This window comes from Simochromis diagramma, unplaced genomic scaffold (genome assembly GCF_900408965.1).
Source record: "Simochromis diagramma unplaced genomic scaffold, fSimDia1.1 OVJJ01000304.1, whole genome shotgun sequence".
Classification (NCBI taxonomy): Eukaryota; Metazoa; Chordata; class Actinopteri; order Cichliformes; family Cichlidae; genus Simochromis; species Simochromis diagramma.
The window spans coordinates 14,093,150-14,201,439 of record NW_024387030.1 but is presented as its reverse complement, the minus strand read 5'-3'; the positions used below and the strand labels follow the sequence as shown (position 1 = coordinate 14,201,439).

Sequence of the window (108,290 nt, the reverse complement as noted above, 5' to 3'; positions counted from 1 at the left end):
TGTGCTTACTTGAGGCTAAATAAAGTGATCTGTGGGTATTTTACTGCTTATTGAAGTCAGTGTGTTTTCCTCCTTGTCTTAAATGTGTTGTCACGGACTGATTACGATCGCAACACAGCGGTCAGGTTTTGAAATCAGTCACACAATGCCCGATTTGCTTCCCACTGACAGCCCATCTCTCAGTCTTACATAAGATCCAAGCGTCGAATGGCTCATCGCCCCCCTGGCTTCCGAAACGAGGGCGACTTCAGCCCACTTACTCATGCAACTGCACAATGTCACCTCAAGTATGTTTTCAGAAATTCACAGTATCCATTGTGTTCTTCACAATTTGGATCACTTTATCTTTATTTTCCTTTATACTTTCCTTCAAAAACGGGCAAAACTGTGCAGATTTTGGATGCGTTTCTACTTGAATATCATCTAAAGCCAGAGTGATCAGATGAGTGGGGGCAGGCAGGAAGGTTATGATGAGTTACACACATATCAGCTCATTTCTCTTTTTTCTGTTGTGTCACTGTGAAAGTCGCTGTCTGCTCGGCTGATGGTGGAGCAGCTGACTTGGAACTTACCCGTCTGTCTGCACTGCCAACAATATCCTTACCCTCTCTGCAAGAGTCTGCTGGATTTGTGTTGGCCTCTTGCTCTTGCAATATAAAAACCAAAACTGAACTCCATGCTCTCTCTCATCCCCTGGTAATGGATTGCAACAAATTTCAATAAACTCACATTGACTATATGTTTATTTCCTTCATGGTTTAATCTGTTCCTCTACTGCTACAGACTGACCTTGTAGCTTTTTGCTCTGAAGGCTGTCGTCTGGGGAAAAAAAAGTCTGCGAGAAAAGACAACATACATATTTTTAGAAAGTCTGCAATGTGTTTTGGAACAAAAAAAGAGGGGGGGGGGGGTATTCATTGTTGTCATGGCAACTGTAAGGTGATGGTTGTATATATGTGCGTTTTTGATGGAGGAGAAAAACGTTGCATTGCTCAATCACTCACTCATCGTAAATCCTACAGTGGAGAGGTGTTGACAGTGACTGTGCACGTGAGCTCGGGCTAATAAGATTCGCTCCGATGGCTCTCTGGGAGACTGCAGCACAAGTCTGCCAAGCAGCCATCACAAGCATGAGAATGAGCTATCTGTCAGCAGCTGCTGAACAGCTACTCCTACTAAGAAGTAGTCTTTGAATTCCCTTTTCTGCCTGTCTATGGATCAGGCTCATTCCTGTGGAAGATGTAGCGAGAGATAATCTAAACAGTCAAACCTATAGTGTGACTAGAAAACAGATGGGTACTGTAGTTTCTCAAACAGGATAGTGGATTTATTTGGGACTGTGTGTAGCTGGTGAACAGTACAACTTGGGTGTACTACATCTTATTTACACAGGATTGATCAACATCAGCAATGGAATTTCTGATGTCTTCTACAATTGGTAGTCCAGAAATATGACAAAGGGTATATTCTGAAATGGCAACCTCCATGGGTGATTAAACCAACTGTCACTAATGGTCTTTTGAGTTGCCTCCAAATTCAGTCCCCGCAGACCCATATATTTAATGCTATACAGGGAGTGCAGAATTATTAGGCAAGTTGTATTTCTGAGGAATAATTTTATTATTGAACAACAACCATGTTCTCAATGAACCCAAAAAACTCATTAATATCAAAGCTGAATGTTTGTGGAAGTAGTTTTTAGTTTGTTTTTAGTTTGAGCTATTTTAGGGGGATATCTGTGTGTGCAGGTGACTATTACTGTGCATAATTATTAGGCAACTTAACAAAGAACAAATATATACCCATTTCAATGATTTATTTTTACCAGTGAAACCAATATAACATCTCCACATTCACAAATATACATTTCTGACATTCAAAAACAAAACAAAAACAAATCAGCGACCAATATAGCCACCTTTCTTTGCAAGGACACTCAAAAGCCTGCCATCCATGGATTCTGTCAGTGTTTTGATCTGTTCACCATCAACATTGCGTGCAGCAGCAACCACAGCCTCCCAGACACTGTTCAGAGAGGTGTACTGTTTTCCCTCCTTGTAAATCTCACATTTGATGATGGACCACAGGTTCTCAATGGGGTTCAGATCAGGTGAACAAGGAGGCCATGTCATTAGTTTTTCTTCTTTTATACCCTTTCTTGCCAGCCACGCTGTGGAGTACTTGGACGCGTGTGATGGAGCATTGTCCTGCATGAAAATCATGTTTTTCTTGAAGGATGCAGACTTCTTCCTGTACCACTGCTTGAAGAAGGTGTCTTCCAGAAACTGGCAGTAGGACTGGGAGTTGAGCTTGACTCCATCCTCAACCCGAAAAGGCCCCACAAGCTCATCTTTGATGATACCAGCCCAAACCAGTACTCCACCTCCACCTTGCTGGCGTCTGAGTCGGACTGGAGCTCTCTGCCCTTTACCAATCCAGCCACGGGCCCATCCATCTGGCCCATCAAGACTCACTCTCATTTCATCAGTCCATAAAACCTTAGAAAAACCAGTCTTGAGATATTTCTTGGCCCAGTCTTGACGTTTCAGCTTGTGTGTCTTGTTCAGTGGTGGTCGTCTTTCAGCCTTTCTTACCTTGGCCATGTCTCTGAGTATTGCACACCTTGTGCTTTTGGGCACTCCAGTGATGTTGCAGCTCTGAAATATGGCCAAACTGGTGGCAAGTGGCATCTTGGCAGCTGCACGCTTGACTTTTCTCAGTTCATGGGCAGTTATTTTGCGCCTTGGTTTTTCCACACGCTTCTTGCGACCCTGTTGACTATTTTGAATGAAACGCTTGATAGTTCGATGATCACGCTTCAGAAGCTTTGCAATTTTGAGACTGCTGCATCCCTCTGCAAGATATCTCACTATTTTTGACTTTTCTGAGCCTGTCAAGTCCTTCTTTTGACCCATTTTGCCAAAGGAAAGGACGTTGCCTAATAATTATGCACACCTGATATAGGGTGTTGATGTCATTAGACCACACCCCTTCTCATTACAGAGATGCACATCACCTAATATGCTTAATTGGTAGTAGGCTTTCGAGCCTATACAGCTTGGAGTAAGACAACATGCATGAAGAGGATGATGTGGACAAAATACTCATTTGCCTAATAATTCTGCACTCCCTGTAGACTGTATATAAAAGATGGACTTGGCCATCAACCATTTAGCACTTTGGCTGGTGCCATGTTGGCTCTTTCTATCCAGAAATGGCCACATTGGGGAAAAGGGTGGAGTGCTGAGTCAGCAACTGTTGCTGGGAAGTTTGGTTAGCACAATCATCTCTACGGTTTACAGAGAATGGTCTGACAAAGAAAAAATATCCAGTGAGCGGCCGTTCCCTGAGCCTTGTTGATGTCAGAGGTCAGACGAGAATGGTCTTACTCCTTTTAGATGATAAGAACCGCTGAACCACTTGTCACAACCAAGATGAATGCACATTTGCAAACCTTGAAGCAGATGGGAAACAGCAGCAGAAGATCACAGTGGGTGCTACTCCTGTTAGCTAAGAACAGCGAACTAAGGCTACAATTCACACCAGCTCACCAAAATTGGATAACCAAAGACTGGAAAAGCATTTTCTGGTCTGATGAGTCTTTCTGCTGCAACACTTGGTTGCTTGCCTTGTATCTTCTGTATATATCTGTATGTTTTCTTGGCATATTTTGGGCCATGTATGTCAACTGAGCATGATTTCCCTGTTAACGCCTAGTGTATCATATTTAAGACAGACTGTTTTTTGTGAGTTTTTGAGACTTCTGCATTATCAGTGTGATCCCCCCCCCCTTGAAAAAGATAAATAAAGAAATAGACAGGCGTAGTAAATATGGCACAAATTAAAAGTCATATGGAAATTCAAATTTAATTAACCATCTGACAAATTTGTCAGATGGTTCAATAAAATCTTAATTTTCAAAACAATTGAATTTTCAGGCCATCATTTAATATTTTGGGCTTTAAAGAGTTAAACTTATCTTTTTCTGACCATGTCCATCCCTTTGTGACCACAGTGTGCCCATCTTCTAATCACTGCTTTCAGCAGGTTAATGCGCCATGTCACAAAGCTCAGATCATCTGAAACTGGTTTCATGAAGATGAGAACAAGTTCACTGTATTCTAAAGGCCTTGGTACATATCTGGATCTCAATCCACCTTTGGGGTGTAGTGGAACGGGAGCTTCACATCATCGCTGTGCAGATTTTGTGTGATGTTATTATGTGAAAGGGTATATTACCCATTTAGACTATATGAAAGTGTAACCCCATTAGTTTACAAGTGTTTTTGTGAGTTTCTTCTTCTTCTTCTACATCATTAATGTAGAACACACCTTAAGTCCTAAAAATAAATTGATCAATACATTTTTAAATGGAGCAAATAGGATACAAATTTAAACGTATATATGCAAATGAATATTTAATTATTTCTTTAATTTGTCACAAAATCTTTTGAAAATTTGAATTCTCTGGCAAAGTATTTATTATATAGGGCGTGACCTCTTTTTGTGACATCAAGTCACTTGACATTACTGCTGTAAGATACTTCAAATTTGATACCAAGTAAATACAGGGCCAGTATTGCAGATACCAATATTGATATTGTTAACCAAAAGAGGCAGGGGAGGGCAGTGCGTCATGATTTATGAAATAAATCATCATCAATTTGCAAATTCTCAACACATTCTGAACAAATCACTGTGATTTTTACTTTTTACCATACTTAATTAACACCTTTCAGCTATTCATGTTTTTAGAAACTGTTTTGTTTTTTTTGGAGATCTGGAATTTAAATGCACCTGTTTCCAAAGCACTTTGGTTCGGTTTCTGTTGTTTAAATGGGCTATAAATAAAACACAGTTTGCTGTCAACACAAAAACATTCAGACATTTTTCTTAGTGCGTATTTAACACAGTTCAGTGGGATGCATACTGAACTTAAAGGATAGAAAAACAAGTATCAATATTTGGATCGATCCGCCCACCTCTGCTTCACATTTGTTTGGCTTCCTCAGCTTAGATGTCTGGATCTGTGAACTGGCCCCCTTACTGTGTTGGTGTTGTTGCATCATAATGCCAAATCCAAAATGCGTGCTCCAGTTGTGGTAAAGATTGAATTAAAAAAAAATGCTAATTAGCAGTCTTTGAGCACATCTATAAAACCAGGTTTGCCAGCAGCTATTCCCAGGCTCCGACACAATCTGTGTATGCCCTGAAACCCTGAGTGATTTGCATCTTTGCTGCCAACAAATGTTATGTAAAAGAAATGTATTGTAGACCTCTTCAGCCATATAAGGCTTTCCCTGTTTGAAACATTGCCTCAGTTAGAAAAACAGTCAGCAGAGGGTTTAATCTGAAAGTCGAGAAAGACGCTGTGATGTGACTGAATGTTGAGCAGCTGCTAACAGGTCCTTGGTGGGGGGGAATTGCTCTCTGAAAAAGGTTCACCCTTAAACCAACATGGAAAACAAAAGGTCTCTACGGTGCTATTAACTTTGAAACTTAATACTGGACAAAAACCATGTTTAGAAGAAGATTGTGAGAAGAGCTGGAAAGTACAGCCACTAAATCGACATTGTGGTAATTGTGTTTTGCCAAGGGGAACAATGAACGTTCTTATATAGGTCAGTTGGATACTATAATATACTCTAGGGGACTTAAAATACTAACTTTTTGAGCTGCGTTTGTATGTTGACTCAAAGCCATATGGGAGTGACAATATGGTTGCAGAGACAGTTTCTATTCTAAGCATCTGGACAGGGGAAAGCAGATGGCAGACCACAGACCCAGAGGAATTCACCTTTCTCTGAGAATCGTGCCATCAGCAGTTGCCACAGGTGACGACGGAAATGTCACCCGTGGCATTTCCTCTCTCTGTCTTCTTTTGTGACTGTGCAATGAAGGAGTATCGTGCACGGTGGAAGTCTGGTATTTTTCCACTCTGCAAACTGTTTCGTACAGAGAAATTCAACCAATCCAGTCAGTGCAAGATGGTTCATACATTTTCATTATTTTGATAGAAAAACATCTTTAAACAGCACAAGATGTTCCACTGTGGTTCGATTATGAAATTTACTCCCATATCCACACTCTGATGTGGTTTCAGGGCAAGTGAGCTCTCTAGTATGTACAGGTAACTGTCCAAAAAGTCATTTGTGTGAAGACCTTCAGTATGGGTAATAAGCCTGGAAATGAGAAGAAACACTGTTATCAGCTGGTAGATTTTAAATGAGTAGCTTAACTTTTTACACAGTTTCCTCCCAAGAATTAGATGGGATACTGGATGTGTCCATTAAAGCTGCCCTTACCTTAGCTTAACAGAATAAGAGCAGATGATATCCACATTATTTTCTAACATAAATAAAAATATTTCCTAAATACCAAATGAACATTTGAAACTAGTGTGCAAAACATGTTTTTGCACATTTCCTAAAGGAATCGTATTCTTATACCAGCGCACTCACAGCGGCTCTTCTATTTTCCACATGAAGTCTGACTCACTGTGTCTGAAAAAGCTTCCATCACAAACCACAGCAGAGAGTAACAAGAAGTTCATGGCACAAGATGAGTGGATTGAGCTGAATTAATTTTAATCTCAGATCACAGCACTTCACTTATAACAGATGAAAACTCATTAGCCTGACAGAGATCAATCTTGAACACAGTCTGTCCCTAAACCTCAAACTTCTTGGAGATAATAACAGCCCACTTTTACAGCAGAATAAAATCTGAAATAATGTACTTATGATACACATATTTTATAAACGAAGAGCAAAAAGCATCGGGCACGTCTGGAAACCCAATAGACCTCGGTTGGCCAAGCTGACTGCACATGAACAGACATGTCCGGATGCAATAAAACTAGTAAAGCATGGGAACGGACAATCCCTCTTCACATGGCCATTAGAGCTAAGAATACCCTATTAGTTTTTATTTTGTATTTTTCAAAGGAAAGCACATTTAATGATCTGTGAAACGAGCTTCTGGAAGAGAAAGCCATGGGACATGTTTGCAGTTTGGAGACTGAAATTTTGAGATGCTCTTTGATGTTCTGTTTTTTAAACTTCATGATCCTCTGCAGTGGCCACTTCATCTGCGCTCTGCTGCTAGCTTTCATCTACTTTATACAGCATAAGCTACTACAATTAGAGTCCCTGTAAAACGAGCAAAATACATGTCACTTTATAACAAAACGTGCCATTAATGTTATATAAAGCATGACTATAAGTATATCATGATACACTCTCTCAGACAGAACAGAAAACCGATTATAACTTACTCTACTTAACAACAAGGAGCTACCTAACCCATAGCAGTCACTGTTAATCAAAGACAAACATTTAGAGAACCCCGTCATACATACGTATGATCCAAAAATAAGGTAACCGAGGAATAAAAAGGGCTTGATTGAAATCAGTGACAAGGCACAAACAAGTACACAATACAAAATATTGATACAACTACAAGCCACGCACTCATTCTTAACCTCGCAATCAACCATTTTTATGACATTCACTTGCTTTCCTATTCTACAGCTTTTGATCCCATCACTTGGTCTTCAAGAACAGATGAGGTTTGCGCACTGGTCAGTGATCTGTTCGTCTTTAGGACTTCCTGTCCCACGAGTACGCAGGATGGTGTAAGCTTTGAATGAATGGATGACAGCTGAGCCAGTTAATATGCTGATGAAGATCGTGTGATATATTCAAAAGCTCTAGATAAAGATAAAGGTAGAGGACCTCATGTGCAGATTGACTGTTAATATCTTAGTAGAATAAGCTCACATTGTATGTTTGTTTTATTCTGAATGAAGGACGCACTGGCTGTTAAAAAATTGAGTTTTGGGTTTGTTACGATTTTTATCTCTTGGTTGTTTAGTCCATGCAGCATATTTCAGGCCATGCTGGATTGTCACACAATAAGGGCGTTTTTTTTCCCCAAGGCACAGCAAAAGACATGAGTAAGAAATTAACATTCAGTCACATGAGAAAATCTTTGACCCGCTGTAAAGAGGATTTAAAAGAAAAACAAAAAGAACAAAAAAAACCCCAACAGGTTGACACAAAAAACATGAAGTTTAGCACATATGAAATGCATACCTCATTTAGACGATATATAATTAACATGCAGTGACGTGTTACATAGCATATGTCAACTGAAAACAGCATGATAGTGCTTTATTTTACTGTTTGTCTTTGCAACATAACAAAACCTAATTTCAGCAGTGACCTATTTGACCAACACCAAAAAAACCTGGAAAATTTTATAAAAGCTTTTGAGTTTAGCAAACTTAGCAAAACCGAAAAACTTCTTCTGGAGATTTCCATGTTGTTCTCCTGCAGTGGCACAAAACAGACTCCATGGCATATTTGGAAAATGATGTAATTTTAGGATGCGCTTCTATTATACTCCATTTCTTCACAACTTAAAGGAACAGCTTCACATTTTACAAAACACTTTCTTGCCTGCACTTTGATGTATATATTAGTACCATAGCAAGTTAGCTTAGCTTAGCAGCAACACACCATAAAGCAAAGTCTCTGCTAGTTTTAAACCAGTCTCTGGTTTCAAACCAGAAACTAGCTGTTTCCCGTCCTTTCAGGTCTGTATGCTAAGCCAAAGATATTGTAATTTTGTTATGGGCTAAACGAACAGACTGCTAGCTATGCACAATGTTATACGGTCATGGTAAAAACCTTAAATGATCTACAACACATGGCATATTACACTCAGTCGTTACTGATTAACATAAGCAATGCCAAAATGCAGAAGCAGTGTAAGAAAGTACACCCTTACTGCTTCCTTAGGAATTAAAAGAGAAAGTAGCAGCCAGGTCTTGCTAATCAAATGCACTTGATTAACTGATCGTCAGTAAGTCTGACCAACTCGGTAAAAGCAGAGATTTTGACAGTTTGCTGGTCTGGAGCATTCAGATGTGTGCTAATGCAATGCCAAGGAGGAAAGGCATCAGCAATGACTTTTGAGAAAGAACTATTGCTGCCCGTCAATCTGGGAAACGTTAGAAGTTTTTCCAAGCAATTTAAAGTCCATTATTCTACAGTGAGAAGTGAAAAACATTTAAGACAGTTGCCAATCTTCCCAGAAATGGACATCACAGCAAATTCAACCAAAGGTCAGACCATTCAATCAGAGAAACTGCAAAAAACGCAAGAGCTACATCTCAGAGTGACCAAGTAGTGTTTGGGAAGTGTTGCCAGGAGAAAGTCTCTTGTTTCTAACAAGAACATGGCAGCACAGCTTAGATTTGCCACATTGCTTCTGAACAAACTGTGAGACCCCTGGATCGATGTCCTTTGAACAGATGAGACTAAAGTGGAGATGTCTGGCCTCAATCCACAGTGAAAACCAACCACCTCAACTAATTGTAATGGAGGGATGAGGATTTGGGTTTGCTTTGCAGCTAAAGGGATCTGGGTATATTAGAGTCACATATGAGGCCATCTGGTCGACAGCTAAAGCCCGACCAAAAATGGTTTGCATAATAGGCCAATGATCCAATACAAAGCAACAAATCTACAACAGAATGGCTGAAAAAGAAAGCAATCAGTGTTGGCCCAGTCAAAGACCAGACCTCAACCTGAATGAAATGGTGTGCATAAATGAATACCTCAATAAACTGAAACAACTCTGTAAAGAAGAGTGAGCTATTATTTCTCCAGAATAATATGAGAGACTGATGCCATCGCACAGAAAAGAATGACTGGGCTCCTACAAGCTACTGAATCATGACATGGTTTAGTTTTCCAGAGGACTGCTTCTGCATTTTTGGCTTAGATTTTTTTTTTAAAATAAATAATGACTTGTTGTAATATGTCATGTATTGTTCATCCTCGGTTGTATTTATCTAATTTTGTTACTTTATAAAGACATAACTTTTTTATTATGTCCTGATAAATAAAACCTCAGAACTGAAAGACATTTAGTTTGTTTTTGCCATGACTCTGTACCTAACCAGTGTATACAAATGTCTCCCTGGGGCCAAGAGATCTAAATTTCAGAAGGTAAACTACAGGTTTTGTAAAGAAAACCAAGTGCCTGCCTATTTTCTGTGTAGACTAATCCAGACGCTACTCTACAGTGCACCTACTGCACATGCATTCTTTAGGTGGACTTGAAAAAAAGTATTATAGAAATAACTACTTACCAGGGTGCCCGTGTGTCTACAAGTGAAGACAAGATTCTTGGCATCAACACCCCACAAAGTTACTGGTTCTGCCTGTAGGCTAGCCCTTTCTCCATGTTTCGAGTCCCCAAGTTTCAGTAACGTTACAGAAACAACGTAACAATGCTAACAGTAAAGTGAGTTTGACGTTTAAAAGTACTTTCCAAACTATACTCTATATAATGCCCTCAGAGTATCTCGCTACGCCTACCAGAAAATTAGTGCACAATCAGTGGTCCTTAGTTCCAACCTGTGCTAAGCTAAGCTAACAGGCTACATGCTTTATTTTCTTACCAAACTGTGAGCAAGAAAATAGATAGCAGATTTCCAAAAAGCTCAAGCTATTCCACTTTGACCATATGTACAGTCGAAACATAATTAGGTAAGGTTTTGATTAAGATGAGACATCTCTGCAAATCATTGTACATCCTCGATTCCTCCCGCCCCCAACCCAAAGCACAATATCAATGACACCAAAAATACTGTAGCAAAAATATCAACCTTATATTGATAATAGTTACAACAAGCTTCAGGTTGAGTCAAGCTGCTTGCGCCTCCGTTTAGAGCGTACATATATTACGGTACATCTCTGAGTTACATTTGGCCCTCCGTCCGTCTGTCTGCTGTCTCACTGCAGATGGCTTCACAACTAGCTGCCCTCACCCTCAGCCTTGCCGAGCTCTGCTACAGAGGAACCAGATATCACCTATGCCCAAACCCCTCTGTCAGTCTGTCGGGGCAAGCCTGCTCACACCACCCACTCTGATGGGAACTTTCGTCTCCACTCATTTCCAAGCGACACAGCATGGATAGAGTATCTCTGACTGAAACCATAATGCATTTCTATTCCAGTCTGCATCACTTGTAACCTTTTTAATTTGCAAATTAAGCCATAGAAGAAGACAGAGTCCGTATCAGCATCTGATCATTTAGCTAAAAGAATCTGTACATTTAGCTTGGTGTTATGTTCTGTTGAGCTGTGTCTGATGGGTTCGGCAGATTGTTTAGGCAAATGGCTTTCTTCTGCAACTGTGATGTTTATGAGCATTTAGCTCCTGTATTCTCAGGCTCCGTTACTCTTCAGGCTCTTCAGCCTTACTAGCAAGCACAGTCTAGTCTCAGAGTCCGAGGCAGCAGCGTAGTTGGAGTCTGAGGTCAGTGGTGAAAACGCAGCATTGCGGCATTTAGTAATCTGTGTTCTTCAGCTGAAGGACACGTAGAAGTCAGTTTTGGGCGGAGATTTGGTGTTACTGGTAGCCCATGGAGCTGTCCATGAGCGTGGTGGAGCAATAGAGGTCTGGTGGGTCTTGGAGCTCAGTCTCACGGGTCTGGGTGTGTTCCCCCTCTCCTTCTTCTTCCTCCGCTGGCCCACGGTTTGAACTCTGAGAGCTGGCCATGGCGCCATAGCTGTGGTGGGCTGGGGAGGGCATCGGAGTCAAAGCCAGCTCTGGCTCCAGCAACACAGATGCCACAAAAAGCTGAGGGAAGCAGATCAATGCACATTTTGGAATTGTGTCATCCAGTAAATCACTTTATTCACAGGCAGTGTGTGCCTGGTTTAAAATGGAGATAAACAAGAGACCTTTCACATGCTATAACTTGCTTTGACCACTTATCTATCCCACATGGAGATGGTTCATCAAAAAGCTCTTTCAACTTCTTTCTCCTGTGAATTAACAGTTCAAACATCCTGAGCTTGTTACTATTCCCATGTCATGGATATTATATTGGTTGAGTTTTTGTTATGTCCCAATTAAGAGAAAAAGAGAAAAACTATGTTGTTATAAAGTCAAGATGGAACTTTTTAGTGATATATTTGATTTTATATGGAATAACCCCAGTGCTTGTCTTCTGAGGTTGATTCTTTCACAACCTTAAGAGCATATGGCTCTCAGATCTCATGGAAAACTAAACAATTAAATCTCATTCAGTGGAAATCTCATCCAGCACACAATCCACTGATATATTAACTTAAATAACGTAAGCCTTCTCTGTCACATTTAGGTCTCTCTCCAATAATATGCTTTGGTTGTGTATTGGCCAACAGAGAAAGAAATGGTACTGTACACTGGAGGCGGTGGTGGATGTTACGGTACTCCTGTCTGCATCAGTGAGCGTCCCGTCTGGCTGATCAGACATCTGAAACAAAAGAGACAATGCGTGGGAAAAATATTAGTTCAAATTCAGTATAAGTCATCTTCAGCTGATTTTGTCTCTGTGACACTTGGTGGCGCTGACCTGGTAGCTTGTTGACTTGTCTGGTTGCTTCCTAAGGCACAAGCGGAGGAGGTAACAGACAATGCAGAAGATGTGGGACACTAAAGTGAAGAGGGTGATCGGATGCATTGGACCTGTGACAGTGAAGGGGAAAAACATGAAAAATTACAATATTACAGTATCCTGACAATCCACCGATCTTTATGAATTTTTATGGCAGGGATATTTACCTAATCGGAGCACGGAGAAGAAGAGCAACCAGAACATGCAGAGAATGGGAGCTACAATGACCTGGCTAATGGCTGCTCTGTGGATTCGCTGGTTGAGTTTGGTGGGAACATAAGCATAGTAGATGTTGTATCGATCGACCATGTGCTTCAGGATCGCGTAGAGCAGACCTGGAAGAAAAAAGTTAAACAAAAATGCACTGATGATGATGTCTGCAACATGAAAGAGAGACAAAGTTATCTGATCGACGTCAACATCACACACAGGGTTTGATCAATCTAATGAGGATTGTGATGTACAAAAAGCAGAGTGTTTGTTTCCTGAGTCCAAAATGGGACTTGATGGGATTAAATAGCTGAAGGCTCGGGCTCCCATTCTACTTCTGGAAACTCTAAGAAAAACAAATAAACCTGCAGTAAGTGATTTGTTGTATTTTATGATACTAAAAGGTCTGACAGATGTAATGGGATGTGAGCACTCAAGACTTTGTATGTCAGGACTAGGATTTTAAATGAAATTATGGATTTAAGAGAGGAAATTAAAAGATACTAATACGGGATAAATATGACCTCAAACTCATTTACATCATAAAACTTTGAACTCAGACCAGACCAGTGACAGATATTTAACTAAACATCGAATCCCTGGGATATCCTTTAATAGAAGAAAAGAAATGCAACTTCAACAGTGTGTCTTGTTTTTTTTCTACGTGTTAAATGTACAAATTTACAGGAAAAGAAAATTTTTGTTAATTCACAGAAAATTATTCTTATTTATTTTATAGTTTTAAAGTTAGAAGGTAAAAATTTATGCATTCATTCAAATTTTTCCAAAGCCTTTTGGTGAGTCAGATTTTTGTTTTTGCCAAACAGGTTCTTGCCCCCGGGCCTTATTTTTTACACCCTGTTCTAGTCCCTGTTTTTGATCAATTGGAAGCTAATTTTGCATTTTTTGCCTTTAAATTTAAAAAAAAAAAAAAAATCTGTTGTCTTGGTCTTCTTCATCAAATGAAAACTGAAATCTAGAAGAAAGAAAAAAAGCAGGTGAAATGCAAGCAGACACAGAGTTTGGTGCATTAAAGGCGGCCTGTTTTTGACTGACGATTAGATTGCAGAAGTAAATAGAAGCTCGGTGAGCGCCGGGCAGAGACAGGAGCAGAGTGGGCGTCTGGCTCACAGCTCGCTGTGTCTGAGTGTCTGGGACTACAGCAGCAAATTCACACAGTCTGCATCGGACTGGCAGGCAGCAGAGGAGAGTGAGGTTACAGTACGAGGAGACACAGCCTTACACAAACACGACTGAGACGGGACGTGTTGGGATGCAGATGGCTGAGAAGAGAGGGTGAGAAGAAGAGGTAGATGCCTTTGCAAGAGTGTAGTTGTGTGCTGCTCACCAAAGGGTGTAATGATGGGACACGTGATGCTGTAGGTCATACTGACAGCAAAGATACACATGGTCCAGGCGTACTCAAGGCCAAACTGGAACTCATAAGCTTGACTCTGCAGAGACAAAATAAACACAGCTGGCTTCTTAAAGTTTAAACCAAACAGCGTGTTAAGATGCCAAGATAAGCACCAAGGCTCGGCTTACCCGTTTGACATGAATCCGCTCAGCTTGGGATTTTGCAAAGCAGAGGCGCAGTGCGTACACCGTCAGTGCAGGGATACGTAGCAATTCCATAGCCGTGCCAATCAAACTGGATGTAATTACGTAGTTTACAAAAAATGCGCCGTTGTCAGGAAGAAACACACACCTGCATTAAGACACAGACAAGAAGTGGGCTGCTGGAGATTCTTTCTGAGACTCAGTTTTAACCAAATAATTTCCAAATAACAAATAAAATAATAATTAAAAAATATACATCAGATTTCACTTTGGCTCAAAGTCATCTTCTTGTGCATCTGTGCGGTGCTTTCCTGTTATTAGCTCGCTCCCACGTGAAGGGACTCTGATGAAGCTGAAAGCCCCATTATCAACACTAATGTCCTACAGTTGGACAAAGGACCGCAAACTATTACTGCAGCAAATATCAACTTATCAACTTTTTTACCTGCAACCCCAGTAAAAACCAGAATGCAATGATTTACAAATCTCCTAAAGCCAGAATTTATTCACAATATAAAAAAAACATATTGAAATGTTTAAACTGGGAAAACGTCCCAATTTGAAAAAAATATTAGCTCATTTTGAATTTGATGAAAGCAACAAATCTCAAAACTACTAAAAAGAAACAGCTAGAAAAATGCTTTGCAACTAATTAAGTCAATGGCAACAAGTCAGTAAAAGAAGAAGGTGTAAGAAGATTTTTTGACATACGTTGCCGCCATCAAATTCAAAATGAATTCATATTTTCTCAGGTTAAACATTTTTTTATGTTCTGTTGTGAGTAAAATATGGGTTTGTGAAAATTGTAAATCATTTCATTCTGTTATTATTTATTTATTTCCTTCCACAGAGTGATCTAAAAAAAATAGCACCTGAGCAGATAGCAGTGTGTAGCTGCACAAGAAGATAATCGTGGAGTGGAAATAATGTTTTGATTGCACTTCTCATTACATTTTTTGATCTTACTGAAATTTTAAATCCTTCTCTTCCAGGAAGTTGACATCAAAGAGCCAGGTGAACAAGAGGTCAAGGCTAGAGCAGAAATAAAATAGAAAAAGTGCATAAACATTACAAAAAAAACACAAAAACCCAGGAATAATTCAAAAGAAGTAGATCAAAAAGGGAAATCACTGTAGATGTACCTGGACAGACCAAGTGAAGGCAGGATGATGACCATGAAGACCAGCAAGAAAAAACACTTGTGCATCGTCACTTGATTCTCACCAGATCTGAGACATGAAATGATCCAATAAGATGAGAACATGCGTGATACATATTTTGCAACATATATCTAAAAAAAAAAAAACAACCCCACACACAAAAAAAAACCCACAAAAAGAAAAAAAAACAACATAATAAATTCATGAATTAAAAGCCCAAAATGGAAAAAACAGTTGACTCTTTGTACCCATTAGCACAAACTACATTTTTCACTACAGTAAACAGTTGATTTGCATTCGGCCCTTCACACATCACGCCTGCACAACACGTTTGTGGGGGTGGTTATGTAAAGAAAGGGTGCTTATAGGTTGTTCTTATGCACACTTGTTCTTCCTCCTGCTAGTAACCGCACATAGAGGAAACGGCGCACGGTGACTACTGTTCATATCATTATCCTCGCACGGAGATCTCTATGACAACCTGCCCAGAATAACAGTGCAGGGAGAGTGGCAGAGAGAAGGAGGGAGAGAGAGGGGAGAGAGTAAAAAGAGCAAGAAGGTGAAAAAGAAATAAATTAGATGGAAAAAAAGAGGAACGCTGATAGTTGAGAGGAAGAAAAACCGCTGCAAGTAAACGAAGCAAAATATCCACATTTCTATTTCAGATGGCTGAGGAGAGCGGTAGTTGATGACTACCCAGTACCTGGTCCAGTGGGACTCAAAGAAGGCGGAGTAGTAGACAACAAAGGGCAGGAGCACTGAAAACGCCCACAGCAGAAGGGTCGGGAAGAACTCTGTAACGACTGGGCTCTGCATTGGACAGCAAAATGGCGATTGATGAAAGTGAGGAGGTTCACAATGGAGCACAGACGTCAGTAAGTTTAAACTGCTCTGAAACTCTAACCCTCAGACTCTCCACGGGCCTTGTGACGTTGAACTTGTCCATGGTGTTGACGATGATGGCAGGAGTGGTGAAGAAGAAGAGCAGCAGGAAGAGGAGGATGTTGAGGAGGACGCAGCGGAGCCACCACCGAGATCCACACACTGACAGGTTTTCCCTATCGATGGGAAAAATGACGAGCCTCAGTTACCAATCATCCAGCAAGATGAACACAGTTAACATATTACCCTTCTCTGATGTACATGTACTTTATGTTTTGACATATGCCTGAAATAGCTGGATGAGTGGTCTCTTCTAAGAGCGGTCCAGCGTACTGGGTAGAAGAGCAAGTTTAAACCAGCTCACTTCAGCTCCCAGTCCCTGCTCGACCTCTCAGCCTGCGACTGCCACAGAAAATACAAGTTCATGCGTAGACACAAACACACTGCAGTCAGTCAGATGTGAAGCTCAAACTGTGAGCCTCCTTTGGTTAATCCCCATACATATGCAGCACTCACTTGTTACATAATCTCTGCATTTGCTTTCTGAGATAAGAAACATGCACCGCAGCTAATCCAATCGTGGATGCTGATTAAGCTTTAGACGGTGTTTGAGATCTGCTACTTACAGCAAACAACATACCGATAATCTTAAATGTCTTTGAAGTTGAAACTTATGAAAAAGAAGCAGGAATAGCAATGCTAATGCAGGCACCGATCGCTGAAACATCCACATTTTGTGTTATTTACATAGTGCCTTTCAAGAGATGGTGGATAACTAAAAAGCAAACACAACAGGAGCATTTAAACACTGACAGTCAGATAAAACCAGGAGGATTTAAAAATAGAAGAAATAAAACAAATGAACAAAAGCAAATTTAAACTAATGAGTCCAGTCGAGTCCAGTGGGGTCCACAGCCAAAGAAGCATCGAGTCCTTTTGCCTTGAGCCTTGTGTGGAAACAGCTATCAAGGCCTGATCCAAGGCCCTCACATTCCCACTGGTATTATGTGTCTGCAACAGGTCTTTAATATGAGTGAGTGCCTGTCCATGCAAGGCTCAATACATCATCACAAGAACCAAATTTTGAGTCTGATCAGAAGCCAGTGTAAAGAAATCAGCATCAGCTGTCCAGTGGCCCACACACATAAGCTCAACATGTAACACACAATGAGAGAGCGAGCGAGAAACATTATTTACTGGAAGAAAAAAAAGGTCTGGTGAGTCTGCTGGAGTACACGTTACGTTGCTGTCTGATTGCAGTTATAACACCAACAAGGAAAATGTTGTACAGACTTAATTTTAGCCATGTTTCATAGCTGGTAGTAAAAGGAGTGACTCAAAGCTTCACTAAGTACTACACAGGGTACAGATTCAGAACCAAAGTTTAACATAATACCATAAAGAGCCAAGCCTTTCATCACCTGTGGGATGGATATAACCTCTGTTTGTCACTATTCAGCTGTAGAAAAGTATTCAGCAGAACAGAAACTTTTGGAACATTCAGAAACTTAAACAAACACATCATACATATGACACTGACGGTAGACTTTAAAAGTGACTTTATATTTGGTTGATAGACACAAAGTACAATTAGCATGGGGCCCGCAACAGAAACTTGGGGAACACCACAAGACAGAAATACAGCTATACAGAGTTATTACAACCACCAAGCAACAAAGGTCTGCCTGAGAGTTATGAGAAGGACCACATCAAAGCTGTTCCACCAACTGCCCGAGCTTCTAAAACCAAAATTACGGTGATCAAAAGTATCAAAAGCAACACTGGGATCAAATAGTCTCAATAAGCAACATTTGCATGATGCATACCTCAACTCTAAATCGGACCCTTTAGGTCCAACTTCACAAGCTAAAGCTGCACAAACAAGCATGACTAAAACCCACAGAATGTTGATCTGAAGTCTAGTCTTGATCCACAGGTTACCAGAGATACCAAATATGTCAGGCATAATTACAGGGAAATGTGTCTAAATGATGCACAAGTCATGTAAAATTGGACATTGTGCTCAAAATGTGTTTCTGTGTGATTTCCTTTGGCTGCTCCAGCTTCCTACCACAGTCAGTAGACAAGCAGGTTAGATTAATACATTTCTCGTGGTGTAGATGTGAATGGGTGTCTGCCCAGGGTGTACCCAGCGTGTGTGCTGGGATAGGTCACCATGGCGATATGAAGAGATCAGAATGACTCACACAGCTGTCAATTTGGAAAACTGAGACTTCAGAGACAATCAGGAGAAAATCCAAGAGTAGCTCGAGCTTTTAAAAGACATTAGGGCACAAACAAACGTGACAGTTCTCACCATATAATATCACTTGGAGCAGGTGCGTAGCTGACGTCCCATTTGTGCGACTGCACCACGGTGCTGATGCTGGACTGCTGGGGCCTGCGACGACAGTTCACGCGACCGTAGTCCTTCACGATGCTGGAAACCAAAACAAGATGTTCAAAAGGCATTGCATCACTACTCAGCAACGTTACCATGAATTATGTGGTCACTCTCTGCCGTGACTGCATCTGTATGATGAGAGAACCGATCAAACACAGACCTCGGTGTCACGCTCTTGTTTACTCACACAGCAGTCATCCGCTCATCGCGAAAGGTCACAAAGGCGATGCCCAGCCTCTTCATGGTGATGCGGTTCTTCTCAGCATTAAACTCATCTGTCCGCTTCTCTTCTAATTCACTGTAGTATTGCTCTGCATCCACCTGCAGAAAAAAAAAAAAAGAGTTAAAGGATATGTTGCTCACTTCATCTTTCACTCTCACTCTCAGATTTACACTTGCAAAAATATCACATTGCTGCTTGTGTTTACCTATTTTTGCATCGCAGTGCCATCCAGTGGTGATTCTCTTCCCATGCAGTGCAATTAAGTTGCAACTGTACACAGAAGGATATGTACAAATCTTACCTTTTCAAAGCCGCAGACGTCACAGCAGAAGATCTGAGCACACGGATGAGTCTTGATCATGATTTTTCCCTCCTTCTGGGCCTTTGTGGCAAAATACAGCCTGCCTTTCATTGCCTTGCGCCTGAAAAACGACAGTGTCCTCAGACAAGAGCCATATGATCAAAAACTGTGATGCTCCGGTCCGTAAAAGCCGCCGTACCTCTCCAAGTCCAGCCTCATTAGCTTGTGGACGTCAAAGCAGAACCGGATGTCGGTGACAGTGCAGCTTGGGTAGGCCTCACTGGTGAAAACAAGAAAAAATGTCCATTATAAGGAATTTTCTAAGTGTGGATGTGCATGAATAAAATGATAGACAGCTCTCCAATCAAACACAGGAAGATTATTTAATAGAGAAGAAAACATGTGTACTGGAAATGTTTGGTGATGAGTCCTGGGTCAGAGATCTCCTTGGGTACGGAGGTAATCATCAGTGTCCGAGCCACCTGTAATAAATAACACAATATAAATAAATCCGTTATGCTTTCTTTTAACGGCTCTAGGGAAGCCAATGCCAGGTTGTTGCCTATATAGTGGTAAACTTCTCTGATCCACAGAGATCAATCGCAGTTTCATTGTTAAGGTTTACATGTTAAGGAAGGAAAAGTTTCATTAACTTTTAGATGGACTGCCATAGGACTTTGACTTAAAACTTCTCAGGATGATCCATAAATCGATTTCTTTTAATACAAGAGTACTTATTCCTTTTTCCATTTCTTTAGTTTCTGATGAAATGTTAATAGTAATGACAAACCCATCAGTCCTAACTGCACTAATCAGAGAACGCAGGCATGCTAACATGCCAAACTAAGTGGGTGAATAGTTGGCGGTTTGCAGAATCCTTTTATAGATCTTTATAGTCTTATTCTCTGAAGACAAATGAATAATAAAAAACAATGATATCATTATTGATCACCAATGGAACGCCCTATTCTCTGCATTTAACAGAGGATTGCAGCATCTAGGGAGAAGCCAGAAATCCAGAGCACGTCGGTCTTTACATTTAATTTTGTTTTAAAATATTTTTGCTGTGTTATTTTTTCTTGTATTTGATTTTTGAAACAATAAAAAAAGACCTTTTGGTTAGAATCTCAATAATTTGACTTTATCTTTTGCTGGATGGACCTTGATGGTATAAAGTGTGACTGGATGATGACAGACCTTCTCATCTTCTCTGTATTCCAGCTGCAGCGAATGGTGAGCCATACACAGCAACGTGATAATGAAGTAAACCAGAGCCAAGACGCTGTGCAGCCACAGAAAGCTGTCCCTTCAAGGAACATAAACAGAGCAATTACAGATTTGCCCAGGTTTGCTCGCGGCTCTGGGATGCTTCATGAGATCTGATGTCATGCCTGCATTGCTGGACTTACTTTGCACTAACATTCGCCAGGGTTGTTCTTCCAAAGTTTTCAGGACTGTCTCCTGTAGAGATAATAAAACGTGACACAAAGCGAGACGTTTTAATTTCTGTAATGACTTAAAAGGAAGCCCCTCCCCTCTTTTGTCTGGGAGAGGCCAAGAAATGAAGCAATACTAAAATGTTTTCCATCCAGTCAAATGAAATATCAGCCATCTCAATGAAGTTCAAGTTCAAACATGCCTAACTGCGCTGTTTTAACTTGGGAACCCTTTGTTTGCCGTCACCATGGCAGCCTGCCTATGGGTGTTGGCCATTTTATTTAATGATGGTGACACACTGGTCCATATGATGACAACCAGCAGTAATAAAAACATTACTGTGGACAGCCCCACTCCTCATAGACTTCATCCTGTAGTGGAAAGGCTTTCTCAACACTTCCTACAAAATAAGCACACAACTGCCAAAAAGGCATTTCTGTTGCTATTTAGCAGCCTGTTTAGTGTGTCGTCCCACCCCTGGCACCTACATGTGTATGTTAAGAGGAAATTAAGCACTTTCTATTTCTATAATCAGACTTGGGCAAGTGCTTGATGACTTGCCACTGGTGTGCCAGTGACTCCCTTTAGATGAAGTGCAGCCTTTGTGCATGTAATCAGTGTTTATTTTGGTTTCACTGACCTTTTGACTTGTTCCAAGTTTTGAAAGAGATCGGGTTGTTTTAAACTCAGCTGTACTATGAATTGTTAAAAGATGAAGTTTATGTGCATTTAACTGAACTTCTCTTTTTATGAAGAGTCCGGTGTGTTGTTATCGGAGGTTAAGGATATCTCTTGACTTTTCAGTGAGCTAGCTAGACCATCACTTCAAGACCAAAATACCCAGGAGGTTCCCGGAAATGTTGACCGGCAGGATTACAGCCAAGGACAGCAGGGTAACCACTGTCATGAGCAGGATGATGTGGCGCTGGAAGGACAAATATGTCACGGCATCAATGCCACATTTACTTCGGATCTCCTCATCCCTGCAACAGAACAAAGAAGATGCATTCTCAGAATCTCAGAGTTTTTCCAGGCAGCGTGATAAACATGCGCGTTTTTCTTGATGTGGCAGTGGCTCCATACAGGCCGAACCTGGATAAAAATGACCCTCGCAGCTTCTACCTCATCCTGAGTAAAAAGCTGTGGCACCACTACTTTGGTGTCAGAATCTGTGGTTACCAGATCAGGGAGGTTCAGGAAACCCAGTGTCATAAAATAGAAAAAAAAGGCATGAAAGAAAAGAAGTGCACGTTGGTCTCATGGTAGCCCACACATCGAGAACTCACAGGGTGGGTTTGCACTTCGCCTGGGATCCCAGGGTGAGCCACTGGCAAAGGAGAGCTAAAAACAGAAGCACCCAAACTCCACCATAATACTATGGAAACCATGGATACCACCAAAATTGCTTTTTTATAGCTCTAAATCTGTTGTGTGGAGTCGAGACCCGAGCAAGTGCAAATATTCAACAGGAAACCGTGGCACCAGCGGTCGCATGAGCCTAGACTCTTTTGTTTTTTTTAAACATTTTCTTTGCTAAGTGAGATATAAGACCAGACTTTCACGTTCAATGGTGACATCAGCTTTGAAGACAACAGGCCGGCGAAGGGTTGGAAGCCAAGATGAGAGGAGGATGAAACAATTATAGCAGCAGCTGCTTTAGGTTTACTTACTTCATATGGTAAAGCGATGACAGCCATGAGCAGAAGCCCTGAAAAAAAGAATCATAAAACAGCCAATGAACTGGTTATTGAAGACATATTACACGTTTCGGCAGTTATATATCTGGTGACTTGTACTCAACCTCCATTTGAATAGTAACACGGTCTGCAAAGTGACACAGAGATGGAGATTTAATAGGTCTGGAGCTGTAATCAGTTTACTGCAGTCTCAGCTGTGTGCAGGCACAGCACGATGACTCCAGTCTGACTCTTTGACTTACACTGCTATAAACATGCAGGGAATGACCTCAGTCTATCACTCAGGTGCCATGGAGTCAGAGACAGACCCGCTGAGTAATGATCCAAACTTTCCTCTTACAACTGTTGACTTGGTGCCATCTTGGTGGTGATGACTTGAGGACTTATTATGGAAGCTCAGGATGGAGCTTTTTTAGACATCAGTATATCACTGGGAAATTAACTGTGACACCTTGGTATAATTAGTGTAAATACACAAGAACATAATCAGGAAGACTGGCAGACTGTCTAACATCAATGTTATTGGTAATGATAGTGTTTCTTTAAAATGAGGCCCTCTCCTTCATAATTTGCAGTGTAACGATGACTGGAATCTGCCCTTTTCCTCCTCAAACACGGTGCCTCTTTGCCCTAATTACACTATTATAGTGCATAAAAATATGCTGTGGTATTTTTAACCACTAGTGGCACTGTAGAGCCCTTCGGTCAGCAGACCGATGTTTTTGTTTGGATGTGTTTTGCCGCCAAATGCATGAGAATACACATGCACGCCACAAACATAAAGCTGAACATGGGTCACTGATCAAGAGAGAGACACGTGGAAAGGGTCAGCTGCAGCTTTTCAGTGCAGTTGTGAACTGGAACTAAATGCATTTAGTCAAGCAGCTTTCTGTGCTTAAGTACAAATTTTAGCTTCTTTTGATTCTTCTCCGCTATATGTCACTTCAATGACTTTTTTCCTGCTACACTTATCTGACTCTTTTAGTTACTAGATACTTTTTAAATCATGATTTTTGCACGCAAACACATAAAAAGCTTAAAATGTTAATGTTTTGTTATGAATTCAGCTGCTCAACAATTTATACAAGCACATATGAACTCATTCATCTGTTAGCCAGTAAGTCAAGTGAATCAATTACCAAAACATTTGCAATAATTGTTTAGCGTGCCTAATGACATCTCGCAAAAATAAAATAATTGGCAGATTAATCCACAGTGAAAACATTCATTCGGTGCAGCTGGATACGAAACATTCGAAATGAGCACCAGTTGATTTGCTGCTAATAATAAACGCCTACTTATACATTAATGCATGAGCGACAATATTCAGATGATATAGTATCTAATTCTACGACAGTCACACAACACATTCATTCATGTTAAGCATCCAGATCTTTGTTGATAATACTTAAATGCTTTTTGCATTAGTGGGGTTTCTGATGCAGAGTACTCCGATACTATTGTATTGATTGTATTGATTATCCCATTATGATCCCCCTTCCTGGTTTCCAGTGCTTTGCAGAAAAAAAATTCACAGTGAAAAATTAAGTACACCATCTGATTTAGTAGCTTTAGTTCAACAACATGACTTCATCAGTATTTCACATCATCCTGTATGGACTTTTGCCCTCTTTTTTTCTTACAATGTTGCTTCAGTTGATTGAAGTTTGTGGGCATTCTTTTATTTGCAGCTCTCTGAAGATCCCACCACAGGATTTCAGTCGGGTTGAGGTCTCGAGTTCGAGTGGACGACTTTCACTCTTTTCTTTTTCACTCATTCTTTTGCAGATTTGCTGCTGTGCTTGGGATCATTGTCTCGTCACGTGTTTTGTCACAATTTGGGCCAAGCTATAGCTGTCAAACAGACGTCCTGACATTTGACTCTAGTACTCTGGTATACAGAGAAGTTCATGGTTGAGTCAATAACAGCGAGGTGCCCAGGTCCTGAGGTTGCAAAACAAACCCAAATCATCACCCCTCCACCACCATGTTTGACAGCTGGTAAGAGGCATTTGTATTTTTCTCTAAATGTGGCACTGTGCATTATTTCCAAACATCTCCATTTTGGCCTCATTTGTTCAAAGGACATTGTTCCAAAAGTCTTGCGGTTTCATCGGATGCAATTTTGCAAACCTAACCCAGGCTGTTTACGTTCTTTTTACAGAAGAGGGGCTTTCTCCTGGCAAACCGTCCGAACGAGACAGACTTGTTTAGCTTTGTGTCTAATTGTACTGTCATGTACTCTGACCTTGGGGTTCATTTGTTGGGATGTCCACTCCTGAGAAGTTAGCTCACATCTTCCCTTTTTCCCACCACATGACTGCATGTATTTTGACCTAGATTGTCCAGAGAAAAAATTCCATGGCAAAGCTTCTTCGTGGTCAGAACAGAAGATTAAGGGGAGCTTCTTTCAACAAAGATGAGGCACTGCTCTTTTCTGGGCCGGTAATCCAGTTTACTAGCTCAGAGTCAGCAAAAACTGCTTATTTAGAAGCATGAAATAACCAAAGAACTGACCAACGTTTGGCAAGTGTGTTTTACACATTCACCAGCTTTAATTTATCACATGTGACTGCTGACTGCTAACTCTCCAAACCCCTAATAAGCACATAAAATATTTTACTGCTAGTTTTTCCACTATGTTCAACAGCTCATCTCTTAGTACATTTGGTACATGAGTATGCGGTGTGTTCGTCATAACTTCTGCCAGAAACTGAAAACAACTGTCTGCTGTGGCTTTAAACTAGTCTGATGATGTGAAATAAAAACACACCTGAAATGCAGAAGCAGAAGAAGAAGAAGCAGGAGCAGAAGAACAACAAGAATGTTGCAACACGGGAAATAAATTATGAGTTATCCTTTGAAAAATGTAAGATAAGGTTTGAGCATACCATGTCCTTGGTCTCAGAGTCAGAGGGACTGGATTCTGAAGGCGACTTCTCTTTCTCACTTGGTTCTCCATAAAACAGGGATGTGAGACTGCATAAGGAAGAATACACACAAAGAAACAGAATCCTGGTGATCATAGCCGGACATGGCTTTATTAATACACCAAGATGTACCGTAATTGCTGCAGTCCCTGTACCCATCTGGGATCAATCTGTGCATACACAGAAGACATTAAAATAATATAACATGTGGTCCAGTTCACATGGTGAAACAAGTGCAGCAGTTGAATTTGTGGATTGTCTCTGTGGGCTATAACACTGACAGTTCAACAGGATGTCAAATTAAGCAGGGTAATTGAATTACAATGAGAGACGACCGCTTGGCAAAGAGAACAGATGCTGCTTGCCCTCAAGTGCTACGAGGGCATCGTCGGTCAGGCAGGACTAATCGAGCCCACATTCCCCTGAAGAGGAGATTCGGAGCGAGCACAAAGAAAACTGCTGCAGAGTGTTGCATGAACCTGGATGGAAAACATTAACAGTGTTAAGTGAGCTGGTTATTCTAAATTGACCATAGGTGTGGATATAAGATAGATAACATGCTTAAATGTCCAATTCAGTGTTTACATTCAATAGAGAATTAAGCGAAGAATAAATTCTGACCATCCCATGAAATTTTACTTTCACTGTTAATATAAAACAAATACAGTAAAGTATTATCAGTGTTTCAAGTATAACAAGGCAGTTTGCCCACGGTAATTTTCCATTACCACTTACATGCAGCAGAGGGAGCTAGAGCATCAAGTCTCTCTCTCCACTGAGGCTTCTTACTACATGTTAAAAGTTGCCATAGCTATCAGAGTTTAACTGATATTGTTGAGTGAGAGATTTACCTGTCATTCTCCATCAGCAGAGCCAGGCGGCCGTAGTCCCAAGCAGCTTTCCTCAGACATGAGAAGATCAGCAGTAAAAACTACAAACACAGAAGAACAATTTTACACAGTCTGTGTCCTCATTATACTCTAGATAAAATATCTCCTTGATTAGAAATCTAAGCTTCTGTCTAAAATCACTCAAAAAAAAAAAAAGCAGTCTACAACAACAGATTCAAAATGCCACAGCATTAATGAAGCATTTTTTGTCTGTATGCTATGTGGTCCAGAAATAGATCAGTGAGCACACGCGGACATATGCTGTTCAGTGAGGAAAAAAATGAGCTGAATACCTCCCATTTTCCACAAATGGAGAGCAAACTGAGCACAACAATGAGGTCCAAAATAAAACCCTATTCAATCCTGTACAATAGTGGATTTGTGCTGAGCTTCCCTGATGAAATATCATTGAGCATAACTGGACCGTGATGGATGAAGGTTGACAAACGCAGTAAAAGTGGTGATGACTGTTTGATTTTAATTGCAGCAATTAAATTATTACCTCATTTGAGCTGAAAAGACATTAGGTTTAGTGGATAAGGGGTGACAGCTGTGCTAATAGGAAGAAAGCGCCCATGAATGTCGAATGATTCACTCTAAAGCCATGCAATGACAATCAAGAGGACTTGACTGGGGCTTGTAGATGAATAAACAGCCTGTGTTTACATTAGCAGTCAGGGCACAATAAGAATCTCTCCATTATCTCGTTTTGGCCCAGCTCTTCCCAGTTGTTTCGGTTTATTCTGTCTTTATGCGTGGGCACGCTCTCCTCAAGTCCCACTGATGATTTATTCTGTATGATGATGGAATTGATGCAGAGGCGTGCTCCCGTCACCTGGGGGGAAGCACGCTTTGACTCATGCTCGCCATTAAGAGACAGCGCTCAACCTTCGCTGTTGGCTTGACAACCAGGCATTGATAAAAATGAGCCAATTAAAACATGGAGGTGGCAGATGGAGAAGTCCTATCAGCGCAGAGATCAAGCCTGACGAGGCCTGACAGTGGAACTGAGTTAGCTGACAGCTGAAAATGGAAGCCTATTATTATCTGGAACACGGGAGGAAAAGAAATGCATCTGTGTTTGTAAACAGTGCGCACGCTGTATTATTCTTTGCAAAAAAGGACGTTAAAATGTGCAGATTTAACTTGACGTCTATGACATGTACATAATGTGTTTGTATTTCTCTCTGTTCTTGTACATAATTATGCAAAACCCAGACAATGAGGAGACAAACAGAAAGCATTGAGCTTTTGTTTTGTTTTTTGCAAGGCGCTGGTTTAGTTTAAAGTTTGGGTTTATTTTTCCAGCCTTTTCCTGAAGAGAACTACAAATTAAAAATGCTTTAAGCCATTATCACTGACATTCACGCCTACACCACATTTTGACTGTCCTAATAAATAACTTGAATGGTGATTCTGCATGTATATCCCAGGAACAACATCGGAGATCTCTATTCAGAAGAGCGCAGTCCTGGGAACAGCTAAGACACTGCGCAGGACCCTGAAGCTCCCAGGCCTCTGGTAGAGGACCCGAGCTTGAAGGATAAACCGCCCGCAGGGGGGTGCTGGGTGTTTGTGTGTGTGTGTGTATATATTAGGGGTGCAACGATACTCGTATCGATATTGAACCGTTCGATACAGTGCTTTCGGTTCGGTATGCATATGTATCAAACAATACAAAATTTGCAATTTATTTTATCAACTTTCCTTCTGACGATGCTGTCTGTGTTGAGCGCTCAGTGAATCTGCTTTCGACTACTCCGCCTAGGCTGCACTGTCTAGCGCAGATCCACTGAGCGTTCAACACAGACAGCATCATCAGAAGGAAGAGAGCAGGGCAAGCTAGCGAGACAGAAGTTAAGCTCTCCTTGCAACATGGCAAATTGAACCTCCCCCACCCTCATTCAGATCTGGCGTTTGGAATTATTTTGGTCATGGACTAAAGTAAAACAGTATGTTGGATGTGCCATGCAATGCTCAATTACATGGGTGGGAACTAGTGTGTTAGCACGCAGTTAGCTCGTTGACGTGTTAGCCGTCTAGCCCCATGCAGGGGTAGCTCGTTAACGGAGATTTGCCGTGTTGTGGCGTTAACGTCATTTCAACGAGATTAACGCTGACAGCACTAGTGGGAACACAAAGAATATGACTGCACATTTACGCCGACATCATCCTAGTGCAAAGACAAGTGGAAGCAGACAAAAACAACAAGCATGCATGCTACAAACTTTACCCGGGTCATTTAGACAGCCGTTAGCACATGATTCTCCTTATGGGGACCTGATATGTTTAATATTGTGGCAAGCTCAGACAAGGAGGAGACGGAGGTGTCGTTTGGTCTTGCTTCCCTAGCCAGGGAGCACAGCCGTTTATTGACATCTGCAGAAGAACACTGCCGCTAGCTAACTGCTCAGCATGGCAACCACACAGCAACAACAACAACAACACACAGAGAGCCCTCTGACTCCGGAAGGACACACCGTCGCAGCGAGAAGGTCTCACCCGTCACTATGGCAACATAAGCAAAACATAACTGTACAAACAGAACCCCGAACAGCCCTGACCCGCTACATAGCCCCCACCTAAGGGGTCAGTCGTCCCCGACGACCCCATTGCCCCACACAAAGTCCTGCAAATGTCCAGGTGCCTTCTTTTGGCGCACCGGCCGGTCACGACCGGCGGGGGAAAAGTCACTCGGGTCAGAACATGGGCTGCCACCATCATCCCACTTCTGACACCAATGTGGCGAGCTCAGACAACGAGGAGACGGAGGTGTCGTTTGGTCTTGCTTCCCGTGAGCTAGCCAGGGAGCACAGCCGTTGTTGTGCCAAAAAGTGATTGTCTGCCAAAAACTGATTTCCGGTATTTGCCAAAAAATGATTGCTCGTATTTAAACTGCTATAAGTAACTTGTTGGGCTATAATATATGAAACAGATGTCAAATACATCCCTCATGGATGACATATAGTCATCTTGAGCCACAAACAACATCCGTGTAACAAGGTAGAAGCCACAATCAGTTTTTGGCAGTGACTTTTATATAACCTTTATTTTTGCAGTTAAAAACAATCTCATTAACATTAAAAATGTCTTTTGTAAGAGTAAGTTGGCCAAGAGGACAGCAGAAATGGCAGCAAATATTACAGTAGTTCTGTAAAAATATTTTAAGTAGGGATAAAGGACCGGATTGGTTATAATGTAAGTACAATAACACAGAGTTGTGAAGATACTTGAAAAACTGATAATTTTTTAATTCTATATATAACCCCTTTGTAAGCCCTGTTCACCGAAGTCTATTTACGAACATACGTAAAGATATTACAGTTATTGACATCTGCAGAAGAACACTGCCGCTAGCTAACTGCTCAGCGTGGCAACCGCACAGCAACAACAACACACAGGGCGCCCTCTGACCCCGGAAGGACACACCGTCGCACCGAGAGGGCGTCACCCGTCACTATGGCAACATAAACAAAACATAACTGTACAAACAGAACCCCGAACAGCCCTGACCCGCTACAATATGCTGCTGAGAATATAGCCCAGTAGAAGTGTATAGTATAGCTTTTATTTTGGAAAGAGCCATTTCTCTGTAATAAACTCTCTTTTCCAAAGATGAGTGATTCCTCAATCAGATACAGGTGTTACCGCGCCAGATCCGCGGCCCCGAACCGTAGTAAGGAAACCTCTGGCAGTTACTTGAAGGTTCCGTAACTGACTCGTAGCCGGCAACAGCTTACTATACAGGTCAACCCCGCTAGCAAAAAGATCGAAGGAGGCGTAGGAAACTGCTTCACCAAACTTTATTTCTTCTCTAAGGCACGAACACCGCGTACAGTGGGCTGAAACAGTTTACTCACAGCGAGCATCGCCGACACAACTCTGGCTGTCGAGGGAGTTATTATATTCCTTTTATTTATTTTCTTTTCCTCTTCTGTAGCTAACCGTTACTTTTTCCCCTTCTCCGCTCTCTCTCTTCACACACACACACCAGGCAGTCCCGCTACACACATCCCGAATACATTTCCCATCAGGCTTCATCCTTAAAGGGCCATGCCTGTAACACAGGGCTTGCAAAATCGCTAGCCCGACGTCCCGGAGCTAGCGATTTTTCCAGTCGTACTACCAAAATCTATCTCTGCCCTGCCCGTCGGACTATTGTAGGAAGGGAAAATATATGTCAATGCTTTTGCATTCTTTCGGAAATGTAGCTGGGTAATTATGTCATTGGCATCGGTGAGCCACTGTCAATATGTGACATATTGAAATCGCGGTTGAATTTGCGCTTGTTTTTTGCTTTCACTTTGCAAATATCCAGGTACCTTCTTTTGGCGCACCGGCCGGTCACGACCGGCGGGGGAAAAGTCACTCGGGTCAGAACATGGGGTGCCACCATCATCCCACTTCTGACACCAATGTGGCGAGCTCAGACAACGAGGAGACGGAGGTGTTGTTTGGTCTTGCTTCCCGTGAGCTAGCCAGGGAGCACAGCCGTTTATTGACATCTGCAGAAGAACACTGCCGCTAGCTAACTGCTCAGCGTGGCAACCGCACAGCAACAACAACAACACACAGGGCGCCCTCTGACCCCGGAAGGACACACCGTCGCAGCGAGAGGGCGTCACCCGTCACTATGGCAACATAAACAAAACATAACTATACAAACAGAACCCCGAACAGCCCTGACCCGCTACAATATGCTGCTGAGAATATAGCCCAGAAGAAGCGTATAGTATAGCTTTTATTTTGGAAAGAGCCATTTCTCTGTAATAAACTCTCTTTTCCAAAGATGAGTGATTCCTCAATCACAGTGATATATTTATTTTTTTAATTACTTTTGTTTCAGCAACATTAAATTTAAAAACTGTACTTTTGAGTTAAAATATATATTTATAATTTTAATAAATGACAAATTAAAAAGGCATGAACATTTTTTTTGTATCGAAAAAATATCGAACTGTGACACCAAAGTATCGAACCGAACCGAACCGTGAATTTTGTGTATCGTTGCACCCCTAATATATATATATATATATATATATATATATATATATATATATATATATATATATAAATAAAAAGAAATCCATGCATCTAAGAACACAGGAACCCCTCACAGAAAAGTCTCTGTCCTTGGGCGTCAATTACTGCTGTTCTGTAAGATGCTGCTGGTGCCGCAGATACGCACACAGGATGACCTTTTGGTTCAGGCCCCTCACGCACACACTGTAGCAATATTAGACAGACAGAAAAGGTTTTCCTTTGTTTTTTTTTTTTAAAGTTCTATTTTTGGCATTTAGCCTTTAGTTGATAGGACAGCGCAGTTTGCCCCAGCCTTTGGTTTATTTCAGACAAGTGGGCTGTAGTGCAAATTCAATTTTTAAAGAGTAACAAAATCTACAGAAGGAGGTTGGAGTGGTGGTAACAAAACAAGTCACGACTCTTTGACGTTACATGCAATTGTAAGAGTTTTGGTTCGAAATTTGCATAATCAATGGGATGTCATGCAATTAGTAAAAAACATGAAGCTTTCTGTGTGTTTCTAGCTTTTCCAGGACACATGAATCAGTGTTTGATATCTTCCTGATGCTCCTTGTTTGTTGAATGATCATGCGGAACAAGTGGGAGTCAAGCTTTGGATCACAAGTTTGTCACCAGGGAGACTGTGGTTTATATCCTGTTTAAGAGCTTTTTAAAAAGAAAAAACAAAACTAATGGAGTTGGGTCCCTGATGTGTGACCCAGGATTTTGAGTTTTGGTAGTTTCCTTGTGATTTTTATTATTTGTATTCTGTTATTTTCTTATTGTTAATGGTTCCCTATTTGTGTCTCTAGGTTAGTTATAGATGACTTTTGGTTCATTGGTTCCCTTTCCGTTGCCCTTAGTTTCTTCTCTGGGTTTTGTCCTGTTGTGTCTCCTTTGTGAAGTCAGTTGTGTCTCTGTGTTTGTTTACCTTTTTGTCTGTGTCAATTTTGTGTTGAGAGACTGTCTCGGTGTTAGTTAGATTTCCTGTTTTATTGTGAAAGTTTCTCCTCTCATGCGTGTTATATGTTGAGTGTTACTTCCCTTGTTTTGTTATTACTTATTTGCTTTTGAAATTCCCACCTGTTTTTTCTGCCCTCATTAGTTATTGTCTCCCTTTGTCCTTTGTCAAGTTTTCCTCGTGGCCGTGTCTTTCCTAGTATCATGTTCTCCTTGAAGATTATCTGTTTTTGGATTTTTTTACTCCTGTCTTGCATTTCTTTTGTATCTTTGTAGGAGTTCAACATTGAAGCTGCCTTTTGAGTTAACCTTTTATCTTTGGAGTCCTGCGTTTGGGTCAACCTCCTGCCTTCCGTACACGGTGGATAGGTTTGAAAAGCTATGGTAGGTTGAGTAAAGGTAGTGGTGTTATCCTGGTCCTGCAGCAATTGAAGGTTTTTATTTTTTCAGTGCTTTTACTTCCATTTGGATTATAGATTGTGCATGCACAGATCACAATAATTATGCAAAAGACTCCAAATGCAAAGTGTTATACAGGATATAGTAATTCCCACAACTTGCTACTGACCTCGTCAGAGTTGTAAGATTAGGTAGTTTAGTGCAGATGTTACGGATTTTGGCTCTAAATATACAAAAGGGGAAGGTGACACAAATATTATAAACTGGAAGATGTTTATGTGCTTTTACCAAAGCTGAAGGATTTATAATTTGGGAAAGAATAACTTTCAAGAATCTCATTTTTATTTTCATACAAAACTCCACTGTTTCAGTTTCTCGAATATAAAGATATTCTGTTTTTTTCACGCTCAGAGAAAAAGTCTCTGAACAATATTAGCTGTGAGACAAATCACTGTTTACTTTCTGCTGGACAAAAAGGGAATAGTGAGTAGATTAATCAATATAGGAGAAAATGGAACCGTTAGATAATATCAACATAGGACTTGAAATAAGTTTATCTCTCAATTTGCCATGACTCTACAGAGTTACAGTATTGTGCAAAAACCTTGGGATTTCCTAATGTCTTTATACTTTGCATGAAAATTGGAGATAGGTGTATTTACAGAAACTTGCGCAAACATATGTGGAAATAAAGTATATTTTTGTTTCATTCTCTGTCAAAATGATCTCACACTGTTCAGTAATGTTGATGCCCAGGCTGTGGGGAGGCTAATCCATGACTGACAGTTTTCCATTGTGTGTTCTTGTATCCAAGTATGGCCCCTGGCAGTGTGTTTGGGATCAGTGTCATGCTGAAAAAAGAAGGTGTTGCCGTATTGTCTGACAATACTTTTCTATGTTCATAAATCCGTCCCCATCACCACCGGCTAAAATAGACCCTCAATCCATGACCGAGCCTCCTCTACATTTTATAGGTGGCTGTAGACATTAACTCTCTTCTGAACACCGCCTTAACCTCCTAGGACCTGGTGTCCACATATGTGGACATCACATTTTGGGTTGTCTAGAACAAAATACTACATTTTGCTCTACAAGGGCCTGATATCCACTTACGAGGACATTATACTGCAACTGTTCTATCGAAATTTAAAGTGAATGTCCTCATGTGTGGATCTAACTTTAATCAGAAACAAAAATTAGGTAAAAGAAAATAGCAAAGACAAATTTAAAATGCATGCCATGAAAGAGTTAGGAGGTCAACTATTCACAGTGATTTGAACTAAATTGGGATTCATCAATCCAGGCCTGTTATCACTGATTTTTTTAGTCTAGTTCTTGTATAATTTGGCATATTTCAGCCTTTTCTCCCTGATTCCCTTCCATAAGAATGGCTTCTTCACAGCCACCCTTTCACTGAGACCATTTAGCAAACAGTAGATGGATCAACTCAAGGGCCAGATGCATCTCTCAGGTCCTGTGTCAGTGAACGCTATTCATCTGCTACCTGTTCTTTTTTCCTCCACTTGCCCAGTTTTATCAGATTTTATAAGGACACACTGCACACCACGCTGATTCATGTCAGGTTTTCCAGCTAATAACTCTTTGGGAATAACCTTGTTGATGCAAAAATAAGATTTAATGCCTGTCAAACTGTATTATCTTTGGCATTTTTCATAAATTCAGATAAAGAAATGGGAACAAATTCTGTTGTTGCCTAAAGATACCATTTAAAATTGCTTCCTTGCTAAGCTATCTGTAATATCTAGACACGACACTGGCTCATCTATTGAGTTAGGTGCCTTTTCTATGCTTTGAATGACTCATAGGTTAGTGTTAAGTGGTTTAGCGAACAAAAAAAAAAAAACATGAGTTGGAAAATGATTGGGTACAAAATGGGACTAATAATGAGTGAAAAATCAGCCAAAAAAGCCCAGAGACCTTCACAAAGCTCAGGTAACTATTACTCAGGACCAACGTAATAAAAATGACGAAAAGTCTGGCTCCTTGGAAAGAAAATGCAATGACATGAAGGGTGGCTCAAGACTTTTGCATGCTACTGTGACTTTGTTGTATGATTGCAGTGGTTCCCAAACTTTTTTTGCTGGCCCCTCTTTGTTTTACAAGAAAAATGTTCGCGGCCCCCCGGGTGCGCGCGCACGCACAAATACATCCTCCAACCACACACACCCATATTTTGCTCCATTGCGGTTTATTTCACACCTCAAACATTTAGTGAAACAATTAAACAAATACAAGTAATCTGCAGGTAGTAATAAAATAAACTACTAACTCTTTTACGCTACGTCCGCACCTACACGGGTATTTTTGAAAACGCAGCTGTTTCGTCCACACGTAAACGGCGCTTCGAATCACCGATAACTGAGATTTTTTAAAATCCTTTTTTTGCGTTAACGTGTGGACGAGGAATACAGAGTTCGTCACGCAACGTCAAAGGTATGTGCCTTTTTTCACGTCAGCTGTGCGCCACGTTATTGTTTACATGAGAGGAATTGCAGAATGGCAGATAAACAGTATTTTGTCTCTATCTTCAGGTTTTACAGGCTTACATACACACACGCAGTTACTGTCCCTCCATTTACAAAGGCAGAGGCGTCACGGTGTCATTATTTTACATGTAGTTGTTTTTTCCTGTGTAATAATATTCAACATTGCTATCAATACATTTTTCAAAAAAAAATGCCTCTCTGTGCAAAATGGGTTCAAAAACATAAACAGCTGTGGGAGACTGTTTGTCCAGGATTTGAACCGGGGGGACAAATCGTGGCAGGATCAGCCTGATATTATTTGTATCCCGCTGTAACTTTACTGTATAAAGAGCTAACATCTCCAAAATGTAGGAGTAGTTAGTAGTTGGTTTGGAAACATATTCAGCATATTCGGGCGCCCTGTGCTAGCAGTGTCCAAGCATTTTTTTTTTTTCCCCTTTTCATACCGCGCCCCCGATGCAATGGCTCTGCGCCCCCCCTAGGGGGTGGGCCCCACACTTTGGGAAGCTCTGTATTATTGTGTAGTAATATTGAGTGTTAGTTAGTTTGGTTGAGTCTTTACCATCCAGATTACGACATTGATGACGAGGACCGTGGGAACCCCACCAAATGGCAGACCCTGGAGGACGCTGCTGTGGGAGTGCGAGCGGTAGCATCTCTCAGCTGTGCTGTTTTCATCCCCAAAACGTTGCAGGAACCCCAGAACATCTAGCTCCACGGGCCTCGCCTCCACAGGGGAAGCTCTCGTCACGAACAGCTCAGACTGAGCCATCAGCACTGGACCATATCTAATGGGAAATACAGATGAGCATCACTTACAATGTGTCAGCCATAGTATTTAAACTAATGCTAATTTAGCATTATCTTAACATGTTAATATTTAGCATTTAGCTAAAAACTCCATTGTAAAAGCACATTTTATTACATGTAAACTTCATCTGCTTAACAAATAAGTTTCCTCATGTTTTGAAGATGAAAGGCTTTAAAAGAGTCACAGGTGGTATATAAACTACACTTACACAGCAGTGTTATATACCTAAAGTGTGCTAATATTAGCTAACAAGAACCACCTTCATACTTCAAGTTAGGCGGTAGCACCCAATCCAGCTAAATGAGGAGTTTTACTTCACGGTTTATGAGCCAACCTTTTCATTTTGTGTGATAAATAATGTGGCAATTCATCTCTCAAAGAATACACGGGTCACTCTAAACAGCTTTAGTCTTTGTTGTTATTGCACCCATCTTTTGAATACCCAGCCTCTGCCTGTAAAGAATCAGAATGACACTGTTAGTTAGCAATAATCTGTGAAACTGGAAGTTCATTCACTGCTGTGACTCACTTTCATCAGACAAGTGCCACACACACTCTAAGTGCAGTTATGATTGCATTTGCAAGGATCAGTTTAATGAGCATCACGGTCCATTAGCTACAATTGATCCGTTTGCTCCTTTTCTTTATCAGACAAATGGAAGTAGAGATGCTACATGAAAGTGACAAACTGGATAACAGATTTACCGGATGCTCTTTAGAAAAAATACAAACAAGCCCAAGCCCAACAAGAGTTAACAACAAACCCAACTGCAAGCTCGAACAGATTGTGAAGCGTGCACAGGATATGATCACTCACACTGCCATGACCACAGAATGAAGGCCTGAACCATCTGTCCTCCAGCACACACCATCCTCATTTTCAATCAATACAGTCCCCACTCCCAGCTGCTCGACTCGTGTACACTCCTTACTAAATAAACATTTGGAGGAAATGGAGCCGAAACGCAGTGCTGACAAAGTTCCGCGTCAGTGCTGCAGATTCACATAAACGACCAGATTTCATGGTGAAAATAATATTCCACGAGATGTTGTTGCTGTCACAGAACGGCATGCTCTGTAGTAAATACGCTGCGTGAGTCGCAGTTGGAAACGGCAGCCAAGAAATGAAAAGGTACCAGAGTGAGAAAAAAGGAAAGGAGGCTAAAAGCCATCAAATTGGCAACGATTACTGAACCTAATCTAGGGATGATTTATCGCTGCACCAATGATGTCACTTCTTGAGAAGCTCCATCACAGCTTTCTGAAGCATTTACCAAACACCTCATGTTGTGCACAGCAAGATTTCTCGTGTAGGAGGCGAGCAGATCAATGGTAGTGCTGCCCGAGTGTTGCACGTCACACTCGGAAAAGGTCTGAGGAGCAGAAAGTTAAAAATATAACCCAGGAAGGGCTTGTGAAACTGTATAGCTTACAGTCAATATTCAGATGCTGTCAGATACAGCAGCATCCTCCCTGTGGAGATGACTTGGAAGGAGATTCCCTGAGGACTGGTCACAAATTGAATCCATAACATACACACTCTGTTTCATAGATCACCTTTTCTCCCTTTGCCAGTGATGAATTTGAGCCATTAGTATAAACAAAGGGATTGTTTTAGCGCTAAAAAATGGACGAGTAAACAAATACATTTATGGCACAAAGAGCGAACGCTGTGCTCTGACTAAACAAACACAGAAACTCCTACTGCCATTAAGTAGTTTGTCACATAAATTATAAGAAATGAGTGTAGTTTATACCTGCAGCTACTGGATGATGAATTTTTGGAGATTATTTTTGTCCAAGTTGTCGGATTAACAGACTAAATCTAAGTGGTTTATTTCTACAACAGCTCTATCCCTTTTGCAATCTTCCTAACAGAAATGATGACCGCAAGCATGCTACGTTTTACTTTGACTTGCAGAAGCTTATACACACCTCTACTGACCCACTGAGCTCTCCCCCCTTCCTTTACCAGACAAGTCACTTACTTCTGTTGCTGCCGGCTGCTGATGCAAACAGTGAAACTCTTCTTCTGCACCTCAAGGACCGGGCAGGATGCTGAAGGATACAGGCTGACTGTGGTGTGGTTTTGCACAACATTTGGACAAACGTCACAGCATGACTCAGCAGTTTAATGCTGCGACTCCATGGTTATTCTCTTCTGTCCTAACCCTCGTGCTTAAACGCTCAGACATGCTAATGCTGATCCCAAGGTATCCATTTCTCCTCCAGCTTATTTGACTCTGCAAATCCGGAGTCTTTTTAAGCCTCTCCCTCTGCTCCCACATCTCTCCTCCTCCGAATCAAGCTTCCAAGCCAACGCAGCAGATTACAAACTGATGTTTGGCTTGTGAAGCAGTGTTGTGCTTCCCGCTGGCAGAATGAGTGGTATCTTTCCTCTGTGCTCAGTGAGACTATTATCATCACAGATGCTGAAGTCAATACAGGAGCCGTGAGCTTCTGATGAGCTACACCTAAGTTTGAGTCGGGCAAGCAGAAAAAAATGGCAAGCTGTAAAGAAGAAAAACCTAGCTCAAGTCATCTAATCTGCTCAGTGCACCAGAAAAACAGCTGATGGATGTTTGTGTTTGTCTGTGCCAACCCTAACCACACTTTGGGAGAGCAGCAATATCAAACTAAGGCAAACACCTGAACCCAAATATCTACTGAGATGATCTAAAACATAACACTAAATGTGATTCGGAACATTTTTGCTTTTGTAACTGTTATTTTTACATAGTTTAAGAGCAACACTGTCACATTATTAAATATCTGAAATGCTTCTGTAGTGTTGTTTACAGTAAGATGTGTCCACAACATGGGAAACATAGGCATGGTTATTTTGCTGGCTTCAGTCTGCGTCTTATTGCTACGCCATCTTAAACTGGTCATGTGATTTGGACACACCAGCGGGTTTGTTGACTCCAGAGGATTAGAGAGGAAAGAAAAAAAGACTGACCAGTTCAGCAACACCAAAAGGCCTGAAATTCACAGAAGACAACTAAAGTGGATGATGGTAGAATTGTTTCCATAGTTAAGAAAAACAACTTCTCAACATCAACCCAAGTCATTAACACTTGAGAGACAAAGTGTGTCAGTCTACAATCAATTAATGCCTTCATAAATATAAATATAGAGGTGCAAACCACCGGTTACACTCAAGAACGCTGGATTAGACTTCGCCAAAAATAACCTTCTAAAAAAGTCTGAAAATTCATCTCAGAATTCAGAAGTATAGAGAAGGAGAGAAACAGCTAATGATCTGAAGATTATCACATCATCTGTCAAACATGGTAGAGATAATGTTATGGCATGACCATGCATGGTGGAACTGTGTCACTGGTGTTTATTGTGGATGTGACTGATGTTAGAAGCAGTCGGATGAATTGTGAAGTGTCCGTGGCTGTATTCTCTGATCAGATTGAGCCAAATACAAAACTGATCAAATAGGGCTTCACAGTACAAATGGACAATGACCCAAAGCATAGTGCAAAAGCAACCCAAGACAAGGAAGCAAAGAAATTGGATATTCTTCTGATCTCAGCCCAACAGAGCATGCTGTTCAGTTACTAAGTACAAAACTGAAGGCAGAAATATAAAAAAAAACAAGCACCAACTGAAGGTCTGGTAGAGCATCTCGAGGGCGAAAACACTGCATTTAGTTTTGTCTGTTGATTCTAAACTTGATGTACTCGACGTACTTGACTGCAAAGGATTTTAATCCAAGTATCTTTAAAAAAAAAATCCTTATATCTAAAATTATGCTAGTTTGTCCAATTGCTTTTGAACATTGAAAAATGAGGCACTGTCTGTAAAATGTGATTCATAAACAGTGCGATTTATTTTTTTTTTAAATCTCCTTGAATTAAAGGTAAAAACTCTGCATTTCAAACACACGTTGGCGGTCTGATTTAACATCTGCTGTGGTGACGTTCGTGATAAAAACGACATAATTTCAGTCCAACACATTATGGACCTAACAGTATTTTTCACTGTGATATTTTTTGTGTTTTAGAAGTAGTGAAGGTTAAAGGAGGCTCCTAAGAATGAATATAACTCAGTGTGATGTTTTCTCAAGTCATGAATGTACAAGTGTGTGTGTGTGTGTGTGTGTGTGTGTGTGTGTGTGTGTGTGTGTGTGTGTGTGTGTGTGTGTCAGACAAAACAATTTCACTGTTCATCAACAAATCAATCACTTGCGGTAAACTGCGATTCAATCCAGACATATTTCATGCCCTTACTAATATTATTTTGATGAAACCAGCTTCTGGATTTTTTTCAAAAGACTATTTTTGTTGTGTCATTACCTACAAATTATTTGTTAAAACACAAAGAAAAAGAACCTCATATTGAAACTCTAGAAACACTGATGGTAGTATTATAAGCAAAAAGCTAATATTTACATGTCAACAAGCTCAATGATGGTGACAATGCAAAAATGTGCTAATTAGCACTAACCCTTTCACTGGCACTTTATTAGGTACACCTGTTCGACTGCTTGCTAATGCAAATATCTAATCAGCCCAACAATACGACCTCTTGAAGTTCACACCGAGTATCAGAATATTGAAGAATAATGATTTGAATAACCTTGAATGCAACGTGTTTTGTGCACCAGACATGCACCAATAACAATGAGTATGTCAGACTGCTGACCTTCTCAGGATTTTCACACACAACCACTTCTAGGGTTTACAGATCACGGTCAGAAAAAGAAAAGGCCAGTGAGCTGCAGTTTTCTGGTTGAAAATACCTTGTTAAAGTGAGTGATCAGAGGATAATAGCCACTTTGAGCTACTAGGAAGCAGTGTTGGGCAAGTTACTTTGAAAAAGTAATTAATTATAGTTACGAGCGCGCGCAGCTGCTTAAAGCTGTAGCGTCCAGATTACTTACAGCTACTTCCGTGCAACTGATATAAGATGCGGTAAGCTGAACACAGCTTCAACTGTCTGTTTGTTGAAAAGTAGTAACGGACCGCATTTTCTTGTTAGTAACTGTAACGGCGTTGTATCGATAGGAATAGTAATTAGTTAGATTACTCGTTACTGAAAAAAGTAACGCCGTTATTCCCATCACTTCTAGGAAGGTAACAGTAACTCAAACATCCACAACAAATGTACGCAGAAGAGCATCTCTGAACGCACAACACAAACCTTAAAGGACTTGGGCTACAGGAACAGAAGAGCGCACTGTAGTCCACTCCTGTCAGATAATAACAGGAAACTGAGGCTACAATTCGCACAACATCAGAAAAACAGGCCAATGGAAGACTTAGCCTACCTGAGTATTGCTGCTGACCCTGTCCATCCCTTATGACCACAGTGTACCATCTTCTGACGACTGCTTCCTGCACTATAACACACTATGTTGCAAAACTCAAATCATCCCAAGCTGGTTTCCTGAAGATATGTCAACGAGTTCACTGTACTCAAAAGGCCTCCCCAGTCACCAGATCTCAATTCAGTTTGGCACCTTTCTGATGTGGTGCAACGGCAGATCTGCATCTGACAAATCTGCAGCAACTGTGTGATGCTATCAAATCAATATGGACCAAAATCCAGCACCTTGTTGAATCTTTGCTATTAAGAATTAGTCCTGAAGGCAAAACCTGTCCAACCAATTGAGGGTTGATGGGAATCCCACTAGCTCGAAGACACTTGATTATACTCTTGTTGATCTCTCGATGGCACTAGAGGAGAAGTCAGTGGGTTCACCTAAGTGAGTGGAATCCATGTTGACAGGGACATGAATGTGTGAAGCAAATTTGGCATCAATAACTATTAAAAAATCACACCAAAAACAAAAATAACAGGTGGTGCTAAGAAAAACAACAGGGAGGCTTCCAAAGTCATTAGGATCCATTTTCTGTGCCATGAATCTGGGCCAAACAAACTTGCATTGTCTTCCACCATATAGCGCCATATCAAAGACACTGGATATGCTGGGCTGTGAAAGCAAGATAAAGAAATAAATATTCAAACCAAGTGTTGGCATCCACTATTAGCTTTTACTATCCTTTAAATAACTGTGCCATATCTCTTCACAGATGATTTGTCATGCTGAAATAAGAAGCTGCTATGATATAAAATCCATGTCAGGGAAAACCGTAATCTCTACATATAAATTTGCTTCAGAGAGGCTGGATTCTAATTCCCAGCTGCACCACAGGCTAATAAATACCATAAAGCATTTGGTGGACAGTCTCTGTATAACTTCCCATTCCTTCGTAAAACATTCAGCTGGATCAAGATATATCCCCTGCCTGAGAGAACGAGAGAGCGATGGGCCCGTTTTTCCTGAGAAACGAACTATATATAAAATGTAAACTTCTGGTGACTTCCAAACCTCTGCACCCAATCAACTTACTGTCACAATAACTATGATATAACCCCGAGTACAATTTGCAATCGCCATAAATAAAACATTCACGACTTCAGAGGCGCGCTTCTCCTCTTGACTGCACCGACTGCAGCCTTGTTAAACATTTTCCCCCTGCCGCTGTTCTGTTTGTGTTTGCAAAGTATGCCCTCTCTGCGCGAGACGGCCGCACCTGCACAGACAGGAAAGATTTGACATTTCCCTTATCGTTTGCTTTTGTGACGGCTCGGAGCTGGTAGAATATGCATGAACTTTTCTTTTTGTCAGCCGTGCCCTGCAGGGTTTTCTGAAGGTGAGACCCTAATTAGCAAAATCCTAGTTTTTAAAAAGTGTTTTGCATAAAGAATCTCTCTTTATTTGACTTTTAAAAAGCCAATGAAACTGCATGAGAGAACACATGGTGGGAGATCTCCTCCGACCTTTCGTGCTGAGATGTATGGGATAAAGTGAGTGGAGGTAGACAAAAAAATTAAACAGATAACTGCCACTTGACTCTGATGAAAACCTTAAAGCTACAATGGATAAAATTCGTAGCTTAATAATGGTATCACCTAAAAGACTGTAAAAAAAAGAGGGTTATGTAGAGAGAGCTAGGTTACCATGATAACCAGACTCTTTCCTTTTGTAATGCTTTGTACTTCGAGATGAGATGGGGAGTCAGTGCAACCTCCAGTCTGGCCTCAAACTTCAAAGGAGGATCATATTTTTCTTTTATATAATCTATGCGTTTGCTCTCCTGTCAATCATGTTGAAGGGCAGACAGTGAAACAAACATCAGTGGCTGAAGCACTTATCGAGAATCCATTCAAGCTGAGAAGCTTCGGCTTCTGTTTCTCTGTACACTGCTTACAGTGACCCTTGGCCACCGGCATCAGATACAGATGACTCGAAGCCTGCTTCCTGCAGCAGTCCAAGTCCATGCAGCTTCTCTAGTATCTTATTATTATTATTATTATTATTATTAGCAGCTTCTCTAGACGATTTATATGCTGTTGCGATATCCAGCAAGGCTAGAGCCAAACACTGTTCTCTGATGTAAATAAGCCTTAAAAATTTAACAAATTAGAAAAGGCTGATGATAAAAAATTCAGCTTTAGAGCAATCTGCTCTATAAGGAATACCAAAGTTTTATCGCAGGGTCTGTAGTGAGTGATGTAGTGAAGACTGCATTTTGCTAATTTTACTAATTAACATACAGTCAAAGACCAGAAGCTTTGGAATAATGTTCACTGGACAGATGCAGCATTCATATTTGGTGCCGAGCAAGGACAGCTGTTCAATAGAAGAACACGATGCCAAGTTTGAAGTGCGATGGTGGGAATCTTATGGTTTAGGTTTAACCAGTAGCCTTGAAGACTGACCTTGCAGTCATTAACTGAACTACAATTTCTGCATCATGTCAATGCCTGCTTTAGCTGTTGGCTGAAAATGAACAAGAAATAAAAATTTCAACAGTGCAACAATTAACAAAAAGCAAAAACAAATGGAGCACGGCAGTAATTATGTTCATAATTTCAGGTTTTAGCCTGTACAGTTATATTTTCGTCTATTACCTGCATAATTCCCAGTAACATACATGTATTTTTTCCACCTCACACTGGCATTTGACGATCATTGCAGCATTTGTAATTGTGTGACTTTACACCTTGAGTCAGTTTATATTATTCTGTCTAACCCCCTGTAGTAGACAGGGGTTAAAACTGAATGCCCCCTGTAGATTTCCCCCCGGTAGTTTTCCACCAACACACTCAAAAGCAACTGTGGTACTTTTCCTGCAGGACATGGTTAAGCCCTCAAATAATCCAACAGAAGATCAATAATAGCTTAATATTTTCTTATCAAAGCAAAGTCCAGGGATGAAAGTGCATTTACAAAATCAGGAGCATAATAATGTGAGCTCTTCGGCTTATCGGCTACATTTATACATGGCAAGTTCTGCCTGAACAATCGAAAATTAAACACATTCTGATTGTCCATCTCAGTGCAAGACATGCAAGACATTCTTCATTAACTTCACACTGAGCTAGTGAGTTGGGGACATTTCCATTATTATGTGGTGCATCTGATTGGTAGACTGTTGCTGTTGTGACGGGGATGTCATGTGTGAATGCATCTTATTCCTAACTCTGCAGGAGCTACATCCTCTGCTGTGAAGGGTTTTGGGTGGAGGATGTGTGGATGGGCAGCCCTTGTCAGACTCAGCCTGAGGCTGAGGAGGATTGGGGCGGAGGTTTTAATGCAATCTGCTCACCACCTGCTCAGTGGAGGGAAAGGGAGGGGGCTTTATTCTTTTCACAACTTGCTCTTTATCACATCAGACACACAAACACAGATCACTGAGGTGTGTCTGCTCAGAGTTCACAGTTAACGCACCGTCCCCTCCCCACCCAGCCTCCTTCCGAAGGCTGAATGAGCCTTTGCATGACTGGACAGGCTATCCTCAACAAACCTAACACCTGCTTCCTGTCTGGCTGCACATGCTCAGAAGGCCCCGAGAGATTGTGGTTGTGTGTCTGCCTTGCTGTTGCTGTGTGGACTGGGCCAGTCCTTATTAGGACCAATGTAGCATCTGTGATTCTTGGCTCTAAGATATGAATGCTTGATTACACTGTACCTGACCTATTCAGTAACCACAGAACCTCTCTGAGCTGCATTTTCTCTGCACACCACGCAGGATGTGGACGATTCCACCCACAGCTTCTTACACTGCAAATTCTCCTGTAGATGATCCTAAAACTGGGCCTGTGAGAAAACCTGAGCCCCAATCAATATAAACCTCACCTCCACGTCAACCATAAAATCCTGTCTGTTGGAAAATATTATTCTGGACAAACGTCTCTGTCACTATCTAAACCATATTTACATAAAAAAGTAGCATTTAATTACTTGGCACACAAAAAATTGCCAGGCAAACAATCAGCAATGGTTTAATCAAAGAGAGACTTACGGAAACAGATATAATTATCAGCATTACACACTATATAACCTATACATGTACAGTCTATTTATTTTAAACACCACAGCTGCTTGAAAATAAAGCTGAGTGCAATATATGCACATATTACTGTGGAAAACATTAATAAAGAACTTTAATGGACTTTAATTTGTTGCAGATATCCAGATCATTTTAATAAACATACCTGCGGAGAATAACATATTGTACTGTGTGACCAGCAGTTCATAACAAAAAAAGGAAAATATTCACATTTAAAAACACTGCAATGAATATATAGCATAGTTGCTTCGAAATACTTGATTAATACAGATTCATCTGATAACTAGAAATTGAAAATTACAGCATCTGATGCCGTTTCTTGCTGCTGTGACCTCTCTGAATGTCTAAGGAGGTTTATCTGATATGAATGCTAGCCCACAAAAGGCACTGTCAGTATGAAGTATCAAAAGACAGTCTGACATTTATGTATGACTGCGAATATCTGATACTCCTCATTGTATGGTAAGTTTATGGCGGGGTGCTTCTTTGTGAAAGTCTGTGCACAATACATCAGTGACAGCGCTGCATGCATCAGCATCACTGTGATAGACCTCGGAGGAACAGCAGTAAAAATTCACAGCTTGAATCTCAAATAGCAGGGCGCCTACTTTCTACTAAAGACTTCAAAAGAACAAAGCCCGAGCCAACAAATGCTGTGGTTAGATGACAGGTGGAATACAAATGGAGTTTTTGCAGCTAACTGTGGTATCATCAGCCTTTGCTTTGTTCTGATATTCTGTTTGTGTTCAACGGTCTGTTAAAAGGACAGCAAAGGTTTTCTGACATTCTTATTTCCATCTGGCAGTCTGGGATGTGGGGTGGTGGGGCTGAGGAGATGACCTGCAGAAAAACATCAAATATGTGGTGCAGTCACACTCTTTCTGCACTGCATTTCTCACTGTGAGAACCTGCATGACTACCACCATCATCAGCATTACTACCAGAACAGAAAGAGGGATGGTTCACTGGATGACCCGTGTTTTGTGCTACACAGTAGCAATCTGTCTGCAACGTGAGCTATTTCTCTCCGATCCCTGACTCAAATATGCATGTAACTCCCATTAATCACTGTATTAAAGGCGGCACGTCAGCACAGTCATCTCTTTTTATTATGGCCTGACATACATAAGGATCTACTTTGTTTTTGTTGTTTGTTTGTTTTTTAACCATGGCTTTATATTAACTGGTTAAATAATAGATATTCAATTCAATTCAACTTTATTTATAAAGCACCAAATCATAACATAACAACTGCCTCAAGGCACTTTATATTGTAAGGTAAAGACCCTACAATAACATCACAATAATGTGATAGGATACAGTTAATCCTGTAGGGGCCATGAGATGTGAAATACATTAGCCAGGTCTTTCAAAACACAGTGTTTGGTTTTGGTGTAGCACACCAAGAGGTATCACATAATTTGTCTTCTATTTACTCCACCTGATTTTGGTACATTTAACATTTGCAATATTTAAAACTTGTGCAAATTATTGCATGCATGGTATTAATCTTCACAGATTATGCTATGCTTTTCACTTCTGTCTAATCTCAAAACTGCAAAGAATCTCATCTCATCTACTTGCTCAGCTGGAGCTGTCCTCCTGCTCGTGGTGCTGAAACAAACACAAAGAAACAGCCAAACACAAAGTATGCGGAGAAAATGAACACGAGGCTTAACGTGGTTTAAGACTTGCTCTAACATACGTCTCAATATTGTCCATCCCTTTTGCACCTGCTCAGTGCTACACAAGTGCACCATATCCGTATCACTACTAAAAGCCCTTGTTCAATCTCAGCTTAGAGCCTTTTGAAATATTAATGCCTGTGTGACACTTACTGTGCACTCGTATGGATCAAATTTTAAAGGAACAGGATAAAACCCTGCAACTAATTTACAGCACTTTGGTAAGAAACTATGAAATATATACATATTTTATACTGAAGCAATTGATCAGCTGCAAATTTAGTCAATGTTCTTGTCATCTAGGTATGAATTCGATCACACAAACACCTACTATCTGTTTGTCTAAAACACTGAGGTAAAAACATATAGTTTCTCCCCTTCATTCAAAGCATCTGCAGTGATTCTGAAGTCCTTGATTTTCAAAAACGACCTTTTCACACCCGCAAGGCTTTGTTTACTCCAACCTGTGACACTAATTCTGACCCTTCTTGATATTTCTGAGATCTCTCTGAAAGCGCAATACCTCTATTTATAGAACAGGCATAATTGGGAGCCTGGAAACAGGATAGGCCTCCTCTCTAATTAAGGAATAAACAACACTAATTGCCATCATTACTATCATTCATCTGGTGTTATCAAACGTGATGAGATGTGCATATATTGAATCCTGTAAGATTATGCTCTACATCTTGGCTAAAATCTGAATATCACCATTCTAAATGTATTTTCCTCCCAGGCTCTCATTAGGGTTTGACATATTGTATCCCACTAAAATGTCAAAAGTCCATAGCAAATCTGGCATTTTTAAGGCCACCTGCTTTCAGCACAGTCGGGTGGAAATGTTACCAGATGTCAGTTTAGTACTCTGCCCAATTTCCGAAAACAGAAAAAACACAGTCAGAAAAGGCTAGCTTTACTTACTGTAAAAGCTCAATGTACCTCAAGAATCACATTTATTTTACAGGGTAACCCTTGTGTTAAAACCCACATCACATGTAGCAGGATAAGCATCGAATCAACAAGTCACAAGAAGTTGACCGGTATCATTTTTTTCTGTGCGAATCCAACAGAGTCCAGATTGAACAGCATCAGGCTACACAGACAGAGGGTGGCAGCATGAATGGAAGTCTGAGGGGCTTCTTATTTTATTAAAATAAGAAGCCCCTCAAATTACACATAACGATGCTCACTCAAGGTTTGCCACGCAGCTAAGTCCACGAGGAACAATCGGGAACAATAGGTGTGACAGAGAGGAGAAATGATGCACCTGGTTTGGGTGTAGTAGTCTGACACGTTGCCAGAGACAGGCTCGTCCTCACCAACACCACCAACACCACCACCACCACACTGTACCGTGAACTTTAAGATATTTATAAAAGGAAAAGGTATTGCTCTCCGTAATCAGACATTTTTATCGACTCTCGGTTCCCCCGCTTACTGCAGCACTCACAGCAGCCTGCACACCCACCTTCCTTCAGCTCCGTAACTTGATGAAAACGATTGCGCCACTAATAGCGCAGTAAAGCCTTCCGGTTTGCATTTCCATCACTACAGGCACGCACGGCTTTAATATTTACCTCACTCACCTTATAAAACTCCCTTATCGCTGAGGTCCGGCGGTGATAGAGATGCTGCTGATTTTTCTTTAACGCCAAGAAACAAGAGAAACTCCCACCTTCGCAGGGGCCGTCTAACAATTAAACACCTGCTTTGGAGGCGTTAAGGGACCATCAAGCAATGGTGATGCCAACAAAATTGTATTCGTTTTATTCGAAGTTACATAAAAATATATTTGACCAGACATCCACCTTAAAGTTAGCTAGGTCGATTTAAGTGGTTAAATGAATTATATATATTTTTAATGTTAACTTTGAACACCAAATGCACAGTAATCTGAAACTGAATTTTACGTACTCCAGTTTACATCCCACAAATACAAAGGCTTATTCCATTTAAGACAGAAAAATATGTATATTTTACTTAAAAAATACATATTTTTAAATATATTAAGGAAAAATATTTGAAAACAATTAAGCATTATTAAATTAAAGCTACTTTGTTTTTTTAAAATATATGAGATAGATACAAAATAACAACTTTTATATACAGCATTGTTTTGTGGGTACAACTACTCAGTCACTATTCATCTGTCAGTGGGTTGTTGCTCTTACCACACACCATTTAGTAAACCGTTTAAATAGTTTTATTGTTCTTGATGATGATGATATTTTTGAAGATATTTTAATAGGTTTTATATTATATTATATTATATTATATTATAATGTTGCATGTTGCGTATTATGTTTAGTTTAATTTTGGATCACAGGATTACAGGATATTTCACTGTTGGCTTTGCCTCTTGTTCACAATGAAATTGGAAAAAAATATTTGTAAATACTTTGCTTCTTATGAAGGAATGAGGTACAAAAGATTTTAAAGCTACAATCTAATATTTCACAGGAAAATTTTAAAAAGGTTATATTTATTTACCTGTGCTCCCTATTGCACATGCTTTTATTACTTTATGAACACATATAATATCTCCTGTTTATAATGTTGTATATGTTTTTACAGACAGGTGTCTTTTCAAAAAGAAATCTCAATATCAGCGAGACAGGATTTAATATTAACAATAATCCTATGTTACCTTAAAGGAGAGGTCTCTAGACTAAAGTAATGAAGTGAAAGTTCTTTAGAGACATTACTCTAAGGATACTGAGGATCTATCTCAGACTTAACCTGGTAACAGATATGATGCAAAATGTATTAGTGCTCAAGTTAATTGTACTTTAAATAAAGACAAAATAATAAAAAGAATATTTATTTGTAACAGGGAGAGGCCAATACCTGACTGATAGTGGTCCATTGGGTGATGGGTAAACATGTAGACTTGCCAATGGAGTTATAATTTCCTGTTATATTGTGAGATGTTGAAAATTGATGCCTTTATGACTCCTGCACAACAAGATGTGTTTTAGTATGGAGTGTTTGTGAGAGTCATGTCATGTTAACAAAAGAATTAAAATGTACTGAGCTGCCTTACATCCTGTGAGTAAAGCTTATTTTATTGAAATTGCTAAAATTAGCTTATGGACCTCTGCGCTAACAGCATGGGACGTCAGATAACTGAGGATACATTGCCACCTACTGAATTCTTTCTTTCCTGCATTGACCCTAAACACTGCAGACTGTTCACATGCTGTAATAATAATAGTTGTTCACATGGAAAGAAAGTGAAGGATTAATCTTATAAAAATGTACTATTATATAAATATATACTTATTGAATGGATGTATATGGAATTAAATATGGGGAATTAACCATGTGAAAATAATAATACTTGTTTTGCTTTGTTGAAATTTCTTTTTTGTCTTGTTAACAGGGAAACGTGAAGAAAAAGAGGAACACAGACGCATCCGGACCAGCAGGCGGCGGTAGACAAAGGAGTTAATGTGGTGATGTAAAAACGACGTCAGTGCCTCTCAAAGAAACCTTCTTGTGTGCGTTTGAAGAAGCTCCTGAGCTCCGAGGCTCCGTAGTGCTGAAAGGACAGCTCCTCCGCTCTCTGACATCTGCAGGTAGGCAGATGCGTCGCGCCATGGAGATGAAATTATGGGGAAATAACATTACTGGCGCAATCATTAACATACTGGAAACGATATAATGTAATTCTGAAAGAAAACAGAACACGAAGGAGATGGATAACTACAGTTAGATTATAAATGCTTTCTGTTTTCTGTAGCATCCACAGTGTCGATGCCCTCTAATGAGGGACGTAAAGACCAACTTTTAAATTTGGTCTGCGAGACCGCCCTCTTTCCTTTTCGTCGTTTGCTATCTTGTGATTTGCACATCCTTCAGTGCTGCAGGTTATGCGATGACAGAGGGAGGGATAAGACATTACTGCTATTCTCAGTGGCCCCTGGGAGTCCCCCACCCCCACTTTGCTCAGAAATTAGTTTTTAACTCTAAGCGGCAGGCTTACATTCTCTCTTCTGTTCACATTTCTGCACTGTGCTCTTTGTAAATGGTTTGGATTCAGTGTGATTTATTTCAGGGTTTCATATTGTCAGGTAAAGAGCATTCAGTAGTAGACACAGAACTAAACAGTTATCCCCTGTGAACAACCACTTGGACACAATGGAAAGGAAGAACTACCTGATCTCTCCTCAGACCAAACTGTGTCCTTGGAAGGGTCATTCCCTCCAATTTGCTACTATTTAATTCAAGTATCTTAATGTAATAATCTCCCTACAACTAAATGACTTTACTGCTGGATTAAGACTATTGATGCCCCTTAAATTGCAAACAGCACTGCCAATTCTTTAAGGTACTTAGCAATCCTCATAAGCTGAGAATTTGTTTTGTCTATTTGCTAAAACTGTACTATAGTATCTTCTGTTTTGGCTGCACGTTTGTGTTTGCATCTAACATGAAATTGGTAAAAAGTGTTGAGAGTGATTCATCATGAATACCTGTGTTTGCATACAGAGACCTATTTTCAGCAAATGCGTGTTTGATGGCACCTCGTGTTTCCTAATGCAAGTTTGTTATATTAAAAGCCTGATTAGTCATTAGAAAAACCATTTTCCAATTATGTCAGCACAACTGAAAATAGTGTGCTGATTGGAGAAGCAATAAGTGCGGCTAAATAAGTGCCTGGATTGGCTGTCTCAGTCTGATTATAGTCTCTAAATTTAAAAAAAAAAGGACTGGAAAATGATCACTTTGTCCTTGCTTTAAGGAATAAAAGTTAATCCATGCAGTAAATTTAAAAAAAAAAACAAACAAAAGAGAGAGAGAGAGAGCAAGAACAGATTTTATAAAACAGGAAGTACTGCTCCCTCCACAAAACTGTGCAAACATCAGGGCCTTTACCTAAAAAAGGATAAACACCCATACAAGCCAAAATGGGGTGGTTTGTAAAGGGAGTATGATGCCCGTGATGAGTGAATCTAAACCTCTGACCACAACTGTGTTCAGCTCTCTACGCATGCTCAGTTAGACTTTTAGCACAATAAACTTGAACTAAGTAACATAATGTGCACAGAAAGAGCGGTGGTTGATGTAAACAGGCCATTTCATTCAATTTATTATCATGTTCCATTTAAAATTATAAATAACTTATGATTCCACAGACCATTAGTTGTGATTTAGACCATTTTGGGTCATTGTTCTTGTTATATTAGATACAAACAAACGTGCTTTGCTTTCAGAAGAAAGAACATTTCAAACTGACCAGAAACTTCTGCGCAGTTACGTTTACAGTTACTTGCACTTGCACTGCTAACTGTGTTCTTTGCTCACACAGATATGTTCACCCGGATGTTAAAACTGAGACTTCTCAACGCTGTAGCACCTGCGTACTTTTTTACGGCTACAGCAGTCACCTTCATTTTTCACTTTGGCTTCTTCATTCCAACAATTTTCCCAAGTCAGGGTACATCACTGGACGGGTCCAAAGTTTTACATACAGTTATGTTCCTTTTCTTGATGTTCAATGCGTTAGGGAACTACATAATGACTATTAAATACCCAGCTGAGAGTGCCAACGAGACTGTGATTCCAGTGTGTTCACCTCACTGCTCAGATAAAGTGGACGCGCACTACCTCCTAAACGGCCGTCACTTCTGCAAACTTTGCAAGAAGGTTATCCTTAAGAGGGACCACCACTGTTTCTTCACTGGAAACTGCATCGGCAACAAAAACATGCGCTACTTCATCATGTTCTGCATCTACACATCCTGCACATGTTTATACTCTTTGGTTCTTGGCGTGGCCTTTCTAACAGTGGAGTACTCTATCTCTTTTGAGAACCCCCTGACCTTTTTGACTCTTCTCCCGTTCTCCACTGGTTACTTCTTCATGGGTGAGTTTTCCATTAAAGCTGATATCGCAGAGGGGACACCAATTAACAACTCAATATTTTTATTGTTGGAGTCTGCTAGAGTTTGCATGATTCACAGCTTAAAATAATCTGCATTTATATCAAACTGGATCTTGGTGCAGCCTCTCAGTTCATGCACGTTCAGCTAACTTTGTCCTGATTAGATGCCCTTTGCAAACAGAAGGTTAAAACAGCACGGCGGCAGGGCTTTAGCAAAGCTAGGCCACACTAATGATATTTGCTTTCACTGAGATCAAAATGGTCTTAAACTAAGCATTTAGGTCAGTCTGCCTGAGCTTCAGGCTAACAGGTATTACTTGTATATACACTGACCTCATTTAATACTCTTTTCTTTACTACAACCATCCACCATTCTAACAATAATATATGTGACAGTAATTTCTCCTCCTCAATATCTCCTCACAGGAACAATCTCAGGCCTGCAGTTGTTCCTGGTGCTGATGCTGTATGTGTGGCTGGGCATCGGTTTGGTGTGTGCAGGTTTCTGTTGTCAGCAGGTGCTGCTGGTGGCCCGGGGGCAGACATGGTGTCAGATGCAGAGAGGGCAACTTGCAGAGAATTGCAACCCCTGGAGAGCTAACCTCAAGGACGTCTTTGGCACCCGCTGGATGCTTGGCCTTATACTGCCTGTGCAGACAGTAGAGACGTGCTCTGAAGACGCAGATGCCCATAAAGAGGACTGAAGAAAAACCTCATATCGTAACAATAGCTCCTCACAGGTCAAAAAAGTGACACATGTTGTAGAAAATGCTGTCTAAAGACCCATGTGGGGAACGATTTTGAACACAGAGAGGATGCTTTTTGACGTTTCAAATAGTCTGTGAAATAGCTGTTAGCACACATTCCTTTAAGGACAGGAGCCATACAAGCAATGTGAAATAAGCGCGTAGTCTAAGTGTATCTTTTAGGTAGCTTTTTAAAAAGGCAATATTAAGACAAATAAGTTGGTCATTTTTGGAAATCCAGCAGTTTTACTTACGCTACTATAAACGCTTGCATCAAAATATAAAGATGGCTTTGCATGCCTTCACAGCTTTGCAATTTTGTATTATTTGACAGCCTGTGCCATGCGGTGCTCTGAGATTATCAAAGTGCAATGTTCTTCCACACATCCTATTAAGATGCTACAAAGCGACGTTCAGGAAACTCCGGGTAGTTTTCGTGACAATGACTCACGTTTGTCGTTAAGGGCTATCAGACAAGGAAGCCGTTTGTCTGCAGCATAAACTGCCGGGCTTGACAATACTGTTGTGACAATTACATGTTTAGCCTGATGTACTCTACTCAAAGTAATGTGACTCAGGCAGTGTGAAGAGGGAATGCTCCTTTGGAAAAATGGGTGGGGAAGATGATTAATATACGATTATCCAGGGTTATTATTCACAATGTGCCATAAAGTCATTTCTTATTTGCTTATAGCTGACCCCAAAGATGAGGTATTCACTACACTGCTAATAATAAGGCGCTCTGCATAATAATATTATTATTAAGGACTTTTCACTGTTATTCTGTGACTCCAGCTACGAATACACTGCTCATGTCGAACAGGTTTTGGGTTTCAATAAGTATACTTTCTAGAGATATTTTGTCTATTCCTGTTATACCAATAAAAGTATTCAAATCACAGCAAGTGATTAATTATTGTCTTTAATAATGACACACTGGTCTTCCAACAGTTTTACACAAAGCACACTTGACAATATCAGAAAAAAAAAAAGTATCCAAACTGTAATAATTTGCCACCCTCCTTTTGCCCTTTTAAAACCAAGGCTGCTTTTGATTCATTTTTAATATTCAGGTTAATTACGAATGTTGGGGTATGCAAATCATGGTCCTGAAAACAAATCAAAGTGAACCTAGACTTAATATTTAACTTGTGTTTATGATTTCTATACTGTAACTTTGAATGCATTATCTAACCACACCGTGGGTGGTTATACAACTTCAAAGAAGAATAAATCTTTGGAAACCCTTAAGTATATTAAACTTTCTCCCAAATTAAGCTCAAAAAGAAATAAAGAAATCTTAGCTGCTCAAGCATTGACATAACATACAACATTAACTTAAAAAAAAAAAAAAAAAAGAGGTGCAGGGCTTCTGATAAACATTTATATTCACATTATCTTATGCTTATGTTTAGAGGCAACTCAGAAATCTGAGAAATGAAACAAAACAAGCCCACTTCATTGTCTTAAAGTTTAAATTAAATACTAAATAATAAGCAAAAATTATAGCAGGAATGAACATGAGAGCAACAAATCCAAAGGCAACACAGTTATATGGCTACAGCACATCACCTGCTACAAGCTGTAGGTATGAAGTTTCTATCTAATAATAATAATAATTATAATAATAATAATTATAATAATTATAATAATTATAATAATTAAAAAAAAGAAGCTTACTTTACCAGAAGTGGCAAAATCCGTGCAATAATCTCTGTTTACAGTATTCACACAACTTTAGTCTTTGTCAGAAACATCATTACAAATAAATAATACTGACACCAAATAAACTTCCATTAAACGAAAAACAAACTGTTACGATTTAGCAAGCCATCTGAACTCTCTGTGAATCAGACACCGTTTGAAAAGACACTTCCTACAAAAGATGCATCAGCTCTATCAGTTTGATTTACCAGTTTAGAAATAAAGGATAAAGAAAACCAGAGACCACAGGAACCTGCTGAATAAAGATGAAAGATGGATTTGATCTAAGAAGTAAATAACCCTCATACTTTCTCCACACTAACAACATTCATGCCACGTATAAGGAGTAAACTCCATGTGTCTTCGTATGTGCTGTAAGGCATGCATTAATGCAATCAAGTAGGGATGCACCGATATATTGACCGAACATCATTACGAACTGAAATCAATCATGTGGATGACCACTGGCTTCTCAGCACGTAAGACAACACTTATCAAAGTGAGAGGCCAGTGTTTATCTACAGTGTGGCATCAATTTTGAGCTGGTTTTAATGAGAAAAGGTAGCGTGACAAAGTATGAAAGAATTTTAAACATTTGCAACTTTTCAACAAAACAAAGAGAAAAATAAAAACGTATCAGCCTGGGCTATCGGCTAAACACTGGTGTCAGTACTTCACAATCAGTGCATCCCTACACTTAGGAGTTTGACACAGAAGCCATAGCCCTATTGCAAGTGATACTTGCTATTTTGAAACAGAAGAGGCAAGAAAATTCATTATAGGCAAGGGTTTGAAATACAAGCATGCTTCCTAACTCCCATCTCATAAGAACGGCTGCTTCGACCTCAGCACGATCTGATGTCAGCGTTTTAGTGTCTGTGGACCGATCACATTGTTGTGTCACGACCGTGCAACTAAGAGAAAAAGAGCAAATGACTCTGCCCTTTTCTAACATGCAGTTAAAACTGCAACTGCAACCCTCCCTTTTCCCCATAAACGTAGCTATGTAGTTTCATTGCTTAAGCTTAAACCAGCAGTGCAAATTTTTGCCTTCCTCTTCTGGGACTGAGAGCAAAAACACAAACGCTTGTTAAGCATGCCGATGATATCTTCTGCTCTACTAGCCCAGTCACTGTTGACACTGCTAAGGGTAAGAAGTATAGGAAATGTCACCACAAGCAGCAAATATAATTACTGCTATCCTGTGAAGATGTTTGGCTGGGCAGATCAGCACTATATGACTGAATATAACCTATTCATCTACCCTGATATGTCATCTATACAGACTTTCTTGCTCTTTACGTCACATTTTCTGAATTCCCATTCTCCAACTCCGTAATGATATTTAGGTTGGAGACAGAAATCCCCTTTAGGGTTGCATCTGGAAGGGCATCTGGAATAACAACTCTGCCAAATCAAACATGTGGAACTACCCACTGTGGGGACCCTTGTGACAACGGAGCAGCTGAAAATAGCTTTTGACTTCCCATATCACTTCTGCTGGTTTTTCACAATCCTTTATCACGAAGTTGCAGAGCTACTGCATCCCAACAATGTGACCGGTCGTTTGAAGTGACGGTCCTGGAGTAATATCAATTCTGATGTCGTCGGAACAACAACATGCAATATGAGACAGACCTTTAGTTTTATATCCAACCAGCTGCTCCAAAACTGTCTAATTTCTTGACTTTGCTGCAGAAAATGATTAATACCTACAGCCTACTGATAAAGGTCTGAAAGCTTAAAGTTTAGTTCAAGAGTATATTTAACACAATTTGTCCACATTTATTAAATCCCCCTGTGGCCTCCTGATTAATCCTCGTCTCCAGATTCAGGACCACTGATTATGTCCGTACATATTTTAAGCTAGGATGCTCTGCGGTTTCGCCCCCCACTGTTCCTTTTCTGTGTCCTGGAGAGAAAGCTGGAGTTTAGTCCAGAGTTGTGGGTTTCCACTGCTCAGAGCCTCCAGCAGCAGAGTCGTCTGCTCCTGAAGCTGCTGCAGCTGGTCTTGGGTGCGCTTATTGTCTTTGATCAGCTGCTTTGTGCGCATGGTGATCCCCAGCAAGCCGGACTTGTTGAGTATGTTGTAGGTATTGCTGAAGCGTTTCTCCTTATTAGTGCGCATCGAGTCCTCATCCTCGAATTCGTCATCAAGCATCCTGTTGTCTCCTGCTAGAGTCCTAAATTCATCTGTGTAGGAGAGCAGGGAGCTGGTTCCTACCTGTGAGGAAAAAGACTTGATAAGCTGCTCTTGACTCTGTGCTTGGTTTGTTGGTGCTTCAAAGTTGGATGTGGTTTGGGCTGTCATCTGCAGTGCTGACAGGGGGCTGGGGGTGCTGTACACCCTGTGGCCATGATGATGCCTCTTCTGTCGCTGGTTATATCCTGCTGCTGTACTCCCCCTCACCCTTGAGGATCCTACCCTCTTAGTGGGTGTGTCCATGGGATGCGGGGCAATTTTGGGATATGATTTGAGGATGGGCATGTAGCTTTTTGACTGACGCGTGTTTTCAGAGCCAGTCTTAGGAGAGCTGTTGTTGTCATTTGATAGCATGGGTTGAAGAAGAACCACTTGTGACTGAGGCATTATTTCCAATGGTGAAGGAAAGTTCCACTGTTTTTCTGCTGGAGCTGTGGATGATTGCTAGAAAATAAGAAAAAACAAACAAACAAACAAAGAAACAGACCTTTAATGTTATAAAACATTTCTTATACTATCTATAATATGGTAGCTGTTAAACATAAAGTGCATGACAGTTACAGGGTTATAGTCGATGATCTCAGGGATTGTCAAGCTTCCATTTATATTACATTTAATGTCTCTGGTTAGTTCTGCTGTTGGCATCTCTGCATTATAATAAGATACTTGAGAGGCCTCTCTTCCACTTTGAAATGGATGAATGACTTAAGTGTGTCTGTGTGTTAGGGGGAGGACCTGCTACACTGAACCATCATTATAATATCAAAGTGAGACAAAACAGAGGCTGTTTATATCTGTTGGTTTTATTTAAACGAGAGCTCCATGTGAGCGCTTGCCGGGTTCGCTGTTTATCTCACGCTTTCAACTTTTGTGGGTGTATGTGTGTGTTTGTCGTTGAAAGAGGCCACTGTGTGTGGTGAGAGCTTGGTGTAGAGTGGTGAGAGATTTTACACAAGTAAACACAGACTGAACAACTTAGGAGGATTGTAGCCCCCCCCCCAAAAAGTTTTTTTTTTAAAAAACAGGAGAGGCAGCTATAGGTAATGATGTAATAATGTTTTCACTGTTCAGCTAATAACTGTTCTATTATAAACTCTAATTATGGAAGGCTGAATCATCATCAAACAGTAGCATTATTGCTTTTGGTGTGTTTGGGGTACAAAGTATGGCTTACTGGGAGTGGATAATATTACCTCAGTGAGTGCACATTAACCCACCACCAATTCAGCAGCATTGATATCACTTTTGCTGATCTCAGAGGATAGCACAATTGAATTATAAAGAAAACTGCCCAACCCCAGATCATACACAGTCTAAGGAAAGTGTTAAAACACAACATTACCCACAACATGCACAGACAGATCTGAATGCTCAATTTGAGTTAATAAACTCCATCCAAAATTAAGCTTTTAACTAATTTCTCTAAAAGTTCAGAGTACAAAACACTCTGAGCCAAACAATGCTCCATTGAGCACTACAGCTCAAAGACAATATAGCAATAAAACACTCTAAGAGTAATGAAATACACAGTAGTCTGTTCAGACAAATATTGAAATATTTTACCTGCTTTAACACGAAGTTGTTCATGATGATCATTGGAGACAGTCCAGTGTATGAACCTCCCATCACAGCCACCTGTGGACCAGTTGGCTCCTGGCTGACTATTGACCCATTTCTTGCTGCATCTTCAGAGTCAGTCACTTCGACTGTGCTGAGGTACTCCGAGCTAGCATCTGAGAGGACAACACGACACGTATATGAGGCTCATCATGTTTAAAAGAAAGACTTCTGCTCTGTGTGGAAGAACATTAGCTGTGGGAAAACGGTGGCAGATGTAGATAAATATCTGTAGCGTGTCTGAAAAAGGATACTATCATCTTAATGTGAAGGGCTAAATCAAATTCAGGTCAACCCCCATACTGTAAATAACCTACATAGAAAATGTGACCTAGATCTCCACATTTGATTAGGGTCGACCTTGTTCATGAACTGATATTCATTATTTGTAATTATATAAAGGCTAATTATATCCCAGGTCAAGACGCGTGTTCTTTCAGACAAAATCAAGAATATTTTGCACAATCACAAGACTTAAAAGGTATGCTAGTTTTTCTTTTGAATGTAAGCAAATCAAACCTGAAAAGCCTGAATCTCTTTCCAGGTCTTGTTTGCATGTTCCAAGGTGCGATGTCCGGGTGAACGGCAGAGTCCTGTGACTGCCTGGTTGATTAAACCGGTTCATGATGGTCTATCCAGGGAAAAAAACAAAAAAACAAACAAAACAAAACACGGACAAACGAAGTTAAATAACTGCAACTTAATTTCTCCAGGACAGTCTTATGCAAGTTTGTGATGCAGTTTGATGACATTTTTTCTTTATTTTTAAATCCATTCTGTGACTTGGGAAGGAGAGAATATTGAATATCTATGAGTAGCATGTCCATTTTAAAACAGTAATATTCCATTTCTTTGGATTTTTTTTCATGACAGGTGACACATTATCCTATTTGGCTATGGAAGACATTGAGACTTTTTAAAGATCTTTGGCTACAGACAGATGGGTCACAATGATTGTTTTTGCTAATAATTTACACATTTTAAAAACATTTTAAAAAAGGCCTTAGCAAACCTACCTGTTTTACACGTCATATCTTACGTGACAATCTAGTTATATAAAATATAAATTAGGAACAAATAAATAAACAGCAGCCAATTATAATCGTAAACAATCACAAGATAAAGGTGGCCACTCAGACACAGCAGGGCCAAGGCTTCAGGTTGTTCCCTTAATTTGTCCTTGCCTATAATTTTTTCCTAGTAACTCATTACTATATACGATTTACAGTGTATAATGACTAAAAGCGCAACAGTCACAGTATAAACACTCACCTCTAGTTAATACGTAATCTGTCTTTTTAGAGCTTCTACTTTGAATTGTTTACAAGACCGATCATCACTTCACGTTTAAGGCCTGTACTTTGTCATTCATACTGTACATGACTGTATTTATTTTTCAACATACTGAAAAGAGCAGGCGCACACCCACAAACGGGATTACGTAATGTTTTAAGATGCATAATAAACAGATTAAAACATCATAAAAGCGTATTATTATCTGCCTTACGTCTCCCATTTTACAAACTCGAGCTGAACGATTGGATGAAGGGCCTGTGACCCTCCCACAACCACTCACTGCGATGGCTAGTCATGGCAGCACACACTTTAAAAACAAAACAAAACAAAACAATGTCGTACTTACCCAGCAAAAACAACAAATAAAGAAGTTAGTGCAGACAATCGTTGTTATAAAGCTGGGATGCTGAACAGTCCAGCGTTTATAACTTCTTAACTAGCTACAGCTAGCATTGTTTGGCAATACACGCAACTTTGTCAACATTGGCCGTTAACGTCAAACAACGTACGCGACACAAACACACACACAGCTTTAGGGTTACACAAATGTGCTTCTGCAATAACAAAATATGGAAAGCAACATTAGCTGCTGTCTGTATCATCGACAGTATGTTTTATCTGTTTACTATTCACTTAGCTGGGTAACGCTAGCTGCTAGCTACCGTAGCTTTAGATCAGAACTCCTGCTATCACGAGATCGATAAGCAATACGAGTACCAGCATAATTTCTACAAACCTTACCAAGACGTCGTTTGCTTCAAAGCGAAAATCCGACTTTAGTAGCTTCAAAATATGTGGCTAGTTAAAGCCACCCAACTCCCGTGTTGCTAACGCCAGCTCTACTTATGTGCTCTACAAAATAAACGCCCTCCACGCGGTCTTACAGGTAAACACAATTACGTGCGCGCATTCACGCAGACATGGTTTTAAACAAATCGGTGACAGAAAATCATTTGCATTTAAGTATTCATGCTGTGAATTAGTTTGTTATGGAATATATTTCTAAAAGTATTAAATAATAATAATATTTTTTTTCTAAGGACAAAAAAGCGCAAAACACATTTGCAACTTTATTGTCTGTTACGGCAACCTCCTGGATAAGTTTATAAAAGTAAGTAAGGGTTTTCAGATGATGGGGTTATAAGTCCAGCTTTTAGTGGTTGTAATTTAAGTGGTTTTAAGAAGTGTACTTTTAAGAGCTGTGACGGGAACAACAGCTCCCTGTGAGACACTATTAAGGGCTTTAATAACCTGATACATAGAGGTTGCTACGGAAACGGGTGAAGTACATGTTTTATTCTTGGGGTTGGCGAAAGAGGAGCTTGTTTTGAGACTTGTGCTCTGATGGGGTTACGCTATGGTGTGCGTAACCCCATCAGACTAGTTGTTTAGGCTGAAAAACGTCTTTTTAAAAAAAAAAAAAAAAAAAAAAAATCTACCGTGTGTGATATTTTATTGTAAGCCTACAAATGTAAACGGCCTATCATATAGTTTGCTATTATTTGTGATAATGTGAAACAGATTAAGACTGCCAGCAGTTGGTACATCTATTAGGATTGCCTACTGGTATATAATTATTGAATACAACTGGAATTACTAAACAATTACACAAGACAATCTGACAATCATAACAGTTTTATTACAAAATAAATATTTAAATGAAATAAAACACTACGGCAGTCAAAATGCTATTTTTACATTTTCATAGATTTTCTTGATGTGATACATGAAACAAACAAACAAACGCCATTTAACATATCTACGAAACTTCATCCCTTCCATGTTGCAGGGTTTCTAGAAACAGAGGATGACACCTGTGGTGTGGGATTATGGGATTGTTGAGTCACCAGTTGGACACAAGGTTGTGCTGTTCAGCTGCACACAGCATATGGGATGAACATTTGAGACCGTAACTAATGCTTTTACATGTGGGAGCTCAAGCTTGGAATCTAATAAAAAAAGATTTTGAGGGCTTACATGATGTTTTAACGGCTATAAAAAGCAAAAATAATTTGTATTCAAGCTTTCCCCTGTTGCTGCAGCACTCCATACAGTACAATTACTTTTAACCTGTCATAGCACGGTTTTTAAATTTCAACTTTAAGAATTTGTATTCTGTAGACACGCCGGTGAGCTGTCTGGAGTGTACCCTCTTTCCTGCCCAAGGTCAGGGACAGGCAGGCTCGAGCCTCCTCCACAACCATTACTTTGACAAGTAGATAAGACAATGTATACTGGATATATTCCACTGGAATACTTAAATCTGAATTCACATTTCACTTATTTGCTTACACCACAGTAAGAAACATACCACACCAAATATTCCACGGCATTCAAAGGAAGCCTTGTGGGTATTAGTTGTATGGTCCTTGATATGTTTCAAGTACAGGCACAGGCAGAGTGAAGTAGTGTATCATTGAACGTGCACCGTATGTTATGTCCTTGTGACTGACACTCGAGAAAAAATGAGTGGTTTGCCAAAAACTGGGTCCAACCCTCTGATGTGCACTGCCCCTCTGTACAGTATTTAATTCAATCTGCATACCTCAAATACCCTCCTGAAGGCTCATGTATTGTCATAGAACTGCAACCTGTCTACTGTGAGCGACTAAACAAGCAACGCATGGGTATTTGGTCCTGAGTTGGAAATGCATGATGGGCGAGCTGAAATATCCGAGAATGTTTTGATCAAAATTATAAACGAAAAAAATGAAATGAGGAATTTCTACTCTTGCAAAAACATGTGTGCTACTCAAACATAAGTGTATTCATTATTTTAACACGAACGTGCCAGTTGCCGTTGCTCTCGCCACACCCACTGTGTTCATTTCAGATGAATGGGCCAGATAATCAAGATTAGCCTCTTGTTAGGAGAACATCTGTATGCTGGATTCCATAAATATGGAAAGTTTGAAGTTTTGTGAAAATCTTCGCTTTATGAACATTTCTGCTAAATGTTGTTTTCCCATTCAGGTCACATGATGCTGTTAAAGAGTTTGATTTATACACACCAAGCAATTACGCAACAATGGCTTTTGGAACGGATCTCAGATATGATGATGATCTGATTGCAAAATACTTTAATATAGAGGTTTAAAAACACTTTCCATAAACACTAGAGGGAGACATTTCCTTATCGCATGTACAAAGAAGTTGCACATCAACTCCACAAGGTGTTCTCTGGTCCAACTATATTAATAAATATAGACTTTTCTTCTTTTTTACATGTGTAACCTTCTTTTAAATACCAAAGGATTTGACAAATAATAACTGATACAGTAATACCTAGCATAAAAAGAAGACAGTCTGTTTGGTTCTACATTGCACTGGCTCCCAGGGATGTCCATTGTTTCAGGCTTGTAACAGCAGTGTTTCCACCAGTCAAAACGCACTTCCTGTTAAACCTTGTCGTTACAAAAACACCCTGCCCATCAGCATAAGGGCATGTCAGCAAATCAACCCAGCTGTTTGAGTCTCTTGCTGCAGACACAGTATTGATAGATGAGTGAAGGAGACTCTTGATGCTCCCACTGGGCTGGAAACAAATAGTGAGCCACACTGCAACAGGGGGTTGGGTCGCCACTGCAGTTACCTGCGAGGAATCTGGCACCTGTAGAACACAAGTGATAACGTAGCCTCTGTTAAAAGCTGTAATAAGATAAAATGGTGGATATGTGAACGTTTTCTCCCCCCCGTGTGCCCCTCACCTGTCACATTCCTTCTTTTTTTGTCTCTCCTTCCTCTTCCTTCCTCTTCCTCTTCGCCTTTTCCTGAACCAAGAACCAAATTATAAAAAAAGCTTGCGGTTTTTGACAAATAGCAAAATTGATATTGTAAGAATATTCCCTTACTTTGGAACCTTCACAACAGGTTTCCTGATTCTGAGGGCAAAGGTTTCGATAAATTAACGTGAATGTCCAGGTACAACATTTGAAAGTCTGTGAGAGTCACCCAGTCTTCTAGAAGTTACGTTTATGCTGCCTGCTATTAATGACCAAACTCGATTAGCAGATAGTGTGTCGACAGTGCAGGAATCTTTAGGAAAACAACTTTATTTTCTGTTAGGTATTCAATTCAAGTTTTTGGAGATGAATCTATGAGAAACATAAACATGACTTCCAGGAGACGGGGTTTATATTTTTCATACTTATCAATAACTTATGTCACAACACCCTTCTTTTTTTCTTACCTACATTCACATGTTTGATGCTCCACAAACGTCATCTCAACATATTCTTGACCTTGTTCTGATGGCCTGATTTTCAAAAGCTGGGAATGGAGGAGGGGTGGAGGTGAAACGGAGATTTGTCAAAACGATCTCATGAAGCGCTCACAGCTACGAGTTATAACTCACACTTATGTTGCACAACACTTAGGTCTTACCTGCATGGTAACGTTTGTGGTTTGAGTGGGATGACACTCCAGGTTCTCATCTCCGCAACAGCCAGCGCACCTCACCAGGGGAACGCAGGAGGGGCTGTAGATGTGCTCCACCTCCGATGGGTATTCCTGCACCACCTCCACCAGCTTCTCAATGGTGCGGCAAAAGCTGCGACCCCAAACTTTTTCAAACACAAGCACTGTGAATAAGAGTAGGCAAAGTATAAAGCAGTGCCATCTTTTTTCTGGGACTTCTCTGCATTTTTATTTGGTTAGCGATCAGTTTTTCGTCTTACTGTGACAATATCGATCGTATTTGACAGCTAAAAAAAGCTAAACTTAAAGATGATACAGTTCTACACAAACAGTACTGGTAATTAGCTCAGTAATCCAGCAATGATATGCTTTCATGCCCTGTACACAGAAACCTATACACCGGTATGTATCCTGTTTTCATTTTCAGGGGGAAAAGAAACATTTGTTTAATGTACAGTGTGCTTTCCTGTGGGAGTACATGTGTGAAAGTGTCCTAGTTGCTTTGGGGAGACTGTGGAGGAAGAACAGGGACAACTATGGCCAAACAGAGAAGTAAGAGAAAACAAACACTGGGAACATGGCCATGAACAGAACCCTGCTGGATCTGGAACTGGAGTTGCCCCGCAGGCACCTCTGGGACTGTGGTGACCCTCAGAGGTCACCAAATGGAGCCTTACACTACAACAGCTGTTTATAAAAGCAGACAGGCTGGGAGGAGACGGCTGGGGAAGCATCCATGGTAAGGAGATGAGGCCACGAACTGTAATGTAGTACAGTGCAAAGGGACAGTTCAATGGCCAGTTAGTGCCTCTTGAGTGGACTGCATGCCTTCTGCTGATCTGGCTCTTAGACGTCCATGCAGTCATTTCTGCCTGCAAGTTCTACCAGTGCATTCCTCTTTAATTAGCATTAATGTATAGCAATGTAAGGGAGCAAAAGGATATGAAGAGAGAAGGTCAGCAGTTGAGTAATCGTTGCTAGCCTAGACATGCTCTGCTGCGCTCTATATTCAGATGAAATTCGATGACTAACTAGCATGCAAGAGTAAAGAACTAAGTCATTTGTATTTTTCAGCATTGCGTGACGAGCACAACACGGGGGAATATATTTTTGTTAAACTCTCGTCTCCCCCTTTTATTTTCTCTAAACCACAAACACTGTAGAAAATACAGCGTAACAAAAGAGTCAGAGCTACTCTTTCGAAGAAAGTTTTATTAACTCATTTTATCCAGGACATGCAGACTTAAAAGCTTAAAACTTGAAGAACTCCTTACCTTCCATTGTACTGTTTATACTTGCCAAGGGAAGACTCTGAAAAACACAAAACGTGGGGATCCAGAATTATCATTTGTGGTCTGACAGGATGTGACAGCGAGCCTCAAGACTGACAATGAAAGTGAAACAGGTACTGGCAATAAGCCAGAAACATTAAATACATACCTAAACATGAACAACATTATATAAAACTAATCCAAACTGTTAACCCACCCACTCAAATATAAACACTATTGCCTACAACCTTTATACACATAGAGAGGTCAGCCTGCCTTTACACTAACGTCTGACAGAACCAGTGTTTTCATCCTCTGGTGGCGATAGCTGGAACAACAGTACAGTGGAAGGTCATTCCCACTCTGCTGGGGATGAGTCTTTTGGACAGGCAGCAGATAGAGGTCTTCATATATATCTACAGTGTGCCCAACTGTTTAGGTTCAAAACCTGTTTCCTGTGGTGTAACATTCAGCTCTCTATTTATTTTCCCATTGATTGTTTCCTCCTCCGTCTTGATTTTTTCCCATAATCCCATGATAAACAGAGTGAATTTTTCATTCGCCTGGGAAAACACAAAACCTCTGGTTGACTCCATCTCAGGAAGGGAAATCTATGTTTGATAAAATACCCTCCGGCAGAAGTGCAGGACAGGCGGCAGACAACCTGCTTCCGCAGATTCTCCTCGTCACTGGTGTTGGACTTGAGTTTCTCTATGACACATGCCGGATCACATTCATAGTGTAACAATGTTTTTGTAGACAATAGCAGCGGGACAAATGATACTGGAGCAAAAAGTCTTCATGCAACAGCAACCAGCCTGACAAGGACTTCCTCGAGTGATGGCAATAAAGACTGTTGCTTTATGCACCATCTGTGCTTTGTTGAAATCCATCCTTTTCCTGTTATGAACCAAAATTAGTTTCAGGATGAGGATAGTATCTGTCAGCATACTGCTGTATTCATCCTTCCCTCCCCCCTCCAAACAGTGTGATTTAAGAGGAATGTCCCGATTTAATGATGATGATGATGATGATGATGCATTTACACTTGCAAACATTTCAGCAGTTCCCGTAAAACTGTCACTGACACGAGTGTCAGAAACTGACCTGTCCTCTGAGCTGCACAGCGTTCTGTATTAAAGACTACAAATATCACTCAAGAGTCCTTTCTGGGCAAAGGGAGCTGTTGAGGCATCTTCCCTGTTTTTCAACACGGTTGTTCTTGTTCTTCTGGCTAAAATCTACAGCTGTTGCTATGATTGCCGAGTTGTTCCATAGTGTAGCATCCATCGGGCTGTGTCAGCCTCACTGAAACACAGCAGGATATAAGCTCTACTTGCAGAATATTCTTTAAGCACAGCATGGGAAAGTCACAGTTCAGTTCCAGTTATTGTCAAAAGTTGCTTTCATTTTCAGGCCCATTGAGTGTATTTTATATTCAATGGCAGGCTGATAAAATGAATCTCGTGTCCAACGTTAACTGGCATAAGATCAGCTTCCCCTTTTCCACCCTTTTGCATGTCGTGGCTGCTCCACATCACAAGGGTTTTTTGGCTCTGGCCTCACTTGCCTCTCTGAACGTTTTGAGGTTTTGGAGGATTTTCTAACCTTGGTCATGGGTTAAGCCTCGACATGATGAGGAAACATCTTTGCGGTGGAGAGCAGAGGAATGAGCTGCCCAAAAGAATCCACCAGATTCTTAAAAAGGCTTCATGAGGATCCTCACGTAGCAATTCCCTCCGTCTTATGCACTTCGAGTGTTAACTGTATGATTCATGGTGACAGGGGGTGATTAGGCTCTTGTGGAAAGGGGGACTGTTTCACATTAATAAATGTGTTCAATGTGTCATTAATCCTAAAAGCATGCTCGCTTTCTGTGCAGTCCTGAATGTTTCTTACATTTTGTTCCCTGGTGACCTTTTTCAGGGAGTTTACTTGTCCTCAATGAGAGTGTAACGTTACCATGTGTCATTATCATTTATTGGTTTCATAATGTGGGTGTTAGGACCTTTGAGACTAAGTGTGATTAAGGGCTATAGAAATAAACTAGACATGACTAGACTAAATTCATCTGTTCTTGGTTTATAACCCAATACTTCTCCTCTGTGTCAATTGTATTGGAATTTTCACTTGTATGTACAACATCTGGGTTTTTGCAATTGACAGAAAGTGCTGAAATATTCAAGAAGGAATTAAGAGCAGAAAATCCCTCCTTTTTTTAACCATTACACACAAGCAGAAACATCCATTCTGTCTTTCCAGTAAATGAGTTTTACAGACTGTTTCTGTCTAACACAAAAAAAGCTATGCTTCATAAAATGGATTAAATATTCTGGGCTGTAGTCTGACACAAAGATTAAAATTATAGTCTTATATTTTATAGACTCTATATACAAGACTTAAACGTTGGCAATACATTAAAAACTAGCAACAGCTTTGGAGGGTCAATTCATATACAGGTACATATGTGAATGTATCAAACAGGTAAAGAAAAGTCCATGGATTACATTTGATTTGATTAATAACGGCCCATCGCGTCCTTACTTTTAATCCTAATCTTAATCCACCATATATAGAATGAATGAATGCAAATGTGTACTGTATGTTAATAGAGGAATCAAAGATCAGGACCTAACAATTACCATCATTATCAACAAACATTTAGTTTATTTTGAAACTTTCAGAAAAAAAGACCAATATAAAATTATATATGTTATAAAAAATTGTACTGATTGGATTGGAAACAACATGGCAGTGCAGTGGCTTGGACTCTACAGGTGTGGTGACTTTACATGGTCTACATATGCATGTGTTATTTTCCTCCACGGTCCAAAGATAATGGATGCGAAGATCATTTGTGATCCTACATTAGCTGTAGGTGAATAGTTGCTTCTCTCAGTGTTAGCTCTGTAAAGCTGGTGTACTCCATCTCTCAACTAATGTTTGATGGGACACGCGTAAGCAAATCTTTGATCCTAGCAAGATAAAAAAAAAATATTGGGATGCCACATCTCCTTTAAGCTTTATGTAACTGGTAATTGACATTTTATTTAATCATAACTTGGACCTTTCAGTGATTAAGTGCCTAAACTTTCCAGCTATTCCTGTGCCAGAGAAACCTTTCTTACTGGATCTACAAGGTTCCATAAGTAACACACCCTTGTTTGGCTACTGTAGTTGTACAAAATGCTTTCAGGTCTTGACATTTGGTGCTTTACGGTGGCGCAGTGTGCTTCAGTATTTCAGTAATCAGCTGGAGAAGGCGAGTATGGATTGAGTTGTCTGTAGTAGTTGCAGCTGAAATAAAACATTGTTTATAAGGTTCTGTTCCTACTACTGCTGGTTAAGAGTTTGTGCTGTACTCTAGGTCAAATCAGAGGACCAGTTGCGTCCCTGGGCTCCTGCCATTGGGCCGCAGAGGCCCCAAGCCTCATTACTCTGCAGTCCCACACAGCTGAAATGCGTCATCTTTAACCTCCTTGCTTATTCCATCTGTCAGAGGAAGGGCAGCGTGGATAGGGAGCAAAACTAAAACATGATGGGGACCCAGCATAATTGTCAGAAGATGTTTCAGCTTTGAGGGTCAAGTGGGGGAGGAGGTAAACAGCAGGTACCCATGGCCCTCTGCCAGAAAAATCTGGAGTCCAGCCAGCTTATTCCACAATGCATTTTTCATAAGGAAAGAACAGGATGGCAGATCAAACACAAAGGTTCCCAAACCAATTTAGGGTTATTAGATAGAAACGCCTATTCTGAAGGCTTGGAGAAACTGATGCAGAGTGGAGGTTAGGTTAGTCTTCTCCAGTGGATTGCATAAGAGTAAGGGTGGGGCATGCTTTTGTTTTCCAGCAGAGTGAAATGGAAGTTTTCTAAAGGCGGCTATAAATCACAATTAAATGCTTTCATGTCATTCCAGTATTCCAGTATAAAACAGTAATAATTAATCATTATCTCTAACCAGCGTCCCATACATACATTGTTCAGATTTCACAAAGTAATAGACGGCTATCTTAAAGCCTGCAGTAAGATTTTCTTTTCACATGCTGGTAGGGCGTTTTAGGCTATATCTCTTGTGGTTGACAATACAATAGGATTTAATTCATACTATTCACAATGGAGCCAAGACACTGAAAGGAATGAGTGTTTCACAACATGCTTGTATTTCCACCATTAAAAAGCCGACCACATTCTACAGTTTTCGGCTGAAAAACAACTTTTCATGTGTTATTCTGCAAAAAATGTTGCCATATTACATGCAGTTTTAATGCTGACTCATTGCTTCTGTTGACTAAAGATTAGGTCATCTGATTAGCACACATGTATCGTTGGATCTCCTGCTTTGATGGTATTCAGGCTGTAGTAGTAAACTGTAGTCCTCTAGGCAGTCCCCTTAATCTTTGACCATCTGACAAACTGTAATTGCTTTTACATTAATTAGTTCAGTCAAGCTGGATAACTTGACTGACTGGGTTTGCTAAATGAGGTAAAGAATGACAGTAAACTAAATGAAATGAGTAAATATAAGTAGTCTGGCAGTTGGGTGATTCTGAAGACGCATAACAAGGGAATTTTTAAGTGGACCTATCTTGTGTTTCTTTATTTTCTCTCACATATTTTGGTACAGTGGTAGAAGCTTGCATAAATCATAACAAAGGTTTTAAATTTTAAATGGTCAAGAATACGTACAAGTAATCACTGTAAGCCAAAGTCTCAGACTGCAGACGGCTTTAAATGCTCATTTTCTTTGGACAAATTTTGTCTACTCTTGTATCTGTATTATGTCACAGAGGACGTGGAGCCCTAACTTGGTTTTCTCAGGGAGGCAGCCAATCAGAAGGGGGGACAGTGGATACTCAATAAGTTAGAAATGATGCTTTACTGATCTTCCTCATGTGCCCTTTATTGCTAACCAGATTCCACGTCATCAGCGCCATGGCCACAACATTAACTCATGGCCTTCTCGTGGAGCATGAAGTCACTCTCTCCACCACTACAAAAAAGACCGGTTCTCTTTTGTACACACATGGCGGGTCAGCTTTTGACAGCGGTGCTATTACAGGACTGAGAAGTACCCAGTCTCTAGGTGGTCACTGGATATAGCCAAAAGACTGAAAAACTTCATCGGAGCATGCGGTAAACATTCCTCAGCAATGCCTTGAATCATCAGAGAGACTTTGAAATCACGAGTTATTCCACATGTAAGTACACAAACACACATAGATCACACAGATTCAAACAAAAAAGTAGCATAAATAGGCATGCATAACTGCCAGATTTCAGAATAAATGCATTTTAATTGATATTATGCATACAGCTAAGCTAAGTGTTCTTGCTGGGAGATAGATGAGACTCACTGACATCGTCATGTCTGCCCTTTACATTAAATATGGTGGATCCATGTGCAGGCAGACCCATTCTCAATTTGGAGCCACATGCACTGGATCCTGCTGCTGAGATACGGCAGAAAAAGAGATTTGTTGTATGAAAGCTGACAAAAAGAATAGGTATCCTTTGTGCAACAACCAAACCAACCCTTTTCAAGCCTAAGTGCTGAAGTTTGAAAACAATCCTGCTTTTTTTGGCATTGCCGTCTAGTCAAAAAACAACAAGAAGTAAAATAGGATCAAGTGATGAGGGAGAGGTAAGGGTCGGCATAAATTTTAATTTAGATAACCACAATTTCCCCAGTATAAGTCCATTAATGCATGCATAAATGTCTCCCCAAGGACACACACAAAAACACACAACCACTGTGTAAACTGTGCACCCTGTCCGCAAACATACACACACGACAAGTCTTGAGATAAGCTGACCGGTGGTAATTGTGGTCTCCATTACAGTAAACGCTGTTCTGTAAACCACAGTAAATTACATCCAGATGGGAGATTAAAGCTAGCTGAGTAGACAGCTGCCCTGAGCACAACCACTCCTCCTCCTCTGTTGGAGGAAGGAGAACTCCATATTTCCTGATTGCGATTGCAACTCTCCCCTGGGCTAGGACATTACAACCAGGGAGAAGTACCACAACAACACAGAGGGGCAGTCAGCAGGTCACCACCACTGCAGGGACTCCCGTGCAGACATCTGATCTACACAGGAAGATGTGCTAAGCGTAAGACAGAGTAAGACACGGCGGGAAGGGAGCAGTCGACTTAATGTTTGATTATACATTTGCTCTTTGCTCTGACTTGAACACAAACACATGCGTGCAGTACAGATGGCCAGTCTCAAGTATTTTTTTGGTGCGGAGGGTGATTTAAAGGAAACACCTGTGTGGCGTCACATCCTTATGAATACAAAAGCAGAAGCTGAGGCTCACTGCCTTTAGAGACAGAAACACGGTGTACCGATGAAGTGATGATCTTCATCAGAACTCTGGCAATAACACATGGGTTAGGCATAATTTCCCCATATCTGTTATACAATTTAAAAAGTCACTCAAAGAATTTCATAATTGCATTTCAGTGAGGCATATAATCCTCAACCTTTGCTATTTTTTTCCACAGCTTCATCATAACATAATCACAAAAATATTTTTTCAGAAGTTGACCAAAATTGCGAGCTGTGCACATGTCCAAATCTTCAGGACATGAGTCATTTCACCTGGAAATGCTGCCAAATGCCATTCAGGTTTGGTTCTGTTTATGCAAACATGAAATACAATCACTACGATCACTAAGAGATCGGCTTTGTACGGAGAGCATTCCAGTGGTTTTGATCTAACTCAGGGATAGCTGTCAAATGAGCAGGAGGCAACAGGTATTTAAAAGCAATGTATAGGCAGGTTTCACAGTAGTCCTACTACTGTAACTTCAGGTTAAAACACACACTGTACTGTACATGCAGGTCTGCCAATAATACAGTAAATAGACGACTGCTTTGTCCCAAGAAATACACAGTACAAAATAACAAGAGATTTGGCTAAAACCAATAATCTTTTCCATATACAGTACTTCCCATAAAGTAATATTAGGTTTACTGAACTCTGTTTGTAGTTCATGTGTAAAACACCTGGTGGATGGCATGGAGCTTGTACTGTATTTCATAAAAGGGTGACAAAGCGGCCACTATTGTTGAGAAGGGAAACCCAGGTGCTTCCACCCTCAGTGACAAGCCACAAAGCTTGGAAGTTTGACCTGCTCATTTCAATGGGAATCAACATCAGCAGAATACACCTACTGTTACAGTGTTGATTCATGATAAAAAAAATACTATTTACATATACATATTTTTATACTACGCTGTTTCCGTTTTCTCCGATGACACCATGTCACCATGTTTCTAACATAACACACCAGTGTTAGTGATAAAAGTTATCACACCACTGATTTGCAGCGTGGGATTACTACAAGGAATAGCGAGAGGTGGAGAGATGGGTGTAGCTAGGCTTTCGCTGCGAATCACAGCCATCTGTCTTTAGTCATCTTATCCCTTTTTATGGAACATAGCGAGATAGCAGAACACAGCCTTTAATCCAGCCAATCTTTTCCTCTTCACTGGTTCTTTATATCTCTTCTGTCTTATAACAATTACCCAAGAACACTGGGGAAAACACTCCTTCTTTTAACTTGCTGTGAACTACTGATATATACAGTAATGATAGACTCGCCCTCTGTCTGTGACACACATTCACACACACACAGACTACACTATAAATCTCATGCAGGACGGTATTAAACAGTTGAAGTCAACTCCAGCTTCTCTGCTGTCCACAGCTGTAATTGACCACATGATTCACAGCTGTGACAGTTAGGAAAGCTAATCATTATTAAATTATTGGTCTGCGATTCCCAGACACATGTCTAGTGTCTGTATTTCCAGACATAACTCGGTGTGTGAACTTGTGAAAAGAGCTGCTGGTTTGAGTTGAATTGTATTGAAGCAGGAAAACAAAGAAAACGTTTAAATTTACAAATGATCAGTAAATGCAAATAAGTTTTCAGCAACTGCAGGGATCCCGAGGTCAAATCTTCACATACTGTATGACATCTAATTGGTCAGGTTAGATGTTTGATCTGTTACATTGGCCATCAGTCTTTGGGTGCAGCAGAGGGCATCTAACCTGCTACACACTGAGGCCCCTGGATTTTGTCACTCCTGTTTTGACTAACCGGGCCATGAGCTGATTATGAGGATTAGAGGAAATGTGGTGAACTCATGCCTCTCCCACTCACTCTCAACTTAAGCAACAGCTGCAAAGTCTCTGGGTTTGGGAATCTGGTGGGACATGGAGTTTTTTTCCAACCCTGAGAGCCTGGCTGAGTCAGCGAGTAGTACCTCCATGTGAGGCCTGCAGCTTTGCAAAGGGGAAGGGGGTGTTACTTGATTCAACAGGAAAGCAGCAGAGTATGAAGTGTGACACTGGCAGTGAATGGACAAGGGAATTGCCTGGTTTTGCATTAAACATAAAAGCCATCAGAGACAGCTGAAAGTCCCCAGCCACCTTGGAAGGAAATCAGAGACTGAATAGGTTCAAGGGCTGAAGCATACGGTGGCACAAGTCCGAATGTTCAATGACACATCCTCTTACAGGTATTTCTGGCACAACACAGGCCTCTGAATGACTCCTCACTCCAATTTCACCATTTCCCCTGTTCTGACAGACTTTCATTAAGAGAATAACAGGCGACGCCAGACAACAGAGAACAGACCAGCTTTGTAGGCCGATTTAACTCCTGACACTGATACGGCTTCCCTGAAATTATGCTTTTAATTGAATTCCACATGCTCACACTGGTTCATCTTCATTACTGTTATTCTTGGCATAAAGCAGTTAAAGAATGCTGCCTTCTCTTCATGTCCTTCTAAGAAAGCACAAGAAGGGAAAGCTGCAGGTGCCTGCAAGATTAACATGATCCAGTTTTACTAAATACACTTTCAGACTAAGCAGCTCCAGGATCTGCTACATCTACTACCTGGAAAGAAACACAGCAATCTCCCATTTAGAGAACATATCACCAACATGACAATCAGAGTGCTCCCCTTGATGGAAATGTATACCGAAAAAAAAAGATCCCACCATAGCCTACAAGAGTGGGAATATAACATAATCCATCTCTGTGAACCTAGCTTTTAAAGTATGATGCGGCTGTAATTATGAGCTTAGCAAGCTTTGCCAAGTATAACAGTGAGTCACCTTGCATCATTTGCTCCACAGAGAGAGTGATGCAGTTTGTCACGTTTCATCTTATGAATGAGGGGTGCCCGATGGCGCTCATTCAAAGCAGCATGAGAAAGAACAATAGATCATTATCACTTGACTGGCTTCTGATGACTCGAGCGTTTCATATGTAGGTTACACTTTGAACTTAAACGAGGCTATTAGCAGACCTAACAATAGGCGCTTTATTTATCATTCTATAACGAGGTGCATTATTTGCTACTTTGCTGGGTTACTGGTGGACAAAGCAGACACAAAATAAACCGAGCAGCGTGTGAAAATCTCAACCCAAAGTCTCTGTGGTTTCAGTGCAAAGTAGGAGAGGAGGGGGGAGAGTGGGGGAAACAAGCAATCCCCTCATTTTGCTTCTGAGTGTAAAGTTTCACCGAAGCGTGCAACGTCCTACCTGTGCAGGTGAGAACTGCAGATAAAGCGCCACCACAGTCCCGATGACAAAACCCAGTAACATTTCGTGACGTCTGTGCGTGGAGAGTGGCGATGGCTCCCGATGGAGATAGTGGCGGAAAAAAAAAATCCCACACACAGGAAAAAAAGATCCAACAAAAGTCCCAAAATACTCAGAAACAGAAACAAACAGAAAAAAAACTCGCTGCCAGGGATTTTCCAAGTCATCTGCTCCCGGTTTAGTAGCGCGGAGAATGAGTGGAGTCACGTAGCTCCGCGCGTGTAACCTGATGAAGTAGATTGTGCTCACTAATGAATAAGGCCCCTCAGGAGAAAGTGGAGGTGACGAGGAGGCAACACAATAATACTTTAACAAAAAAAAGGAGAAACTGATAAATATTCACATTTACACACTTTTTTGTGTGTCTCGTTTTCCTTTAATATGAGCTTAAAAACGGATTCTGTGGAAATAAAAGCGTGAACGCCAGATGTGACGACGCATATTCAGTGAGCAGCTTTCAGTCCAAGATCTCCAAGTAAGGAATCCGCTTCAAAAAATCACGCATGAAGTTGTGCCAACAACTTTCAGTTTCCAGTCCTCCTCTGAGCTGCAGTCAGCAGAAAGACAGAGAGAAGCACTTGCGTCTAATTGCTCCGCGCCACCTTTTCACAAGACCGTTTAATCTCCTCCCCTTTTGTCTTGGTCTCTGCCCTGCTGCATCTGTCTACATACAACTTACTGATGACATTTTACAGCTTCCTCCTTTTAGCTGCAACATAAAAAGGTAGTTTATTTAGTTTGTGATGCTGTAGTGCAATTCTAGACTATACACCGCAGGTGATTTAAACTATAGAGCGTACACAGAAACATCCTCCGAGTGCCTGCGACATTCTGTGAGTGCAATTCAGGCTGGGTAAACATTTGGAGATCTTTTAACTGCTGACATGGATGGTAGACTCGTTGCTCGTGCACGGAGATTTTCCTCTGAGTCTATTTATTCAAGTTTGCAAAGGCAGAAAAAGGGAGATTCCTTTTCTGTTGACACACAGGCTTACTCTTCAGTGTGGGACTTCTGTGTTTGCAGAAACACTGGAACGAGAGGATTCCTTGTGGGCTTCCACACATTCCTTCAGCAGTGCTCAATGGCCGCACTGGCTCTGCTATTGAACAGACCACACTCAGGAGTGTGGTGTCTCTAAACATCTTAGACACTTAGACACCCCCCACCCACCAGCTACCGGCTATTCCACAGAATCAGTAAGAGCAAACTATCAAAGCTGATGAAAGACGTTTCACGCTCGTCTTTTCCTGAACTGTATCTCCAGATGGCAATGATGGATGTCTCTTGAAATTCAGGGACATGACAAGAAAAGCAAACATATTCTTCAGGGAACTTGACTCTGCAATTACTTTGTTCTCTGCTGCTTTTAAATGTGTAGTCATTGTCTTGATAGTCAGCGGGGTTTTTTTTTTAAAACAATATCGTTTTCAGACTGTCTAATTATCCAAAATATTCTGCAATATTCCAAATGCAGATGTTCAGACGCTGTTTCTCCCTCTTAAGTTGAGAAAGGGATACCTCCAATTTAGAAAAAGTTCTACATAAGGCTATAATAACAGAGTACAAGAGATGTTCATGCCTTTTTTTAAAAATGTTTTAGAGAAAAGCTAAGGGTCATAGCATCTCCTCCCTGCTATAGCGCAGGGACAGCATGCATTTTAACAGAAGTCAGAGCGACTCTCACCATCATCTCGCCATCTACTCAGTGATCTATCTGTGTTTTGAAAGGTGCACCAGCTGATAGAGCCTAATAAGCTCACTCAAACAGTTTGGACTATAAATACATGCTGATAAGACGAGCAAACAAGGTTTTACTGATAATGTACTCCAGTCCAGTCCAGTGGAGATGGATCTGTCTGCTGTCTGAAAGTGAAACAACTTTGAGGCCCCCGTTGCTTTTGCTGAAACCACAAAGCTTGATAGCGGTAACCACATGTCTCCTCAATTCTGAGATAAACGATGTGATTGGAGAAGATTTAATATTCATTCATTTAAAGATTTATTTTGAAGGGTGGGTGTTTTAAATTATTAATTTGATGAAATTAAGTTTTAAAACTAACTGAGATGCTGTTTTCTTCTTTCTTTGTAGTTAGACTCATGACGATCAAGGAATGAGGCTAAAATGTGAGCTAAACGTCCTCTCTAACTGTGATCTAGCTGCTTGGTTGAAAGAAGGTAGGCTGTTCGAACAAATAAGCCCAAATGTCTTTTGAAATTATGAGGACCAAATGGGTGGCTCTCAGGAACTGGAGTGCAAAAGCGAATAAGAGTTCCCGGTTGCTGTTGACCCCTCATTTTCCAAGATTGCTGAGTAAAAGTTAAACAGATGAACAACATTAATGATGTCCATTCATCATTGTTGGGGCGACTTTGGTTTCCTCCACAGTGAGGCCTTTAAGGGGAACGCTGAGAGGCAGAGAGCCCCTTACTTTGAAGGATCTCATTAGAGGCCTACAGGGAGACCAATGTTTCCGCTAAAGACAGAAGTTGGTCACACTGTCACAGTGAATCTTGTGAATTAATTCATCACTCGGTGATCATCTTTGATTTAAATTATGTAACTTAATGTTGCTGTACGTGTTGCTGAGTTCATTTCCTGAAAAAGGACGAAGAAGAAAAGAAAAAAGCAGATGCATGAGAGCGGCGAGGACAGCTCCAACAAGAGGATTCTGTGAGATGATGTAACAGGATTTTACTCACGATGGACCACCTGGACGGCAGACCCAAACAGGATATGGTAATATCTGACACTTAAGCTCCCTCTTCCTGTCATTAAATTAGCTGTGACGAACTACGGCTATTTTTTTGCCTGCAACAACTGTATTATTGTAAAGTACGTTTGAACGAAGTGGAAAATAGGAAGTGCTTCAGCTATGAGTAAAAAGCTGCTTACCTTCCTCTAAGGTGATTACTGTTATATCACAACACACTCTTTCATTTCAAACATGTCAAATCCTGTTTACACATCTACGCTGCACTGCCATATTTGTGTCTCAGGCACGGTCCAAGTTTGTCAGGTGCTTTCCTGTTTTCTTCTCCTGTCTGTTCATGTGTGAGCATTGTTTGATTTTTAGGAAGTCAGTCAACATGTTAACAGACAAATGGGAATTATTTTGGTCTGTATGTCTCATGAACCAGTCACTGCAAAAATCTCCACTAGATGCTGTTTAACTTTATACAGCTGTGTCTTGGACATCACAATATCAGTTGGCTGTGGCAACTGCAGGCTAAATGAGGATTTAATTCTTGATGTCAGAAGGAAATGTGACTCCATTTGTTCTCACTGATTTATTTTTGGGGCCATTATAGTCAAACATCCAGCATTCAATCAGTCATGAACACAAGCTTTCATTGGCTGCAACGGTCGTACCAAAAGAGTTGAAAGAATTTAAATGTTTGGAACCGTACTTATTTCTTATGGCTTTCTTTTTTAAAAATATAAATATAAATAACACTGCTGATAACACTCTTAGGTCTGTGAGTTGAGTAGACGCTTCAAGTCAATGTGAAGCTAGGAACCGAATAGCCTAAGTAGCAAAAAGTCTTCTGTGGGAATCAAAAAGGAACGAATAAGTGACAATTAGTGGTTTTGCAGGAAGTCCCGTGCTGGATAATCATGGTGGATGGGTAAACATGTTGGTTTACAACTTGGGACAGCTCTTAACTTCCTACAGGAGCCCTGCTCAAAAATGAGCATAGCCTTTGTTCAGGCAGGCCACAAAGCCATGCTCAATCCCAGCTGATGTCACTGCCAATACAAATCCGCTGATGGCTCAGCCGATGTGTTACGAAGCATCCAAATGGCAAATCTCACACAAGGCTTTAGTCTGTCTGTCACAGCTAGTTTACAACTCACCAACATCAAAGTCCTTCTTTTCATACCGTGTCTGACTTAATCAGTCCATTGTCAGTGATGCCTGTACACAAGGTTTTGCTGGTACCCTCCCTGCCTCCAGCTCTCTGAAGAAGCAATGCCCATGCTTTAAAAAATGAATCCAACACATAAATGCTAAAACCTGCAGTTCCTCCACTGGCCACTTGAGGATGGAGTCAAAAGCCAGTCAGTATTCCCAGACATCATCCATCCTCTTCTGCTTATCTGATTCAGGGTCACAGGGAGGGCTGAGTCCATCTCCACTATCACAGGGCAAGAGGCAGGGTAGACTCCAGACAGGTCGCCAATCTGTCGCAGGGCTAACATATAGAGACAGACCATCATTCACACATATGGCTAGTTTAAAATCACCATTTAACCTAACCCCATGCATGTCTTTGGGAGGAAGCTGGAATTCCAGAAGCAAACCCACACAGACTCACTCTTCTTAACTTCTTGCTGTTAAGCAACAGTGCTAACCACTGCATCACTGGGGGCTAGTCACTGCATTACCATCAGAGGGTAGAGTGGGTTGTCTGCCAAGTGGAAGGTTGGCAGATTGATTCCCTGCCTGTCCAGTATGAACAAGATACTGAACCCCAAGTTGAGTGTGAATCTATGCACAAATGTTAGACAAGGTATAGAAAAGCTTAGGTATAGGAGGAAAAAGTGCATGTGTGAATGGCTTGCACTAAAGAGTGCTCATTTAAAGTGGAAAAATACTAAGTGCCAGTCCATTCACCACTTTGACACCCACCAAATATCCAACTTCAGCTGCAAAATGATCATGTTTGCAGCCTGGCATGAAAGATGATTTTAGCCTGAATAGCTATTTCCACTTGAGAGTTAAAAGGCACCCATTTCGATTTTGTTGAGGCTTTAAGTTAGTTATATAATCTCTAAGACTGACAGGTGTGCAAAAAGTAGCTACGACTGCCTCATAGGCTTCATTTTTGCTACTTTAACTTGCTGAATTGGACCAATATACCATGTCAGTGAGGTTATGGTGAGAGAAATTCTAGTATTTTATTAGTCAGTTACTTAGCGCTAAATAGTAATCTGTGTTTGTGTGCTACACCCTTAAACTTTTAGGATGCATTTTGCTAAACAAGTTATCTGTTGTTTACCGATAAATTGACATGTTACCATCTTGTCCTATTATGGTCACTACTGGCTCTAAAAAATATAAATAAAAATAAAAATATCACCATGCTAAAATGCATTTTTTACATCACCAAGAGGTGATTTCACAATGGCTATTTCCATCATCTTAATACAGTCTATGGGCTTTCTGTGTATACCTGTTTTAAGGGAGGGGAGGTCCTAGGGCAGAGCTGTGCTGCCAGATACAGTATAGGTTACTGCAGATGGGGGAAAAAACCCTTATAATTCATTAATTTATTATTATTATTGTTTTTACATATAATATAAAGACTAGCTCATATTCAACAACTTCCACTGAGAGACAGGCGCACAGCCACAGCAGCACTCTGAAAGGAAAGCAAAGTGTTTGTCTAAGATAAAATTTCATCACCTCCAGCAGCTGGAGGCAAAAAGGGCCTTGTGTAATACAGAAAGAAAAAAACAACAGCGCTGTGATTGAGTTATCTCGGCTTCTGTCATTGCCAGCTGTAAAAGCTGTAAGCATTATAAATGAAGAACACGCAGTGCAAACTGCGCGGAAGTGGTCCCGCAGTCAGAGAGCAGGTTATAATTCAGGCTCGCAGTCATACTCTAAACTCCATTAAGAGGTCCCACATGTGGAGCGCATTCACGTCTTCATGGGCCGACACTGTTGGTGGCGGTTCAGGCTGTGTCATTAAACAGATAAATGAGATGCTTTTAACATCTCCCTTATGTTAAAACACTCTCCTCAAATAATAAGTACAAAATTATGTTTAATGTAAATCAAATGTTCATTTCTTCAAGCTCCAGCAGGTGTGCTGCTGCAAGCCTCGAGTTATTCTGTAAACACGCTTTCTTGCGAGCTTACACGATATTTTCAGCTATCTGACATGTTATTAAAAGAGATAAGGGAGACTAATGGAGTATACCTTTGAATAGTGAATGTTGAATCTGAATTGACTGGCAGGGAGAATAGAGTTATTCCTAGAAGAGGGAGCACTTAAGTAAAGGGGGTTAAAGACACTTAAGCAAACATAAATTCAATCAGACAGCGAGATTTACTGGACTGAAATCACATTCAAGCGCTGCCGTTTATTTTTTCAGGTTACTGCATGTTTTTTTTAAAAACCTTGGGGGCTATGTGTAAAAGTTTTAAAAGGTTTGCTGACAAAATACACACTCACATCAGCCACATTAATAAAGCAAACCTTAGTAAACTGATGGTAGCTGTATAACATTTCTGCAAGTAGTTTAGGAATTAATCTTTTAATAAGCTAAAATAAGCACTTCGACAGTGGTCATCAGTGACAGCTGACTTTAAAACAGACTCAGTGCTTCTCTTTCTGCTTCACTGATGTCAACTAGTAACAGTATAAACCAGCACAGGCAGCTCGGGGATCAGGGACAGTTTATTATAGGGTTTATTCGGTATCCCTTCACAGGATACACAAATGAGTTTGTTACTGATATTTATCGCTCTGTCTCCCGCATGTGCTCTGTGTTACTGATCATCCTAGCTCACGGTTAATGACTTAATTATGAAAACAGACAGAAGTGACTTCATCTCTGACACTGTGAAATAGAAAACAGTCAGCACAACCTCTGATGCTTTTTCTGCTCAGTCTTAAGAGAAAATACATCTTTAATGATGATTGGTCTCCATGCTGAGTGATGTCTGATCATTAAGTGGGGGATAGACTTATTTGCTTTGTTAATTAGAAGCATACATGTAATCAATACCACTATTATAAAAATCCCCAAAAGCAAAGACTGGAGGCATAGTGGAGGTGGATAATTATCATTGGACAACACCTGATATGCAGAATATCAGGAACGTCGTAGGAAAGCTGGAACGACGCCTTCCTCTCAGTTACTGAACCCACGGAGACTCAATTTCAAAAGCTAAAACTTTAGAAGCAGACATGACAGACCTTTAAAGTTTGAAAAGTACAGAAGCAGGCGGTGACCTGCGCAAGCGTTAGGTGAAGTTCATCTGTGCACAACTGTTTATATAAACTGTAGCCAAGAAAAATTGTGCGCTGAGATTTATTTATGTGTAGAAAAATACATTTACTCAAATAGATATAGCTTGTAGAACAAGAAACAAGGAAACTGGAGCAGAGCAGTGAGAGAGTGGGTGGAGGTCAAAGAGCTGGGGAAAGTTAATAACTTGAAATAGTAAATATACATCCAGCTGATGGGAATTTGGCAGCAGCGCAGTAAATTATCGTCAAATGATCCACTTTGTTTCAAAATATGCCCGCTGTATACTTTCTGGGACAAAAGTTTCAATTACTTAGGACAATGTGTATGTTTATTGTTTTACTGCTGCTATTAAGTGTCTGGTCTTAAAGTGTTGCCGTCAGGAAGATGGTGGAGACAGCTAATCTCAGATGGCGCTCTGCCCTGAGGGGACAGATAAATGAGGACCACCAGGGTGGATAAAACAACCAGCGAAACTGGGTCTAGGATGATCGTGGACTTTATTAACTTAAGTTAGAACAAATGTAGAGAAGCTTGACCAACGCTTTTTGATTGATATTCTCACATTAGTCAACACAACGAGCCTCTGGACTCAAAAAAAGAAAGCGTTCGGGCATGTTTCTCTTTTTTAAGGAAACATTTTCAGTAGCTGAAGTGTAATTTTCCATTGCCCTGAAAAGGAAAATAATCAAATAAACACACAATTTCCAGGACGGTGAGGCTGGGGTTGTGAGAAAGGAGGTTAGATGTAATTCTTTTCATGCTTTGCAGTTTCTCATTTAGTCTCTATCACAGAGGAAAAAGCATCAGCTAAGCCACTCATATGCCTCAAGTTCTACATTGCACCACAACACATTTAAATTCCTGTAACACATTTGCAGAGATTTTAGTAATCCACAGCGCTTAGCTGAAGGATCTGTTGCAGAACTTGGAAGTTTTTTCTTTAGAAACAAACCGTGAGGTCCTTTCAGTATCCATCTCTGATGAAGAACAGAACACAGACATACTGTCTGTAAGGCTGTGACATCCCCGAAATATTAAATGTGTTTATAGACTATAAAAAAACTGCTACCAAAGGAAAATGGTTTTTTTTTTTTTAACTACTGCATGATCTGCTTGAAAAGTGATTAAAATTGAAATCAGACCCGGTCCCAGCAGTAAGCCCAACAAAGTTCAGACCATGCGTCTTGTCTCCATGTGCAGGGGCAGATGTGAAAGAATTAGTAGGTGTTGTGATAAGCTTTGAACCACCGTGGAAAGTTATGGTGTTGAATGAACACAGACCACTAACTGAGCCCCCACACCCCGATTCGGGAACGAGTGAAAATGTGCAGCGCTAATCAGGTGAAAATAAACAGAGTCGCACCCCCAGGCATCATGGTAATGAGAGGAATGAGTGCAGGATGTTGAGGCCTAGACACCACAGTGAGCCCGTGTTCGTGCTAGTTTTGCTACCTGGATATCAGCATTTCCTCACTAAATAAAACTTGTATGAGGAAGCAATAACTTACGCTGTTTATGTGTATCTGTGGTTTGTTGGGGGGAAGACAGGGTCACTCACTCAAATGGATTACTCTGGATTAAAGCCAACAATGCCTTGGAGAGTCTGCACACAAGCTGTGAGCCTTAGAGGAGCCAGTGTACTCTGACTGGGGGACTCCATCCCGATCTCCAGGATCGCGGGAAATTTCCCATAGAGATGAGAAGCAGATGTCTCTCTTTTTTGGTGTCACACAGATTCCGTATTTGTTTCCCTCCTTCATACAGTCGAACCTGGGCCTTCTCCCCCCCCAAGGGATGGGGGAGGAACACGAGCACCATGGGAAGGGCAGCTGTCCTTGAGCCCAGTCACATGACGGGGGAGTCCTTTTTGTGGGAGGCACTGGCTTTAGGTACAGAGCTGTGAGCACATGGAGCGAGTCCAAGAGCTCCCAACTTTCTCATGGAAAAAGGCAAACAAGAAAATTTGATAAAAGCGTCATGCTCTGACGATTCCCATTTAAGATGGACAACCAGCATGCTTTTTCTAGGTGGACTGGGCTTTACTATTTTGTTCCCAATGTTGATATAGGGTGTGACCCCTGACTTCTGCCAGGAAGAAGAATCATTGATATCAGATGGGACCCACTAGACCACTCCCCCTCTTCTCATCGGGAACCTTCTGGAACTTGTACTTTTACAAATATCCTCTCTGGCTCTGTGTAGTGCACCTGCGACTCCCATGGGCCCTATGGCTTCCCCAGAGCCCGGCGCCTTGGCTTCTTCGGCTCAGTAATGACGTGAATACCGCGGCTTGCAGCGTAAGACAAACAGTTGGTCAACTGCTGGCTGTTTGGCTGTGGTTTGTAAACAGGTCAGCAGGGGGAGGAACAGTTACTCCCAGTGGAGATGAGACTGACTGACTATCCTGAGGCGGGAGAGCAAAAGGACAAGATACAAGGCTTATAGTTGTCTGCTAAATGTCCATGTTGCCTTGCCATCAGCTGAGATAAGGTTTTTGGTATGAGACTGTTTAGGTGGCCAAGATCATCCTTCAACCAAAGCATTTAGATTAGAGCACCCAATTTAAGAAAAATCTAAATGCTAAAATGTTTAAAATGCGTGAGATACCGGGATTCCTACGAGGCTGCTCCTTCCATGACCTTGAAGTTTAAGAGGAGGGAGCAAGCAAGAGACTAATCCTTCTGGAGATAAATGAATACCTTCTTCAGTAAAAAGAATGTGTTAATAAACAAGTTATTTAAAAAAAAAAAGTTCCACTGATTTTCCATGTGTGCATTTTTTGTTGATACTGCATAGTGAAACGTCAACAACACTGGAGAATTTGTGGAATTAAAAAGACTGATAGCTGCTCGATACTCGTGGCATAAAAGTGAGAATAACTTTAGAAGGACATTTTAGCATAACAGCATTTGAGGCAGAACATCAGGAAATATCAAAAAACCCTCATGAACATCTGTGCACAGAGCGAATCTTGGTTACATTCCTTTTAAAGAGTATGTAAATACACTACAGCCGTCTCTTCACCGATGCTCTTTTTTTCCGAAAAACACGTTTCGGATTTTTTTGATAACAGCTCCATCACGGTGTCAAAATGTTGATGCAGATTAAACAATGAAACCAAACAGATCTTGGCGAATGTTGACTATAAAAATCCCTGCAATACATCATGCTGTAATGAGCGAAGCACATGTCAGGGTAAAAGTGTGAGTCACGGTCGAAAGTTTTCGAGGAAGATTACTGACCCTGGCGGTGTTAATAAGGCTGTTTAGACTATGTGCCTCTGTGTTTAAGTAGAGCTGAATGATCCGGGATTAAACGGAGGCACGCACGCAGATGACAAACTGGTGTCGATGGGGGTTTGGAGGCCAGGCTTGTACGCAACACTTTCATATCAGCAGGGTGGCTCCGGTGGTCAGTCATCAAGTGTCTTTGTGCTGGTGATCAAAGAAGATTGCAGTCTATTGTTTACACGCTAACCATGCTATTCTCTCAATATACAAGAGGAAGCACTTTAGTACTGAACTCATCTGTCATCCTGACACATCTTGCAACTCAACAATTGCAAATCTGCTCTAATGTTCCTCTGTGAAGCATTGGGGTGTCTCCATTCACACTATGCTACACCTGGCTGTAAAGAAACACCACACCTGCAGATCCAGAACACCACAGATAGAGAGATTAATCACACTACAAATGGATGCTGTGATTGATGGGAAACTGCGGCCCTGTGGTCATATGCGAGATAGCCTGAGGAACCAGTACAAAAGGGGGCTAAATGGGCCATCATCTGGCATTCAGTAGTATTCAGACCAAAAAGGGCTTCTTCTTTCTTCTTAACAAGGAGAAGTGAGGGAAGAGAAGCTCCACATCTGCTGCTTTTGATGGTGCAGTTGCAAGTAGTTCCCCACCCTCCCTCTTGACCTCTTCGCTGTGGTTTTCCTCCTCTTCTTATTATTCCTACTTCCTCCTGAGAGGACATATTCCCACACTGTAACCAGAAGGAATCTTGGTTCTTTCTGGCGTGACTTTGTCCACTTTCGTCGCAGAGATACCCAGAAGCTCCCTGGGTTTGAAGGAGGGGCACGGTTAGAGGGGGCAAAGGGCTCACCGTCCCAAGGGACAGCCCTAGTCTTCCACATAACAGATAAACTGTAAGTGGGATTTACACACTCACATTATGCCACCCCGCCCACTGCCTTTAGCCCCCCATGCCTCCTGGGAAAGCTCTTATCAATGTGAAGAAGTCACTGAAGGAAATGCCAGCTTAATTTAAAGAGCCTGCACACCGCTCTTCATCTCCTGTCTACAGCGATGAGAAGATTTGCTTTGCCACTGCTGGGTTCGGACATGGCTTGCAACTATTAGACAGGGTGCCTCGTGGCATTGTGGCTGGCGTGCTAAAGGATCTGACCTGTGAACCCTGTTGCTTCCAGGATCAGATTACAGGCCTCACAGACATGGCAGAGAGCGTAGAAGCAACAGGAACAGGCTGAGCACACAGGCTTGGGAAATGTGCTCATGAATGGACAGACCTTATTACTCTGGGCAGGAAACACAAATCTGCAGATGCTGAACAGCTGGGAGACATCTGCATGGGAAATAAGTTATCCTGAAATATGGGATCCCGGGTGTACTGCTGTGTTTTACATCCAATAGCTTGTGTAAGAGAGTCCTATTGCATGAAGCTGAAATGAATAAATTGGATTTCTGAATGGAGTGGCACAGTGGAGGCAGTCTCTACTATATTTCTGAGAAATTGCCCATATACTCAATCTGAAAGGGGCACGAATGGCACCTTATATGCAGCATATTTATTCCCTTTGGTGGAAATGAGATGGAAGCTGAGGGAAGCGAAGCAGGGGAAGAGATAAGAGCAAGTTGTTTCAAGGATGCAGTCAAATAAAGTACTACAGGCAGTGTCCAGTCCCAAGCATCTGGTATCTGAGATGATGTTATGCATGCAGGGTGCTTGAGAAATGTGAAACAAGTGATAAACCTCAAAGCAACAAACAAAAAATAAAAGAGGCCTTTCCCATGAACTGGCTGATGGAGGACTTGAAGTTATGTAATTTCATCCTTATTCTGTTGTCAGTTTTAAATCAGCCATCATAACAGCATGTGTTTCTTTTGTATTTACCTTTAATGGCAAACAAAATGGGAAACATACTATGCACCCTGCAACTGTTTATTGGATTTCACAAGTATAATTAATAAAAACACAAACACAAAAAACCCCCAGATGTTTTATTGCAACAGAAACTTTAAAGTCAAAGTACGTGCTTTTATTAAAAGAAATCTTTTAACGCTTCAGCGACATATTGGCAATTCTCTTTATCGCGTAACACGCATCTGTCTGAAGAATGAAAAAGTGTGTGATCTTAGAAGTACCGCAAAGCCAATCGCTTCAAAGAAAGGCAGCAGCTGTGAAGACATGAAAGCTTAAAAAGCCCTTATCAGATTGGTAAAGTGTTTTTCTCAAGACACGAAGAAAGGTACAGACACGCACACAAACCCAAGGAATCATGAATCAGAAGTTATTAGCATAATTCAAAGTAAATCATGAGGGACACATCAAGGTTCAGCAGTTTAGAAGCTTTGCTGCAAAAAGGTATAAAAATCTAAATTTAAATATGTGCGATATAGCTGATCTTGTACCATCTTTTCTCTGATGAGAGAGACTTCTATTTTCAGTGCCTATACCAAAAGTTAGGTCCTGAGGCTGAACACAAGATGATAAGAATATACTGTACATGGCAGTTTTAATGCATCACACTCAAAGGACCAGAAACTGTGCTATCATGGATAATAACACTCCCAGAGTACCCCAGCTATTAAACGATAGTATTCTGGGTCACTTGCTTGCCCATACATAAACTGACTATTACATCTAATTGCACTAGTCTGTCACAAGCAATAGTAATCATATTGAACTGCTCAGTAAGTTCCATGTGGCATGATTTATAGACAAACTTCGTCTCTCTATAAAGTGGCGTTTGGACACAGTTCAGCTCAGGGAGACCAGGCAATCGCTATGACATCTGAAATTACTCATAATCTCAGTTCCCAGGAAACCTTGGGAAACACTGTCTTGCTGTGCAGTTGGAGTAATCTGACTCATTCGCTAAATTAGATGCTTCGTGAGGTGCCAAGTTGATAGCTTTTAGAATCCTAAGGAATTTCTGTCAATCCACAGTTGAAAACTTAGACTTAGGCAGAGAAGCGAGAAGCAGGATTCCTCCTTTGGATGCCAAAGTCATGAGACTCCTGGATTTACAAGTCAGATAAAGGTTTATCTGCCCTTGGAAAAGGTCATAGGCCCCAAACTGGATTTTAATCAGATGGAGCAGACAGGAAAGGAAGTGAGACTTCTGGATGTGTGATGCAAGTTGCCAAAGGAAGAACATAAAGACTACCTGAACACCAGAACGTTTACCTTAAATCTGATTCTTTACCATGTTTTTTTGTGTATGTGACTTTTTGTGATCCATCTTTTTTAGCTGTTAATAATTATTGCAGTTAATATTTTTTTTAAAAAAAAGGAAGGTTTTAATCTGAACGCACCAAAGGAAGTGTTAAACAGATGGCTTATTAAGCAGTGAGTCTGCTATTCTGTATTAAGTTGTTTCAGAAGAATGTCGAGCCTCACTTGGACTTGTCTGCAACAGCGAAGATAAAAGTTTTATTTCTGTCATGAGAATATCTGCTGTGCTGCAATGATCTAATCATGCGGATTGAGTTAGAAGGAGAGTTGATCAGAGACACATCTTTGTGTGCAGCCTAGCCTGACACTGGAGATACGAACACCTTGTTAAAAATGTGAGAATCGGGCATATTAATGATAATACACAAAACTGATTGAGTTGTTTTAAATCCAGCTATGACAGCACCCCGGTGCAGAAAGAATGAATTAGTTGCTAGCTCAAGGGTCTAACAGCTGCAGCTTGCTGCAGGGTTCACTGTAATGCAACTGTCTCATTAGGCCACTCATAAGGAATTATGCTCATATCAAAGAGTTAATCAATACAGCTATGTATAAATCAGCAAAATGCAGAAAGAGGTTTTTCAACGTGGAACGATATGACAGTATTAGGAAGTTCACTGTTTGTGCAACAGACTACAACACGTATCTTGAGACTCTGAGATGCTTACAGCCGTGAATGAATAATGCTGGTAATACTGGGAGTTTGCAGAGAAAAAGACAGTGTGTACAAAGCGAAAGCGTTTGTAATAAAGGCGCTTATGCTTTTGAAGTACTTTTTTCCCCTTCTTAGGTTCCAAACAAAAGATGTTCATAAATAATAACAATACTACACATAAATGGCGAGAGAGAGACAAGATAATTTTGTGCTCGGCGTGGTTCCTCTGTTTGCAGTGCCTCCCTTTTCATATGAAAATCAGAGTGTCATCTTGGAAAATGTAACAGAAGTGAAAACGACTAAAATTTAATATGTGTAAAAGACGGCGTGGCAGCGGGACCTCCTCGTTAGTAGCTGCTGCTTTTGGTTGTGGACAACAAAACAATTCTTACATCCTTCTGGTGGCTGTAAGGGATCCCATCAGATTATACATAAATATACATACATTAAATCTATAAAGATTAATTCAAGAAGTAAAACATACAGTTTTTCATCGACTTACTTGAAGGATTATCATGCAAGTGATATCTTTTTGATGGTCTGTATGTAATGTGCTGTTTGTAGCACTGCTACAGCCTCATGCTCTATCCATAATAGATGCGAAATCACATCAAAGCCTAAATAGACACAACTGAGTGATTTTCAGCATCTGAAAAAAACCTCTCTCGTGTCTCATCACAGTTGTGTTGTTGGCAGGATGACCAGAGGGTGGCACTCTAGTAAAAGCAGTAAAATGGTTGTAAACCGCATGTTTTTATATGAGGCTGTTTGGATATGTATAGCACCAATATCGCACTCAAAATCAAGAGCTGTATAAGACAGACGGAGTATGATGCTTTCAAAAATAGTTTGGGGAATTTTTTTAAGACAATATATGTAAATAGACTAATACTAGATTCATCAGTCAAAGTGCTTGCAGTTAGTTTAAAGGCAGATGTAAATCAAAACAAATAAATCTGTACATATTTAGTAAATATCTTTGCCATACAGACCTGCAGCTTAATCTGCAGTTAAAGCACTAAGACTTTAAGTTATAGCAACTCTGTATCATCTCATACTATTTAACATTCAGGTTTTGTAAAAAGAAAGAAAAGGATTTACACAAAATATAGTCTATTAAAGTCCTGCTTAAATTTGGGATCCAAGATCGATTACACTCCACATGCTCACTCTTTTTGACTTGATTTAAGGATAAATGTGAAGCAAACAGGAAACAAGTGCTGCTGTGATTTTGTTTCCTCTCGTCATGCATTTCACTGTAGCTTTTCATAAGAGGACAGTTAAAAAGGATTTTTTTAAAATAATTATTTCCCCCCCAAATCAACAATAACTTTCCAATTTGCACACTAGAAGAAAGAGCTTCAGTGTGAGTTTACATACTGAATCCCAAGTGTGCATGGTAGTGTTGATGAAATAGCATAGCAAATAGCCAAAACAAGTCATTTATCAAGAGTTTCATCAACATGAGGCATCATTTGGGAGCATTTCCTGTTTCAAAAAACTCCTCAGGGACTTAGTTATCAGTGAGCATCAATTCCCTGTAGACTCCTCTTGCTGAGACAGTGGCCTTGAGACAGAGTGTGACCCTGCACCTACACAGCTTGATGGCCTAAATGGTTTAATCAATGTGGGTCTTTGAGGGATAAGGGCTCTTATGGGGGATGATGCTCAAGGGTGCATAGGGTCAGAGTGGATGATCAATATGTAAGGGGCCCACAGCATTGGCAATACAGTGCAGATGTGCATCTTTAGCTCCCTTCTAGCCAAAAAATAAGCTACTTGTAAAAAATGAATATGCCCCTGGGTAAATTAAAGGCGGACATTGTATGAAATAAGCTTAGAACTGGAATTGAATTATGATCCTGCTCTTACATTTGTACATAAAAACCAAAAAACTAAGTGCAGGTAGCATTGCTCCCATTGTTCCCTTAACAATATAAGTTAGCACAGGGCAGCTGAATCAGCTATCTCGATGAAAAAAATGGATTCTGAATGTGAGACTCTATAAAATGAGCATGAACTGCAATATTTCTGTCACTCTGCACAAAGAGAAAAAATATATCTTCATCAGCTCTTTTATCACCCTTAATTTAAGCTGTGTACTTTTGGTTGTATTCTGAAAAAGGCTGTCTTTATGCATTATTTAGGTGGTGTTTGCTGACTAACACTTCCCAGTGACACTTTTTTTTCTGTGTGTATTGGCGAGAAACCATAAATAACCCCATTTTAATATATGACAATGAATACACTAGGAGCTACAGCTTCATCCTCCCTAAGGCTGCTTGGAGAGGATGATTTGAGCCACACTCTCCACTATTTCGCTCTTCATACCTGCCAAAGGAAACAACAACGAGAGCTTCATGCACCATGTCTTTATTCACCTTGTGTGCTTTTGTTGGATCAGAGTTCAACCTGTTTCACTCTGAGAATTGACCGTCTTGTCTAATACTTGATGTAATTAATGAGCTCAGAGTTCAGTGCGACCAAAAATCTGACTATGGAGCAGGAGAGAGACAAACCTGTCGATAGTCAACAACTGAGCTTATGTAGTGCTGAAAATGGAGGTTAACCACACAAAAAAGCAAGTCTGACCAAGAGTTCATCGAGCTCTGCTTCAATAGATTGAAGCTTAAGTCCTCATCGACTGGCTGTCGAGTTGCAGCTTATCTAACTTTGTGCTTCTGGGGCTGAAAACTTTCTAAAACTGAAAGACCTGGATATTCTTCAAAGGCTCTTGAATGAACTTTTTTTTTTTAATCCACATGAAAATGTACATACTGCAAAACAAAAAAGTCAGATGCACTGGCAAGGTGACCTCTGTTGTAGCGTGCAGCAGTTGCTAAGTAGGTTGACCTTGTGGAGCACCTTGGTGAAGCCCTCATTCACACTTTTGAATGAAATGGCTGAGCCAGTACTGAACTAATTGCCATGCCCTTTGTGTGGAATTTAACATAACCCTGGTCCTGTAGTGTATGCAGCCTGAGCCATTTTCAACTGTCAATTTGTATGTGCATTACAGAATTTTCTATTAAAACTGAAAACTCATTTTCCTGTACAGATGTGTCTCCGTCAAAACCCCCGTGGTGCTGTTGAAATAGAGATCTGCAAATCTGCAATCTGTTGAACAGCATCTGCTGTAATAAACACCCTGAAATCATCAAAATTCAGAGCGTGTGAGAGTGAGGCAGACCCCTAAGCTAATATCAGTGTGACCATTACTCACAATCCCGCCTGGTCAATCATGCTAAATGTCCCCATCCCTGCTGTTGTCATCCAGCCTTTGCTCCTCAGCCCCCTCCTCACACCGGAGGCCTAATCCATCATCCTGCCTGCAGTGCAAAGGGATGGAGCATGCAGAAAAGCTACACTGAGGGATTTAACTTTGTTACCACCAGAGGCCATAAATCTACAGCGGCTGCCTCCAAGAGCTGCTCTACAGTTACATGATTAAATGTATGACATAACATAAAGGATGCATAGATGTGAATGAGAAATTGTGGTTGTGGCACTATTGTGATATTTTACCTCGGCTATAGAGCTGTACCCTAATGTGCTGCATAGTTCTACGCTTTTAATATATTTCAAAGATGAACTTTATCAAGATTTAAAGATTTGGTCCAGTCAGCTTCTTAACTTGACAAACAGTGTGGCTTAATGGAAAGAAACCATTTCATCCAATTCTTAAAGGAGTTTTTTAAATAATATATATTTATCATTTTGATATTAAAATGTCGTTTTCCAACCCAGCCTTGTAAATACAAGTAAACATGTTTCTTCATCTAACAATATATCTTGCTATGCATTAAATACATCCAGTACACCTAAAGAAAATCTAATGAACAAATGCAAAAATACTTCTTATCCTCTTATTGACAGCTTCTTCTTTTTTTTATTATTATTATTATCTCTTTTATTGGGACAGCTGTTGAACATAACAGTAGTTTGCCTTTTTACATTTTCTTTGCTGTCACATTTTAACTTATAATTGAAAAATAAAAAAGACAGAAAAAGAAGAGAAAAGAAAAGAAAAAAACCCAAAAACAAACAAAAACACCCCCCCCCCCCAAAAACAAAACAACAACAACAAACAAACAAACAAACAAAAAAAAACAAACTAGGGTTAGGAGGCAGCAGGGCAGGTAGGTTTACGTAGAACTCAGGGTTGTAACATCATACACAAAATCACACCTCATATGCTTAACATAGTCTGTCCATTTAGACCATATTCCGTAGAAGGTATCCCTCTGAAGTTTAAGAGAAAATGACACTTTTTCCATCGTATAGATCTCTTGTACAGAATGTATCCAGTCTTCTATCGTTGGTGGTTCAGGCTTGACAGCTTCTTCTAATGACATGCAAATGCTCACTGCAAAATTCAACCTTGTATGGATTGGTTTATTGATCGTCCTTTAACGACAGGACAAAGGTCAAGGGTTAAGTGCTTTCTCGTGTACGAGTCCACATGCTTAAAGACGTATTGTGATATCCATTTTGCTGACTCTTTCAGTGACGCACTTCCAGCGTCCTCTGTCAGGCAACAATAAACCATGTGTACATGTTTTACAAGTCATAGCCACATATGGAGACAGTGACCTTCAGTGATGTGGATAACAAGACAACTGTTGATGAAAGCGTCATATTTCAGACGTTATACTGAGTCAATGTGACAGACAGTGACTTGAGGCACTAATTACACTCTGTCTTGTCACAGTTAAATTGTCACACTGGTCCTGTTTTCAACACCAGAGGGAGCTGCCTGCAGGGTGAACGTACCTTTTTTGCATTTACTGAAGTCTGATGTATAGTGGGAGAACGCAGCAATGTGTGAACTGGAGTTAGCACTAACGTATTATTTTTTGCTCTCTGGAGCGTTTTGATTTATGTTGTTTTCTCCTTCGAGTAAATAATTCTGCAGAGGCTTCTGATTATTCAAAAATGAGTGAAATGTGTGACAAGATGCCCTTTTCCACTAAAAGCATGTTTACCGTGTCTTGGAGTGGATTAGCACGAGGGAGAGGATAGGCTCTGTGGATCGTTTATTTTTAAAAATGCAGCGTGGTCGTTGCGTACTTTGTTTATACACTGACTGGCATCGTTAAGTGAGAGCAAGCAGACTCTCTCTTGCCAATTGTCCTCTCGACACAAATCAACTTTTGTGGCTGAAGACAGAGGAGGTGGAAGAGGAAATCCTATAGGCCGGAGAGTGCTCTGTGAGACGCAAGTGTTTTTCTTTGCATGGAGACAACAAAGAAAGGTCATGTGAGGCTTCAAAGGACATAACGATATTTCATCTTAAGCACTGTTGTTGTGCAACAGGATAGTTTCTGTAGTTGGAAGAGAACTATCTCAATGTCTGAATATGTGATTTTTCAATCTGAAAAACTGGCTCTGGTATGAATATTCATTTCTCGCTGCATTTACATTCCAGTTTCTCTCCAATTGAGAAAGTTATTGAACGTTTACCAAGCTTTTAAATATGACCTTTTCAGGCCAACATGCCTTCCAATCACAGCTGGACTCACTATATTGAAATTCTAACCCTCCTCTTCTGTTGAACGGCCCTCTTTTTCTTTCTCCGTGCACGAGCCGGGTTTATCTTTAGTGCGCATTGAATATTTATACAGCAGGTGGCTGGGGAGTCAGTCACTGATCTCTAAGGTGACTTGCTGAGCCTCTGTGGGAGGTGCTGGTGTGATGGGGTTGGTCTGGGATGAAGTCACATGGGACATATTGTCTCCTCGGTGTGTCCTTTTATTCCACTTAGGTAAAGGATTATATTGTGTGGTAGACTGCCTACCACAAGCACAGAGGAGAAGAGTCAGGGAGCCATTAGAGTGCTATTATAGCTAAACTGTCATTTGATTGATGTTCTCAGCTCTCAACATCAAATATTGTGCTCTTTGCACACACCGGTTGTACATGCTGTTGTTGTATATTAACAGATGAAAAACTCTCCGGCGCACCAAAAAGTGAGAAACATTTGAAGATTTGATTAATAAGACAATCTGAGTTTTAGACTCGGGCCCTCTCACATATTCTCCCGCACTAGAGGTGGAAGGAAAGGAAGGTGAGACAGTAATTTATCATGCACTGACGATTCACATCAGGGAGATGCTCTGAATGATAATCATGTTGTCTGAGATTGAGGTCAGCCTCATTGCTGGGGGACAATTAGAAATCCTATTAAAGTTGATACGAGGATCATCTTTTCATAATAGCTTTTAAGATATTGCTTCAAGGATGGAGTGATTTCTTTAGAGATCACTTTGCGATGACACTTTCATACAACACAGAGCACGAGCATTTAAAATCCAAAATGCCAGGCCTTGCACTGTAACAGTTCATGCATAAACTGCTTTCTTAATGTGGGTTATAGCTGCAAAGACTTTTAATAAGCTTGCTGCTGTCAGAGAGCAATTTTCCCCCTGAGCTGAACTCTTCTTCATGCATTAACAGCTGACAGAAAATAGTAACTCTGACGAGCACCTCAGACATGAAAGGGCACAAACTAATGCAAAATTTGCTACTGTAGCCGTTTAGATATTGTATTGCATAAACTATACAGTAATGTAACAAAAGTAGACACATGAAGAAAACTTTTTTTAAACTTTTTTTGGATTGAGCTGCACAGACTTGTAAGAAAGTGTCCAATAATAAATTAGCAATTCTCACAAAAAGGCAAGGAGAAAGTTTCTGGGCATTGGCATTTCATTGTTGTAGCCACAAAGCTGTCCATGAACTGAATGTGTGAGATAAGTGCTTTGGAAACAAACTGAAACAAAAGAACATGAGGTGGAGATTGGTTTAGTAAGTAAGACAGGGGGAGGAAGCACTTCTGCCGTCCAAGGGCATCATAAACCCCAGCATGTGTCTGCACAACAATGCCAACAGGGGCACAAATTCTCCACACACTGGGAATCGATTTCACACAGAGAGGGGAGGACTTGGAAAAGAGGCGTATCGCAGAGACACTGAAATACTGCATCTTGTGTTACTGGATTTGGAGCCCAGTTTTCTGAATGTTTTTTTTCCAAGTATCTGCAAGCTGGGAGATCCAGTCAAGTGGAGCTTTCCTGAGCCAGCACAAGAACCTGTGGCCAGCTGAGGAAAAGAGATTGTTCTGGGGGTTTACCTTAGAATAAAATTCATAATAAGCGCTTGAAAATTGTAAGAAAAAAACTTGACTGGCTATGGTGAGCAGCAGTGTGCACAAACTTCATAATCTGTGAGCTTTTATACTAAAAGAAAAACATTTTACACAAAGGCTGACAATAAGAAAAATAACACACATTTAAGGGCCCACAGCAGTGAGACAAACCTGTGCCAAACACACACGCATGTTTTATTAACAACAAACACAAAAGTCAGTGAGAGGTCCAGGATTAGTCCACAAATAACAGAGAGCCAGAGGGGGTAGTGAATACGTGCTGAAAATAGAGCGTCAAAAATAAACTGCTTGTGGTCTTTTAAAAGATATTTTTGTGTTGGGTTAAACGAGAAGTTACGATTTATTTACTCAGTGTCTGTCTGATGTGTCCCCCGGCACCCAGCTGTAGACCGATTGATTTTTTATATTCCTAAAATAAAGCCCCTTCTTTCTTCAGTAGAACTCGATAAAGAGACGAAGGAGAAGAGAAGGAAACAAAAGCGCATGCCAGCCATCAACTGAAATATAACAGCGATACCAAGGGGAAGTCAAAAGATCCACTACCCCCAAATAATGGAAAAATACAATTTAGCTGTTTCATTAAACTGAAATGACCGATGCAATACGGTATATTATAGAGATATCATGAAATAAAAAAACGCATTAGAGTAACTAATTACTGAAAACTCGTTTTACTGATTATTTTAACCACGTTGCTTTTTTATTTCATTTTATAGATACTGCTATAAGCGGACTCTGCTCTTCATCGCTGATCGCAGCCAAGTTTGCCGTCTCTTGTTTTATTAAACACGCATAAAAACGCATGTGATAGTAGTGACACGCCCCCTGGTGTTTCACGGCTGCCAGGCTGCTTGAGTTTGATAACCTTGCTCTGCGTCCGAGAGCATCACTGAAGGAATGTGGATGTGGGTCTGGATGCCTTCCTCGTGCTGCTAATTGTTGATGCAGCCCCGGAGGTCTCTCGCATGGTTATCAAGGCTCGTCCCCGGTCTCATCTCATCTCCTCCCGCTCAGACCTACAATGATGAGCACCGAGACTGTTTTTGAGAGTGGAGACCAGCCTTGTATTCGGCTGGAGCCCCTGAAGAGCACACACTTGCCGGGCAAGTCGACGCCGACCGGTGGCAGCTGCGCTGTCTTCACGGACAGCAGCCCCAAAGCGACAGCCAACGGACTGCACGACATTGAGGACCGGATTCTGAGGATCACCGGCTACTACGGCTACAACCCGGGATACTCCAGTCATAGAAGTGAGTGAAAAGATGCCAAAAAAGAAAAAGAAAGTAGTCTGGTGTAGTCATTTGTTGATGTGACAGGTTCACGCATTTATTAGGCAAGTGTGATACTGCGTAAATTAAAGGAAGAAGAAACAGTGTACAGTTGCCAAATCTTTTTAATTCTAATTAGGCCTTGTGCAAAATTGGTTAATGAAAACTGGATTTTAATTGTGGCTGTTAAGGAGCAGCAGAGTGTCCATCTCTGCCACTGTCAGCTGGAGGGTGGGTGATGAGCTGGCCCGTCCATCTCTGTTAGTGAGGGGGAGGTGGGGGTAAGGGGGCAGAGAGAGGCATACAAACCAAATCTAGCGCTGTGAGACAATGCAGTTACACAACAAAGAGCCATGCAGTTAAGTGACTGCTTGAACTGTACTCTAAGGTTGCCAGCTATCGAGCGCTCACATTCCCCACATTGGAGAAGGCTGTGAACAGTCACTCCCAATCAACTGTTTATTCAAAATCTCACAGCTTCTCCTGTGATGGATGGGAATATTACCAGCTATCTCCTGGCATGCTTCAAATACAGCAGTGCGTGTATGTGTTAGCTAAGCTTCTCTATAATTTTCTTCTTGTCAAAGAGGTTTTGATTTGTGTCAGGCATTGCTCTGAATTTGCTGACACTGAGACAATGGCTGTGATTGGAGAAGAGAGCTGATGGTGCACTTTGTTCAGGGATGATCTTTAGAAAACTTGCCCTCCGGTTTTGTTCGAGTGTTGCCATTGGCAGCGGGATTATGAGAGAGAAAAGTGGGGAGAAAAGCACTAAGCTCTTTGAAAAGCCAATCAGTGCTATCATAAATGGCTCTATAGTAATGAAGTGAGGTGAGAGGAGGAGGATTTGACAAGGCCTAAAGCACCGGAGCAGGCACAGATTCACCTTTGTGTTGCATAATTGGCCTAACCACTACGATTTTATGTCGTTTCTCTTTTAAAGGGATTTTTCCCCCCGTTAAACAAATTCCCCAAAATGCAGCTGGTCATCATGTGAGTGTCTTGACATTCAGATGCTGAGACCCTTAACCTCAATTAAATTGGGCACGCAACAGCGGCTCCCTAACATCTCCCTCTGGCTGCTACATAAAAGTTCAAACATAAATTCCTGACTTAAATACACATGCAGGAAAACGATGTGCTCTCAATGTTATGGCTTCCCTGCTCTGTGATATACGGTGACAAATCTATTTGAAATCTCAAAGGAAATACCGCCATGCTGATAGGGTCTCATTCAATCGAGAACAGTTCCAGCTGAGGCTCTTTCAGATCAGCTCTGAGCATCTCAACGGCTTTTTAGATAGAGGCTGCGGAAAGAAAAAGCGAAATGAGCCTGTCTTTCATTAACCGCCTCCTGTTTATCAGGGGTGTCAGTTGCAGTAGATTAACCATGAACGCAATCACACATTTTACTTGAGAATGTGTCTACTTGTCTGGATTAATCTATTGAAAGAACACCTGATTAATCAGGAGCAGTCCAAACTTTCATTTGAAGACAGATTGAACAGTTCAGAGGCTTCTGATACAGCACCAGAGTTATGTAACCAGTACTGAATGACTGGCTCTAATAAATAAAGTATTTTGTATTTTAGAAGCTTGAAGTAGCACTGGCATCATTGATATTTACTTCTAGTTTTTAAATAGTGCAAATATTCCGATGTATCAGTATCGCAGAAGGCTGAGATGATAAGGTGCTGTTGCTGATTACTGATTGGCCAGTAAAAAGAGTTTTTTTTTCTGATTATTGAAAGATTGTTTTAGCTATTTTTAAATAAAAATGCCAACATGAAGAACAGTAGGCATTTTCATTGTTTTCTGACAACACAGGCTAAATTATTCATCATCTATTTCTGCAAAAAAAAGAAGAAGAAAAAAAGAAAAAGAAAAAATAATCATCAAATTAAACAATAATGAAGATCAGTATCTGGTGAGGCTCTGGTTTCCAGTTTTTGCAGCCTTGAGTCTGTTATTCTATCGTCTATAATATTCTGTACTTGTGAAAATGAAAGATGGGGTGCTGTCTGTGATATTATTTGAAATATAGGGAGCAGGTGTGGATTGCAAGAGCCGTACCAAGGTTATAAAAGATAGTGCATCAGTCAGAAGGTTCTTTTTGACCTGAAAGACATTTCCCATTTTTTAGATAGATCCGTTTCCCCTGTTTTTTTTCCATCTATCCATCAAATGAATGAAAGTCCATACAAGGTGCTCTCCAGTGCAGCTTGTCAGTGTTTTTCCTGTGTTTACAGCTCTTAAACACGTAGCTGCTAATCTGACAAAATTTTATTTGCACATCATCATCCTGCTAATTCTTCTTCTCTTTCTTTGCTGCGTCTTGCTGCCTGAAAGCATTGCACTCAAGTACTGTGGTTTGTTTACACTTTGAATCACATGTCCCTCAAGCTGGTGAGTATCATTTTCCATAAAGGACAAGACAAAGGAGCACCTAAATAGAACAGAAGGCTTGTCCTGCCAAGCCTATGGCGTAATGATATATTTAGTAAGATCTTGTTGCCAGTTTGTTCGTATTGCCACTTGCCATCTGTGTTGAATTAGAAGATGCCTCTGAGGGGAATTGTGGACCACATTTGGAGACAAGGTCCGGACTCTAATGCATACAGTACAGTCATGACACAATGGCTGCATGCAGTGACAGAATCTGAGAGGGAAAAAGTAAGTGCTTTTCTAAGCAAGCAAGGTGCAATATCTCTTGATCCGCTACTTACATGGTTGCACAGCTATGAACGCGTGCTCCAGTGAGAAGCTGTAACGGAATCGATTTTTTAATGAGAAAATAAAAGGAAAGTAAATTCTAACAGAACAATGGTGTGTGAGGCAAATGCTTCCCCAGCACCTCCTGGAAAACATTGCTGTAATTTGCTGGGTGTCTTTTTTGAGGTGGTAATTTAGAAAAAGTGTGTAGTGCGTGTGCGCTCCCCGCTGGGTAAATAGGTACAGTGCAAGAGAAATTGCAGGTACTTGTAGTTGAAGTCCCACTCAGTACTGGACCTATATCTTTTTCACTGCAGGCGTCACAGTAAAGCAGGGGCACACCTGAGCACTCAGAAGGAAATTATATAGAGGAAGGGCAGGAAAGGCAACCATTTATCACAGAGCAGTGTGTTTTTATGTCTACTTCTGTCCACAGACAAAGTCTAGAAACATAAGGAAAGAAGACAGATGATGATTGTGAATCTATACATGCCTGTGAGTGTGTTTTAAAATCAGACAGTGTTCACACTAGATGAATATCCCTTTTCTTCCTCAAACATTCTGTATGTGCACATACTTATTTTGGACCGTCCCGTTCCCATGCCTGCTCACTCTGTGCTATTTATAGCCAGGCCAACGAATGGGATATGAGCTTTGCCTGAATGACTCCTGGAGTGCTGTTAGTCCTCAATGCTCCTGCAAAAGCACAGAACTAACCTGGGAGTAATGGGTGCAATATTTCTCCATGAGAGTTACAGAAGTGCTGACCTATTCTTGTGCGACTGTACACTCGGTGTTGTAGTATTGCAGCCCATGTCAGGTGATAAAATTGAAAAAAAAAAAAAAGAAAGATTTTTTTATAGCTCACCTCAGCAATTTATGGTTAGGAACTTTGTTTTGCAAGTATCTTGGGGCTATTGCAGAGATTATCGCCCACAAAGACACTTGAACCCCAGCTGCTCTGGATGCGTCTGTCACTGTGTGAGCGGGTTAATGGCTGTAGTGTAAAAGCCCTTTGAGTGATCAGTAAGAAATAAAGGAGCATATACATTACAGCCAACTGCTGTCATGCAAAGTAACATTACATAATATGGGAAGAGAGTATGTGTGTGTGTGTGTGTGTGTGTGTGTGTGTGTGTGTGTGTGTGTGTGTGTGTGTGTGTGTGTGTGTGTGTGTGTGTGCGTGCATTGCTGCTACACTGAGTATGAGCTGCAGCCAAACATTGCCCTCTTGTGGTCTGTAAATCTAATCACATCAATAAATCTTTGTAAAAATGTTTCCATCATTTTTACAAAGTCAGCGGGATTATTTGTTTGTGAACTGGACCAACAAAACAAACCCCAGAAATAATGACCAAGCCATATTTTATTAAAGTGTTATTAAATTCCCAAACTGATCTACTTAGTAAAGTCAGTATCTGTGGTGTTATTAATCAGGCGTACCCAAAGTTTCCACAGTCAAATGGCCATACACCACAGGTATGGGATGTCGGTGCATTTTACTTGTTTATTGAATTTAGTGATAGAGCACAAACAAAAGAAGAAAGCAGCATGGGTCTGGGTGTCTGTTTTGTGTGTGTGTGTGTGTGTGTGTGTGTGTGTGTGTGTGTGTGTGTGTGTGTGTGGGAGGGGGGTGACATTTACTTACAAACAAGCTCAATTTGCTTAACATAGAAGAACATTAACACTCGTGTAGGTTTTCAATGTCTACATGAAATGAGAACAACAAAATATAATAAAACAAAGCAAAAAGACCCCAACGAAAAACGAACCAAACCAAACCAATTGAGTGTAGGTCTGTGTAGACAAAAAATAAATAGTTCCCACAGTAACAGACTGAACCCACTAAACTCACAGTAATAGCCATATCCTTGCTTTGACGCTTTGGGGTCCACAGGGACTAAGTAAAGCGCTATACAAATACAGGCCATTTACCATTTTTTTACCACTTTGTTCAGTTGGCTCAGAAGGACAAATCCTATTAATTGTGAATGCTAACTGGGCCTAGTTTAACACACACTGATGTTGATATTTTAAAATGTACTTTGTTATTGTTTTAATATAAAAAAATCCCCATAACTTTGACTGCGTAGTGCAGAAATGTGAGTGACTCAACCCTTTAAGGCTTGGAGAAAATTGTCTCTTTAAGAGTTTTTTTCCCCGTGTTCCTGTCCCACCTGTAATGCAGCCATTCATATTTACCACTAGATGTCCTCATCTTCAAATGTTCTCAGTACCTTGGGTTGAGTTGTTGAGGTACCGTGTCTGGATACACACCTGAAATTTGTTCAAAGGCTTTTCAGCTAAAATTAGCGCCCTGTGCTCGTCGTCTTTGCTCCCGGACCTTGTTGAGATGTGATGAGTAACAGAGAGGTGCTAAAGACAAAGACCCGTCTACTGCAAACTGTCGAGCATTAGTTAATCTGAATGACAAAAGAGCTTGAATGGGTCGAGTGCGTCAGTGTGCACAGGAGACTGTGTTGCTATGGAGGTAAAGAGGGAGGATGCTGTGGTATACTGTGCTTTGATCAGTTGTGCTTGCAGACCATTTTGTTATATAGACACACTTTCCATTTTATTAGCTACTCTAAAAAGGGATTATTATTAGAATTTTTTCTGTCTTTCTTTCTTAGTTAGAGAGTTATTGAATGATTGAAGTTCATGTATGGTTTGCTTGAATTGTAGAATAAAATGCAGATATGTTGTAAAGGTCTGATGGGAATGAATGATCAGTAACTTTCCTCTCAGCAGTAACAAAAAAGAAAGCATCCAAAGTTAGATGTAGGCCGAACAGTATAGTAACGCAGGATAGAGAAAGCAATAATCTTCTTAAAACTTAGAGTTGTTAGTCCAATATTTGAGATTGAACTGTGGCAAGAGGTATTTCTCTTAATCCGATACTGATTCGAATCCCAGGATTTGCTGACTGGGTCGCTCTTCTGTCCCCTCAGTGTCTAGGTGTTGGCTCCTCTCATCAGCAGGTCTATTTTTACATTTAACCCTCCAGCTTGTCCCTGGATTACGTGTTCAGTCCTGCTTGTCACACATTAAATGTGCAAACATTTTAAAACAATGCTGATTCTGGTTGCATAATTTAAAGCATTAGTATTCTTGTTACACTCATTCTGTAACTGGGTGACCCCAGGGAATAAATGTGCCTGCATCACAACGTCATCCTAAAACTGACAGTAGAGAAGTGCTTTTTTCAAAGTGTTGAACTCTAACAGATGAATTACCATAATGTTACTGGAACGTGGCCCCAAATTTTCAGTGTCTTTTTGTCACTTGCAAGAAACAGCCAAACAATAACTGTGCTGTTTTCTATTCTCTCGCAGCCTGAAGAATGCACAACAAATACTCTGATCTGTTATGCCCTTTGTAGCTTTGCCAGATCTTTGGCTGATCAGCATTTGAAACGGGAGGCAGACGTTAACAGAAATCCTGGAGCAGACATGCTGCAAATAGCTTTCAGTATTCACAGCCAGCCAACTTAGGCAAAAATCACATTGCAGTTACTGTACTGAGTGGTTCCCCTGTTTCCTGTTTCTCAGGTCACATTGCTCCTGGTCTTGCTTCTCCAATTCAGATTTTACTGTAAGATTTCATAGTAATATTTATTACTGGCTGCATCGCCTCATGTGTCTGACCACATATACTTTGGCACTGATATGTTGTTGACGTAGAGGCCAGAGTGATATTTAGGTCCATTAAATCTTCAGGTAGATAAACCACAGCATCAGATTGAATAACTGCATGGCTTTCCTTGAAATGGAAACTCCTGGCCAACTATAATCCTGAGCCTGACTCACAAACTCTATTCCGATCATCAACATAGCTGCTGATGAGGGTTTCCCTTGACTGTGCAGCAGTGACGGATAAAATATTAAAATCCTTCGTTAAAGTACCAGCATATAATAAATAAATAAACAGCTAACATCCTGCGCAGAAATTTCTGCACAAATAAAGAAATTCTTATCAAAAGTGCTTACAGTGATTATGGATTTTTTTTAAGAACCACACTACAGTGATTTATCATAAATGGACATTTGTTGAATTTTTAAAATTAGGACTGACTTGTAGGAAAGTGTTTTCATTTTCTTGGTAAGGTGGCCCTGAGAGGTCAAACATAATACAAACTGAGAAGCTTTTGAAGTGACAGAAACCGAAACACGGAAAGGATCGCACTGAGACGCACTTAAAAGACGCTGTGGATTCATCTGTGTTGTAAGGGAGAAAAATGTGATTCATATAATACACAAAACACACTTCTGTTGTGATTCGTACATTTTCTTTTCCATTTCTCCTTTGTTTTCTTCAACTTGTTTTGTGTGTTTTTGTAGACTTTCTGTACTTGCTGGCCTTTTCTTACGTTGTAATGCGTTTGACCTCTCCGGCCCACCGTATCTTGGTGATCTATGTGTTATGTAGAGTCTTTTCTTACCTTCTGCCTTCAAGTAAATTTGGTACAATGGAACGACACAGAGGGGAAGTACCTCTGCTTTGCTTAACCTGATTTCTTACGTGCATGAAATTATAAGAATAACAGGGGAGCTCTTGACTTCCATCCAAGTCAGCAACAGATAACCAGTGTGATTCTTCATTTAAGTAAACAGATACAGAACACTGTAAGTGATTGTTTTACTAACTTGTAATGTATTCTGCTTTAAATAACTCAGATTCAGATTGTAGAATATGGAAATAAAGCGTGAGTACCGTGCAATAATAAAATGCAAACATAAAGTAGTGGAGTGTGGATTATGTGGGTTAAAAAGGCCTATTTTCCCTCTGAGAGAACTAAGATGACCTCTGTGCACAACAGGATTTAAATGCCTGGGATTGTCATGTATTCTTTTGTAGTATGCACATGGTTTTTGCCTTTTTCATATCGTCGTTCAATTGACTAATGTGTCAGGGTTTGAGGCAACAAGACGGAGAGAGCTCTACTAATAATATGACTCTCAAGGGGTAGTCAAGAGCAGGAGAGGTGCCAAGGAAAGAGAGAGGCATTGCAAGACAGAGGGCAAGAGTTTGTACAGGGGGGGAGATTAAAGAGAGAGAGAGATGGAAAAAGTAAGGAGAGCCTTGTCAGGTAGAAAAGAGAGGGGAGGAGGAAAAGAGGGGGCACAGCTAGCACAGCATAAATTTGCCTGAGCTGCTTGGTTACCTTCCAAACAAAGCTGCTGATTTGCGGAGCAAAGGAAGAGGAGGGAAAAGTGAGTGAGACAGACACGAAAAGAGGAGGGGGAGGATAGAAAGAGATGAGGGGAGTGATTGCACCATGCCACACACACTTGAAGCTCAGTCTCCCTTGGAGACACTGGCAGAGCTGGATCACGGCATGATAGAGCAACTGTAGGGTCTCCACTTCGCTACACTTCCACTTCGCTATCACCACTGAGCTGTGGCACTATACAGACGTGCTGGGCTAGAGAGGAACAGAGAGTCAGGACTTGAGTCCTGGAAGGAGACTAAAGATTTGACAGAGACCTAGGAAGAGGAGGAGGAGGCAGTCAAGAGTGTGAAGAAAAAGCGGAGGAGTCGGGAGTCTGAGGATGCACGGAGCGAGCTGAAGGAGCTGCTGAGCTTGCAGCAGCAGCCAAGCAACACTTCTAAACTCAAATACACACTACTTCCAGGGGAGGACAGTGTGTGGTGCCCCCAGTGGAGGATGAAGAAGCACTCAGCCCGAGTGGCTCCTCTCAGCTCATACAGCACTCAGGTCCTGACCTGCCCTAACTCTGAAGGTAAACTGAAAGCTCCAAAGAGACACAAGATGCCATTTATACTGTATTGGAGTATACTGTATGCACTGTGTGTGTAAATAGAAAAATAAGATACGACAAAGTGCTTAACTTTTATTTTCAGGGTCACGAGTGACATTTTGTTTCCTACAAGGCATCAAATACACCAAAGTGCCATGTAGAGTCTATAAGTCTTCATAGGAAATATTGAGATTTTAATAAATATGGACGTTTCCAAATTATATCCTGCTCCATTTACATGAGAGCAGCCTTTGGATCTAAAAACTGTTTGAATTTGAATACTGTAAAAAAAAATATTTTCTATTATTTCAGCCTCCTGGTAGCAGTGTAATGGTAATGGAGTGTGTAAAGCCTGTTGTTGTTCCCCCTCATCTGATTAAACATTTTAGCCCCCCACCTTTAACTCTGTTAACAGAGATTACTGTGATGCCACTAATCAACTTTTCATCAGCATCATGATATCCATGTCTCATCTTCAGGCCTAATTTGGATAAAGACTTAATGCGTTTTGACCTGAGCTAAGCTGGCTAAAAACTGCAGACAAGACTATGAGCCTCTTATTGGATTCAACGGGCCTCCATCAATCACTGCTGTGCAACATTAGTGGTGGCGATAAAGGAGAAAATGGATTAAAATGTGAGGTTCCAGAAGCATACTGCATCACGATGAATGGACAAATGGGTGCCGGTGGTGACTGATGCTATGCAGCACTGGGTTTTCTGCAATGAAGTGTTCTAGCACTTCCAAATACTCTGACTCCATGTCTGAACCGATATAAGCTACTGTGCATTTAACCTATAAAACTATAAAAAACCTCAAAATATTACACTTTTTTATCCCGAGTATCACTGCAGTGGATGCTTCTTTGACATGAGGAAATGAGCTTTTCTTGGGTTACATTTAACACACTGTTCATTTTATCCTGACTTGTAGATTTTAATATTTGTGCATGTATTCATTCTTTTATCCAATCACATTTTACCTACCAAAGCACCAAAACTGATCATCACTCACTTAAAAAAAACCCCCAAAAAACCCCACCCCAGCGCTAAGTAACTAATTATTCATCATGGACATACAGATACCTTAACACTACTAACCTTAAATTTGAGCTTTTCATAAAACTTGCCCTGAGTTGGACTGAATTTACTTTCACTCCTGCAGTACTGTGTTGTCAGCCTGTGTTTAGCAGAGATTATTGTTTCCTTTGCAAAATTTTACCACCAATATTTGTCAGCAATAATACTGTCTGCTATGAGAATACAATTTTGGCAATGGGAGCAACTTTTATGAGACAGGGGAATAGTAGAGTTATAATATTACTGCGTCTTGGCATCAGATGAGCCTGTTGTGGCTTTTACCTCAGGACAGAAAAGCTTGCATCTGACACTAAAAGCTTTAGGTTTTGTCGGTGCTGTGAAACACAAACCATCCTGCTGTGTGGATGAAGAAAAACAGACCTAAAGTAAAAAAAAAAAAAAAAAAAATAAAAGAGCTGCTTCTCTATTGCAGAAATATCAGATCTCAGTTTTTTCCACTTAGCAACCACCAGGTTCATTAGTTTGATTAAGAACCCTTGC

The 108,290-nt window shown here is 40.6% G+C and overlaps 5 protein-coding genes across 11 annotated transcripts in view; 2 read left to right on the top strand and 3 right to left on the bottom strand.

Annotated features, from left to right (window-relative positions):
- Window positions 1–7,875: 7,875 nt before the first annotated feature.
- tmem63c (transmembrane protein 63C) lies at window positions 7,876–48,621 on the bottom strand. Of its 4 annotated transcripts, none has more exons than XM_040042159.1 (23): window positions 48,499–48,621; window positions 35,605–35,830; window positions 26,116–26,195; window positions 25,226–25,313; window positions 22,308–22,345; window positions 21,478–21,620; window positions 20,610–20,661; window positions 20,398–20,506; window positions 19,609–19,682; window positions 19,400–19,480; window positions 19,201–19,321; window positions 18,864–18,997; window positions 18,590–18,712; window positions 16,295–16,448; window positions 16,094–16,200; window positions 15,373–15,459; window positions 15,197–15,262; window positions 14,216–14,378; window positions 14,019–14,124; window positions 12,628–12,795; window positions 12,419–12,531; window positions 12,248–12,319; window positions 7,876–11,658 (listed from the first exon to the last, which is right to left on the bottom strand). In XM_040042159.1, the coding sequence occupies exons 2-23, from the start codon at window positions 35,812–35,814 to the stop codon at window positions 11,428–11,430; spliced, it is 2,520 nt and encodes an 839-aa protein (XP_039898093.1). In that variant the 5' UTR covers window positions 35,815–35,830; window positions 48,499–48,621; the 3' UTR covers window positions 7,876–11,427. The 4 variants fall into 4 exon arrangements, with proteins under 4 accessions (XP_039898093.1, XP_039898095.1, XP_039898094.1 ...); XM_040042161.1 differs by having other exon boundaries at window positions 48,490–48,552; XM_040042160.1 differs by lacking the exon at window positions 48,499–48,621 and adding an exon at window positions 37,842–39,940.
- Window positions 48,622–50,378: 1,757 nt separating this feature from the next.
- On the top strand, window positions 50,379–54,390 carry zdhhc22 (zinc finger DHHC-type palmitoyltransferase 22). The gene is made up of 3 exons (XM_040041969.1): window positions 50,379–50,490; window positions 52,224–52,781; window positions 53,226–54,390. The coding sequence occupies exons 2-3, from the start codon at window positions 52,226–52,228 to the stop codon at window positions 53,501–53,503; spliced, it is 834 nt and encodes a 277-aa protein (XP_039897903.1). The 5' UTR covers window positions 50,379–50,490; window positions 52,224–52,225; the 3' UTR covers window positions 53,504–54,390.
- A 61-nt stretch (window positions 54,391–54,451) lies between these two features.
- On the bottom strand, window positions 54,452–61,254 carry cipca (CLOCK-interacting pacemaker a). Of its 2 annotated transcripts, none has more exons than XM_040041968.1 (4): window positions 61,102–61,254; window positions 59,589–59,700; window positions 59,016–59,185; window positions 54,452–57,896 (listed from the first exon to the last, which is right to left on the bottom strand). In XM_040041968.1, the coding sequence occupies exons 2-4, from the start codon at window positions 59,692–59,694 to the stop codon at window positions 57,111–57,113; spliced, it is 1,062 nt and encodes a 353-aa protein (XP_039897902.1). In that variant the 5' UTR covers window positions 59,695–59,700; window positions 61,102–61,254; the 3' UTR covers window positions 54,452–57,110. The 2 variants fall into 2 exon arrangements, with proteins under 2 accessions (XP_039897902.1, XP_039897901.1); XM_040041967.1 differs by having other exon boundaries at window positions 61,107–61,253.
- Window positions 61,255–63,396: 2,142 nt separating this feature from the next.
- Window positions 63,397–76,297, bottom strand: pgfb (placental growth factor b). Of its 2 annotated transcripts, XM_040041970.1 has the most exons (7): window positions 75,619–76,295; window positions 66,056–66,092; window positions 64,749–64,945; window positions 64,555–64,634; window positions 64,217–64,246; window positions 64,073–64,135; window positions 63,397–63,975 (listed from the first exon to the last, which is right to left on the bottom strand). In XM_040041970.1, the coding sequence occupies exons 1-7, from the start codon at window positions 75,679–75,681 to the stop codon at window positions 63,954–63,956; spliced, it is 492 nt and encodes a 163-aa protein (XP_039897904.1). In that variant the 5' UTR covers window positions 75,682–76,295; the 3' UTR covers window positions 63,397–63,953. The 2 variants fall into 2 exon arrangements, with proteins under 2 accessions (XP_039897904.1, XP_039897905.1); XM_040041971.1 differs by lacking the exon at window positions 64,217–64,246 and having other exon boundaries at window positions 75,619–76,297.
- A 21,419-nt stretch (window positions 76,298–97,716) lies between these two features.
- Window positions 97,717–108,290, top strand: part of slc35f4 (solute carrier family 35 member F4) — a 17,358-nt gene continuing 6,784 nt past the window's right edge. Inside the window, exon 1 of one of the 2 annotated variants that reach the window (XM_040041965.1) lies at window positions 97,717–98,218. In XM_040041965.1, coding sequence (XP_039897899.1) covers window positions 97,990–98,218 — 229 coding nt within the window. In that variant the 5' untranslated portion in view covers window positions 97,717–97,989. Of the gene's footprint in view, window positions 98,219–105,556; window positions 106,693–108,290 lie in introns of those variants that run through there. The other variant, XM_040041966.1, reaches the window with a different exon arrangement.

Coding starts and splice junctions, on each gene's coding strand:
- tmem63c (XM_040042158.1), bottom strand. Junction 18,998..19,200: donor ACGTCTGCGGCTTTGAAAAG/GTAAGATTTGTA, acceptor TTTTTTCTGCAG/GTGGATGCAGAGCAATACTA. Junction 11,659..12,247: donor CATCCACCACCGCCTCCAGT/GTACAGTACCAT, acceptor TGCTTCCCTCAG/CTTTTTGTGGCATCTGTGTT.
- zdhhc22 (XM_040041969.1), top strand. CDS start 52,226: ATGTTCACCCGGATGTTAAAACTGAGACTTCTCAACGCTGTAGCACCT. Junction 52,782..53,225: donor CACTGGTTACTTCTTCATGG/GTGAGTTTTCCA, acceptor ATCTCCTCACAG/GAACAATCTCAGGCCTGCAG.
- cipca (XM_040041968.1), bottom strand. CDS start 59,694: ATGAACCGGTTTAATCAACCAGGCAGTCACAGGACTCTGCCGTTCACC. Junction 59,186..59,588: donor AAGAGATTCAGGCTTTTCAG/GTTTGATTTGCT, acceptor TTGTCCTCTCAG/ATGCTAGCTCGGAGTACCTC. Junction 57,897..59,015: donor ACAACTTCGTGTTAAAGCAG/GTAAAATATTTC, acceptor CTTATTTTCTAG/CAATCATCCACAGCTCCAGC.
- pgfb (XM_040041970.1), bottom strand. CDS start 75,681: ATGTTACTGGGTTTTGTCATCGGGACTGTGGTGGCGCTTTATCTGCAG. Junction 64,946..66,055: donor TATAAACAGTACAATGGAAG/GTAAGGAGTTCT, acceptor TCTTATTCACAG/TGCTTGTGTTTGAAAAAGTT. Junction 64,635..64,748: donor CCACAAACGTTACCATGCAG/GTAAGACCTAAG, acceptor CTCCATTCCCAG/CTTTTGAAAATCAGGCCATC.